The 141,396-nt window shown below is 34.9% G+C and overlaps 13 protein-coding genes across 22 annotated transcripts; 9 read left to right on the top strand and 4 right to left on the bottom strand.

Moving 5' to 3' along the window:
• The first annotated feature begins 8,593 nt into the window (after positions 1–8,593).
• On the top strand, positions 8,594–17,340 carry LOC104892027 (cytochrome P450 CYP72A219-like). The gene is made up of 5 exons (XM_048642443.2): positions 8,594–8,942; positions 11,218–11,432; positions 13,414–13,658; positions 15,029–15,416; positions 16,601–17,340. The coding sequence occupies exons 1-5, from the start codon at positions 8,663–8,665 to the stop codon at positions 17,027–17,029; spliced, it is 1,557 nt and encodes a 518-aa protein (XP_048498400.1). The 5' UTR covers positions 8,594–8,662; the 3' UTR covers positions 17,030–17,340.
• An 8,473-nt stretch (positions 17,341–25,813) lies between these two features.
• On the top strand, positions 25,814–29,741 carry LOC104891978 (uncharacterized). Of its 2 annotated transcripts, none has more exons than XM_010677768.4 (8): positions 25,814–25,972; positions 26,353–26,507; positions 27,642–27,748; positions 27,910–27,951; positions 28,068–28,155; positions 28,971–29,067; positions 29,233–29,342; positions 29,443–29,741. In XM_010677768.4, exons 2-8 carry the CDS (start codon positions 26,377–26,379, stop codon positions 29,564–29,566), a joined length of 699 nt encoding a protein of 232 aa, XP_010676070.2. In that variant the 5' UTR covers positions 25,814–25,972; positions 26,353–26,376; the 3' UTR covers positions 29,567–29,741. The 2 variants fall into 2 exon arrangements, with proteins under 2 accessions (XP_010676070.2, XP_048498399.1); XM_048642442.2 differs by having other exon boundaries at positions 25,827–25,972; positions 26,340–26,507.
• Positions 29,742–30,618: 877 nt separating this feature from the next.
• LOC109133538 (hypothetical protein) lies at positions 30,619–39,862 on the bottom strand. 2 transcript variants are annotated; one of them, XM_048642441.2, is made up of 3 exons: positions 39,531–39,862; positions 37,087–39,054; positions 30,619–31,153 (listed from the first exon to the last, which is right to left on the bottom strand). In XM_048642441.2, exons 1-3 carry the CDS (start codon positions 39,705–39,707, stop codon positions 31,055–31,057), a joined length of 2,244 nt encoding a protein of 747 aa, XP_048498398.1. In that variant the 5' UTR covers positions 39,708–39,862; the 3' UTR covers positions 30,619–31,054. The 2 variants fall into 2 exon arrangements, with proteins under 2 accessions (XP_048498398.1, XP_010676074.2); XM_010677772.4 differs by lacking the exons at positions 37,087–39,054; positions 39,531–39,862 and adding an exon at positions 31,931–35,461.
• Positions 39,863–49,315: 9,453 nt separating this feature from the next.
• Positions 49,316–54,855, bottom strand: LOC104891981 (ABC transporter G family member 26). 2 transcript variants are annotated; one of them, XM_048642437.1, is made up of 9 exons: positions 54,725–54,855; positions 52,784–53,073; positions 52,295–52,450; positions 52,019–52,202; positions 51,515–51,793; positions 51,091–51,375; positions 50,606–50,890; positions 50,389–50,496; positions 49,316–49,680 (listed from the first exon to the last, which is right to left on the bottom strand). In XM_048642437.1, exons 2-9 carry the CDS (start codon positions 52,996–52,998, stop codon positions 49,411–49,413), a joined length of 1,782 nt encoding a protein of 593 aa, XP_048498394.1. In that variant the 5' UTR covers positions 52,999–53,073; positions 54,725–54,855; the 3' UTR covers positions 49,316–49,410. The 2 variants fall into 2 exon arrangements, with proteins under 2 accessions (XP_048498394.1, XP_010676075.2); XM_010677773.4 differs by lacking the exon at positions 54,725–54,855 and adding an exon at positions 53,244–54,259.
• Positions 54,720–59,164, top strand: LOC104891982 (uncharacterized). 2 transcript variants are annotated; one of them, XM_010677774.4, is made up of 6 exons: positions 54,720–55,135; positions 56,579–57,007; positions 57,127–57,350; positions 57,670–57,816; positions 58,128–58,352; positions 58,661–59,164. In XM_010677774.4, the coding sequence occupies exons 1-6, from the start codon at positions 54,869–54,871 to the stop codon at positions 58,902–58,904; spliced, it is 1,536 nt and encodes a 511-aa protein (XP_010676076.2). In that variant the 5' UTR covers positions 54,720–54,868; the 3' UTR covers positions 58,905–59,164. The 2 variants fall into 2 exon arrangements, with proteins under 2 accessions (XP_010676076.2, XP_057249786.1); XM_057393803.1 differs by having other exon boundaries at positions 54,996–55,135; positions 56,556–57,007.
• A 682-nt stretch (positions 59,165–59,846) lies between these two features.
• On the bottom strand, positions 59,847–62,777 carry LOC104891983 (hypothetical protein). Its single transcript, XM_010677777.2, has 6 exons — positions 62,486–62,777; positions 61,852–62,060; positions 61,652–61,745; positions 61,014–61,180; positions 60,767–60,937; positions 59,847–60,621 (listed from the first exon to the last, which is right to left on the bottom strand). Exons 1-6 carry the CDS (start codon positions 62,534–62,536, stop codon positions 60,339–60,341), a joined length of 975 nt encoding a protein of 324 aa, XP_010676079.2. The 5' UTR covers positions 62,537–62,777; the 3' UTR covers positions 59,847–60,338.
• A 1,964-nt stretch (positions 62,778–64,741) lies between these two features.
• On the bottom strand, positions 64,742–76,622 carry LOC104891984 (hypothetical protein). 3 transcript variants are annotated; one of them, XM_010677778.4, is made up of 9 exons: positions 76,295–76,621; positions 74,962–75,005; positions 74,120–74,225; positions 72,928–73,060; positions 72,406–72,797; positions 70,540–70,768; positions 69,669–69,954; positions 67,310–67,771; positions 64,742–65,523 (listed from the first exon to the last, which is right to left on the bottom strand). In XM_010677778.4, the coding sequence occupies exons 1-9, from the start codon at positions 76,500–76,502 to the stop codon at positions 65,233–65,235; spliced, it is 2,151 nt and encodes a 716-aa protein (XP_010676080.2). In that variant the 5' UTR covers positions 76,503–76,621; the 3' UTR covers positions 64,742–65,232. The 3 variants fall into 3 exon arrangements, with proteins under 3 accessions (XP_010676080.2, XP_048498393.1, XP_048498392.1); XM_048642436.2 differs by lacking the exon at positions 67,310–67,771 and having other exon boundaries at positions 76,295–76,622; XM_048642435.2 differs by lacking the exons at positions 74,962–75,005; positions 76,295–76,621 and adding an exon at positions 74,312–74,385.
• A 3,755-nt stretch (positions 76,623–80,377) lies between these two features.
• On the top strand, positions 80,378–82,840 carry LOC104891985 (heterogeneous nuclear ribonucleoprotein 1). Its single transcript, XM_010677780.4, has 6 exons — positions 80,378–80,557; positions 80,650–80,690; positions 81,093–81,256; positions 81,382–81,481; positions 81,627–81,796; positions 82,063–82,840. The coding sequence occupies exons 1-6, from the start codon at positions 80,505–80,507 to the stop codon at positions 82,576–82,578; spliced, it is 1,044 nt and encodes a 347-aa protein (XP_010676082.1). The 5' UTR covers positions 80,378–80,504; the 3' UTR covers positions 82,579–82,840.
• A 3,542-nt stretch (positions 82,841–86,382) lies between these two features.
• Positions 86,383–93,427, top strand: LOC104891986 (26S rRNA (cytosine-C(5))-methyltransferase NOP2B). Its single transcript, XM_010677781.4, has 17 exons — positions 86,383–86,844; positions 87,170–87,375; positions 87,472–87,535; positions 87,875–88,032; positions 88,137–88,220; positions 88,326–88,400; positions 88,496–88,567; positions 88,663–88,736; positions 89,031–89,083; positions 90,321–90,430; positions 90,661–90,729; positions 91,083–91,157; positions 91,770–91,862; positions 91,939–92,018; positions 92,103–92,202; positions 92,582–92,910; positions 93,061–93,427. The coding sequence occupies exons 1-17, from the start codon at positions 86,463–86,465 to the stop codon at positions 93,122–93,124; spliced, it is 2,088 nt and encodes a 695-aa protein (XP_010676083.2). The 5' UTR covers positions 86,383–86,462; the 3' UTR covers positions 93,125–93,427.
• A 1,407-nt stretch (positions 93,428–94,834) lies between these two features.
• On the top strand, positions 94,835–100,340 carry LOC104891987 (uncharacterized). 2 transcript variants are annotated; one of them, XM_048642433.2, is made up of 9 exons: positions 94,835–95,040; positions 95,127–95,309; positions 96,573–96,702; positions 96,815–96,895; positions 97,035–97,234; positions 97,504–97,599; positions 97,701–97,794; positions 97,904–98,017; positions 100,193–100,340. In XM_048642433.2, the coding sequence occupies exons 1-9, from the start codon at positions 94,969–94,971 to the stop codon at positions 100,312–100,314; spliced, it is 1,092 nt and encodes a 363-aa protein (XP_048498390.1). In that variant the 5' UTR covers positions 94,835–94,968; the 3' UTR covers positions 100,315–100,340. The 2 variants fall into 2 exon arrangements, with proteins under 2 accessions (XP_048498390.1, XP_010676084.2); XM_010677782.4 differs by lacking the exon at positions 100,193–100,340 and adding an exon at positions 98,256–98,878 and having other exon boundaries at positions 94,837–95,040.
• An 8,770-nt stretch (positions 100,341–109,110) lies between these two features.
• On the top strand, positions 109,111–115,046 carry LOC104891988 (serine/threonine-protein kinase D6PKL1). Of its 2 annotated transcripts, none has more exons than XM_010677783.4 (3): positions 109,111–109,371; positions 110,234–111,322; positions 113,960–115,046. In XM_010677783.4, exons 2-3 carry the CDS (start codon positions 110,367–110,369, stop codon positions 114,840–114,842), a joined length of 1,839 nt encoding a protein of 612 aa, XP_010676085.1. In that variant the 5' UTR covers positions 109,111–109,371; positions 110,234–110,366; the 3' UTR covers positions 114,843–115,046. The 2 variants fall into 2 exon arrangements, with proteins under 2 accessions (XP_010676085.1, XP_010676086.1); XM_010677784.4 differs by lacking the exon at positions 109,111–109,371 and adding an exon at positions 109,482–109,797.
• Positions 115,047–125,911: 10,865 nt separating this feature from the next.
• LOC104891990 (phosphatidylinositol/phosphatidylcholine transfer protein SFH1) lies at positions 125,912–131,610 on the top strand. The gene is made up of 11 exons (XM_010677786.4): positions 125,912–126,318; positions 126,463–126,491; positions 127,199–127,282; positions 127,383–127,436; positions 127,879–127,956; positions 128,070–128,123; positions 128,786–128,845; positions 128,935–129,030; positions 129,750–129,851; positions 129,925–130,005; positions 130,907–131,610. The coding sequence occupies exons 1-11, from the start codon at positions 126,264–126,266 to the stop codon at positions 131,237–131,239; spliced, it is 1,026 nt and encodes a 341-aa protein (XP_010676088.1). The 5' UTR covers positions 125,912–126,263; the 3' UTR covers positions 131,240–131,610.
• Positions 131,611–133,644: 2,034 nt separating this feature from the next.
• On the top strand, positions 133,645–137,809 carry LOC104891991 (uncharacterized). Of its 2 annotated transcripts, XR_789875.4 has the most exons (3): positions 133,645–134,149; positions 135,652–135,977; positions 137,333–137,809. XR_789875.4 is itself a non-coding variant. In XM_010677787.4 (2 exons), the coding sequence occupies exons 1-2, from the start codon at positions 133,802–133,804 to the stop codon at positions 135,904–135,906; spliced, it is 603 nt and encodes a 200-aa protein (XP_010676089.1). In that variant the 5' UTR covers positions 133,645–133,801; the 3' UTR covers positions 135,907–136,234. The 2 variants fall into 2 exon arrangements, 1 of the variants encoding a protein (XP_010676089.1); XM_010677787.4 differs by lacking the exon at positions 137,333–137,809 and having other exon boundaries at positions 135,652–136,234.
• The last annotated feature ends 3,587 nt before the right edge of the window (positions 137,810–141,396 follow it).

Genomic DNA, 141,396 nt, shown 5'->3' with positions numbered 1-141,396 from the left:
ACTACGAATAGAAATAAATAAGCAGTGAAATTCAACTCATGAGTTTTAATAGTTTTTTAATTCTATATTTCTAGTGGGTTAACTACCCACCGAATAGATGTAGCATTATCCAGATCAATACATACATTTCTGTTTTTATAATTATGATACTTTTTTTTTTATATAAGTTATAATTATGATACCTATGTGGGAAATAAAATCAATATAATTATGAATTATGATACATGTGTGGCGAGTCGAGAAAAAGCTTCTTAAAGTCTTTGAGTTTCTCAAGTCATTTTATTCATCCAGTCAAAACAATAACCTAAGAAGGCTAGGATAACCCAAAGTCTAAATGATGGAGCGAGATGATACATTGTTTTTGGCTAGGTTCGTCAGTAACATTGTAAGTACTGCTTATGTTATTTTTTTTTTAAATAAATATTTCTCTATTTACTATCAAAGTGATCAAAGTTGTAAAAACATTGATCATATATGGTTATACGTGAAAAATATTAAGGGAGATATTGTTAGATTTATGATAATGTATATTTATTTATTTATTTTTATAATATTTAATATTATACAGTAAAAGATATTAATGATCAAAGTAATGTATGGAAAATGACGTAAAGTATAAGATGGGATATCTTTAAAAGAGGAAGAGAGTAGATAGGTTACTTATTACTACTGATTTAGTTATGAAATTGTGACTCTCCAATCTCCATGCACCCTTATGATCAATATAATAGCATGTTTGATACAAGGTTAGTAGGTTTCCATCGTAAAATCAATTGGTAATATGTGGAGTAACTCACCAATCTACATTTAGTCATTCTCCCTTCAATTCTTCAATGTAAGATAACTATTTCCTAACTCGCATGTGTCTTATACTCTTGAGTTTGTCTTGTAAGAGACCGCCTACTTTTAAATTAAAATTAGGCAATGGTAAGCCCAGTATTAGAAAGAGAATAATGAGCATGACTAGGTTAATTTCTTTCGGTGACTAAATTTAATCCATTTAGTGATTAGGTCTACTTTGATATTAAAATTAGACCGTCTCTTTTAATATATTTTATATGCTCTTAACGCTTCCCTCACATGTTAATCTTGCAATCTAGATAGGTCACAACTTCCGAGTCCTCTCTAGACTTCTAACATAAGGTCAACTGGGCCCCTTCTTGGGACCATCACAATTCTGTTGGGCAACCGATACCATCATAAACTTCATTGGCCTAATGCAACCCACGACGAAGGAAAGTTTGACCACATATAAGGTTAGCAGGATTCTATCCTGAAATCGGACAATTGGTGATAGATGGAGTAACCAATCAACAATCTATATGTCAGTCATTCTCTCTCTAATTTTTAAATGTGGGACAACTATTTCTTTCCCCACATGCATATATACATTAACAATATATATATATATTCTTACACTACTTTAGAATTAAAATGAATGTGTCATGGTCTTGACTTTTAATTACTTAACCAATTTGTATAGTCTTATGTACTTTTAAGATATCCCATCCAATTTAATCAACCCCTGAACAAGACATTGTCAATTAGTGGGTATGGACCAAATAGATCATGGTTGTCAAAATAATGGATATAAATATGCAACAGATAAAAAATGCATGCGCTGTGTTACGTTGGTCATAAAAGTCAAAGCACAAGACTTATAGATATTATACTAATTCTCCCTCATGTTTTATTCAAACAAATTAAACAATCCCCAATTTCGCTTTCTCTCCCAATCAAACACAAATAAAAATATTCAAAGCTAGAGACTAATGGAGATAATAGCCTTAAGTAACATTGCAATTTCCATTTTATGTATTCTCATAGTAGCATGTGTCTTAAAAACAGTGAAGTGGATATGGTTGAAACCTAAAAGACTAGAAAGGTGCCTTTATAGGTAATATAATTTATAACACAAGGATATATTAATATATTACTCATTTACTCGTATATAATGTAGATGTTGAATTTGTTTCTCAACTTAAGAAAAACATAATTACTTGCACTTATAATAAATAATTAATATAAGCTTGTAGATTAGTTGGTTAGTATATTTATATCTCCAAGGAGAGGTTGTGGGGTTCGAGTCTTACCATACACATTTTTATTGTTTAATTGTGTCAATTTCGTTGGGAGGGGATAACATGTGGCATCATGACGTTTGTTTGATTATACCATTTTCTTTAAAATTGATATATAATATTTTATATAAAACTATTTAAATAAATTAAAGTACTTGCTAGTTACCACTATTTGAGGTAACGTGAAGGGTAAGGTAATCTATTTTTGAACATGTTAGTATTTCAGTACTTAGTGTTCGTTTGGTCGTTGGTTAAAATGGCTTGGCAAGGCTCGATGGTCAGGAATGGGCTCAACATAGAAAGTCGATTAACCCTGCTTTTCATGTGGAACAATTAAAGGTTGCATTTGTTTTCTTCTACAAACTCTTTGTTTGGATTCATATACATGCATGGCTTATTAATCTAGTGAATAAAAGGTTACTTTATTGCTATTGATTAGAGTCGAAATTTACAGCTTAACCTTTGTTGTTTTCAATTTGGAAAAATGACCCTCTAAATGATTTATTTTATTCGACTCACTTTGACTTATTTAAATAAATTGAAAATAAGTCGAGATAGTATCTAATAAGTTAAAGGTTTTATAAAAATTTCAAAATGAGTTTCAATAATAATATATTTATACCAATATATTAAAATACTTTCACAAATAAGAAACTGTGCAACGTGACCTAGCACAATCCCTTAGAGTGTTTACTACACATACAATAAAAAAACTGGAAAATACATGATATAAAATTTGATCCCACGACTTCAAGCTTATATACTGAAATCTTAACCACTTAATCAAGTAATGTTTGATGTTATAATTTTATAGTAAAATATTAATAAATTATAATTATAATACTTCTGGCATTGATAATTTTATATATATATCGGGCCTAAAAATTAGTTTATAGTAAAAAAAAATCTATAAGATCTAGTTCAAATAAATGAGTTGAAGGGACTCGTCAGCCTCTACCTGCTATTGTTATTTGTTAGGGTATCATTGATAATTTGATATGTTTTGCATTTCTCTTAGAAGGGCCAAATACCCAAGCATGCATATGAGCATATCTCATGTTGAAAGTAATACTCATGCATGCATGCAAATTAAAGAAAAAAAGAAATTTTACATCCCTAGCTTTGATCTCAGGGAAATGAGTTTTCTAAATCCAAACTGTAAATGTTTTTGCATATTACTTGCTAGATATCACACTGACATAGAGTAAGTAATTAATCAGCAAATAAATAATTCGTAGTTCATACAATATATAATTGGAATAAAGTTCACGTGAAAACAACTCTTATATATATAAACAAATGAACAATAAGCAACAAGCAAGCATGCATGCATATATAATTGGTTTACATTTGGGTTATTATTATTGTTATAGCATATGGTGCCAGCATTTCATGCGAGTTGTAATGAGATGATCCAAGAATAATGGGAAAAGATGGCATCTGATGAAACAAGATCTGTAGAGTAGTGGTAATTTCTGCACAATTTTTCAGCAGATGCAATTTCTCGTGCAGCATTTGGAAGTAGTTTTCAAGAAGGAAGAAGGGTGTTTGAACTTCTAAGAGAACACATTTCAATTACTGTTGAAGCATTACAATCAGTGTATATTCCTGGCTCATTAGCTCAAGGTAAGTATAAATAGTTTATGTATAGTACACATGATAGGAAATTTAATGTTCCCTAATCCCTAGCACTCTATGTAGAATAATAGTCACCGACTCACCCCCCATATTTTCTTTTGATCTCCTCGCATTTTTCATCCAAATTAGGGAAGTTGGACTCTCCACTTTATCTTAGCTTCTACTCCTTAGGTCTCATTCTCATAGATAGAGTTCCTTCTTCTATTTTTTTTACGTTTCTCAATAAAATATATTTTGTATCATGAATATCTTTAATAATATATTTTAATAAAAAACTATAAAAATGTGATATTTTTCATTTACAACGAATCAAACAAGATGCTACTTAATTATGTAATTGAATCATATATATATATATATATATTATTATATATATATATATATATTATATATATATATATATATATATATATATATTATATTATTATATATATATATAATATATATATATATATAAAGAATTTAGCAGATTCTCTTTATATATAAATAGTGTGTCAAATCCCAATATAAGAATTAAATAGGAAGAACACAGTAGATAGGAGGGAGTACTTGATTTCCCTCACCGATCGAAACACATACATTGTTAGCTAGAAAGATGATATCTACTTATAATACACGCTTTCGGACTTTCTCACGATCCGAGCTTCGGACGCTACGAGATGCCTCCTAGAGACATAGGAGTTATTGCAAAGGATCCATGTGGCTTAGAACGAATATGTGGATGTGTTTACGTTCATTTCGAGACAATTTTGGGCTTCACGAGAAATGAACAAATGGGGTGTTAAAGGCTTTTCGAGGAACTGCAAATGATGTCAAGCACCCGGGCAATGTTACAAGTGATAACGACACTCCTAGGAATGTTTCGGGATAAAATTAAAATATGACCGAGCCCGGATAAGTCCAAAAATACCTCCAAAAACAGCCAAAATTGAAGGTTATAATACACGCTTTCGGACTTTCCCGGGGCCGAGCGAGCTTCGAACGCCACGGGATGCCTCCTAGGGCCATTGGAGGTCGTTGGAAAGGAATCAGTTGGATTAGAACGAATATATGGATGCCTTTACATTCATTTCGAGACAATTTCAGGTTTCACGAGAAATGAACAAATGGGGTGTTTAGAGACTTTTCGAGGCAACACAAATGGTGCCAAGCACCCGCGCAACGGTACAAGTCACGTCGACTTTCCTAGGAACGTTTCAAGAGAAAACATGACCAGGCCCAGGAAAGTCCAAAAATGTCCCAAAAACAGCCAAAATTGAAGGTTATAATACAGGCTTTCGGACTTCTCGGGGTCCGAGCTCCGAACGCCATGGGATGCCTCTTTGGGACATAGTAGGTCATTGGAAAGGATTCATGTGGCTTGGAACGAATATGTGGATGCCTTCATGTTAATTTTAAATCAATTTTCGGCTTCACTAGAAATGAACAAATGGGGTTTCTAGAGACTTTTCGACCCATCACAATGGTAGACCTGCGCAACGTTACAACTCACGTCGGCTTTCCTAGGAACGTTTCGGGAGAAAATATGACCATGCCCACAAAAGTCTAACAATGTCCCAAAAACAGTCGAAATTGAAGGTTATAATACACACTTTCGGACTTTCCCGAGGCTCGAGCTCTGAACACCACGGGATGCCTCCTAGAGCCATTGGTGGTCATTGGAAAGGATTCAATTGGCTTGGAACGAATATATGGATGTCTTTACGTTCATTTCGAGGCAATTTCACGTTTCACGAAAAATGAACAAATGGAGTATCTAGAGACTTTTCGAGGAAACACAAATGGTGCCAAGCACCAGTGCAACGTTACAAGTCACGTCGATTTTCCTAGGAACGTTTCGGGAGAAAATATGATCAGGCCCGAGAAAGTCCAAAAATGTCCCAAAAACATCCAAAATTGAAGGTTATAATACACGCTTTCGGACTTTTCAGTGCCCGAACTCAGAACACCACGGGATGCCTCCGAGGGACATCACAGGTCATTGGAAAGGATTCAGTTGGCTTGGAATGAATATATGGATGTCTTTACGTTCATTTCGAGGCAATTTCAAGTTTCACGAGAAATAAACAAATGGGGTGTTTTGAGGCTTTTCGAGGAAACACAAATGGTTCCAACTTCCAAGAACCCGCGCAACGTTACAACTCACGTCGGCTTTCCTTGAAACGTTTCGAGAGAAAATATGAACAGGCTCGGAAAAGTCCAAAAACGTTCCAAAAATAGCCAAAATTAAAGGTTACAATACACGCCTACACGCTTTCGGACTTTCTCAGGGCCCGAGCTTCGAATGTCACAGGATGCCTCCTAAGGCCATCGTAGGTCATTGGAAAGGATTCAGTTTGCTTGGAACAAATATATGGATGCCTTTACGTTCATTTGGAGGCAATTTTAGGTTTCACAAGAAATGAACAAATGGGGTGTTTAAAGGCTTTTCGAGGCAATACAAATGGCCAAGCACTCGCCCAACGGTACAAGTCACTTCAGCTTTCCTAGGAACGTTTCGGGAGAAAATATGACCAGGCCTGGAGAAGTCCAAAAATGTCCCAAAAACAGCCAAAATTGAAGGTTATAATACACGCTTTCGGAATTTCGCAGGGCTGAGCTCCGAATGCCACAGGATGCCTCCTAGGACCATCGGAGGTCATTGGAAAGGATTCAGTTGGCTTGGAACGAATATATGGATGCCTTTACGTTCATTTCGAGGCAATTTCACGTTTTACGAGAAATGAACAAATGGGTGTTTATTGGCTTTTCGAGGCAATACAAATGGTGCCAAGCACCCGTGCAATGTTACAAGTCACGTCGGCTTTGCCTGGAACGTTTAGGGAGAAAATATGAATAGGCCTGGAGAAGTCCAAAAATGTTCCAAAAACAGCCAAAATTGAAGGTTATAATACACGATTTCGGACTTTTCCAGGGCCCGAGCTCCGAACGTCATGGGATGCCTCCTAGGACCATCGAAAGTCATTGAAAATGATTCAGTTGGATTAAAACGAATATATGGATGCCTTTACGTTCATTTCGAGGTAAATTCAGGTTTTACGAGAAATGAACAAATGGGGTATCTAGAGGCTTTTCGAGGTAGTAGAAATGGTACCAAGCACCGGCGCAACGTTACGAATCACATCGACTTTCCTAGGAACGTTTCAGGGAAAAATATGACCAAGCCCAGAAAAGTCCAAAAATGTCGCAAAAACGGCCAAATTTCAAGGTTATAATACACTTTTTCGGACTTTCCCGTGGCTCGAGATTAGAACACCATAGGATGCCTCCTTGGGCCATTGGAGGGCATTCGAAAGGATTCAGTTGGCTAGGAACGAATATATGGATGCCATTACGTTCATTTCGAGCCAATTTCAGGTTTTTTGAGAAATGAACAAATGGGGTGTTTAGAGGCTTTTGAGGCAATACAAATGGTGCCAAGCACCCGCGTAACAATACAATAAGTTACGTCAGCTTTCCTAGGAACGTTTCGGGATAAAATATGACCAGGCCCGGAGAAGTCCAAAAATGTTCCAAAAACAGCCAAAATTGAAGGTTATAATACACGCTTTCGGACTTTCCCGGGGCCCGAGCTCCGAACGTCACGGGATGCCTCCTAGGGGCATCGGAGGTCATTGGAAAGGATTCAGTTGGCTTGGAACGAATATGGATGCCTTTACCTTCATTTCGAGGCAATTTCAGGTTTTACGAAAAATGAACAAATGGGATGTATGTTTAGAGACTTTTCGAGGCAACACAAATGGTTCCAAGCACCCGCGCAATGTTACAAGTCACGTCGGCATTCCTAGACACGTTTCGGGAGAAAATATGAACAGGCCCGAAAAAGTCGAAAAATGTCCAAAAAACAGCCAAAATTGAAGGTTATAATACATGCTTTCGGACTTTCCCGGGGTCCGAGTTCCGAACGCCACGGGATGCCTCCTAGGGCCATCGGATGTCATTGGAAAGGATTCAGTTAGCTTGGAACGAATATATGGATGCCTTTACGTTCATTTCGAGGCAATTTCAGGTTTTACGAGAAATGAACAAATGGGATGTTTACAGACTTTTCGAGGCTACACAAATGGTGTCAAGCACCCGCGCAATGTTACAAGTCGATTAAAAGAAGCAAAACAAGGTTTAGTTAAATAGTAGATAAATTTACTTCTTTCATACTTGAGGTAGTCGATTCGACTTGTAAAAGACTACAATTATTATTACACACCCCAAATCAACTATATACTTTTCTTTAGACCTTTATAGCTATATATTAATTGACCTTATTTTAGTATCCTATTAGAAATTCATAATGAGGACGAGCCTTATTCAAAACTTTAATTGAATCCAAGCTTGATATATATCCTTCATGATCCACAACTAGAAAAGGAAGTGGTTCTCCACAGATTTTCTATATAATATATCTCTATTATCTAAGTTTTTCATATCCGAAATAAGTCGTATATTATTTACACAACGTAACGTTGACATTTTTTGCGATATTTTCTATAGTTTTAATCTCTCTTTAAGCTCTCTCTTAACATTAACTACCATATGTGAATCCTTCTTTTTATCTATGTTTATATCTTTCACGATCTCCTAATAAATTCTTGTGCCACGCTTTCATAAAATGTTACAAGAAAAAATAATACGGAGGAATAATTTTCCTTAATATAATATGACTATAGTTAGATAATATACATGTCATGGTCATGACTCATGACTATAGTTACTTGATCAATTCGTAAAATTAGGATGGGGGGCCACTTCATTAAGAATTAAGATATCCAATCCTCAAGAAAAGACTTATAGTATTCAACGTCAATATTCATGCACCATATATTGGCCTCAAAAGTCAGAGCACTAGGCTTATAAATACTAATTCTTTCTGGTGTTTTGTTTAATCCAAACAACTCTTCTCTTCTCTCTCTAATAATCAAACACAAAAAAATTATAGTAGAATAATAATGGAGGTAACCTTGATTAACGTTGCAACTTCTTTAGTCTGTATTTTTACAATAACATGGATGTGGAAAGCACTAAATTGGATTTGGTTGAAGCCAAAAATACTAGAAAGATCCCTTACAAAACAAGGATTTCGAGGGCAACCTTATAAGGTATTGTTTGGTGACACCAAAAAAATAGCTCAAATGGTGAAAGAAACCACTTCTAAGCCTATGGAGCACTTTTCAAATCATTACACCCCTCGAATCTTCCCATTTCATCATCAAACAATGGAGAACTATGGTATGTTTTATTACTAACTTGTCTTTAAATATTATAACAACTTGTTTCTTCTTTAGGTTTATTGTGAGGTGCGACCTTATTTGAAAATATACACGAGACAAAATAATTTTAATAAACATATCACCCATATTATATATATATATATTGGTGAAATGGTATGGTTTGAGTTTGTGAATATTGAAAAGTAAATTAACATGAGACAAAAGAAGTAATGAGTTTTAATTTCTGTGTTTAACGTAAAAATTTATACATCTAGACCGGCCTACTCCGCTTTTACCTAGGATGGGAGCTAGTTGTTAAATGTTTTGGGGATAGTCTTGTATTTTTGTTGGTTCTAATGTGCTAGGGTCATAGGAGTTGTAGGGATTAGTACAACTAATTAATTTATAGATTAAAAGTTAACTAGGTAGTACTCTCTTTGTATTTTTTTTTGTTTTTCCTACTTGGAATCTTAACACCATTTACAAGTAAAAAGAATCTTACTTCTGAACTCTTTTCAATATTAAAGAAAAAAAAATATGATCATGTGGCCTGTCCAGATCTTGTTTAATTCGTCTCATAAAACTTTATTGATATCTAATCGTTATTATTTTTACTAATATGTAATAAAAGATGTTTAAGGTCAAAGAATTACATTGGCAAACACGAACATTTAAAGTATAGGAAGAACAAAAAAATACAGAGGGAGTAATATTTTATATGATCAAATCATATTAGAGCATAGTTGTAATGCAAAAATGAGCAGCAAAAAAATCTTGTTTATAATGTTTTGAAAAATGTATTTTTGTTGAATGTGGTTATCCAGTCAACTTTTGGTAAATAACTTTCCAGTAATTTGGTCAAAATCTAACTTTTGTGGTGAATGGAGCATCTTTTGGCAAAAAAATTGGACTAAAACTGAAAGATTGATCATTTCACATGTGTTAAACATCTAGTAATTCATTTTACCAAGAATATACTTATAACAGTATTATAATGCTAACTATTTAACACAAATTATTCAAACAAGTCAATCGAATTAACAAATTGTTAATTACTTCCTCCGTTTCTTTTTATTTGCAACGGTTTGACTTTTACACTATTCACCAACTCTACTTAGTTTATATTTGGTGATTTATAGTTAAGGAAAAACATATTCATGTGAGTTCTTGTTAGATTCATCTGAATGTATATTTTCCGAATATATACTTTTTAAAATTTTTATTTATCGGTAATAAAACTTATCGATAGTTGAAATTATGCATTGGCAAGCGTGAAAGTCAAACTGTTGCAAGTAAAAAGAAACAGAGGAAGTACTAAATAAGACCTAAAGTGACTTTTATCCTGAAATAAAAATGACCTACTTTAACCATATTACTACATATTGGCTTCATATATAACTTTGACCACATTAATTACTTTTACTAATATATAAATTTAATATTATAATTAAATAATACATTTTGGATTAGTTTTAATGTGTGTTTTCAAAATATTAACATTTGGTAATTTATTATAATTGTATATTTAAGATATTAAAACTCATAATTATTTATTTGCTAAAGTGAAAGTGTAAATATTCGCATCCTAATAAACTGGAAAAAAGTATCATCTATTGATCTCACTTTCCTAGGTTGCAAGTTTGCAACTAACAATAATACATCAATACCTAAAGTCTATTGAAGATTGAGACTGCCTATAAGGTTGGAAATATGTCTGCATCATAATATAAGTACTTCTTTGATTTCTACTACTCACATGATTTTTCAAACAAATAAATGTGAAAATATTATCTTGTGAATTTTATAATTAGCTTCTAAAACAACCAAAATTGTAAATAGTAACAATGAGATAACGGTAAAAATAGGTATTCTAAACTAACTTTTGTAAATTGAGAAATACTAATGAAAAACTTTCAAAAGATCGAGTAAAACATAAAAAATCAACCAACACGAAAGCATAACATAGAAAAAACCCAAAAAAAAAAAAAAAAAACACAAATGAGACAAACAAAGACACAAAGTTTCTAATACTAATTAGCTTAATTACTCAAAAAGGTGAGAGTATTGTGTTTTGGGGTGTATACCATATAGGGCGCCACAATTGCAATGATTATAGAGTACAATAAGATAAGGAAAATAATTAGTCTACTCACTGAGTAATATACCCATCACTAATAAAGAGTAATGGTAAGTGATAATAATTAGTCTATTAATAGTGGGTAGATTACCTACCATGTAGATGTAGCAATGTCCGTTACTAAATAATTAGTGAAAGTATTTTTGACATGATGCAGGAGAAAAATCGTACTTTTGGAATGGACCAACACCAACAGTGATCATAACAAAACCAGAAGAAATAAGAGAAATCATGTTGAAGATTTATGATTTTCAGAAGACAACAACTCCACTTTTGAAGAGGCTTACAAATGGCTTAGTAAGGCTGGAAGGCCAGAAATGGGCACAAGAAAGAAAGCTGCTTAACCCTGCCTTCCATGTGGAGAAACTAAAGGTTGATCAGTCTTTAACTTATGAATTAAGTACAATTTAGTTTGAGTTATAAGGGACACAACGTCTAATTCTTGTAAATTTAAATGAGATTTATATGCCATTAGATCATTAATTAGGGTTAATAATGAGTTGAGCTGAGCTAGAACTTGGGATTGTTTGGCCTTGCTTGTTTAACTTACCTTCAGTAAAATCTCAAGCTTTTCAAGCTCAAATATTCAAGACTAGTTGAGTTTAAAACGGACATTGCTACATCTACCCGGTGTGTAACCTACCCACGCACTACTAATAGAAGCATTAAAATATTATTAATCATGTGAGTTGGATTCCACTATCATCATTCACCATTACTCTCTATTTAATTTCTATTAGTGGTGGGTATATTACCCGGTGGTAGACTAATTATTTTCCGTTTAAAACACAACTTGAGTTCCGGGATTGTAACCAAATAAAAATCAGCCTTTTAAAATTTTAAGATTCTTATGATTAAGTTTTTATGATACATATATAATTAAAGATTTTCACAAGTATTATGTAGATTTTTATTATTTACACATCTAATCTTGTAATATATAAACCGAAATAGTTTATAGTATATGTCGAGTCTATTCACAAGTCTAGTCTTTCAAGTCGAATTTAGCTAGCTTCGCGTAACTCATAAATATTTTAAGTCAAGCTTTAGTAATTGTTTAGGAGACAACTCGGCTCATTATCGCATTTGATTACAATATCATTGCTAATAATTGTTAGATCTTTGTTAAGGGGAGTGTGTGGCAAATCATTCTTAGTGTATTTATCATGCATTAGGGTACATTATTTTTAGCTTACTTTTACATATTTTCAGATTAATTTAGAAAAAATAGAGTAAGTTTAGAAAGTTGAAAAAAACTTTAGAAATGTTACTTTTTTACAACTTAATAATGTAATTCAATTGATAATTAAAAGTCGGATTAAAGGATTAATATTTTTAACACTTGAAAAAAATTGATATTATTGTAGTTTTTTTTTATGATAATCAATATTGTATATGAAAATGAAAGTCACTTAAGTTGGTTCCCTTCCAAAGTTCTCTCCCAAATGAATTATTTCCCCTCCTAAATTTTCCTTAGGTGCATCAAACCTCTTTATGTTTAATTTATAGTTTTTGTAATTTAATGGGGTTTTTAAGAAAAAAAATTACTTTTTTCTTTATAAGTTAGGTTTATCCACCTTATTAATGTATATCTCTTTTTGACCTGGAAAATATATATGCATCGTTATCTTAATTTTACTCTTCGTCTCTCTATCCTTTTCACTTTTCTCTTATACGCTTCTACCTTTTTTACTTTTTATTTGCGTTTTACGCATCTTTTTTCACTTTTTCTTTACATTCTACGCTTCTATCTGGCAAACTATGTATATCTTTTTCTTTTTCACTTTTCTCTTCTACGCTTCTATCTGATAAAATAGAAAAAAGAGAAGTATAAAAACTATGCAAAAATAAACATGAATTATATTTTGGGACGAAAATAATAGTTTTGTTTCCATCAATAAATCTTAAAAATTAATATGACCTAATTTTCTCCAAAAATTACAGCCATCCCAATTTACTTACACCTCTTAAAGCTCTCCCCTTCTGGCCCCCCTACCCCTCAACCCACACGTAGTCACGTAGGTCCCTTATTTGAGGTGATTAGCCATCTCTTTCTTTCTATTCTTAACGCTATATAATAGGTCAATAGCTACTTGATAAATCATCCCATGTATTAGGTATTCCTCTTGCGAAAAGGACAACCTAATATTTTTTCCTTGTCAAAAAAAAAACTTGATAAATCATACGAATAGCTTTTTTGTATGGCGATACAAATAGCTAATTTAATATACTAATTTAAGAAATATACGATACAAATAGTGTAACTATTTTTAAGTGGAGGAAGTATATCATAAAACTGCAATTTTTGTTACAATTTTATTTTTGCATGTAATCGATCACTTTTTATGTATAGCATATGGTGCCAGCATTTCATGCGAGTTGTAATGAGATGATTCAAGAATGGGAGAAGATGACATCGAAAACAGGAAGTGAAGAACTAGAAATGTGGTCATATCTACACAATCTTTCAGCAGATGCAATATCTAGGGCAGCATTTGGAAGTAGTTTTGGAGAAGGAAAGAGGGTTTTTCAACTTTTAAGAGAACACATTTCAATTACTGTTCAATCCTTGCAGTCAGTTTATATTCCTGGGTCCAGGTAATTCATTTTATTAGGATTCAGTTTTTTCTTTTTAGTGTAGAGAGAATCATAAGGACGAATGATATAAACGAGATTTGATTTTAGGTCTTCAACAACACCTACTAGTACAAGACTTTAATAACCAATTAATATAAGCTAATTAATTGGGTGGTTTCATGTGGTAGGTTTAGAATAATGTAATTAGTGAACACTGTGCACTTATCTTAATTAAGACGAATTAAAGGAAAAAAAAAATTAAAAGAAAGCATAAAAACTAGCTACATGAAATAATGAGGATTGAATATCGAAAATGGAAATATGCATATGTGTAAAAGGTGTACGTAACAATGAATCAAGTATATAGCTTGGATATAAATTATAAATATATATATATGGTGATTATAAAGTACTATTATTAGTTGATTAATTTGGAGTTCTGCAGAGACATTATACTTCATATTGGAAAGAAAATAAAGGTTATTTAAGGTTTTAAGACGTGAGTTACTGATATATCATATATGGTTCTTTATAGATGAGGTTTCTCTTGAATATTAATTTCTTAAAATTTATGTGTTTTCAGAATATTTCATGAAAATTTTTGGTATCAGAAATAATGACGACTTGCACTTACAAAAACAGATACATAAATTAATAACAATCTTATAATCCAAATACAAACAAAACGAAATCACATGTCAAATGACATGGTGGCCTATAAAATCCTTGTGGAATTATGACATCCTCATTTATTACAATTGAATTAACTCTGTTGTTGATTTAATTAGGGTATGCACTTTTCAACTAACTTTTTTCCAAATTAAACTTACTTTCATGACTAAAACAACATTATACTATTCATCGTTGTTGTTAGTTAATGTTGCAATTACTTATTGTTATTATCTATCAATGATGTCTTGACCTAGTGATTAAGATTGAGATTCTATGAATGAGGGATTAAGATTGAGATTCTGTGAACGATAGATCATACATAAATTCGAATTCCGCCTCCCTTTCTTTATACTTTGTATTGCCTTTAATTTGTGGCTCATATGGATTGAAAAAAAAAACTTCTTGTTATTATCATCAACTCTAAGGTTATAAAGATTTTCAATTTAAATATATAATAACCCTCTTTAAATTAAATATAATACATTACTCTAATAATATTTCTACTACGAGATATAATTACGCAACTAATTTAATTCTAATAACGATTTCACACGCATATACATAAAACTCAAAACTTATATAAAAAAAGCTAGATGTAAGCATGCAATAATTTAACTTCATAAACTATTTCGCACGCATAGCGTGCAAAGTAGTATACTAAAAAGGCAAGAATCCTCCATAGTATGTGCTTGAGATTTATCTCTCATCTTTGTATCTAGGTTTCTTCCAACAAAAACAAACATTAGGGAGGCAAAAATCATCAAGGAAATGGAATCTTTATTAATAGATATGATCCAAAGGAGGCAAAAGGCAATGGAGAATGGAGAAGAAGCTAAAGATGACTTGTTAGGTTTACTATTGAAATCAAACTTAGAAGGAATACAAGATGAAAAAAATAGACATTATGTTAAATTGGGTATGAAAGAAGTGATTGAAGAGTGCAAAACGTTCTATATTGCTGGACAAGAAACTACTTCTTCATTGTTAGTATGGACTCTTATTATGCTAAGCAAACACCAAGATTGGCAAGAACAAGCACGAGAGGAAATTCTTGCTACATTTGGCCATGATAAACCTAATAATGTTGGCTTAAACCAACTGAAAAAGGTATGTTATCCTGTATTTAATTTTGATCAACTTGCATTGGTTATTTAGTTGAATTTATGTAAGAAGTTATTTTCGTTAGATTTGCTAAGACATAATTGTTTGATTGCTAAGCATAGGAATTAGGATGATGAAATTTCACTTACCTAGGGAAAACTTATAATTAAGTAGCTTTTTGTATCTAGTGGTAGGTAGAATCTTTCAAGGAAGTTATACTATCAGATCATTTTGTAAGTTGCGCAATATTTAGATGAATATATTTTAGTTTGCTTATTGGGCTTTTGCTATAATAACATGGATTATAGTTTTGGGAAAAAGTAGAGGTGATCATGAACAGGGTTGGGTTGGACTTTGGTAAAAAAGAGCGATCAGTTTTGGGCTAAGCTTCTATAATTTTTTGCACCAAAGTTGTCTAATTCAGGCCGTGCCAAGTGGGCTTCCTGGACCATTTCTGGTCAAGTCAAATAGCCTAATTTCGAATTTAAGTTGTCATGACTAGTTTTTTGCCCAAAAATTGGGCCGCGTCCGAAATACGGGCAGACAAATGTTTTCAAAACTCGTTAATTTTCGAGTCAGGCTCAAGTCGATCACCTCTATAAAAAAAACTTTTAAACAAGACCAACTTAAAAAACAATATCATTTCTTTGTAATACAAATGTGGCCGAATTTTGAAAACCATAATGATAGAAATTATCAAAATATGCACACAAAATTATCCTGTGGGATTCAAATTTGTTCTTGCTACTTTCCGTTCAAGGCATTACTATATTAATATACTTATTAGTTTTATATGCCCGCGATGTGCACAAAAGCAAATATAAAGTAAAATTGCATAATAATAGAGATTGAGTAAATTATTAACAAGGATGCAACAAGGAAGGTAAAAAAAAGGTTTTTTTGTCCCTTACATTGCATGAGATTGACTGTATCATGATAAGTCGTTTACTTTACTAAATGAGTTAATCTTGTAAGAGACCGCAAAACAGATTTAGTCCAATAGTGACTAGTTTGATTTCTTTCAAGTGACTAATATAATCCATTTGGTGAATTAGACTGTCTCTTTTAATAATTTGTGTTACTAAATAGCATTTCTGCATTCGTATGTATATCGATCATGTCAAATTAAATTTGACGATCAATATAAGATAAGTACATGATAATGGGTTGTTTTCGACGAAATTGTTTAGGTGAACATGATACTTCATGAGGTTCTACGATTATATCCACCAGTATTCATCCTTAACCGAAAGGTGTGCCGTGACATGAAAGTAGGAGATATGGTTCTACCAGCTGGTGTAGATGTTACATTGCAAACTATATTTATCCATCATAGTAAACAAATATGGGGTTCTGATGCAAACGAGTTTAATCCAGAACGATTTTCACATGGACTTTTGAAAGCTTCAGGAGGAGATATGTGTTTCTTTGCATTTGGATGGGGGCCTCGTATATGCATTGGATCAAATTTCGCAATGATGGAAGTTAAAATGGCTTTGGCAATGATATTGCAACGCTTCTCCTTAGAACTCTCACCATCTTACGCTCATGCTCCTATGATAGGGCGTGGAACTCTTCAACCTCAATTTGGTGCTAACTTGGTATTACACCGTATCTAAAGATAATACACAAATTGTTATATGCGTCCGGCCACACGGGGAGTTATAGATGTGGCCGCGATAATAAGTATTGTTTTCGTTCGTGTAATTGTAAGTATTAGAAATTGAGCTAGTCTTGCGTAGACCTGTTTTATTTCATAATATTGTATTAGTTTGTGATTAGAGCTCCCAATATGTATGTCAACAATAATCCAAGTTACATAGTGGAGTGATCATGATGGAGATGATCCAATAATAATAAATGTAACTATATATACTTTATACAAGATTTTTATTTTTTATATATAATATCATTGCATATTTGTGATTGATTATGAAGGATTGAGATGTTTAATTTTGACAACTGATTCGAGGAAAATAGTATAGGTTGATACTATAGCATGTACAATGGGTGGGTTTTACATGGTCTGAACCATTTGATCTCAAAAGGTTAAAATTAAGTTCTAAATGGTTTTAATCGGATAGCATGCCTCCACAAATCGCAATACTTTTACTTGTATTGTATGTATAGATGGGTTCTCTGAATTTTCTTTTGTTGTTTTATCATACAAAGAAATCATTAAGAAACCCAATTCTATTAAGGCCATTTCTGGCCTAATCTATCAAGAAGTAAATAAGAAGATTGAACGCAGAAAATGGGTCAACTTCCCGCACCGACATAATAATAGGATTCTCTTACAGTGTACTAATATTCTAATATATTTTTTTTTGAGAGGAAACGGCGAGAAATATTATTAATCAAGATCAAGTTCCGCCAAGACTAATACACCTTGTGGAAAGTCATCAACATACAATTGTACATAGCCATTTAGCAATCAAATGAGCCACCATATTTCCACACCTTTCCACATGAGAAAAGGTAGATCTATAATATGTGAGCTACTTACAATAACGTACATTTATGATATGTGAGCTACTTCCACACGTAGGAATCAACAATATATGTATGAGCTACTTCCTCTGTTCATCGCTCTATTGGTTCTAAAATACTTCTCCAAGAAGTTGATATATACAATAGTTTTTAATAAGAGTGAAAAAGCAGACAGGAAAAACTCGGTAAAAAAGTTTGCAACTGATCAACTTCAAAAAAAAAAAAATTGAGAATAAAGTTTATCAAAAAGAGATGAAAATATGAAATTAATAATCTGGGACACCATAAAAATGAAAATTGAGCAAGTACATGTTTTGATACAGATGGTTCATTTTTGCCTATAATAAGTTGGGTCAAAGCCATGGATGGTGAAAGCGTTTGGTAAAACATTAGTGTTTACCAAAAGAATGATACATAGACATATAACAAATTAGGCTGGACAATGATACTTGATAGATAATCTTACCATTAATCAATATAGCATAGACATATTATTCTTTACAGATTAAGAAACCAAAACATAATACTTCTTGAAAGAAAATTGACTTTGTTTCAACAAAAGAAAACTAGAAAAAGAGGTGATATAGAACCTATAAATCGATCAATAGCATGGATAAACGGCGACGACGCGACGGCGAGGTGGTTGCTGGAGGCAGACATAGAACAACATTAGAGCAACAAAGGCTACTATTAAGAGTCCACTGATATTTGACTCATCTTCATCTTCTGATGAACAACATAGTTTCCCCATATTACCAAAAAACTTTGCTTACTTTTATTTTGTCTTGTGCTTAATTTTTGGTGAGAAACAATGCTAACTTATAATTGTAATTCTTGCTCTTTTTTTGTCCACCTCTCATAATTCAAGTTGATGCGTCTATTGACTATTTTATTCCAATATGTCATTTTCGTGCGATTAAAATACTTTGGGAAGTTGATTTAATCAATTCGACTTAATAATACTGAACGAGACAAGCTTCACATGTATATACTAGACTTAGCAACTTGGTTGTTGCACCTAATTAAGTCGTCTATGAGTATGAAACTAGTCGTCTACCTTACAATAATGGTAGGAAAATACAGAGAAGTTTACTTCAACGAATGTATGCTAATATGCTATTCTATCCTTAAGCGCAAGGCTCATAATTCAGTGAACTCACAACCAATCAACCACCAAGCAACAACTATATATATTAACTAGCCGTCTTTGCGCGCGATGCGTGCGTGGATTATTTTGGCAATTATTATTAAATTTCATCTAAATGCAATTTTGAAGGATGTGATTTACAATCATCGTTACTTCTAATTAAATATCATGTAGTGCAAATACAAAATATAAAAATTACTTGATGAAAAAGTTGTTTTCTTGGTATTTTTGTTACTTGTAAATGGATGTTGGTATTGTTATTGTATTTCAAAGTTTAGGTCAAATTAAAATTTTATGTCTCTGGTTTTGTAATTGATTTGAAAACTGCTTTAGTTATGTTAATTTGTTCTTCAATTATAAACTTTTTCTTTCACTATATATATATTTATGAAAGTTTATTTTAACTATTTTGAACTTCATTTGTGATATAATTAGGTCAAGCTTAACTTTCTCATTAGTGCCATCAGAATATATATACATGAGTAATAAGGAAACCCTTATTATTAGGAAACAAATCATTAGCTCCTAATATTACGCTAACACCCCCCCTCAAGTTGGAGCATGCAAATCACAGATGCCCAACTTGGAAATAAGAAAATCAAACTGTTTCTTCCCAAGTGCTTTGGTGAAAACATCAGCTAGTTGATCAGTAGTAGGAACATAGGAGGGAGCAATGAGACCCTCATTAATGGCATCACGAACGAAATGGCAGTCAACCTCAATATGTTTAGTACGCTCATGAAAAACAGGATTTTGAGCAATATGGAGGGCGGACTGACTATCACAAAATAGAGAGATAGCCTTAGGATGATGAACGCCAAGACTAAGAAGAAGACCCTTGAGCCATTTGAGCTCACAAGTAATCGAGGCCATAGAGCGATATTCCGCTTCTGCAGAGGAGCGAGAAACTGTATGTTGTTTCTTAGTCTTCCAAGAGATAGGAGAGGAGCCAAGAAAGACTAACCATCCCGTAAGAGACCGACGAGTGACAGGACAAGCAGCCCAGTCAGAATCACACCAACCTTGAAGAGACAAATCACAGGCAGAACTAAGCAGAATACCCTGTCCCGGACATCCCTTCAAGTAACGAACAATGCGATGCGCGCCATCCAAATGACGCTGAGTAGGAGCATGAAGAAACTGAGAAAGCACATGAACAGCATACTGAAGATCAGGACGAGTCACAGCAAGATATATTAAGCGACCCATGAGCCGACGATATGGTTCCGGATCGTCGAGAAGAGGGCCATCATCACGGCCGAACTGGTGATTTTGTTCAATGGGTTGGCGGCAGGCTTCGAACCAAGGAGTCCAGACTCAGAGATAATGTCAAGCGCATATTTGCGTTGACACAAAAAAATCCCATCTTTGCTACGAGCAACTTCAAGACCCAAAAATATTTCAGAACACCCAGATCCTTCATATGAAAGCAAGTCCCAAGATAAACTTAAACTGTTGTATAGCAGCAGAATCATTACCAGATATAAGATCATCAACATACACCAAGACATTAATTTGAACTCCTTTCTTAGTGTATGTAAAAAGTGAGTAATCAGAGTACGATTGACAGAAACCATAGGCTTTAAGTGCAGAGACCAACTTAGCAAACCAACAACGAGGAGCCTGTTTCAAACCGTAGAGAGATTTGCGTAAACGACAAACCTGATTCAAAGAGTCAGACTGAAAACCCGGAGGAAGTTTCATATAAACTTCCTCACTCAAATCACCATGCAGAAAAGCATTGTGAACATCCATCTGATGCAGCTCCCAATTCTTAGAGGCAGCAATAGCCAGGAAGGCGCGAACTGTAACCATTTTAGCCACTGGAGCGAAGGTCTCATTGTAATCAAGACCTTCAGTTTGATGATTCCCAAAAACAACCAGACGCGCTTTGTAGCGCTCAATACTCCCATCAGAGTGATATTTTATTTTGTAGACCCATTTGCTCCCAAGAGCCTTTTTACCAGGAGGAAGAGAGGCCATGGTCCAGGTGCCATTTTTTTCGAGTGCTTGAATCTCAGTTTGCATAGCCTGCTGCCATTCGGGATGTCGCATGGCCTCTTTAAAGAATGTGGTTCAGTACCTGCAGTGATAGCTGCCAAGAAATGCCGATGTCGCAAAGAAAATTTGTCACAACTAACATAATGTGCTATAGGAAATGGCGTACCTGAGGGTGCTGGTGGAGTAGGAGTAGAGAGAGATGGACTTGTAGGAGCGGAAGAAGCCATAGTAGTACAAGTAATGAAGTCCTTCAGACGAGTGGAAGGAACCTTGGACCGCATCCCACGGCCCAGAGTCGAATCCGTAGCCACGGAAGAGTGTGGCTCAGTAGAAGGCAGCTCGGTAGAAGGCGGCCCAACACGGGACTGCTCAGTAGCACACGGCCCAGCCGCTGGCGGCTCAAGCACACGCGGGCCAGCAGCAGATGACGAAGTAGAAGGAGGCTCAAGGACGGGCGAAGCGTCCAGCGGCCCAGTCACCGAAACGGGCCCAAATTCAGTAAATTCATCCCAATCAATACAAGGAACCGGGTCTATAGGGGGGTTAGAGGAAGCAAGAGGAGCACTATCCACACTAGGCAAGTAAGGAAACACATCTTCAATAAATTTCACATCCCGGGACACAAAGTACTGATTATTCTCAAGATCATAAAGTAACCATCCTTTTTTTGCAAACGGATAACCCACAAAAATACATTTTCGACTACGACTGGCAAACTTATCTCCCTTAGACCGTTGGTTGTAGGCAAAACAAAGACAACCAAAAACCTTCAATTCATCAAAATGAGGTGGCACACCAAAAAGCAACTCATAAGGGGTTTTCTTGTGAAGCAACAAAGAGGGAGTGCGATTAATAATGTGAGCAGCAGCTAAAATGGACTCCCCCCAAAAGGAAAGTGGAAGATGAGATTGAAAGCGAAGAGCGCGAGCAACATTGAGAATATGTTGGTGCTTGCGTTCAACTCTTCCGTTTTGTTGGGGAGTGCCCACACATGATTTTTGAAAAATAATCCCAACAGCAGTAAAATAAGATTCAAGACAATTGAACTCCGTACCATTATCACTACGCACAATTTTAATATCTTGAGAAAACTGACGCTTAATCATAGCAATAAAAGACATGAATAAACGAAACACTTCAGTTTTGTCAACCATTAAATAGACCCATACAGCACGGGAATAATCATCCACCAATGTCAAGAAATAACGAGACCCACAAGAAGAGGGTGTCGAATAAGGACCCCATAAATCACAATGAACCATCTCAAATATCCGAGAAGCTTTATTTTCACTTAAAGTAAAACTACACCTAGGTTGCTTAGCTTTGTAACAAACAACACAACCTTTGTCTAAACTAGGTGCAGAAGAAACAAAAGGAAGTAACTTCACTACAGCTTCAGAAGCATGCCCCAATCTCATATGCCAGAAAGCCAAATCAGAAGTAGCAGAGGAACCAGTAGCCAGAGAAACCGCAAGAGCAGAATGAGGCTTCCGAAAATAGTAAAGTCCATCCCGTCTCTCACCCGTTCCAATCAGCTCCCTCGAATGATGGTCCTGAATAGCACAAATGTTAGTAGAAAAAGTGACAAAGCAAGACAAGTCATCACTCATTTGAGTGACCGAGATCAAATTACATCGCAGATGAGGAACATATAGCACATTATGAAGAACAAGACTATCACTCAAATGAACAGTACCAGATTGAGTAGCCATAACCGAAGCCCCATTAGGAAGGCCAACCGGACACTCATCAATAGTAATAACATCACACAAAAAAGAAAGATCACCCGTGACATGATGAGTACAACCAGTGTCGATAATCCAAGATGAAAGCTCGAACTTACCATTTAAACGGTTCGAAGGGGTAGTAGATGCATTACCAAAAGTGGCAAAGAGTGCTTGCCATTGTTCGGGATGTGCAGGAGTAGTGCCACTCGGCCCCGGTACAGTAGGAGCCTCGGCAGGAGTGGCATTGGCACGCACACCACCCCGACCGCGGCCAGCAGGAGGCGCGGATGATGTTGGACGACCACGGCCGCGAGCTGCACCCTCCTCGGTTTTATGCCCATATTTTTCGTACCACCAATCTGGGGTACCGTGAAGAGTAAAACAGGTGGACTCGTCATGGCCGGTTTTCTGACAATGAGAGCAAGTGAGAGTTGATTTGTGAGTGCGAGACACCGCACTGCCCCGTCCACGAGAATCAGTCCGAACCGCGAAGCCGAGAACTTCCGGTTTCTCTTCCTTCAAGCGAGTGAAACCACGAACTCGCTCCTCTTGAGACACTTGTTGAAATGCCTTGTTTAAAGTTGGAAGAGGATCTTGAGACAACAAAGAGGACCGAAGAGAGCCATAGTACTCAGAATATAGACCAAAAAGAAACTGATGAAGTTGATCACTGTCGCGCCGTTTCAACAAGGCAGGACCAAGTTCACCACAAGTACAGGTAAGAGGGGGCTCATGGAGAGCCAATTCATCCCACAAAGCTTTTAGTTTACCATAATAGGTAGCCACGGGCATGGTTTTCGGTTGCTCACACCGAATAATGTCAGCTTTTATTTGATGAATACGAGTGCCATTAACGACAGAGTAACGTTCATGTAAATCATCCCACAAGATCTTTGCATTATCATAGTAAGAAAGAGTCGAACTTACCTCCGGATCAATAGTATTGGTTATCCAAGAAACAAGCATGTAGTGAATAGTATTCCAATCATCCTCTGTACATGGCGGTTTAGGGACGGTGATAGAGCCGTCAAGAAAGCCGTACTTGCGGCGGGAACACAAGGCCACGCGAATGGCGCGAGCCCATGCATCGAAATTGGTAGACTTGAGACGAACGGGAGTGATGAAATCCCCTGGTCGATCTTGTGGACCGAGAAAGAAAGGGGAGTTGATGGCAATTTTGGTAGAGTCAGCGGCAGGCTGGGCGGCGTCGTCGCCGGCCATGATGCGGCGGTAGTAGGGTTAAAAAAAATATTGGGTTTGCAAAGTTGGGTGGCTCTTGATACCATGATATAATTAGGTCAAGCTTAACTTTCTCATTAGTGCCATCAGAATATATATACATGAGTAATAAGGAAACCCTTATTATTAGGAAACAAATCATTAGCTCCTAATATTACGCTAACAATTTGATATACATATTTTAGATTGGGAAGGGCTATGATTGAGGAAAATCTCAAATCTTAATAGGTAATATTTTTTATTGAATGAAGAGTTAAAAAGTTTTTTCAAAGGAGGACACCATAGCTCCCCTCTTGGCTTATATAATAGAGATAATCGATGTATTTGTGTATGTTAGTTTTTTTGTAAAAAGATAAAGATTCCTCGTAAATGGGGAGAATTTAGAGTTTTAACTTTAAAATAGATGATATCGGTTTGCGAAATTAAATGGAAGTACTAGAATTATCATGGTCGATTCTCGTTTTAGCTTAGCAATTACGAATGAAGTCATTGTTTTGAAAATTCTCTATCTAATGGTCGGGACTCGGGAGGCTTCATTCATTTATCTCATTAAAACTTCTCTATCATGGGGGGAATATCGAGGGAGAGGTGGTAGCTCAGTGGAGTAACACCGCCCAAAGTTTGAATCCTCATCCCAATATATTGTTGGGGGCATATACTTACTTTTGGACTGTTTAGCACGAGTTTGTCTTCGAACCAATTATCTTTCCTAATTAAAAAACAGAGCAAAGAATACGAGAGTACCCAGGTGTCATGTCATTAGAAAAAATGACTATATGCATGGTCATGAGCCAAAAGTCTTATATGTCTACTATTACCTTCTGTTTTTTTTAGGTGACCCGTTCTCTTGGGCACACATGCCGATGCACTATTTTAAACCTTTATATATCTCTAATCATCAATGAGCAAAAATTACAAAAAGTTGATGTTATGAAAATATATATTGAGATGAATCTAACAAGATCACACATGGCTATATATTTTCTTAAGTATAAATCACAAAAGATAGTCAAAATTACACATGTAAATAGTGTTAAAAGTTATTAAAACTATAAATTTAGGTCTTTAGGATTGTTAATTGTGCGACCATGATGTCTCATACATCCACATGTAAGTTTAAGTTTTTGACCACGAAAATCTTCTCTCTTTACAACTTTCATAAATTATCGAATCAATTAAAAGATTACTCGATTCATTTTTGTTCATGAATAATATAGACCCAACAAACTTATTAGTTATTATACAATATGTTTCAATCAACTAACCAATTAATTAACATTAATTTTTATTCTTCTAAAACACAATTAGACTTGATAAATGTTATACTACTTCTATTTAGGATGTGTTCACTTTAATTTGAAAAATAAGTTTCAATCTCAATAAGATCATATCATGTCTAATCAAATTTCATGAAATCTACACAATACTAAAAAAAAATAAGTTTCAATTTTCTTAAGATAAAGAGAACGCATACTTAACAACGGTGTAGATGATACACATCCTACCATTTTATATTTGTTTCATACTCCCCCTGTTTTTTTTATCATTCCTACTTTTATGTGCGCGTCTTCCAATGCACGTTTTAAAACTTAAATATCTTTCATTATATATTAGTAAAATTATAACGATTGAATATTAATAAGTACTAATTGAGACGAATCAAACAAGATCCCACATGACTATGTTTTTTCTTATAAATTGAGAACATTTGAGAAGATTCTCTCTATGCATGAATAGTGTCAAGATTCCGAGTGAGAAAGATAAAAAACAACAGAGGAAGTACTTTCATAAACCGACTACTATAATATTTTAGGAGTTCTAGTTAAGGATAAAGAAAAGAAAAAAAAAAGTGCCCAAACCCTAACCCTCGATTACAATTTACAATTCGCTCTTTCTCTCTCTAGATTCATCGAAACACTCAAATTTTCGGATTCTCAGCATCAAAATTAGAGGAACAGGTAACTTCGATCTTCCAAAATATTGAAGGCTTGTTTATGAGTAATTTTGATTTAAGTTTTCAAATTTAAAAATCTGTTATCTTACACAAATTTGAGTAAGAATTTACAATTTATTTCTCGTAGTTTTCTTTTCATTTGTAACTTCAAAAAGATTCAGATTTTGGAGGTTCAGTTGAATTGAAGAATATGTGAAAGAGAGAATTAGCGTTTGATAGCTCGAATTTGGGGCTTTATTTTGCAATTTACATATATGCAATTGGAATATTGTTATGATTATGTAGAGCTGTAAATTAGCTGAGAAAACTGGGAAATTATGTCTTTTGTTAAAATTCATGATCTTTAATTTGGTGAATTAATGTGTTTGTAGTTTTGGATTGTAGATATTCTTTAGGTGGTGAAATAGAATGACTACAGCAGCTCGACCTACATGGGCACCTGCAAAGGGTGGCAATGAGCAAGGTGGTACAAGGATTTTTGGTCCATCTCAAAAGTATTCTTCCAGGGATCTTGCTGCACATACAAACCTAAAGCCGAGGTGAGTTATCTTACTTGCGGGCTTATTAGGATTACATTACGATTGTAGTTAGTTTTATCCCGTGCATTGCATTCTTTTGAAGGCTAATGATTAATATATTATGTAGAGATGTATGCTAAATGTGATGGTTCTCTGTTGCTTGATGTTGAAGTACATATTTAGCCGATCACACTAGGATTTTGTCCTTATGATTGTATACTAGATGTATCTGAAAGTATATTTGTAGTGTGCTGGTAGGTTTAGGGAAAAACTGGTGTCTGCAAGTGCTGTTTGCTGTATTGAGTATAGTTCTGGATTCTTGGCCACCTTTGGTGGACAAAGTTAGGGACAAGGGTCTGTTCAGTTTAAGTTATTTTCAGTCCTTATAAGAAAAAATAAGTTTAAATAAGTTTAGATTAGGTCCAATAAGGACTAATAAGGTCAAATTAATTCAGCTAAGCAAAACTAAGGTTTGGTACACTAACTAATTAAGGTCTGAGAAGTTCATATAAGTTCAGATAAGTACAAATAAGGTCTAATAGGTTAAACAAATATAAATTGAAAAGAACGGACCCTTAAGTCTTCTTGATAGCAGGATCTCAGGATGCTTTCATGGCCCGTTTGGTTAGTGTTAATAAATAGTGGTAATGGTAATGAAATTTAGTGTAAATTTGTAAAGAAGTTCTCTTGTCAATGACCATGGGAATGAAACTTCATTACAAAACATGGGTTTCCCATTATAAATTTTCATTACCACCCAATACCACATTCCCAAGTGGTAATAGATAGTAATGAGATTTTAGGAAGAAAATGGATATCTTGGGATGAAGTAGCATTATCATAGATAATGACATTGAATTTCTAGTACAAATTTACTCTATAATGCATTACCATTCCCACCATTTATGGCCTCTTACCAAATGGGGCTGTGAATTGAGTATGCATCTATCTAAGTTAAAGACAATAGTTTTGGAAAGGATACAGCTACGGCTATGATTAATTTGTAGGCTTCCCTCGTGTAACGGCCTAACGGGCAATGGTAAAATAGGAATATCCTTTGTCATTTCCATGTCTCCTATGCTGTAATTACTCTTAGGTTCTAGGAAATACCTTGTCCTGTCCCCCTAATGTTCTCATGGCCTTGATTTTCTACAGGAGAGACGGTCAGGACACCCAGGATGAAGTTCAGAAGAGGAACCTTCGTGATGAGCTAGAAGATCGTGAGCGAAGGCACTTTTCATCGAAAGACAAACCTTATGGTGGTAAGGAGATTTCAAAACACCAGATCTTTTGAATCTATTTTGGTGCTTAGCCCGGTAGCCATTGTTTTTTTCTACTCTTTCTCAAGGATGGATTGTCTTGTTAATCAAATTGTTTTCTCAATTTTGATTTTAATTATGTTATACTTCTATGTGGTATGCAGAGGATAGAGACCGAAGAAAGGGAGGCCATCTTCTCCTGGAAGGTAGGTGCTGCCTAATTGTTTTGTTGTTTTGCTGCATTTTATTTTTTTAATGCTTTGCCATTTAGTTATTGCTTTGATATTATTGTTTAGGATATATGCTAAAGATTTTCCTGCAGGGTCAAAAAGGGATGCTGAAGACCGTATTGCTCCTAGAAATGTAGATGCTGATGATTCTGATGTGGACGATAAAAGCGATGATGAAAGGTTGTTAAACAAACATGCAATTCTACTGTTACTTTTATCTTCAACTTGCTCACATTTTCACTTATGTGGTTCGACCAACTTATCTGTCAATTTTGTTATTACATTTTCATCTTCAATTTACTCTTTTTTTTGCATATGTTGAATGAAGGGTGAAAAAATCTAGGCTTTAGCTCTAGTTTATAGGCTTCAAATTAATGCATAAGGGTTTCTACTGTGAGCATACAGACTTCCTCTGCTCTATATCCTTTGTGCCATTTGCGTCTCTTCCAGTGTATTGAAGCACAGAGGACTGAAAATGCATCATTAGTAACAAAATGTTAATTTTACTGCAGTGATTAAGCTGGTGAATCTTTGGATAAATCACATTAAGGAAGTCATGATAGTCACTTAAAATGGATTGTTATTCCACTGTGTCTTAATTCTAAACCTGGAGCTGTATTCATCACTTGGTGAAAATTGAGAGTCTCACTCAATAGCAATTGGAGGCTTCTGCCTACAGGTTGAGAGAATATCCTTTTTCTTTTCTTTTTTTCCCCTGGTCTCATAGTTTCTCACTGCCTCCGGTGCATGTCCTGTGGCATAGAATGCTAATTTTTTTTTTATCTAAGTGCTGAACATGACTTGAGAGATTGCTTCAGCTCTTGATCAGGACTCTAAGTAGTTTGAGGATAGTTTGGAGTTTGTCCTACAAATATTCGAGGGCTATCGGACAGATTTTTTTTCAAAAATCCTTTCTGCTTCTTGGGACGAATCTTTTGTTCTTGTATATGATTTTTTTAACATGTTTCTTATGGTTAACTTCCTTCTTTTGTCAGTGATGATGACGATGATGATGATGAGGGTGACACTGAAGCGCTTTTAGCAGCGCTTGAACAAATAAGGAAGGAAAGGACTGAGGACAAGTTGAGAATGGTAGGAGTCTTATCCTTCAGGGCTTTTCACAAGTTAATAATTAGATTCTCCTCCTGTGGTTTTTCAAATGTCTTGTACCATCTTTCTTGGTTTTTCTTGGTTTTCGGTATTGCAATTTTATGGTGATTTGAGAATTGAAATATGTTGCTGGTGTGTCTTTTGCAGGATCGACAACAGCAAGAGGAAGAATTGAAAACCAAAGAAGCAGAACTTATGAGGGGAAATCCTTTACTTAATAATGTTACTGGTCCAACCAGCTTCAATGTGAAAAGAAGGTTAGCCTTCAAACTCTAGCCTAACATGGGGACTATATTATGTGATTAAAGGTGTGTTACTGTTTCCTGATTTCTTAGTTATCTTGTGTTTGTGGTGCAGGTGGGACGATGATGTCGTGTTCAAGAATCAAGCTCGTGGGGAAACGAAGAAAGCTAAGCGCTTCATCAATGATACTATCAGGAGTGATTTCCACAGGAAATTTCTTCACAAGTACATGAAGTAATTTGTATTAATTAATCATGAGATGACAGCTACTGTTTTCCTATATCCTTAACAATGTCTTGCAAAAGAATGTCCTTGGTCTTATGCGTGATGGTGCATTTCTGTGATTTGATTATGCGCAATGTTTGTACCGAAATGACCGACTTATGATTAATGTATCAAGGATTAAACTTCAATTCCCTGCATTTATGTAACTTCTTTTAAAATCTTTGGAAGCTCAATATCAAACATTTACCTGCCTATGTCTCCAAAGATGAACCCCATATATACTCATACTTGTAATCAAGCACGCAGCATATAGGCATTTGTGACTTTACGCATATAGATATGATCCATGGAAGACAAAATTGTCAATATGTTTATTAAGGAACCCACATCTTGGTTCTTTGTCCGACAACAATAGTTGTGTTTTCCTCAATGTCCTCAGCTAGGGGTGCTAATCGAGCTAGTCGTTCGTGAATTGAGGATTGCTTAAGTTGAGGATTGCTCAATTCGTGCTCGCTCAGTTTCGAGTCAAGTTGGTCATGAACAACTTGTTTAAAGTTTCGGTTCATCTTGAATTTTAGCATTTGAATATTATATCTTCTTTCTTTACAATTTTTTTTTCCTTTTATTCTAGATGAATTTATTTTTGTTATTGAGTGTTAATGTATTTTTTCATTTCAAAGATAAACCAATTGAAAACAACTGAGTTACGTGCAAGATATCGAGTTTTGAGCTCAATTGAGCGAGCTCAAGCTAACTCGAGTCGAGCTTTGAGCTTTGACCGAGACGAGTTCGAGCTACTCGCGAGCTGCTCAATTCAATTAGGACCCTCTCTCCTTTTCGTTCTTTTTACTTGATTATTCATTTTTCATGGAATTGCTTTGGTTGTAGGACGATGTCTCAAGCCAAACAAAGGAAAATGTTTTCACAGGAAACAACTTTCTTGAAAAGAATATCTTTTGTGGAGGAGAAAATGGATTTTGGTGCAACCAGACAGAGCCTAGATATCTGGGCAACATGTAAATTACACAGATAGATCCTGAGAATCCCATCATGAACAATAGAATGTACAAAAGTTAAACAATGTTACATTTGTGTGGTTATCTAGTAACCATTATCTTTACAACATATCTTTGAAAGGGCCAGCAATTCAAATAGCTTCAAGTGCAACAAAATTGCGAGACATGAATTCTAATGAAGCTGGCAAAAACTGAAAACAAGACTATGAACAATATACTAATTTACAGATGCAAATAAATAACTTTCAGTTACAACAAAAAAACGATTGATATAGCTTTCAATCAATCTACCAAAACAATGAGACTCAAATCAAATCACCAAATAATTACCCTCCCAATGACTGGGTAATACTTCTTGAGCAAATGTTCACATTAAACATGTGCCGGAGAAATTTCTGCAAATAGGTTATCCATGGTTCACGATTGAGGGCGTTCTCCAAATGATCGGAAACAAGTCGATCATGTACTCTTGAGATATCTGATGTCTACTCATTATTTTCCTTTGGTTCGTTCAGCACGAATTCAGTATACAAGTCCTTGAGGGCAATTACAACTGTTGTGATTAGAGGTCCCATTATTGCTCCCTGCATTACAGTAGAAACTACCTCAGAAAGGCAACATTTGATACCATACAACACTAAATTACTTCATCATGAGAGAAAAATCAACCCAAAACAGATATTTTAGCGAGAAAAGCCAAATGTAGAACAAGTTCAACAATAGAGATGTCGGTGTGGGGTTCACATCAAGTGGATTTATCAAAACGACCCCCTCTCACGTCACCAGTAAATTGTCTACACTTAGTGTCCCTCCTTCCCGAACTAGAGATTAGCGCTAAAGAATAATATCAAGTTGATAAAGGACGATAAACCATCACAAAGACACATCCATGAAAATCCATTCAACGCATACAGCCAGCGATGGGGAACACAAAATGTCTATCTTACTCCCAAGAGCACCAAGAACTGCTTCTGCTCATTTGGACGATTGACAAATGAGCAAAAAATGATCAATGAAAAAATTGCTTGGAAGCACCTAAGGATTTGTGTGGATCACATGCTTCAACTTTAATTGCAATGCAAATAAAGGCATTGAAACCATTGATCACACTATTTAATCCACCCATTGCCTCATTAGCAAGTTGAACTTTAAAGCTAGTAATATCAATGACTTCCAGGGTTCTAAACATATGATAGAGAATCACTTAAAAGTACCAAGCATGATTATTGCCCTCTAAATGCCATGGTATGAGTTAATTAGGACAAAAGATATCAACATAGCTGATAAGCAAGCAAGTAAATCAGGATCAAAACATGAATATTAATTAGCAAAAAAGGATGCCACCGCGGTTATAGTTTTACCTCAACAGCAGACGGGAACAATGTCATTCCACCAATAATGCTAAGCCCTGTAAGATATGCACTATGACCAGGTATATCCTCTAGGATTTCCGAAGCCCCATAATCCAAGAGCACAATATGAATTACTGACAAAATAATTGCCAATATCCACTTCCCCTCTAAAAGAAGCTGTACAGCAGCAGGGATGGTTGCCACGATAGTTGGGACAAGGGGCAACAAAGGGCTCACAAATGCAAGCAATGTGGACATATACAAGAAATGGATGGAGAACAGCCTAAAAAGCAGCCAAGTTAAACAGCCATGAACAAAAGCAATCTCAGCTGTTGCAAGCATAACCCCAGAGATAGCCTTATCAAGAACTTCAACACACCGAGTTCTTGTTGCATTTGAGACAGGAAGCAATTGCATCACTTGCTCAGTAACACCTCCAGAATCCGAGGTTATAAGGTAATACAAAACATAAAAGAACACCATCGATTGAGAAATAAAGTTGAAAACACCAGCTGCTCCAGAAAGAATTGAAGCAACAATCGTAAACATAAACTTAGCACCTCCACCAAGAACAGACTTACTACTCGAAAACACACGTTGTGCAACATCAAGTCCTTGCACAGCAAAACCCTTAACCTTCTCAACCAAATCAACCCGACTAGCAATCAACTCCCTAGCAATGGCATCAATATCAGTATAAATATCCCACCACTCTCGATCCTTAAACTTCATCCTCAAACCAATAAGCTTCTCCGCATAAGGAGAAGGTGACATAAGCTCAGTAGAACGCTCAGACTCATTCGTAGGCTTAATCACAAAATGCTTAATCCCAGTAACAAACTCAGTCATATTATACTGCATTGCCAACCCATCAATCTGATCAGACACCGTCTCATAAAACTTAGTCGTATAAGTATCCACCATCCCCGGAACATCATTCTCATCCATCCATTTCTTAATCCCAATCTTCTCAGCATAATTACTCTCCTCAACATGAGACTTCAACCCAAAAACCGCATCCCTACCTTCAACCCCAATCTTATAAGAAAAGAATATAACACAAGCTAAAAACCCAATAATCATAACAACAATCAAACCAATTGCAACAATAGTTTCTAACCCTTTAACAATCCTACTAGTAAAAAAAGCACTAACTCTACTCCTCCTAAAACTCAAACTCTTAAAATTCGACACAGCATCCATAGTATACTCTACACTATTAGCACGAAACATAAGCCCAAATCCCAAAATTCCAAATGCACCCAAAACCCCAAAACGTTCATAAACAAGTACAAATATACTAAATGATAATAGCCACCTCAACCACCTAGAAAACCCACTCCTCCTACGTTTACTACTACGGCTTTGATTAGTAGTGTTGATCTTATTATTCTTGAAAACGATCCGGGTAATCATCTCCCGGATCTCAATTATAGTACCCACAAACACCCTGAAAATAGCAACCGGAACAGCTAAGATGGTTTCAGTAAGACCCTTCTGAAGTGGGTCCCGCCAGAATAACACAAGGGTTTGTTGGATGCCACGTAAGGGGATAGAGCAGAGGATGGCCCACTGAAGTGGGCGGAGGTAGCCTTCTAGAAGACGGAAAACACCGTAGAGGGTGAGGAGAGAGAAAAGAAGGAAGGCGTGGGCCATGGCTATGTATAGGGCGAGTTTGACTTGTGGGTCGCCGGAGAGAGAAGATTGAGGTGGCGCGTGGGGTGAACGCGCCGTCGTAGGTGGTGGTTGAGGGGTGTTTGGGGAAGTGGGTTTACGGATCGATGCGGAGCGAAACATGTCTTGCCAAGGTGGGGAGGTGGTGGAGGAGGTGGAGGGGTTGTTTGGGTCTGAGTATGGAACAAGTTCCATAGGGTGGAATTGAGATTGATTAAGGAAATATTGATTGATTAAGGAATGTGATTAGTGATTTTAGATGAAATTAGAATTTGAATTGGGGGAAAATGTAATTTGGGGTTGATTAATGATTGATTAAGAGAGAGGGAAAAGGTTGGAAATTTGATTTGGGGTTGAAAATTATGGGAGGTTTTTGGGGGTGGAGGAAGAAAAAGATTGGATTTTTATTTGGGAGGATGAGGAAATAGAGTGGAGATGAAGGATTGGATTTGAATTTTTTTGTTTATTTTTATTTTTTTTGGGTTTCAAAGGTTTAATTTTGATTTGGATGTAATGTAGGGAAAGAAAGGTGGTTTTTTTTTTTATATTATTTTTTAAAAAAATTGAGGTGGGGATTGATTTAGAAAAGTAAATATCTAAGAAAAAATCAACTTTTAAAAAAGTAAAATAAATAAATAAAAGTGTTTGTGGAGAGAATTTAAAAGTGTAGTTGCTCTATTATTTGACATAGAGATTTTATTACTTTGTTATCTCAATTAATTTGCCATATACTTGTGAACATTTATCCTAATTTATGTGTATTTTTTTTTATTAATTTAAACTTATTTTTAAATATTGAAGTTTTTAATTATATATATGTGAAAATTATCAAAAATTAATATATTTAAGCTCATTGAAATGAATCTACTCGATTGTTATTCAGCGCCCTATAATTTCTTAGTAACACGATAACGCCTTATATACGTATTTTTAACATAATCAAGCTTACGACATAAGGACTTTATTTTTTCCTATTTCCGATTCATAACAAAAGCCTTTGTCTTACATAAACAGGATTCTACTCGTTAAGACATCCAAAATAATTATCATTAAAAGAGACAATCTCTAGTCATCAATGTAATGGAAGGAATTTAGGAAGTATCATAGAAAATAGCTCTCATTATTCAAAACATCTACGCTCTCTTAAGCTCCTTAACAAATTCGAGTATAAAGCACATCTCCGGAGAAGCAAACTGATCAACTAATTAAATAGCTAATGTTACTCGGTTTATTCTCCTTTTTATATTGAGCCTTGTATTAATTCCTCTCTTTTCTCAATCTTTATAAATGATATATTAGAATTTACCCCCTCGTGAAAGATAATAAAACATCCTAATTTCTAGAGGTGATCATTTTGGCCCGGTCCATTTTTGGGCCGGGTTTTTTCGGCCCGCGGTCAGCCCCGGCCCGAATTTTTTTTGGCTTTGGCCAAGCCAAAATCGACTTTTTAGTCTATTTTTTGGCTCGGCCCATTTTTGGCCCGCAAAAGCCCGCTAATTTAGGCCCGAAATAGCGAGTTTTTGGCACAAAAATTCGGCCCAAATTTAGGCTGGACCCGGCTAATGGGCAAATTTTTTTTTGTTGCGGCCCAACCCAAATCCGGCCCGATCCATGAGCACCTCTACTAATTTCTTTTTTTTTCTTATTTTTTAAAAAATCAAGTCATTTGACAAGGAGGGGACACAAAATTGAGAAAGAGTGAATTACCTGAATTGATGAGAGAAAATTGTTTGTGTGGGTGTAAGTTGTGAGTAAGGCAATGAAGAAGCATAGGATTAGAAAGATATAAATAGTATAACTCCATTATTATAAGCGGACAAATCCAATAAGAAAATGATTGGAATGAGAAAAATGTTACTCCCTTTTTTGGTTGCTTTCCCAGATTTTTGTTCAAGAAAATGCACCCATCAATTCATATCCATATGGTTGGCTGTCGGTTGTAAGACGTGTGAATATCTGCCTGTTTATTTATTTTTTCTGCTCTTTTTCTTTTTCTTCTATAGTTGAAGTCATAGAAGAAAAAGTACTACTATAATGCTGGAATCAGTAGCCAAGAATAAGATGACCAAATTTGTCATTGATTGGCCTTTCTTTACCTACTATGTCTATTACAAGCAGTTATTTAAGAGAAAAACTTTATCTACTTAATGGGTCAACAACCCACTATAAATCGGATAAATACATAATAGAATCTAACTTATGAGTTTTAACGCGACAGAGTAAAAAGATAGTATAGTTGTTTTTGTTCCCTTTGTTCTAGAGCTTATCAACTCCAACCCGACCCGATTTTTGGGTGAGTATGGCAGAATTTTTCTGTCTGCGATCGAACTAGGTACTTTTTTTTTGCTTTAGATCGGGCTTTGAGCAAGTCAAAAATGACTTTTTACTCTATTATTGGGCCCGGCCCATGACCACCTCTACTTTGTTCTAATGAAGTAGTTATTTAATTTTTTATTTCTAATGGGTTAACTACCCACTCAATAGATATAACTAGAGGTGGGTATGAGCAGGGCTGGCACGCGGCTCGGCCAGGCCCGAGCTCGCTCAAGGCCCGGCCCGTTGTCCGCTACGTGGGCTGCGGGACTGTCACAATCAAGAAATTTTATTCAGGCCCGCATCGGCACGAGCCCGTGGGACGAACGCTCATTTCCTTTGTTTTTTAGACTAAAACTGTCAAAAATACAAAAAAAAACAACATAAAACATGAGTCAGGCCCGCGGGCTCGTGAACCTGGGCTATGGAAAATTTTTGAAAATTTCAAACCCGACCCGACCCGTCATTTACCCAAGCCCGTAGGCCGAGCTCGTGAACATGCTCGGCCCATACCCAGCTCTAGATATAACATTGTCTGTAATTTAGATATTGTAAGCACTAACTAAAGTAGTTGTTGTCTTGTTGAAGTAAATTTAGTTGTTAGAGGTAGATATAAATTAACTTGTTGACTCCCATTAAAAAATGAAAAGTAAAATTAACCTGTTAAAATAAGTTATCTACCCAAACTAGCTAGTAGCTACTTAAATACTAGGTAGAAAAACCGTTTATTACAACTAGAATTGAGTAGCTTTTGAAGTACTCATAGAAGCTTTATATTCCCTAAAAAAGATTTTTAGTTTACTAAACATTACTCTAGTTTAATATTGGAGTGAATAGGGCATTTAGTATGTAAATTTTTCAACTAGTACTTATACTTCATTCGTTTCATAATACTCGCTACATTTTTCATTGCGGGAAGTTTTACATTACTTGCTACACTTCCTTTTTGGGCAATAAACTCTCTCCTCTCGCATGAGTCCGTGAATTGAGAAGTGTAGCAATAATATGAAACGGAGGAAGCAGAAGAAATTCATCAAATAACATGGTCAACTAGACACAAAGCCACTACTATGTTTGTTAATATTAGAAAATCAAACAAGAGCAGGCTGTTAATTTTTGGAGTGAAACTACTAATCTTTGATTAGAAACAATAAACGTATATATGATCATGAAATTACCTCAAATGCAGAAGGGAACAAAGTCATCCCACCAATGATGCTAACTCCAGTAAGATAAGTACTATAACCAGGTACATATTCTGCAATTTCAGATGCTCCATAATCCATGACCATAATATGAGTTATACAAAAGCTGATTCCCAAAATATATCTTCCATCCAACACTAACTCCACTGCTCCTGGTAAAGTTGGAAGCCAAGCAGGGAATATAGGAAGCAAAGGGTTGATAAAAGCAAGCATAGTTGACATATAAGCAAAATGCACAGAGAATAGCCTACATAGAAGCCAAGTGAAACACCCCTGAAAAAATGCTATCTCTGCTGTTGCTAAAAGCACCCCTGAGATTGCATTGTTAAGAGCTTCGACACATCGATCTTTGACGGGTTTCTCTAGAGGAAGAACTTTCATTACTTGCTCGGTAACACCACCGGATTCTGATGTCAGAAGGTAGTACAGAACCCAGAAAAATACTGTCAATTGTAGCAAAAATTGCATTATTCCTGCTGCTCCTGATACCATTATATGTCCTATGTAGATCAGAAAATGTGCACTTCCATCTAAGATGAATCTGCTGTTTGTTAATACCCAAAACCATATGTCCATTCCTTGAGTTGCCAGGCATTTTGCTTTGTTGAGAACCGGTTTTTCCATCAGATTTCCGAACTTGATGGTGTACTTTGTAGTGCGTGGAGTGCCAAGGAAATTGGATGAATTTTCAGGGAAATCATCAGTATAATATGGAGTTATCGCGAATTGCTTAATTACTTCAATGAGTTCTGACAAGTTGTATTTGGAGGCTAAACTGTCTATTTGTAGCAGTAATGTTTCATAGCATTCAGAAGTGTACCAATCTATCAACTCCACAGCAGGATTATTGCCATGTATCCATTTCTTCATGCAGATCTTTTCTGCATAGTTGCTGTTTTCAATGTGGGATTTTATTGAAATAACTGCATCTTTTCCTTCAGATCCAATTTGGTAAGTGAAAAAGGTTAAACCAGATAAGCTTCCGATGATCATTCCAATAATTAAGCACACTGCTAAGATTGTTTTCAGCCTGCTTAATATCCATCTACTAATTACCCTGCTAATTTTATCAAGATTTGGATTATGTTCCTTCCCTTCTGGTCCAGTACGCGTAGTGCTTCTTTGGCGAAAACTGTCACTTTTTAATGAAGATACTGCAGAGATTGTCGAAGAAGAGAGATTTGAGCTAAACATAAAGCCTAATCCAATGAGAGTGAACGCGCCAAATCTTCCAATCTGCTCATAAGTAAACACAAATAGACTAAAAGAAACAAGTCTTCGGACTAACTTTAAGAACCCATTATTCTCCGGCCTTACATCTTGGAGCTTGTTGTTCTCTCCACAGAAAACCCAGGAAAGTACATCACGAGCATCAACTATTGTTCCAGCAAAAGCGCGTAAAATAGCTACTGGCACTGCAAAGGCTGCATCTGTTAACCCTGAACTTAATGGCTCAGACCAGAAGTTGACTAGTGTGTCTTGGATTCCTCTTAGAGGAATTGAGCAAAGAGATGCCCACATAATTGGGCGTATATATTCTTCGAGTAATTTAGAGGCTCCGTAGGATAAGTTTATAAGAACTGTGAGTACTGCTTGTCCTAAGGTAAGATAGACTGCAGCCCATATCAGAGCATCAGAAAGAAAACCACTTCTGTGCTGATTCATTGTTTCAGGAGACTCTGGAGTACTTGCAATGACATTGGTTTCTTCAGGTGGCAATACTATCAAGTCAGATTCTACTGGAGTATCGTGTGCTTCATTCATGGTAGATGCTGCATTGTTCTCAGTAACTGGATTTTGGTTTCGAGGCGATACATCAGGTCTTCTGAAAGAAGCAGTGCGGAACATGGCTTGCCAGGGGACAGTTGATGAGTTGTCAGAGTTAAGGTTGAGATTTCTGTGAGGATTGTGGTCCATTGACAAAGAACGCAGCGCACAAATCTGCAATTGCAAGAAATTATGTCATACAGTCATATAGTTAATGCTACATCTCAACTTAATATGATCTATACTCTATCCAATAATGACTCAATTCACTATACAGATCACCATATTTAATTAATGTTAGCTAGCTTAGGCTTGTTTTGTACCCATTTCAATGACAAATTTAGAGTTTTAAGCGTTTTTCTTGAAAGCTCTTAAACAAGTTTTTGAAAAGTAAAAAAAGTAGTTTTCTGCTGTCATATATCAAGTTAGCAAGACTGTTTACGCAACTCGAATCATAGTATAATTGTTACTATCGTAAAACCAAAAACTGAAAACTGACAGTATATCGAACAATCCATTAACTAGTAGACCAGGGATTTAAATCCGTCTGCATCTATGACAGTTATGTCTCCTCAGGACAAAATGGAATTGAAAGAAAGGAAAAGGAAGAAACAGAAAGTAGGGAACTAAAATTCAAAGAATATATATACCTCAGGTGTGTTAGAAGAAGATGAGCTTAATTCTTGAATTTCTGTTGTATTTGTGATGGAAAAAGGATCAGATTTCGGCATTCGAAAAGAAGCAGAGAGACACATCTCCTTCCATGGGACAGTTTTACTACAGAACTGCAATTTTCTGTCAGTTTTTGAACAAGAAACTGAGCTCATCTTAGGCCTTATTTTTCCTAATATGTGAGTGACAAAAAAATTCTTGTTGTTGTAATGACAGAATTAAGAGTATGATGAATATATATACATATATAAACACATATGATTAGGAATATGTTGCATCTATAACATGACAATTGACAAGATGATGTATTATAGTATTAAGGAATTTTTCTTTCTTGGATCATATTGAAGAAATGATTTTCTACGTTGAATAATTAGGTAGATCATTCTTATACAGTTATATTATATAGTTATATCTAGGATGGTCCAAGTGACCAATCATATTGCTTGATCTTGCTTGCTATATATGTCAGCTGGTGGGAAATTTTATTTGATGAACAAAAATCAAGTATTTGTTACTTGCTAGTGGCTTCACTAGATTCCCTTTCTTTTTTGTTTAGGTACACAAATCTGTTTTTAGTAATCATAATTATAATTTTGTGTTTTTTCGAGTTTGAGTAGCAAGTTAAAACTTCGACATTTATTTATTTTTGAATACAACAATGTCGAAAGTCTTACTCATGAATAATAAGGACGGATGTATGAGACAATTTTTTTTGTTGGTCGTTCATATAGATATTCTACTCTCTTTATTCTCTTCTGTCAAGTGTTATATGCTCCTACAAACCTAATTCTTTTGTATTATTCTTCACGACGACCTTTATCCTTTATCTTTGGCTCCCCCACTTTTTCTCAAATCTTTAGACTTCCAATTCTCCTTTACTCTTACAGCCTTACCATTGTTGTATCATGTAGTAAAGTCTCACAAGTCTAAACCAACACTCTTGCTTTTGTCTTATTAGGTTTGCAATGATTTAAGGTATTCATGTAAGAGCTTCACTATTTGGGTCCATGAACTTTGTATAATACTACATAAAAGTATATAAATGAATAAAAAGGGAGGTTTTTTTAACAAACTAGATCATGTACACCAAAAGACTAAATTCTGAAGAAGTAATCTTTGTTTGACAACATTTTTATGCAAGCTCACTCAGATTTTAGCTTTTGGCATCAATAGGCTCACTCAAACCCTTGTAATTCTAGGAACTTTCTGCGCAACTTCGATTACAAGTATTTGTTAATCATGCTATTGCATGAGCAGTTAATCATAATTGTTAATTTAGTGATACGTAATGAATCAATTATTGTTAGTGGCCAACTGCTTTCTTAAGTTTGTTATGATACATCTTGATTAATGACCTTTAATACATAGGCTTTTATTAGAGACGAGTCTGATTACATACAAACCCGGTAAGGTGGCATGTTCTAAAACCAATTTCAATAGCTATAGATGTAGTAGTTCGCCAGACTTATATGTTACTATGTTAGTTATATCTTTCTCCCTATTGTTATTCAAATTTAAGGGTTCTCCCTTCTTGGGACGACTGATAATGAACAAGGAGATTCTATTTTAATATTATGAATTTATGATGTATGGGCCTATACATACGTACGTCGAAAAGAGAACGTGAACATATATACATAAGTCAAGTGAAATTTCATCTTAAAATTATTTGGCAAATCGGTGTAGTAACTTACCAAATTGACATGTCATCATCCTCTCTAAAATTTTCTTCAATATGGAACAAATTCATAAGTGAATTTTTTCTTTCGCGCGTCGAGTATGGAAAGGAATACAATTGTATAATGACATCTCCGAAATAGAGTTAATGATAACATTTGGACCATAAGTGAAAACATCTAATCAAATTTTATTAATTTTTTCTTTCATACGTCGAGTATGGAAAGGAATATATAAAGGAATACAATTATAATATGACATCTCCGAAATAGAGTTAATGATAACATTTATACCATAGGTGAAAACATCTAATCAAATTTGTTAATTATTACTATACATAATTTTGAAATTTGCGGCAATAGTTTAATTTTCTAAAGGCTAAGGTCTTTTCAGCATCGATTTTTGTTTCATATTTTCAATTTCTTGAAAACTAAAAACATAAATATGAAAATTATAAAAAGCAATTGTCGATTTTCTGTTGGATTAGTAGGAATAGACTAATTTTAAGTTAAAATACCACCTACATTATATGACTTCTAAAATTAATCTTAAAACCAAAAACTGAAAATCGATAGTAATATTGAACGGATCGCAAACTTACAAAACTATGAATTTTGCCTACCAACTAATAATCAAAGCGATATCAATCAAATATACCAACTAATCCTTGATGAATCAAACTAGAGTTGCTTATGATCAAGAAAAAGAGACGTTTTGCCTTTTCAGTTGCCTAACTATTAGACAATTAACTCGACTACTTCACAAAAATATTCAACAAAGAGCTATCATCCGATAAAATAATAAACACGATAATTTAGACATGTCCAAGTCCATACCATTCTAAAAGCCAATATAACTACATGCTTTACTTACTAATTCAATTCCAAAATATGTACCCCAAAAGCTTTTGTCTAAGACATTATAGAATTAATTTGATGTATTCTTTATCTTTTAATTACTCGTATAGGAGGTACGTTGCATGCTTTACTTCACAGTTTATTAAAGTATACTTTTATAGAGCACGTCGGCTGGATGTAAAGCAAAGGCCAACTCACAAACATCCAACGCAGTAGTAGTGCTTCATGACTACTAACATGTAATACATGCATTATAAATCAACCTATTAGCATACGTTACTAATTTAATAAAACTGACAAATTGTGAGCTCAATATCTCAACTTACCCACTGGAACTTCAAATTCACAATTTCATTCTGTTAGATATCGGTAAAGGGTGAAAAAGATGAATACTATGAAATACGAATCTTCTAGGCGTGTGTAGACACTTTCCCAAAAGCAATATTCCTACCCTACACTGAGCACGGGTTGCAAGGAATTCACTTCCGAGATACAAAGAAGAACAACAAATATCACGCTCGTTATGAGATTTGTCAAATGAGTGAAAGAAAGAAAATTTTTTGTAATGATGATGAACTTTTTATTTAATCCTTATGCAAGAGAGAATCTGATTTTTCATCTATCCTTTCATCATATGAGAATACTCATATATATACTAATGCTTCATAGTTTCTGAAAACTGAAACCATACAATGACATACAATGACTAACCGTCATTCACGCAAAGCAAAACCGCAGACGAGAGGAAGACAGTCGCGAACCGCGAACATCGTCGCGAGTCGCGAAGTCGCGAACTGGGCAGCTCGCGAGGTGCGACCCAGGTCGCGAGTCGCGAGACACATTCTGCCTCCCCTTCTTCTGCTTGGCAGTCGCACAAAGTCGCGAGGTGCGATCTCGCTCGCGAGTCGCGAGCTCTGCCTCCTCGCCTAGCTTGTGCGAGAGAATGCCTGAGTGCTACGAGGCTATTGCTTGTGTAGCTTGTTATAACTACAACACATCAATAACCAAGCATAGTATTACATACAAATGATTCAAGCAACACCACCATAGCCAAGTAACTTGAAACAACGTATCATGAAATAAACTAACTTATACTCTAAATCTTCAACAATCCTCCCCCATTTAGAGTATATATAATAGTTAAGCATAAACATCATCATAACAAATCAATCTTATGCATAAATGAAAGTGTGTAAAACTTGAACTTCCATATAGTATAGTACACATTCCAAGTATCCGTATCCAATTGGTGTCGATAACGATTGAACCAATTTCAATACATAATGGAAACCCGAAGATACTATACACATAAGATAAAATTACTTACACTCATTATAAACCGACACATAAAGCCTTGTGTCCATATCTATTCATAAGTGTATCAAAGCTATGCCCCAATAGCTCCTTGAAGCGGCTAAACTTCACACTTACATAGGTAGATCTCTAAAATACATGCTACTGTGACAAGCACAAACAAGAGACCTATTAAGTTTACAACCTCCTTATACAACACAGTTATAGAACTATAAACTTAGGATGAATAAAGTTCTACAATCATCTAAATGAAGAAATTAATCTTATTGAACTTAAGACCAACGTCATATTGGGCGTTAAGTTAAGATTTCCTCATTCGTGATTCTCGAGGGGCTCCAATCCTAAACCGATTGCCATCCTCTTTACATTATCTCTAGCCAAGGCCTTTGTAAAACAATCCGCTAGATTATACGTTGTACGTACATAGTCAACAGTGATTACACTATCCTTGATAAGTCCTTGGATGTAGCTATGCCGACACCAATGTGTCTTGACTTACCATTATAGACTTGACTATATGCCCTTGCCAAAGCAGCATCGTTATCACAATGAATCGCTATGGGCGATATCGGTTTTGGCAACAAAGGAATCTCAATCATGAGATTCTTCAACCACTCCGCCTCTTTGCTTGCGGAAGATAAAGCAATGAATTCCGAAGTCATGGAGGAATCCCTATGCAAGTTTGTTTCTTGGAAGCCCAAGATATAGCACCTCCCCCAAGTAGAAATACCCATCCACTTGTAGAAGATGATCTTCTTTGTTAGAGATCCAACTTGCATCCGAATACCCTTCTAAAACCGAAGGATACCACTATAGGATAAACCATAGTCCTTGGTTTTTCCTAAATACCTTAAACACGACGAATAGCTTGCCAATGTTGTACACTAGGATTACTAGTATACCTACTGAGTTTGCCTACCGCAAATGCGATATCCGGCCTAGTACTCGTCATTGCATACATCAAACATCCAATCACCCTTGAATACTCAAGTTGAGATACAGCACTACCTACATTAGGTAGTAATTTCTCACTAGGGTCCATTGGAGTTGACACAAAAGAGCAACCACTAACATCGAATTTCTTAAGAACCTTTTCGATGTAGTGAGATTGAGACAAACTCAATTTACCTTTGCTTCTTTTAATTCTAATTCCTAGAATGACATCCGCCTCCCCCAAATCTTTCATTGAGAACTTAGACGATAGAAAAGATTTAGTCCACTAACTTGGGATAAATCAGTTCCAAAAATTAGCATGTCATCTACATATAAGCAAATCATCAACACCATGACCATTGTCATCAAATTTGCTATATACACACTTGTCTGAATTGTTCAATTTGAATCCGTTAGACAACACTACCTCATCAAATTTTTGATGCCATTGCTTAGGTGCTTGTTTTAGCCCATACAAAGATCTAATTAGTTTGCAAACTTTTTGTTCTTGACCTTTGACAACAAATCCAACCGGTTGTCTCATGTAAACCTCCTCATCTAATTCTCCATACAAGAACGCAGTCTTGACATCCATTTGATGGATCACAAGATTATGAATTGCTGCAAGGCAATCAATAATCTTATAGTGGAGATTCGAGCTACAGGTGCATATGTATCGAAATAATCGATACCCGGCTTTTGAGAAAAGCCTTGTGCCACTAACCGGGCTTTGAACTTGTCAATAGTTCCATCGATTTTCATTTTCTTCTTGAAAATCCATTTGCACCCTATTGGTTTACATTTAGGAGGTAGGTCCGCTAAAACCCATGTGTTATTCCCCATGATTGAGTCCATTTCATCATCAATAGCTTTTTCCAAAATGAAGCATCTTGAGATTGCATGGCCTCATCATATGTTAAAGGATCCCCTTCCACATTATAGACATATGGAAATTTAGTCAAAACACTATCTCTTGATCCTTCAACCAAATATACATGAAAATCCGGGCCAAAAGATTTCTCTTTCCTAACCCGTTTACTTCTCCTTGGTTGAGTTGATGTAGATGCAACATTTTCATCTAGAATTTGTTCATCTAACTCAGATCATTGTTTGATCAATCTCTTGAATTTCGGTACTTGGAGTTATATCCTTTGGTCTAGGAACCGATGAATATCTATTTTCATCAAAAATTGCATCCCTTGACTCCACAATAGTGTGAACCGACCAAAAGTCGTTTTGTTCTATAACATAGAACCTATAGGATTTGCTATGAGAAGCATATCCTATAAAGATGCATTCAACTCCTCTTTCACCTAACTTTTTACGTTTAGGTTCCGGCACTTTCACTATTGCCCTACATCCCCAAACTCTAATGTAACTTAGATTTGGTTTTCTTTTGTACCATAATTCATAAGGGGTTCTTTGTTCTTTTTCATAGGAACACGATTAAGATGTAACAAGCGGTTAAAACCGCTTCACCCCAAAAACCATCACTCAAACCCGAGTAGGATAACATAGAATTTACCATTTCTTGTAAAGTTCTATTTTTCTTTCCGCTACACCATTTTGTTGTGGTGTATAAGCCGCGGTTGTTTCATGTATATTCCTAAAGCTTGGAAATAACTAGGATTATGAAATTCACCACCTCTATCGGTTCTAAACCGTTTAACCTTGTCACTTAGTTGCAATTCTACTTCATTTTTATAGATCTCAAATTTTTCTAGGGCTTCATCTTTAGTAGACAATAGATATACATAACAAAATCGTGAATGATCATCAATAAATGTTACTATATATTTTTTGTTTCCTAAAGAAGGTGTACTATGAAAATCACAAAGATCACTATGTACCAAATCAAGCAATTTAGTATCTCTTTCCACATTATTAGGGAAAGAACACCTAGTTATTTTGGTAAGCATGCATGTTTTACACTTCTCAATACTTGGATCAAAAGCAGGAATTAAATCATCCTTAGCCATAGAATATAATTTTCTATAATTAACATGACCAAGTCTTAAATGCCAAAGAGAAGAATTATCATTAATAACACACACATTGTTCACTAAAGCATTTGAAATGCTAAGTTTAAACATACCATTACACAAATAACCAAGTCCAACAAACAAACCACCCTTAGATAATATAAATTTGTCCGACTCAAAAACCATTTTAAAACCTATTCGATTCAAGATAGCTCCTGACACTAGATTACGCCTAAGTTCCGGAGCAAATACAACATCTCTTAACACTAGAGATTTGCCGGAACTAAAGACCAACTCTACTTGTCCTACACCGAGAACTTGAGCTGTAGAGTCATTTCCCATGTATAGAACTTCTCCATTGTCCACCTCCTTGAAGGTTTTGAATGAAGACCGCTCCTTGCACACATGCCTTGAAGCTCCTGAATCGATGTACCATGAACAATCATCCTGTACACAAAAGATTTCAGAAATCATACACATATAATTCAAACTTGAATTACATGAAAGTTGTGTACAAGTACCTTGTTTGGCTTGGGATTGGCTAGACTCGCCTTTCCCTCCACCTTGCTCATTCTTTTTGTTCATTTTCCTCTTCCATAAGGAAGCAATCCTTTTTGAAGTGTCCGGGCTTGCCACACTCCCAACAACCACGTTGTTGAACACCTCCACCATTCTTAGGCTTCTTAAATTGTTGCCTTTGGTGAAATTATTAGCCCTCTTCTTAGGGTTTGAGTCTTTGAACTTTCCATCCTCCACCATGTTAATGGTAGAAGAATTAGGATTTACCTCCTTTTGTCCATCTTGAACCCGAATGCCCTCTTCAATCCGAAGATGAGCACCCAATTGTTCCACATTTATATCATCTTTCCTATGTTTAAGAGTATTTCTAACATCCTTCCAACTTGGTGGTAATTTGTCTATTATTGAAGATACAATAAAAGTTTCATCCATACTAAATTGTGTTGTTTAAAACTTCCTAAAATCCTTTGAATTTCATGGAATTGTTCCATCACAGGCCTTGTTTCATTCATCTTAAAGTTATTGAAATTACTAACTAAGAACTTCTTACTAGATGCATCTTCGGCCATGTATTTTGACTCAAGGTCATCCCAAAGCATTTTAGCGGATTCATAAAATTGATAAACATCAAATAAAGTGTCAGACATACCGTTTAGAATGTGACCACGGCATATATAATCGTCATTCTCCCACTTGTTCCTTCTCCTTGAGGCCTCCAAAGTTTCTCTTCCACAAACTCGGGTTTTGGAGTACTCAAAACATATGCCACCGAAAGAGAAGTGAGAAGAAAATGCATCTTCTTTTGCCATCTACGGAATCCCACACCCTCAAACTTTTCAAGTTTCTGAAAATTCGAAGTCATTTCACGTACCGTAGCCATCTTCAAGAGATATTGCTTTTGGATTGTTAGATATCGGTAAAGGGTGAAAAAGATGAATACTATGAAATACGAATCTTCTAGGCGTGTGTAGACACTTTCCCAAAAGCAATATTCCTACCCTACACTGAGCACGGGTTGCAAGGAATTCACTTCCGAGATACAAAGAAGAACAACAAATATCACGCTCGTTATGAGATTTGTCAAATGAGTGAAAGAAAGAAAATTTTTTGTAATGATGATGAACTTTTTATTTAATCCTTATGCAAGAGAGAATCTGATTTTTCATCTATCCTTTCATCATATGAGAATACTCATATATATACTAATGCTTCATAGTTTCTGAAAACTGAAACCATACAATGACATACAATGACTAACCGTCATTCACGCAAAGCAAAACCGCAGACGAGAGGAAGACAGTCGCGAACCGCGAACATCGTCGCGAGTCGCGAAGTCGCGAACTGGGCAGCTCGCGAGGTGCGACCCAGGTCGCGAGTCGCGAGACACATTCTGCCTCCTCCTTCTTCTGCTTGGCAGTCGCACAAAGTCGCGAGGTGCGATCTCGCTCGCGAGTCGCGAGCTCTGCCTCCTCGCCTAGCTTGTGCGAGAGAATGCCTGAGTGCTACGAGGCTATTGCTTGTGTAGCTTGTTATAACTACAACACATCAATAACCAAGCATAGTATTACATACAAATGATTCAAGCAACACCACCATAGCCAAGTAACTTGAAACAACGTATCATGAAATAAACTAACTTATACTCTAAATCTTCAACACATTCAGGGTAAAATGATACTTGGTACTAGATGATGGTTTGGTTTGCACACCAAAAACAACACACAATTTTATTTGAATTCCTTTTAGCACCATTTATATATACGGCGACTATATAGGGATGTATTGCTAAAATCGGGTGCCTAATACATCATAAATATATATAAAAGGATAACCATTGTTGGTTGAGAAGGTATGAATTGTTCTACATTTGTCTATAAAGGTCCATTTAAGACAGAATTGCAAACATAATTCAATTTTGGGCCATGAGTACCACCTTTAAAACTTTAACATATTAACTACTTTGTTAGTGGCAAGTAAAAGTCTGTGTGTGCGTTGCACTTGAGATGTACATGTGCCTAGCGTGTAACACACATAATGCTTATACCAAATTATTAATTGATACTTCCTCCGTTTTTTAATACTTGTTCCATTTGACTTGCACAATTGCTGATGCACAAATTTGACCATTAATTAATATCTCTAATTTATCCATTTAATAATTATAAAAATTGATATCTTCATATTATACGTCGAGACAAATTCAATAACATCCTATATGCTAACATTGGATTTTATATACAGACAAAAATATAGTCAAAGTTTACGAATAGTAGAAAAGTCCAAATATAGCATCTAATAGAAGCAGAGGGAGTATTTACTTTGGTTCCTCCTGAAATATCAAGCTCTCTTTGGAGAATTTCAAAACCAATTAACAGAAACACACAGCAAAGACTTCTCTGATTAAAAAAAAATTGGCATACCATGCACTGCTATTCCACATTTCCACTAATGTCAAAGACATGAAACACATTCATGATAAACAGCAATATACTGATCAAATAAATTGTTTGTAAGTAATACTCTTTTGTTCTTACAAAGAATTGTAATGAAAAATTCATAACAAATTGAGATGATCAAAGATGACAAGCATTGATTCTTCTACGAAGGCTAATGTATGCAAGTAATCGATATCCGACCGCCATTGCTAGAAGGATCCAAACTTCTTGTAAGCCTCCATTTAAGTTAACAGTATCAAATGAAGGTGAACTTTGTAGATGTCTACATCCTCCTCTGCTTTCACACTCATATAGTTGGTCTCCTGAGTATTGCACTTTCAGTAGTAGTCTAAATCCATAGTACATAAAAGATGTGTACTTTAACCATCTCATGAATTTCGGAATATGCTGCATCATAACAATACAAAATGACCAATAACTCAGTATTAGTCCTGTTGATATCTAGGATATGAGGAGGTCTAGACGTATGCAACCTTAGTTACTCGTAACCACTTAAACATGACCATAAAAGATGTGTACTTTAACCATCTCATGAATTTTGGAATATGCTGCATCCATAACAATACAACATGACCAATTACTCAGTATTAGTCCTGTTGATATATAGGATATGAAGAGGTCTAGACGTATGCAACCTTAGTTACTCGTAACCACTTAAACATGACCATAAAAGATGTGTACTTTAACCATCTCATGAATTTTGGAATATGCTGCATACATAACAATAAACATGACCAATAACTCAGTATTAGTCCTGTTGATATCTAGGATATGAGGAGGTCTAGACGTATGCAACCTTAGTTACTCGTAACCATTTAAAAGATCGTTAATTATAGTTTAAAAAACGTAATAGTAGTTGAATATATCACACGAAAACTGTTTGTTTGCTTTCGAATTACATAGTTTTATTTTAGTAATGACCAGTTTTTACATTGTCATGTGTTAGTGTAACAAGAAAATGCCTCTAAGAAAATAGTTTGTAAGTTTGGTTACTGCATTTTAGGAGAGTAACTTATTTCAAAAAGTTGGTTAGTTCTGAAAAAACTAGGTAGATAGTTGGTTAATTAGTTTAACTATGTAAAGACTGAAAATTACCTGAACATAATATCCTCCAGTGAGAAGAAACAACATTAGTATCAATGAAGCAATCATCCCAGATCTTTTAATGCTCAAAACTGCTGCTCCAAAAAGTTCTCCAGCACCCTAATTACATAGAAAACATACATTTAAGATGCATCTAAAATCATAAGCATTGAGATAGTTAATTAATTCTCAGCTGTTATAATTTAGCTCGAGATAGAGTTGAACTCACTTGGCTAGTAAACGCGATTAGTAGTATCGCGAAAAGGGTTAAGAAGAAGCACTCAATAGTTCTTTTGAATCCAGCCATGAAGTAAACAATGGCCATGAAACAAGTAGGGTAAAGTATATGAGCCAGCATATCACTTAGTGTGCTACAAACATAATAGACACTTAGCCTGTACATGTCTGCTTTTCTTTCCTTCACCAAGTAAATCTTTTCAAAGGGGAATACATAAACTGCACCAAAAATTGATGAGGATGTCCAAAAAATGCATATGTAGAACATCAAACCAACCTGAAATTTTGGAAAATAGGCATGAATATCCTAGACAAATAAATTCTATGTAAGGTCAAATTTTTTTTCTTTATGCTTTATGCATGAAATAAGTGATCCACAAATTGTTCTATAAGACCGCGTAAAAATACATAAAAAGTTAGTAGTCGAACTAAGTTAAACTGTCTGACAAGAAACCAACTGTAAGTAAGTACACATACTTGATCTCTGAGTTGAGCCTCAGTTTCACTCTTGGATTTCCACCAAAGAAGGCCTAATAATACTGCTACACCAAGTGCCTGAAGTAATCTCAATTTATCAAAATAATCCCTATATCTTTCTTTGAATGTTCTCTTAAACAAGATAAAGAACTGGTCACACCATGTCATAGACCAGTCCTTTTTAACTTGAATGGCTATTCGAAGGTGCTCAGGTATGTTTGTCAATCGATGATTTTCTTCCTTTTCTTTTGGCTCCAGTAGCATTTTGTACTTCACCTGTATATACTACATAACCATATAACCAAGAAAGACACCATCATTTTAGGAAGACGCGTACTTAATTGAGATTGTTATGAGAAAACCGCGTATATGAGTTCTTCAAAAAAGAAAAATATAGCAGAGAAGTTTTACAGGAATAGCATACTTTCAGAACAGCCTTGTCAGAGGTAGGGGAGCTGTCATCTCTTTTCACCTCATCAGGAACACTAATGTCATTTACTTGTCCAGTAGCAAGATCAAGCAAGAATTCTGCTGGATTCATTGGTATCTCAGGATTAAACCTTAAAGAAGAGAAGTAGTCCATTGTTTCCCAAGCTTTGCCATAATATACAGGATACCCTTCTGATAACAAAAGAATTTTGTCGAACATATGAAACATCCTGCTTGAAGGTTGGTGAATAGTAGTGATTATTGTTCTTCCTGCCTATTTAAAAAAAAATGCATCATCAGTAACATATAACGTTATGAAATATTAGTTACGCAGTAGAATTCCGCAAACAGTTAGTACTGAAAAACACTTTAAACCCGAAAAATTAGATTTAACAACGCAAACCTGACCCAGCTGACTCATTTGACAGGTCTAGGATGCCTTGAGAGAATATTGCATGTTAAAGTAGTTCTATATGCATAGTGAATATGAAGTATAAACCTTAGCAAGGCCTTGAAGAATTTGAATTAGTCTATTGGCAGAAGTTGAATCAAGTCCTGAAGTTGGTTCATCAAGCAACAGCAAAGAAGGTTCAACTAGAATCTCATAACCTATGCTTGTTCGTTTTCTTTCACCTCCTGATATTCCTCTAATTAGCCCTCCTCCAACTCTTGTGTGACGGCATCTATTTATGTCAAAACAGTATTTATGTATGAATCATAGAAAGTTCAGAATTTCGGTATATCAAATGTAGTACAGGTTAGTCTGAAAAAATACCTTTCAAGGCCAAGTTCTTTGATAATCATTTCAACCCTTTGGTACTTTTGTTTCCTACTCATGCTGCTAGGAAGCCTCAAATATGCCGCGAAAACCAATGTCTCTTCAACACTCAGCTGAGGAAACAGCACATCATCTTGGGTCACAAACCCAATTCTGTAAGAAATTTTGACAGTTACTCATGATTAAAAATGTAATTAACAGAAATGGTTATAACTATGTAGCATGACAAACACGCTGCCAAAACATGGAAACCTCATGTCCAAGCCATTTCCGGCCTTCATTAGCACAGAAACAGCTTGGTTTCAGAAACCAGGAAACCTCAGAGATTTTCATGCTTCATACCACTTCCTCCGTTCTGAATTACTTGCAACACTTCTGACCAAAAATGTGAGAGCTTTTTGTCAAAGCATTGCAATTAATATGAGACGGAGGAAGTATTGATTAATGCTCGTAAACACTTAGCTAGAAAGTTAGTATATTGCTAACCTCCTCTTGAGAGCTGCACTATAGGAAATGCTGTTGTAAGTCACTGTTCCTCTGACATTTTCCTGGAGTCTTCCACCTATGATCTTAAGTAAAGTTGTCTTACCACTACCTGAAGGACCCATAAGAGCCAAGATTTCACCTGGGCCAATACTTCCTGTTATGCCTTTTAATATGTACTTATGATTGTCATGTTCTGTATTGAGTTGTGAGGCCATTTTCGATACCACTGCTTTTACTGGATTTCCTGCTGATCCCTCATTGTATTTAACCTTGTATTGAACATCTTCAAACTAAAAAAGAAAATGGTTAACATAACATTGTAGTACAAATGTGGTAAGAGTCCATTCTAGATACAAGTAAGTCTCTCGTCAAACTGTCTGACCATAACTTTCCGACCATCTAATCTGTGATTCTTTTTCTAATAAGAACTATACCTTAACTAAATGATTATGTTAGTTACCTTTAAATATATTGGAAGAGGACGGTCCACAGAAGGCGAAGAATCATCTTCTATGATGATTTCAGAACTCCTTTCTCTAAGATAGGCTTGAGACATGAAATCTATGTTATGACCAAATCCATTACTTCCTGCAATCTGCATTGAACCCATTTTTACTGATGTAATGTCCTCGATTTCGTTCGAATTCCTAATCTCCATCTTGTTTGTGACTGAACTAGGGAACTTTTAGCCTAAACTAACAATTGTATCATATTAACAGGGAAATATTTTCAGTGTAGGAAAGTGTTAAGTCAACTATAATTAACCAAAAGATGAACTATATATCAAAGAAATGTTAAGTTGGTAGACATCATCTTTCTCATGCATGTCTAGTTTTCTTTTAAGAACTTGGGATTGTGTAGTATCTACTTTTGAATTGCCTTCTTCAAAGGTTCAATAAAGAATGCCAAGAACATGACTTGAAACTTTCAAGCCAAACGAAAATCCAACTAACAGAAGCTTGCAATAATTTTATTTAGTCTTTGGCCATAAATAAAACTGTTAATCATATAGTAAATATTGAAAAATGAATGAAACTACTTAAACATATCAGGAAAATACTTGGAACAGTTTTTTAAGGTCAGATATATAGCTAAGAAAGAGTTGAGGGATTTAGTCTAGCTATCAATAATTCATTGTCAATTGTCAATAATTACCCTTTTATTTGGCATTGCACATTGCACATTGCACATTGCACATTGCACATTGCACATTCTTGCTAAATTAAACCTCAACTAGACTTGGTCATTGGGTTGGAGGGCGGGTAAGGTCAAGAGCAAGGTGAACAGTATGTAACATGTCACATCATAACTAGGCCAAGCTTTGTAATATCGGGTTGGTGATAGAATAAGGAGATAAGAGAGAGAAGCGAGCACAAGTAAAAACTAAACCATACATAAATTTACTTTTACTTAATCTTTTCTCTTTTACGGCCTTGTTCTAACCAGGTCTTATCTAAAACTACTTTAACTTGACTATCTTTATGTCCAATGGAATACCATGTAGCCATGCTCATTAACTAGGCTAGCTTCTTCATAAACGTTCAGGCGTCTTTCGAGGACTCCCTCACTTGTTGGAAGGCGTTAGCAATAGGATCAAGAAATCCAAGAACCAAATCACCAAATAATGAGTTAATGCGAAAGCAAGCCGAGCTCCGTAAGACGGGCTTTGCCTAATCCCATCCAATTCAAACTTGTATCAACTCTTACTAATAAATAAAAACTTTTTAATGTGACTCTATCATTATATTATGAAGCATTATATGTAAGCTCTTGTTAATCTACCTTATATATATATATAAGAAACGTAAGCAACATGTGATAGCCTGATGGTATTGACATCACCGTCGATCCCAAATATCCTACAACATATATTTATTATCAATTTTCCTTTTCACGAACGATATTACAATAATTACCCCGTTATTCTCAAAATAGTCTCACCTTTCATTTACTGATAGTCCCACCTCCCACCTTTGAGTAATCTCGAAGTAATCAACCTTTGTAGGCTATTCCCTTTCCTTGCATTGTTACCGTCGGTCTCTCCGTTCACTTTTGAGTCCACCATTGTAGAGAGGAGAGAGAAAAATGGAAGAATCAGAAGAGATACTAATAAAATCACTGATAAATCTGGGAATTGAGATTCCACCTCACATCACTTCAATTAAAGAGCTTGATTCTTCATCTTTCTTCTCAATCTCTTCACAATCTCTCCACCTCCTCCTTCACAACACCAATACGTCGTCGTTTCCAACCTCATTGCCTGATTCCATGCCAGAAAAGGTCAACTCTTGCTCTCATTTAGCCTCGCTTTTACACCACTTGTCCTACCCTTTTCAAATCAGCTTTCACCAGGTAATTAACACCCTTTTTTTTTTACTGTTTTTTTTCCTGTGTATTTGTAACACAATTAGTTGGAATTGAGAGATAAATTTACAATCTTTTTCTGTTAATTTTGGTGTTGTACCCTTTTCTTTTCTTGGGATCATTGATTTTGGTGACCATCTTTTGGATATTTATGCTTTGTTTAATTGTTTACTGTTTGTAGTATGTTGTGGAATGTTCACTTGGGTATTTGTTGTTTTTTTGCCCAAATCAGTACACATGTCCGTACGATGAGAACCATACGCAAGATGAACATGATAGACTAGATTATGAACCCAAAGACCGTCAGACCAATACTAGTGAACATGTACTAAGAGAGATGTACATATGTTGGCTTGGTGTCCATGTATATTTGTTCATTTGGCTTGTTATACGTGTTCATTTGGTTTGTTATCCATATACATCGGCGCACCATGCTCTATGCACCATCTAAGCTTTGGTTTTTTTGTATTTTCTTGGATTAATGAAGTGGAGTTGTTCATATATGGAGTAAGTAAAAGCTGTAGATTTCAGTGAATGGGAGGATTTGTTATACCTTCTATTACTCCAATTGAGTTTCTTGATTTATATGGGGAGGGAGTGAGGATTTGAAAATCGAATGATTTTCGAATATATAATTCGTTGTGGTGGGAGAAATTTGGCGTTTTGGTTGATGTGATTCAGCCCAAGTTTAGATATGTATGTGATGTTTGTGCTCTTTTCTTTGGTAACCAAGATGTTTCATATGTGTGTAAATGTTTCCAATATTATTTACTATAGAAGATCGATTTATGAGTTTACAAATGGTACACGAAATGTGGGACAGAAGATTTGTATTCTCTTTTTCTGATGCATAAGCTCAAATCAATGTATTCCTGTTCCTATGAACATGCATTTGCTTGTGATGAACAGAAATCGAGTGTTCTATTGCCTCATAAAATTTCATAATGTCTATTTTATCTTCCTGTAGGGAAAGCATTGCATGGTGATAATCAAATAGATCATTCTTTGGTTTAGTGAATTCCTCATTTCCATGTGACAGATGATCCCCCGCCAAACCCCCTCCCTTTAAGTTCTAACCCATAAGTATTGCCAGTTGTTTGTAACCTTGACTGAGTAAGCTTCAGAAGATCGCATTCGGTCTTCACTCATGACTCTTGTCATGTCTAATGTTCTTTCTGGCTATGACAATGAATTCGTGCCTTTTGTTCTGAGTGAATCAAGGCACATTGTATAGTAGTAGTCAGTAATAGATGAAGGCTGCTCTTTCTGCTGATGAACTGTGCTATTGACTTTTATATATCTAGTTTGCAATTTTTAATCTTTAATGACTTCTATGACTCTAGATCATTTCCCGTCAAATATGTGGTGCCATTATGCTTATGCTCCTACAACTATTCATAATTTACAGAATATATATGTTGCTTGCGGCAGTTCCTGTACCCATCTGAAGAGGACTTGTATAAGTTGATCAGATTTCTAGTAGAAAGGCTTTCTGAATCGTCTGAAGCCAGAAAAACTGTGAAGTTTGTGGGTGATGTTAGGCCGAGTGATGCTCAACTTAATTCAACTGGACCTTTGGTGTCCCTGGACAATCAGAAAGTCAGTGCAAGATTGCACGATATGAGATCAGAAGGTGAGGCACCAGGATTGTCGAGCGACAGTGCCAAAGTTCCACCAGTTAATTTTGTTTATGAGAAGTTGGATGTGGAAGCTACAACTGGAAGAGTTGACGAGCAAGAAACAGTGGCGTATATTGGAGGCTTGAATAAGAAGGCTGCTCAAGTTGAGGAAACTGCTGCTATTACAGAAATTCGCAAGCCTGAGCAGGAATCAATCTCTTATGAAGAGTTCTCTCCCGAGGTATCTACAAAATAGATTATGGTGTATGCATGGCTGGATCTCTTATAATTGTTGCTACTCAAACACTTGGGTTTTTACACCCATCTTGTATTTTCTTTGCCTTTTTACATGTTATGCAGCCAAGATGTGAGGTAGAAAGCATATGTGGTCAAGAAACAGTATTCCCTAAGAAGGCTACAGGAAAAGATCTTGAAGTACACTATCTAGAGGAAGAACTTGAGTTACTTAAAGAAGCAGTGAAAATGGCGCTTGATGATGAGAGTTCTTTCAGTTCCATTGCTGAGCAGCTCAGCGAACAAATAGCCACAAGAAACGAAAACCTTCAAGAAGCAAAGAAACAGTGGTGACGCTTTAATGCTTTTAGCTTTATTAAATTTGAGTTTGAACTAAGCATCTAGTTGACTTTCTCTTAACCTGAAACAAGATTGCAACAAAAGGAAAAAAAAGAAAGTATGATATGAACAGTAATCTCGTAGCTTGGCTTGTAAGACTTGTTGAAAAACTTATTGTACATTTCTCATTTTGGAACAGATATAGCTTTCAGAAGCTGATTTTACATGCATTTTCTGGTCTCGGATAAAATTGATTTGTTAGATCAATTTGTTGTGCATGCAAACAAGTAATTCTGTAGCGTGCTGAGAATGTGAAGTCTATCTTTACAGGGACACAGATAGGAATTCTTTAGAAGAGAAGAAGTGGAATCTTTTGGAGTCCATTTGTGTGAGTAAGCCTGATTGTCAGCTTAAACTGCAGAAGCTGAAAGATATTGATACAGAAACGCATTCGGTTTTATCTGAAACAAAAAGGAGGTACAGTACCTACAGCTTGGACCGTTCTGAGCATTCATGCTTTGTTTTTCAGAGTGCTAGATAATAATAAGATATATTGCTGGTCACGTTTAGAAGAAGCTTTGGCGGTATTGCTGTTGTTGTATGTGTAAATATGTTGTGGTTGCTTCGTAAATTATGACATGGAGATGGATAAGACTTGAAAATCATGCGTTGATTGTTTGGCTTGATTTTGGGTTTACTCGTTCCCATCAAAATGGCTTGCTGTTGGTTGTTATGAACTATAGGTAAATGACTTTTCATTTTTATGTCTTTTTCTTTTCTTTTGGAAGGGAGGAGGAGTGTGCTAAACTTGCGGGTGATATGAAGAAGCAGCCGAAAGTTGCTCCCAGGAAATCGTATATTGAAAGGATCACTGAGATCACAAAGAACAGTCGGAAATTGGACACAGATATTGAACGCATCTTAAAGGAAACAAGGGAGCTTAGGTTAGAGAGTAATTCGATCGAGGAACGCCTTCATCGAACATATGCTGTGGTTGACGAAACAATATTCAGGTGAGAACTCAACTATATTTTTCTTACGGCTTGTTTTACCTGCCAGAAGACCCTCGTCAGAAAATATTATTGCGTCATTTGTTTTTCTATTGTCAAAAAAATTCACAACGTTGACCTTGTTCACTTCACTTGATATATAGCTTTGAAGTTCTTTTTTCTTATTAGATCTTGTTTTAAAGTAATTTTTACTGATTCACTAGTGTATTTGTCATATGCTGTTACTAATTGAAACTGATTTTTACTACATTTTGAATCATTCAATACAAAAGTGGCATTACCAACTTGATAGTAAGTGCATATATCTTCAGGGGAGCGAAGAAAGACCCTGTTGGTCGACAAGCTTACAGGCTATTAACAAACGTACATGAAAGCTTTGAAAAGATTAGGGAGCAAATACTTGCAGCTGATAAAGCTCAAAGAGAAGTTGCAGAACTTGAAGCTAAGCTTTCAGCAATTGCTTCCCGGAGTATGGACAAGGATAAACTACAAGCTGACTTTGATGCCATGAAGAGAGAAAATGAACATTTAGAAAAAACCCTCATGAATCGTTGATGTGAACACTAGTGGTACTAGTTCCTAGATAGTTTCATCCAGGGAAAAAAAACGCGGTCGCGGTCACGTTCGCGGGAACGGTCGCGTTGTCGCGGGAACGGCTTGTAACGGCGAAATAGAACGTTTCGCGGCCGTCGCAGCGTGAATTTTTTAAAAAAATTCACATTAATATGTTTTAACCTTATTTGCATTTTTTTAGTTTATGAAGCATTATTACAACATAATATAATCAAATCTAATAGAATATCATGTTTCCTCAACTATATAATTAAATCATAAAAAAAATTTGGCCAATGTTTGAAAAGAACGGATGTAATGGGGATAAAATCGTTCTAACGCAGCGAGTTCGCGTTACGGAACGGACAACGCGGGGAGAAGTACGTGAATTTAATTATGGCGTTCCGTAACGGGATTTCGCGGAACGGCAAATCCAAAATCCGTTACAGAACGGCCGTTCTGTAACGGAACGGGAGAGTTTTAATTCCCTGGTTTCATCTTATTGCCTCGGCTTTTATTTTGGGAGGGAGGATCTTATTTGTACTTCATTATACTAATGTACGAGATTTTCTTTTTTCTCGATACTCCTATGATTCTTATATAACAAAATGATTGAGAGAAAACGTAATTTCCTCTCTTTTCTGTGAACATTTTTACATCAAAACATACATTTTGTTTCCTAATTCTTTTTGGTAGATTCAGGTTCGTAGCAGGAATATCTTTTAGCACCTGTTTGTTAAAACTCTCTGTTTTTGTAAAATGTTGAATGGTGGACCGGTGGCTGAGGAATGACGGGAACTTTAAGTATGAACAGCACCTCTATGTTGTTTTCTGAATTCTGCATCTCCTGTAGTCTAAATTTTGTTGAAAACACTTGATTTTACTATTACATTGCATGTTTTTTTCGTATAATTGTGTAGAATAACATGGAGGCGTAGCAAAAAGAACATGTAATTGTAATAAATTAATCATTACGCTAAAGATTTCATGCAAGTACATCGAATACAGAAATATGGAAACCTGATGAGGATGTAGCCGGCAAGAATGAAATTAGACTCCAATGGCGAAGTGCAAGTTCAGTAGCAATGGAAAAGCTGACTGTATGAATTCAGCATCTAATTAATGGTCTATTCTTCTGTACAACATCATTATCAAAGCTACACACTAATTCAGTAGCTCTTTCTCTCTTTCCTCTCTTTGCACTCTAGATACTCTCAGGCGATGCATGAATGTGTATATTCATATTCCTCGAACTCTTCATGTTACCTCAAATATCTGTGTCGGATTCTCAACAATTCTGACATGGGTATGGATACTTCAATACTTTGTTTTGGGCCATAATTATAGAAAAATTCATAATATAATATACCCCAAGTTGGATATTTGGTGGATGTCTGACATAAGTACCCGAGTCCAAGTAACACAGATATGCATTGATCATTCAGTACTTGAGACACTCTTCACACTTGCTTTCTCCTCATCTTCTTCAACGTCTGTTTTAGGTTTTGCAAGTTGATTCAGGTTCGGGTTTTGCTTCACGACACCTTCGACAGATTCTTTTAGACTAAGTGATGTATAAACTGACATGCCACCCAATGCTGTGACTGCACCACAAAGACTCGTGGGTCCTGGATCTGAATTGAACAATATATAGCCTCCCAACAGGATGACACAGGTCTTGAATTGTCCCAAAACAACGTGAGTGGTGGCTGAAGTTGCCCTGCAATCCAATACAAGTAATCAAAATTTTGTGCATTTTCTTAAGACCTTTGTTATTCATACTCTGACCAGTGTACAATTGGTGTTAAGTGTCTCAATCAATGTCGGAATGTTAACAAACACAGTTATTTGATATGAAATTTTACCCGAGTGCTAAAGCACCAGACCACTGTAGGAGGAATCCAAGAACAGCAGACACCATAATTGCTGATGAGTTACTGATATTCCAACCGAAGGACAACACTCCTGGCGGATCGAGCCATGGCATCAAAGCTACTAAGAAGAAGATCGTTACAGGCGTTGTCTTCCACATCAATCTGCATTTATAAGCTCATTCTGAAATTACTAATCCTAGTTAATTAAATATTTATGAGACTGGTGGTGGTTTCTTACGCTAAAGCAGTCCAGTTGCCCTGCTGTTGCAAATTAGACCATAGAATCTTGTTTACAGCACTAGGAACTATCCATGCAACCGCGACACAAGCACCAAATACATTGAACTCGAGATCTGTCACTGTCGCTACTGCTACACCCACTGAAACTATGGCTAAAGCTATCACCTAGAAATGTCAACAAACAAAGAAGCATAACCACACTGCTCAAAACAACAAATTGACAATAGACTAACTTGTTGGACAATAAACAAAAACAGACTGAACTTCAGAATTTCACAAAAAAAAAGACGCAATTATGAAGAATCTACACAAAAATAGTTTCTAATGATGTTGAAATAGACAACCAGGCATCGAAAGTCTCGCAGATTATTTCTTGATAAGAAAAAATAGAGCTTTCCTATGTGATTTTCGTATTGGGCATCACTTTGAAGTTTGTTCTTCTGTTCACAGTGCTGTTTATGATGCCTAAAGTTCAAACTTTATCATCAATTCATGAACATTATTATAGTTTGATTATGTACTGTGCATTTCTTTAGTTCAGTCTCCTGTTGTTTGATGACATATAATCCAATCTGTTTACAGAAGATTACATAGTTCAAGATTTAAAGCATACACAGAAGATTACAGAAGCCAAACCTTATTGTAAGAAATGGTCTTCCTGAAAAAGATGAATTCTGTGAGAACAATGGTTGGGGTTACAGCAATCTTAGCCATCTGGTAAAAGCCAACACTGGGAAAAAGAAATATGTATATATATAAAAGATACGGCGTAACAAAAGTTGAAACCATTAGTCTCATAAGAAGAAATGGTGTAGCTTCTTGAGGAGGAAGAAAACCTGTTATGTTGGAGACTAGTGTTGGCAAGACCATTAGATAGAGCCATAACAATTCCCAGTGAAAAGAGAGAAGAGAAAGGTGTTGATTTCGAGGGCGGTGAGGCGGGGAGCCAAGCTAATGCTTTGAACAAGGCCATCAGAATCCATGACACTGTGTAGTGGATTAGTGTTAGGAATATGGGGTAATTAAATCCCACCTTCCCCATCACCTGTTGACAATAAACCCAAGAAAAGGAGGTTGATTAGCATTGAAGTTATGGGCATGATATGACTCAACTCGAATGGGATTGCATGAATAATGAACCAAATGACTAATCACTCGAACTAACTGAACGACTCATTTGTCACCTCTAATGACAGAAAAATCGTATTTGACTTGGATCAAAATTGACCCTATTCAACCCAAACAAAACCCAAAATTATTGTGACTTTTTCTTGAAAATGAAAGTGATCTAACTTGACTGTCCCAGCCAAAACTGAACTGAACGACTTGTTTGTCGCCTCACTCGTAGAGAAATTGTTTAAAAACCAAAACCAGATAGAACATTTTGTGAAACAAAATAGTGAAAGTAGATTGAACTAAAGTGCTTGATATTTTAAAGGTAGCAGTTACATAAGATAAAAAACAGTATACCAATTTGTTGGTGAGTATTATCCCAACGGCAACCATGAAATTGAAAGACATAGCCACAGCAGGGCCACAGAACCGCTGCTGTTGCCGCTTGGCGGATTCCGAAGTGCGTAGATCATTGTACAAAGAACCTCTTAGTTCCTCCAGGGCTCTACCTGGTAAAACACAAACACAAAAACAAAAACAAACAAACAAAGAATGCAACAAAGTAAGTAACAAAATCTTCTTGTTACTAGAAGTGGAATGAAATTCTATTGATTTAGATTCAAAAGACAATTAATAAGTTTCTGCTTAATCATTGCAAAATTTGAACGTGACACACGTAACTGAGTAGTTTATTACTTAGACACAAAGCCAACAAGAGGACATGATTAAGTCACACTCCATGTGCATAATACACTATCTCACTAAACAATACAAAGAAGTACTATTACAACTAATAATCATCATGGAAAATACATGCTAATCATTAACAAACTACAAGATATAATTTTTAACAAAAAAAACTTGTGGGTCAACAAATTATAACTCAAGAGTCAAGACCATAAATCTTGGTAAATTGCTTTACTCCATCTAATTGCATGTAAGTTACTTTAATCTCCAATAGAATTCATTTGCAAGTTCATCTAACATCATGACTTCTAATAACTTGTGTATATTATGCAATTCACTTACAAATAAATATTTTACCGTCTTATTAAATTTAGACTTTATCAACTAAAATAGCGAACATGCACGTATTTTTAATGATTCGGCAACATAAAATCTTCATTTAATTATAAGGAACAATTTGCTACCTGCCATTATAAACTTTATGTAGACAGTAGCCAAGAAAAAACACCCAAAAACAAAACAAAACAAAAAAAAGTGGGATTAATTATAAGAACAAGAAACCTGTTTCTCCTACATCACAGTCTTTTCTTTTGAGAAACTTTCCAACATGCCTCCACACTCCCATAGAGGACTACAATATTTGCATGATTTTTGAGACATGGGGAGTTTTTGTTACAAATATAAATATTATTATATGTCCACAATCTAACAAGATTTGTATGGTAAAAGAAAATTGCAAAAAATGAACAAACTAAAAAATATTATGAAGATGGAAAAGTTTAAGTTGTTAAGGATGCTTCCTTAGATTGGAAATGCCCACTATTTATAAAACTATAGTGTTAAATTTATAGAATTAAGGAAATTTTGGTGAGATTTTAAATGCAATAACTACTTTAAATGCAGTTATAAATTAGAAGAAAGAAAACTTGCAGAATTTTCTAATGAGAAATCTAAGAACTGGAAAGATAGTTTTAACAAATTCTTGATTTGGTGACAAATTGAAAATATGCATTGGAAAAGTCATGTACATCTACTAAACTAATTAATGCATTAACAAGCTAAATTAAGATGGGTTAGAAATATGGGGGAATATATGAAAGTTTGCACAAAAAAAGAAGAAAACTTGTAGCAAACTTATTAAAATTGATATTTCTTGGGTTAAGATTACTATAGATTAAAGTGAGAAGTAAATGTTAATTATTCTTTTACCCCACAAATTGTGGAAGAAAAGGCAAAGTTTACCAGGTTACTAGGTGAATCGCAGTGACTAAGTCAGAATTTAGTTGAGGGGATCATGGATCCTAATTAATGTACCTTGAGATGTATTCATGTGTGTATTTTTTGACATCCCACAAAAGTAGAAATGTGCTTGTTTTCTGATATTTGAATATTGAGTTGATAATTGCCACAAATCAAAGGATAAGTTGTTAATTAAAGAGATTGAAGAGAAAAAGATTAACATAATTTACTTATTTTTTGGATGAGGAGAGGAAAAGAGAAAAAGATAAATATAATCAAACCGTGAATTTATTCTTGTTAGGTAGATGTGAAATAGGTAAGTTGGTAGAGTTTACGAATGGCATTCAAGACCTAAGATCGCATCCCGCTCATTTGTGAAAAAACGAAAAAGGAAAAACTATGTATACGAGGCAATTTTATTAGATGTACCTCTGCTAGGAGGGTAAATGGAGAAGTTCGATCATTTACCGTTCCGAATAGGGGTGTGCATCGGACCATACCAGTTGGACCTGTGGACCGGAATCCGGATTTTTTTTGGATTGGACAGGAAGGTCCAGTTTTGGATCGGTTGGACTGGAATTTGTGCTTTTTTTAATTCAATTTCCTTGACAATAGTCCTAGTATATAGTTTGCCTATCACAAGTTTAAAGACAGTCTATAATAAAAGAGATAGGAATAGAGGGAGAATAGCAAAGGAGAGAAACAATTGAATTACTAAAAAAAACAAGTTAACACTGTTTTTCTTAGTTTTTTCTACCAATTACAAACTCTATAATCCATCTTGTTTCACCAAAAATCCAATTTACAGGAGAGATTGATTTTCTGATTAAAAAAAGAACAAAAAGATTTCACTTGTTCATACTTCTTCAAGTTTCTATCAGCCTCCAATCCAAAAAGAATTAGAATGTTAAAAATTGGAAGCCATTAACAACTCCTAGTACCCTTATTCCAAAAGGGTTGCATATCATCAATGGGGGATCAACAAAGAAACCTAAATCACCTATCTTTCTGATCTTTTCTTCTTTTCTTTCGAATTCATGGCCACAAGTAGTTCCATATTTACACTATATGAGCAGGCCGACGTATACTCTCCCCTCCACAAGGCTTCAAAAAGACCATTCTAGTCATGTCATGTACCGAGTATTGCTGTGTCATTTCTAGAACTCTTACATCCGAAGCTACATGTTCCAATTCATTTGCTGTTGGCGTTGCGGCTGTTGATAGGAATTAGAAGGCGGGCCCACCGACTCCACAGATCCTGCCACAGGTTGAGACTGCTGCAACAGTGGAAGACCCGGTGCTGGACCTCCCATGGGTTGCAGTGTATGATAGACAGCAAAGCCGCCATGCCCAGATTGAGGATTGAGTACATGGTGTCCCTGTTGAGGAAGATTTAAGAAAGAGTTCAATGGGAAGCTTGCTGTATCTCGGCCTCCGGCTGCAGGAAACCAGACAGCTGAACCTTCACTCTGTCCAACAAAGTACGGCAACAATTTAGTAACCAAGCAAGATTTTGCTTTAACATTGAGAATCTAGAATTTCACCACACGTTAAGGATAGTGATACATTGAAAATATTAATGAAGCGAAAGAGACTAAACTTTATAATAACAGAACTAATAACTATTTACCAATAAAAACAAACAAAATGAACATAATTGAAGGAAGCACGCAAAAATCAAGGGCTCCTGCAAGATGTACCCATAGAATCGAGTTTTTTGCTCAAAACCAACACTTGCTCCAACCATCTTCTGCACTGTAATTAGGAGGACATCAGAAAATGGCTTTCTATTTTGAGCATATAAAGTCAATTTCATCTAAATCTGCACTTCTCTTTGGTTTTGCATTATTTCTTCTTTTTCCATTGAGGATCTTTTAGTAATACTCCCTTCGGCCCTATTTGTTTTCCCCATTCTCATTCTTTTTCTTTTTAATTTTCAAGTGTGTAATTGGGTGGGTAAGGAAGCTTTGACTTATTGCATGTGGGATAGAAGAAAAATAGAGAGGGATTGTGGGGATCATGTTACTTTTAAGGACAAGGAACAATCTATTAGATCGAGACAAACCAAAATGGGAAGGGCAATCATTCAGGCTAACAGGAGTAGCTGCTTTGTTCATTCATGGAAACATGCTACAACCATGGTATTAAATCTCAGATTTTGCAACCCACTTCCGCTGGTTTATGGCTTCGCAGCCTAATATTTCAGTTGCAATAAGATCAAAAACCTTTACAATATGATCACGACACGATGTCTAGTCGAAAATTGAATCTATGGCTACAACATATGTCTCACCTTCTTGAGCCTCAAACTATGGGCAGAGATCGTCATATACATAGATTTACTCTATCTTGTTTACAACACTTAAAAACAAATTTTCTCTGCAAGTGGCTTGGCCTTCCCCTTACAAGTTACAACCATCTCAGAATTCGGACCAATCAGCCTTTAACTGAGACTTGAGGTTTACACTGCTATCCGCCTCAAAACCACCTAGTTATAACTGGCCCATAGAGTAGCAACAAAGAGAGCACTGCTAATACACAATATCCTAAGCCAGAAACACAACTTCCACCAGCAATACGAACAACTAACACTTACATTAACTATCTTAATTGAAAGAAAAGGCAGGCTGATTGAAGAGGTAAATAACAGCATTAACCAACTCCGTACTACTTCTACGAAAACCCCCACATAATTAACAGAAAAGGGACAGAATAAGCTGGACTGCTGGAGTGAAAATTCTGAAATGGTGAACAGGTTTAAAAATACCGAAAACAAATGATGAAAATCAAAATAGAACAGAAAGCAGTTGGCAGCAAGAAAGAGGACATAGCCTATGATACATTGCACGATTTGCACTGATACACAAGAAACTTTGAATGATCGCCTTTCATCAGAAACAGCTTTTTACGACATTTTACATGATAATACTTGTTTTTATATATTAATTAAAAAAAATAGTCAAAGTGGAATATGTGGATAATGCAAAAGTTCAAGTGTTACTACCATACCTACTATTTAATTACAGAGGGAGTATTTTTAGTCTAAATAGCAATATTTTAATGATCACTCACAAAAACATGTTCGTAACATTTTTCAAAAGCAAAAATCATGAGACAGGTCATTCACATTCCCCAGGGATGTGCACAAGAGAGAATATTACTAATTTGCCATCCTAACCACAAAGGACTCAACTATAAACTAAAAGTCTAAAACACAATATTAAGTAAAGAAGCAATGCCCAGTAAAGAACAAACCTGCTGTCCTAAGAATATCTCTTTCAGACCAGGTGGCCCAAGATCTTCACCACTACTGGAATTCCCGGAAGTCACTGCAGCATTCTGACTGTAGCCAACCTGAGAAGCACCATATGCCCCATACCCAGATGGCACCCCTACAGGCACCTGGTGTCCTGCATTGGTTCCTGGCTTAAAATGTGCAGGAGAAAGTTTCATTCCTGCTGGACCAGTAGGTGGGGGAAGATACATATTACCAGTCGGAAGCGGTGGGGGAAATGCAGTGTGACCAAAATACTGATGCATTGTAGGAGGTACATAAAATGGAGAGAAGTAATGACTATAAGGTATATAATTAGGAGGGTAAGGTTGACGGAATAGAGGAATTGGCTGAGGAGATATTGCTACAGTGCTCTGTCCCGCACCAGACTGTGTTGGAGGAGGGGTAGATGCAGAAGCAGATGTAGCCAAAGAACTCCCTCCCTGCAATCCAGAGCCAACAACCGTCACTAGTCAGAACCTTGTAGAGGCTTTTATGTTATAAATAAGATTTGGAAAACTGTAGTTCATGGGCACAGAACAGACGAGATACAAAAAGGAGCCCTTTGAAGCTAATCACATAACGACGGAAAACAAGATAAAAAGTCCTAGAGAATATTCTGTTGAGCTGGGGTAAACAATGTCAAAGATTTTGTAGTTCTCTGAGCCTGGGTTAGCAAGCACCTATAAGAAGCTTCCCAGCCAGGATCATTAGTCGGTAAAGGGAGGCCATAATGGAAGAAGCCACTAGGATACCTGTACATTTATATTAGGACTTCAAAGGCATTACTATACATACAAAACTGGCACATGGTTACCTACCCCCCCCCAACACACACACACACACTCTCGTACACAAATTACAATGACACACATCATACAATTCTCGTTCTTTGACAATCCTTGAACTCAAGACCTTATATTTCATGACATAGTTCAACCACCATTCTAATGAAAGAACAAATAGCATTTAGATACAAGAAAATATTAATTAGTGCAGTGTTTTAACTTGTTATGAGGAAAAATATTTATGAATATAACTCCAATCAATGCAATATTAATATCTCATAAGTCACAACCTATTTGACACTTTAACCTCTCCTCATATTTCCATCCCCTCTGTTCCTGCACAGCCAAAACCATCGGTATCAGGTCATCTAGCCTGCACAACCATGTGCTGACCACATTGTTCTATTACTAATATATCCTTTCTTGGAACAAGTCCATGAATCTATGACAAAATTGTTATGGGAAGCAACAAGTCATAATTAAACTCTTGTGTATCGATATTCGTAAAAAATTGAAAAAAGTAGTTTTCCTTAAAGCTTATTGGTTTGAACTTGCCCATTTCTTCTCAAAATTACATGACCTCCAAAGCCCTTTTCTTTTAAGAGAACTTCAACTATCTTGGAGTTTAAAAGAGCAACCCCGTCAAGAGTGGATCCTACCCATGAATATTGAACATTAATCTCCAATATTTACGTCGCCAAAAAAAAAAGAAAAAAACAAGATGACGGTGAAATCCCTGTCTACTATAGACACAAACTAGATTACAATGTTCAATGTAGGTCAAAAAGGCAAAACCATACACATGACAAGCAAAGAAGTTATTTCCAAAAAAAAACATAATGCAAACATTACAGAGAACATAGATTTAAATCAATCATCATATATAATAGATTGGTTACAAACTTATCTCTTTTACTCTTAAATTATCTTCTTGAAACTTTCCAATTTATCCTTTCACGTTTTCTGGTTTAAAATATTAAAATGTCCCCTTGTACCATAATGAAAACACAGTCACGAAAAAATGAAGGGGAAAGGTATAATAGAAAATGACACAATTTGCATAGTTGGTAGCAAGGTTTAAGCCATATTAAGCACCACAAAAGGCAGAGCTTGTTCATAAATTGATGGAGCTTACTATTTCATACTAATTAGCAGTTAACAATTCGCAAAATGTGATATTTCCAGTTATTGATAATTTGATATGCCTAGATAGTGTGCCACGTGGCCCACGACGATGCAACTCATAGAATTTTCATTACTTTCACAAGGCTAGAGAAGCAAAGAATATGCCAACTATTTAGTCAAATAGATATACAATAATATTAGCCCAAGGCTCGTAATAAACATTATCATCCTCCTCCCCCACCCCCCAAAATCCAGATGTCAAAAACTGTTGGACTCAAGTTTTCCTGTAACCAAAGAAACTGATAACAATACAACAACATATATCAAGCACTATCCACGATGATGAAAATTAATGGGACACCTAAAAAGGCACATAGGCAACAACTAGCAACTACTTAAGTAGAAAAGGCTAAAAACTTAAACATACCAGAGAGTTTAGAATATGAGCTTGGGACTCAAACCCTTCAGGTTGGACAAGAACATTCGCCAACATGGGAGGAACGTAACCAAAGCTGTAGCTTGGAGCACTCTGGACAGGAAATGGAGGACCTACAGATGGCAAAGTCTCTTGCTTCGGCTCATCGTCTTTTGGATTTGTAGCAGAAGAAATAACTTCTGTATCAATAGGTAAATTCCTGCCAGGTAAATGAGATGGAGATTGTGGATGATCTGCATGGTTTGCCTGTGGTGCAGTAGAAGCTACATCTTGATCACTGTTCATAGTCAAGATAACAACACATGTTTAGAGCCAGAGAGTGTAAAGCTCATTAACTTCAACGGTCTTCTAGTTGCAAGATGCAAAAACACACATCCATTAGTAGTAAGACCCAAGGATCCCCATAGTACACAGACTCACAGATGCGGAAATGAGACTCCAAAAGAGAAAAACAAAAGGCACGGTAATCATCCAAAGACCTCAAAATTCTCCAATTTAAAAAATTCAACTTTCCATGTTGAAATGGGTTTAATTAAAATCTCTCAAGTACTTCATATCACTTATAACTCAACTTTTATCACCTTGAACTGTTTACCTATAATGGTATTAATCCGCTTGAAAGTTGAAATGATAGTTTAACCTGCAATTCTTTTGAGCAAAGAAAAAAAAATTGGAAAAAGAGTAAAGACAAAAAAAGCTGGAGATATGAGGAAAGTTAGTCTCCACCATTACTTAAGCAATGCAATAGAAACAATCATCAGCAAGCTCATGGCTACAGAGTATTAATAAAGAGAAAACATCAAAGCCTTGACTTGCAGATTTATGTGGGATGGGGTAGGAGAAGCATACTAAAGTCACTGACCATGAAGAAAGTTTGCTGACAGTTTCCTCGAGAGCTGAATCTGTAACAGGGTTAAAGTCCGCATTGCTTTCCCTGTCACAGTTTTCCCTGACCCCAAAACTTGCATCAAGGCTTCCAAAATTCAACACATTCTTCACGGCATCAGGGACTTGGATATGCTGTGGTATTATGACATGTTGGCCATCAGAAAATCTCAATTTCTCTAGCTTTGTGGTTACATCCTTCACACCTGAGAAATTGTAATAGACTTATAAAGAAACTCCTTAAACCAAAACCATTACAGTGTCATCAAATGGACCATGTCTATGGTAAAATCTAGTCTATGGGCAAGGGGAGATCATCGAAACCTATGAACAGCAAAATGTTATTTTAGAAGCAGTCAAACCATGTAAAATGTACCAGATCAGAACATAACATACCACTGACTATTGACATTAGGAGATGAGCAACGAGAAAATTCTTAACGCAGCTTGAGCAAAATGAAACCCAAGACTCAAATATATTATCAAATATGAAGCAACCAACAAACACAATGGTTAAAAACTACGTCGTTTTATCATTTTTAGAGTCTATAATTTTAAAAGATTATTGTTATTTGTTTCCTTAAATTTTGTAAGTAAAGATTCCTTTTTCAAATTTAAATTTCAAAGGTATATGTTCTTTTACCTTAAGTGTAGATGTTCATTTACTATATGTTCTTTTCATTATAACATTTGTTCTTTTATAAATATAGATTTACACATTCTTTAATTTTAAGCTTTGTGTTCTTTTTTAAAGTAGAAAAGTTAGTTGAAAAAAGTTCGTGTTCTTTTATATTAATTGTATGTTCTTTTTGGGTGCACAATGAGCATTGTGCACCCTAGTCCATAATCCACGCTTTAACGGCAATAGATCGAGCAAACATCACAAGACACGCCGAATATAGCTTTGTAGAAACATTCAACTACTAAGAAAATTGATGTCATGAAAGCAAAAACAATATTGGTGCCAAACTCATGAATTTAATTACCGAAGAGATAAGGCATCATCTAATACTCCCTCCGTTTTTATTTATTTGTTACAGTTCACTTTGGGGGAGAACCATGGAATTTGTGCAAAAAACAAGGAAGAAGTAAAAAAAAAATTGTTTGGTTTTGGGAAATGTAAACGAAGCATTAAAAAAAATATAAGAGATAGAAAAATAGGGAAGGAAGGTTTTAGGTTGATTAATAAAATGGGTGGTGGAGTATATGAGGTAGAAAAAAGTTGATGTGATAGGTTACCATATAAGGAAAATGTGAAAGTGTAACAATTAAATAAAAACGTACAAAAAAGGAAAGTGCAACAATTTTAAAAAACAGAGGGAGTATCAAGTAGAAAGGAAAGTTCTCAAACCTAACAATTAGCTCAAAGGAGGACATTCATAATCTCAGAAGTTTAAAATCAAGTGGAGCACCATCAAGTGCAGCTAGGCAAAGGTGCTTAAACTCAAGTGGCGCTTTATGATGTGCCTAGAGAGTAGAGACCAGAGTCAAATCTTCTCATGGTCCACATACTAAAGCCTCTCCGACATGGATGGACCCTAAGCTGTGAGAAAGCATGATATATGTTACAGTTGCTTAGCATTATTCAGAAAACATAACTGCATTGGACTAATGGCTAGAATTTCCTATTGTTGACGCATTAAAATTGCCATCGAAATCATGCAGATAAAAGATGAAGTATATAGTAGATGGGAGAAGTGGTGCATTATTATAATTGGAGAGCAGGAGAGAGAGAGAGCAACAGATAATTTCATATTTTCATCCTCGTAAACATGTAAAGTCATAATTAGTGTAAGAGTAAGTTGAGTAGCAGGTATCCCCCCCCCCCCGGAAGGGTCTGTACCTGGTTGTGAGAAAGGCTTGACAACTATACCACTGTCAGAAACATGACTCTTTTCAGCTACAGGGAATTCACTCGATAGCATTGGATGCGCAACTTCTACAAGTTCAGCCGGTTGCCTTTCGCTTGTTGATGAAGATACCTGAGAATTGTCCACATTTTGAGGATCATGCTGATTCACATGATTGTCGCTTACAAACTCGGCAGTACCATGCCCTTTATCAGATGATTCAGAACTAGCCTTGAGCCCTATGCTCATTGCATTGTCTACACTAGCGTCAATAATTTTGTTGGAAGGATAGGCATCACCCACTTTAGATGACTGGACACCAGGGTCACCACTGAGGCTACCATTAGCCAGCCCTACTGGCCCATCCACATCAATGGATGACATCCTGCAAAGATGGCTACAAATTTAGAAAGGGGACCAGATTCTAGATGTAATTTTCACATGGTAGAAAAAAAAAACTATGTTGTATCCCAATTCCCCAAGGTAAAAAAGTGGTATCATCTAAAGTCATTTACTTCTGCGGATTATGCGGTTGAATGGAATATGTTTCCTTGGAACTCGGCGCATAAGAGTTCCTGAAACCTTTCCCTCTACTCTCTTCTACTCCATTCTCCTTACGAATGGCACCAGTCCTCTGACCCCCAGCATCTAAAATCAATAATGAAGAAGCAAGGAGACATTAGCATCCAAGAATAATAGAAAAGGTTAAGAATACATAAGATATTTCAAAAGAACAAACTTAAATTGGTAACGCATCAACAGTTTCAACATAGTAGATATTGCGTTTAGCCTCTCACTGTCTAAGTTTAGAGTCAATTCGACGAACAGTATTCATTATTGTTCAGTGTTTCCTGTTTTACATTTTATATTTATTTTGCAAACAAGAGCCAAGGTAATGCAAACTAGAAAAAAATTACACAACTAACATAATTATAATAAGTTTGACTTATTTTGAGTTTGATATACAACTTAGATCATACTAAATGAGCATGTGTTATTTCAACTAAGGATTCTAATAATATAATCCCCTCAACCCCGAATTTGAAGAATAGGTGGAAAAAAAGCAAACACAAAATAAAAGGTAGAAGACTAAGTCCAAGGGAAAAAGAAAAATCTTCCATATAGCTTCATTATTTCCCAAAACTTTACAGATTTTTAGTTGACTTCTCTATGGCACCATCCCTTTAAAAAGAATTTGCCAAAATAGGAGAGATCTTTGTGTGCAATTTAACTATACAAAAAGCTACTTGTGATAGCATTCACTTCTTAAATTCATTATTATTCCATGTGCAACTTCGTATGTAATGATAAGCAAATCTAAGAACCTTAATCAATATCAAGTATAATTATAGAATACTTGCTCTTATTTTTCCATGAGAGTAACAAGAAAATCAAATAAAAGCAGACACCATAATGATAAAAAAATGGAGAACCAAAAGGACATAGAAACTAGATTCAGAAAGGAAGTTAATCTGCTAAAAATCCTACAGATTTTTGCCAGTGACTAAAGCACCTGGACAAAAAAGTGCAAGCGACCATATTCACTAAGTTGGTTTGGAGGACAGCATTACAGTCTGAACAAAGACAGTGTATGTGAGAGTGTCCAAATTCACATTTACTAGTGCGTGAGTAAGCAGGTTCCACTTTACATTAAAGTAAATACAGAATATGGATTAACCCAATCATAACATCAAAAATCAGAAGTACCATTAGAGGAATACTGAGAAAAAGAGTTCCCTCGAGCATTTCTAGTCCCTCGCCCTTGATGAGCAGGCTTCCATCTCGACTCATCACCTGATCTGCTCCTCACTGTCTGCAACAAGAAATTTGATAAAATTCTCAAATTTGGCCAAAAAATTTGGTAAAAGCAACCATGAATCATTTGCAAGAAACCCATACATTATATCTCGTCATTTGCAACAATCTAATAGATATCTTAACTGCTCACTTGATATTTTCTCCTTTCAGTCTGAAAGAGAAATACCCTTTTTCTTAAGTAACCACATTGATAATCAGATTCACATAAACAAACTTCAGTCCACTTAATCAGTGTTAAATTCCCCATCTATATGGCATCTCAATGTCATCAACTATATGACAATTACTTTGTAAAGCACACACCCTACATACTGATTGGTATATTCTCATGATCTCATCAAGACGTCTTCAACTCAAAGTGTATGCAGAATCCTAAGCAGCTAAATCTTATCCAGAGTAAAGCATAGTAGATAGAAACCTGATTAGCTCATAAACGCTATAGATTAACCTCCTAATAGATCGCAGCCGCATCACAGCATAGCAACCGTGTAAGTTAAGGATTTTGAGCTTACCACAACCCTAAAATAAGGCCACAAAAGCCACAAACCATCAGCATTGCCTGCGAAAGTGGGCTTCATGTGACCACATCAAATTTAGAATCTTGTTATGAATTAAGCATATATTGGTCTCTCAACTTTATTAGCGTTTTTATCAGTAGCAATACAATGACTATACCCAATTGACTTTGAACACTCTATATTACTTGTCACAGATGGATGTGGAGTATGTACCTCCTTTCTCTTATCCCGCTTCCTTTTCACCTCATGAAATGTATCTGCAAGACCAATAGATTGTTACATTCACCTATTAATATATTAACACATCCCTTCAAAAAAAAGCCGTAAGAATTCATGACAATAGGATCAGATCACACAATAGGAATAAACACGAAGATCAGGCAAGTAGACATTAACCTAGTAAGATATATTGGCATTCAACGGATGAGTGTATGTATCATACTTTTAAGAAACCAAGTATCTTAAGGCAAAAGGACCATCTCAAAGTCAAATCCAACCAAGAAGTCTACACTCATGTTATCTCATTTTGGTTTCAAAATAATATCGCAAAAGCTACGTACACGTAGTCACGTACACCTGAAACTTGGGATTTGTAGGCGAGATTTCTTTCTGAAGAACTGAATTCTTGTGGTGAAAACAAAATATCATTGACCTAAAACTGAAAACATGTCCAACATCAATGAATCTAAAACTGCAACCCCATCACCCAAAAAAGAGAATCAACATGGGTTATAACAATAACACTTCCTATTCCACACCTAACTGAATCGCTCGTCAACAGCAATATTTACAGAACAAAATCTGTGCCAAAGTTATTGCCAGAAATGAGCAATTACTTGGCATAGAACTACCTCAAGCAACCAGAAATGAGTAACACACTAAAACCCATCGAGATAAAAAGCCCCAAAAAGGCAATTGTCTCACAATCATTATAGATTGCCAGCAAATCCACAATTGTAAAACAACAAAACCTCAATCCAAATCTGAAGAATCCTTAACAAGAATAATTTTCACATCCTGTGATAAACCCCCCCCCCCCCTCTACTTCTAGAGCCGCATCCAAAGCCGCCAGTGGCGTTAATTTCCTTAATCTTTGCTTCAAGGTTTTTGCCACAACAAGTTATTTGTCCTTCTAATCAAATTCAATACTAGAGCCAGCTTGCAGCTACTTGTCATACTTCAAATTTAAGGCAAGCAACATACCATTTCCTTTAATTAAGTCAGCCCATTTCCCTATAAATTAAACATGGAGCTAAACACCAACACAAACCCTACCCAACAGCCAAAAAAAGGGAAAAATAGTGAAACACAGCTTATTGTACAACAACAATGAATAAATCTAGTAAAGTACGTAACAAAACACATATAAAAACATTCAAATGCACAAATTCATAAACCCAGATATAAAAAAAGGGTGGGAAGAAACAATAATAAGATAAAAAATACAAAGGCATAATCTTGTTTGAGCTAGAAAACAAGACAAAAAAGAAGAAAAGAAACCCAATAAAGAGAAGAGAAAAAGATGAAGTGGGTAGAAGTTAGATACCAAGATGTAGGAGTCTTTGAGTAGTTTCATTAGGATCCATTGAACAGTCTTTAAGCATAGCATAGATGTCATCTTCGCTGTGATTACTGGTGATCTCTTTGATGTGTTGAATGGTTTTGCGGACATTGTTAGGGATCGAAACCCTAGAAGATGTACCTGAGGATGAAGATGAAGAGGCGCCGCTCTTGTTGTTGTTGTTGGTGCTCATTTCTCGTCTTTGGTCTTGGTTGCAGCTCACACAGACAACTAGACAAGAGTGAGAGGAAGAGAGGGGAAAAGTGACTTTTTTTGAGGAAGATTTTTGGTGCTACATCAAAATTAAAACTTTCATTTTAGGGACTATTTCACCAATTACTTGTTCTAAAATCTAAACGATTGGGTGGCCCCGGTTCGCTACAATTTTGGGTTGTTTGGCAATTGGTTTTTCGATGATTTATGGTGTGTTTTCTTCACCTGAAAAAAACTGAACTAAACTTATTAGATCCGATTGATCCTTATTGAAACTTATTTTGAGTGTTGTGTTAGACCTGATCAAACCTGGTTACACCTCAACCAAACTTATTGGACCTGAAACTTATTTTATAAGTTGAAGAGAACATACCCTTAGTTGGTTTGTTTGACTGACTGAAAGTATTGATTGTTTAATTTATTTAAATTTTGTCTTAAAAAGTTAGCTTTTCAACCAACTAAAAAATCCATAAACAAACACTTTTTTTTGGTTGTTTGACCCAAATTGAAAAGCCAAAAGCCATTTACGAAATATGGCCTTGATTGGATACTTAAATTAACTTTATCGCAAAAAAAACTGACGATATTAAAACAAATTGACTATATCATGTGAAAACAAACTATATCATTGTCCAATGCACGATGAGTTATTGTGAATTCGGTATATTTAAGTTTTTGGTTACTTTTTTTTTTACATTCGCCATAACATTGGCCCCGGTAAAAAGGGTAATGATAGTTTTTTAGAGTATATGAGAGTCTCGTAATGTTCTCATTCTTTGACACTCCTCTTTCATCTTTTATGACTCTTTACGCTTGAGCTTTCAACATTGTTGCATAAATGCAATATAGGTTTTAACTTAAATTCTATGGAATCAATGAATAATTCGAGTAATACTGAGCCTCCTCATTATTTTGTTTGACTAACTTGGACCCCTTCGGCTCCTGACATTGTTAATATTAATTTTAACAGATGGGTTTTAGGTAACTCGGGAACACTTGGTATAGTTAGCAAGGATCACTTTGATAATAACATTATTAGTCAAATTTATAACTTTGGAGTACTTTTGCTCTAGTATTTGAAGTTACTGCTATTCGAAATTGACTTTTGTTAGCCATGTTGAGTAGTTTTAAGCTTGTTTTATTGGAGGTGATAATTTGTTGGTTATAAATATTTTGCAAGATCAAGATCAATGCCCCTGGAAGATTCAACTACTTTTTTATTATAACAAATAATTGCTAATCCACTTTCACGCTATTGATTCCAAACTTGTCTATAAGAAGCCAAACGAGCTAAAGACTATATTGCATCCTTGAGTCACCTTGTTCCAACTCATCATGATATAAAACTTGTCATGGATAATAAATTATTCATATTTTATTTGTTTTGATAAGTTAGGTCATAGCAACTTCGATGGTAAGCTTAATATCATCTAGCTTACTATGCCACATCAACTTCGTAAATTCTATCTCTTTCAAGCTATAAAGGCTTCCAATTGTTATATACTCCCTCCGTCTTTTATTATTTGACCCCTTTTGACTTTTGACACTATTCACATACATGATTTTGACTATCTTTTATAATTTGTATTTAAGGAAAAATATAGTCATGTAAGATCTTGTTGGATTCGTCTAAATGTGTAATATCCAAATATCAACTTTTTGTAATTATTGCTTATCGAAAATTAGAGATATTAAGGTTCAAATTAGTATCTCGGCAAATGTGCCCCAAAGAAAGGGGTAAACTAATTGAGGACGGAGGAAGTACAACCCATTATCCAATCAATTAATGTATAAGGGTGTAAATGGACCAAAATGAAAGAAAAAGGAATCATTGCAAAATTTATATGCATAATGAAACCCCATTCAAAAACAACATGGAATTAGAAACCCTAAGCGCATATATACTTTATGTTATGTCCAACACTTCAAGTATTATGCTTCACACTGTAAGTTTTATGGACTATCAATCTAGCAAGTAATAGCAAACAATAATAGAACATAACAAAGCAATAAAAGACACATGATAACTTTTACGTGGAAACCCAAGAACTGGGAGAAAAACCACGCATCTGCACTAGAAATCGATGAATGATCAATAAATATTACAAAAGCAGTCCAAGAACTCTCTCTCTAACTTTCTCTCTCTTGAATATGAGAATAATAATGTAAAGTACAATTCTAAACGTATTAGGGCAAGTCTATTTATACCCACTCGCGTTTTCGCGTCGAAATAAGTCGAAAAAAGCCACCGCCAATTGAGCGACTAAATTATTAAGCCAGAACAGACGCGGTCCCGGTTGGGCGAGGAACACTCGCGTCGTAATTCGTTCCTTCGCCTGATGCCATTGGGGGGTTCACAAGCTAACCTTATGTGCTCCTTGTCTCGGGTCCGATCAGGCGAATCCTCATGCACAACAATTTATGTTTTTTCCTTCTACACAACCTCATCTCCATACCCATACACCACCTTCAGCCCCATATTGACAATATGCCCAACACACAGTTCAATGAATACCCACTTTGTATTCTTTGGCTGAATTCAGTAAGTTAATTTGCTTTGCCAGTCCAAATGCATGCTTCTCCTCTAATGGTTGAGCTAGTAGTTTAACATTTAATGAATTTGCAAGCTATATCTCCTTCTAACCTTTGGAGATCCTCTTATAGTCTAAAGATACGACTATCTTAACTTTTGCATTGTTCCTTTCAATAAAATATTAGTTTTTTGAGTAACAATGCCATGAGAGACAAACAAGAGAGAACGGAATAACTTGCACTTTATAGCGTACTTCGTGTACATATTAGTATTAATTTTGTGTTAAATAATACCATTTCACCGGTTGCCATAATTGATGATCCATGTGCTAAAAAATTTCTTACAAAGAAAATGTCTTTCCAAAATATATAATAAATGTTCATTTCTTTTTCTTGTAGAGATATGGTATGATCTAGACAACGAGCCATTTTTTTTTTTTGTAGAGATAGATGTGACAAAAATAGTGGTGGAATATTTTATTAGATCATACAAATAAAAAGTGTATTTTATTACAAATAGTGGATTGAAAAGAAAATAGTGGGTAGTAGGAATCATTAAGAGACAACGAAGTAACACGATTTATGTGGGTCATTTCCATATTAGGTTTCATTTCAATCAATTTTAGATACCAAAGTTTAGATTTGAAGTGTTGCAATTATTATGTGACAACCAAATATGGGTAGTATTGCGATCGTTTTAAACCAGATTGAATATTTATATGTGGAAATGAGATACTCTCCAAAAAAAAAAAATACCAAACTAACTCGTCATTTTGAATGTCGAGTTCAGACACATTATAACAGGAAGAAACTTTAATATAATCGTGTGTAACTATTGTGGTCAAGATTGACCACCATACTTTGTTGCGATAATAAATAATACAGGAACAATGGTTGGTTGAGATCGCATCAAACTTAAAGAACTCCTTCTCCATATCTACAATAATGTTGTTATAGTCCACAAGATCTTCATTTGAGTGTTAATTACACAAATACTCCGTTATTTTCGACAAAACTAAACTAAATTGATTTTGTCTGAATCGAACTTGATTTCTCTAAACTGAACGAAACTATAGACTCTGTGAGAAAACTACGAAACTGAATTTGTATGAATTGAACTGAACTGAATTATTTTGTGATATAGAAAATAATAATATTCCAAGCCATAAATAATTTTGTAGCCACCTATTTTCCTTATAAGTTTAAAAAATAAAAAAGAATTCATAAACAAAAAGAAAAGTAAAAAAGCATTATAGCAACAAAAGCCCATAAAATTTCTATGGAAAATAATACTCTCTCTCCTATATAAAGGTTTTATATTCCCCAATCCTGAAGGTTTAATACCTCTCTCATCTCTCCCCGCCTTTTCCCCTCTTTCTTTCATATCGAAACCCTAAAATTTTCGGAACCCTTCAATTTCAATCAATTCAGCTTCCACTTTCCGCCATTAATGGCTTCCAAATCTAAGGGCGATGGTCCTCATGGCGATGGCGCTAGTCCAGGGTTCGATTCTTCTCCCCAACTTTATTCCCCCTTATCTTTATCAGTTTTCTCACTTGCTAATAATCTTACTTTTTTATTGTTGTTGTTTGCAGGAAGATATTCATCGGTGGGCTTCCTAAAGATACCACCAGCAGTGAGTTCGTAGCTCTTTACTCTTAATTTCATGTTTATTCTTGCTCAATTTTTTGTTGTTTTTGTTGTATTGTTGATCTTTTATAGCATTCAACATTTGTTTGTCTTATTCAACTTTGTAATAGTTCATATTTATATGGGTAAGTATGATTTAAAAAGATTAATTTATATAGTACCATCATTCATAAGTATGATGTAAAGAATAATTTTTGAGTATGATGTAAATATTAAAATTGTTCTGGTAAATCTCCTGAATTGGATATGCACTGTGTATTGGAATAAGTAACACATTGCGGTGAATGTTTGTTTTCAAGTTCTAGATGTTTTGCGTTGCTCATGAAGTTCTCTTGTAGCTTTTTTTTTACAAGTTCTATGTTTTCTTATTGTTTTTGGTGAGAAATAGCTATATTTCTCAAGCATTTTGGGAAGTATGGTGAGATAACAGACTCGGTTATCATGAAGGATCGTTACAGTGGGCAGCCGAGGGGTTTTGGGTTCATCACTTATGCTGATCCCTCAGTTGTTGACAAAGTTATGGAGGATTCTCACGTCATAAATGGGAAACAGGTATTGTGGTGGAGTACTAATTCTAGTCTGCTCATCACGTGTTACTTGATCATTGTACACGTTTTAACAATACGACAGTTTGTTGTCGATTTGTGTGATATTATACCTGTGTTCTTTGTTTTTAGGTTGAGATTAAGCGTACTATACCCAAAGGTGCTGCTCAATCAAAGGATTTCAAGACGAAGAAGATATTTGTTGGTGGCATCCCTTCTAGTGTCTCGGAAGGTATGCTGTTTTATTGACTTTAATCTTGATTTATTCTTGAATACAATATAGTATGACATATGCTATCCATGTTTTTCATTGCACATTTTTGATGTTATTTAAGACTAACTTTCATTTTTGAACACACATTCTTCGTATGATTCAGAGGAATTCCGGGGTTTTTTCTCCCAGTTTGGGACAGTGGCAGAACACCAGATTATACGTGATCACGAGACCAATCGTTCTCGCGGGTTTGGATTTATTGTATTTGACAGTGAAGAAGTGGTCGATGAGATACTAACCAAGGGCAATATGATTGACATGGAGGGTACTCAGGTGAGCTCTCGATTCAATATTCTGATTGAAAGACCCATGTGGGTGTTCGATGTTCTATTTTCATCTGTGAATTTGATGGACCTGTTTTGAGCTGCAAATCATTTTCCGTTGATGATACTCTGCTCATATTTTTAATTAATTTATTTTAAGGTTGTTAGTTTGTAATCTTGGATGGCGTCTATACAGGTATAGATTATGCCGTAAGAGGACTCTCATCTTAGTTTAAATGGAGCAGTCTTTAGGTTAACTAAGTTGCTTTGTTGTAGGTGGAGATCAAGAAGGCTGAACCAAAGAAACCCTCAAACCATCCTGTAGCTCCTAGTTATGGTAGCAACACTAGGAACCGTTCTTATGGGGATGGTTATGCAGGTTACGGAGGCTCCTATGGGGGTTTTGATGGTGGGTATGGCGCAGGTAATAACTATAGGATGTCTGGAGGTGTTCCTGGTAGACTTGGGTATGGAGGCTATGGTAGTGGAGGGGAATACGGTAGAGGTTATGGTTCTTTTGGCAGTGGTAGTTTAGGGGCTTATGGAGGAGAGTCATCCCTTGGGTACTCTAGCAGATTTGGTCCTTATGGTGCAGGATTTAGTGGTGCTTACTCTGGTGGTGGCAGCTTAAGTGGATATGGCGGAAGTGAAGGTTATGGTAGCTATGGAGCTTCAGGTTATGGCAGCAGTTATGATTCCGGCGCTAATGCTGGTTATGGTGGAGCTAGTGGGTTCTATGGTAAGGGAGGCTATAGTGGTGGCAATAGTCGGTATCATCCTTATTCACGGTAGATTATCAGAGTTCTTAAGTTCGTGATAGGAGCTGTCTTGCCTATTATGTCTGTGGGCTGATATGTACTTCCCGACGAGAATTAGAGATTGCTTCCTCAAGTGCTAAAGGCATTAGAAGATCAAAAACTGCTTTCATTAATGTCTTTATTATTGTGGTTTAGACAACTATGTAGTATGGATTAAAGAATTTGGTGTCAATCTTGTTCGAGTATCAGTTTCTTATCTGGATTTTTTGATGCTAGACGGAGTTTATTTTACTTTAGATAGATATCTGTGCAACTGTTTTGAAAATATAGCATTTGATTCCGAGCCTTGATTAGAATGTTTTTTTAACCCTTTACATGTTTTAGCCTTTAGGAGGTGGCTAGCTTTGTCAATGGGTATATATAGTCAACTGACTACAGCATCTTCTGTTGACTGACCATTCTTTTAGTGATCATTTTCGTTGGAAATGTTTCTTGACTTCCAAATATAGGTTTTTCTTATGAACTGAAAATACATGTTTGAATTTTATTGTATGTTTCAATATTTGAGTTCTTATTTTTGCATGATTACAGTACATCATAAGTATGATGATTACAATCGATCCATTTGTAATTTTACTTCTTGTAGTGTCTGTAAGGTGGGTATCACTATTCTTTGGATGATTCTTAGGTGTGGTTATAATAAATATGACTGGATTTTGCGATTCAGAAAATCAGAACTCACATATTAATATCGAAACTATTCTTGATCGACCATAATATGATCACCTAATAATTTCATTATTGTTGTGGAATGAGTCTATGAAATTTGCTTGTTGAAGTTACAGAGTTTGCCTTGCCATGTTTCTCGGATTTACTCGAGACATGACTTAAACTCACGAGAAGTTATGATTGGTGCCAAACAATAGTGGAGCATTCATTGCAGGATCGAAGAATCTAGTTCCCTTAACTAGTGTTTTTCCCCACCCTCACCCCCTCCCCTTTTGTATTGGTTTGTTCTAAATTAACGCTTTGAATAATTGAATAGAATGTTATAAATGGAAGATAATTCTTGGATTTTGTTGATCTCCTTTTCTGTTCCTAGTTCTAATGTTTATGCATTTGATTTGCCGTCCTTTGTCTATTTTCGGCTCTCATATTAGTGAAAAGATAAATCTTTGTTACCAATTACCTTCGATATTTAATGATATTTTACATGACTACGTTTTTTCAAATCTAATAAGGCTACTTGATGAGCTTTTTACAACATTCCATATCCAGATATAGTACATCTCTCACTCTATATCCCTTAAAACAATATACTTTGCCTGGTAACAATGTTTGCGACGATGGTGCATGCAGCATGTTGCATATATACAGGTTTCGCAGATTTGTCTCTCATGTTATCAATGTTCTATAAGAGCACCAATATTGGGGTAGAGTTGGCTCTCCATTATCTTTCTTCTCGGAGAGCTCTTTGTAGAGCATCAATGTTGGTCTTCTAAGGATATTTATGTAACTTTTGCATTTTGGCAAAGATGCATACAACATACCTTACCATTTCATAAAGTTCATTAATATGTTCATAATTGGACCTGGACGTTTGATGATATTAAAGGCACCTGATTAACCATTAATATTTTTTCTTATATATTCAACATATTTGAGAATTTAAATTGGGGTGAATTTTTAACAAAATTGTACATGATATTATACTTTGTCGTATCAATAAATTATTTGGTAGGCAGAAATATAAGGTATGCTCTTGAATGACGCGAAACTGTTACCTTAAACATTGCAATATCAGAATTACAGAAGATGGCTACAATTACAAGAGAATGATGGACTGATCATGTATTTGTTTGTAGATTTCAATTGTTTACCAAGATTTTTCTCGTTCCTTTATCAATTTTTTCATATTTTAGAAAAAGGGTTGAAGTATGAGATAGCAATTGAATATAAAAACTAATTAACAATGGATTCCTTAATGCAATGACTTATATATAAGTCAATTTAACACAGAAGTGTCGATCTACTCTCTTTCTTTATTTCTAATTTTCCTCACAACTGACTTCTCATGGTTTCGCACTACTTTTACAAGTAATATATCTAATTATGTATTAGTAAAAGAAGTATTAAATATTGGTAATTTGAAAATTCAGAACTTAACGAGTTGACACTTGATAACATTTTGACATATATTTTAGCGAGAATTAGCGATGACTGTTTTCCAATCTGTAACAATTAAAATGAAACAAAGGTTGTACTTTTGGAAGAGTATAGTAGTCCATGATTGAAAAAAAAGGGAAGCTTTAAATCCTCTTTTTGTATTTCTCGCTAAAATTAAAATGACTGAATTTTTTAATGGAAATCTTACAAGAATTATCTGGTATTGGTATATAAACAAAAATAAATAACTTTTTGTACAAAATTTATATTTGTATGTTAAAAAATTGTAATCTAATTGCATAAGGTGTATAATAAACTCGGATGGAATCGGGCATGTGTCATGTTGTGTAGGTGAATGTAATGCATCTAGCCAAACTTATTGCTAACTAAAGAAAGTCGTTTTGTACTGGGCTAGTGCTAATCTTCATATAAAGAGGGCTCATGTACCACATGCTCCAAATGTTGTGTCAAGGATACACTAAGAATTTTACGTTTTTTTGGTTAAATATCGGCGGCCACATCTATTGTGTTGAATTTCAAAATATTGTGCATGCATGCCTCCTGATCAACCACTGTGCCTCTATTTAATTGTTCTAGGCTAATAGCGGGCTCATATTGGGGAATTTTGGTCCTTGGTCAAGCTCGACCTATACTTATTTCTATGACTTAAGTGCATGGATTATTAGGCCAATGGAAATGCTTATGCTTGAAATTACTAATAACAAGTTCAAAGTTCAACTGCAAAACTACAAGTATAGTAATAAGAAGTAAAATATAAATGGAAATTTTGGATATCAATGTCGTCTAATTAGCCCTAGTTAGTGGTGGCATTTGGGCTGAGCCAGCTTCTAGGCTAGGCCCACTAGAATTTCGGACCAAGCCCGTCTTTTTTTAAAAGAGTACCCATGATTGTTCAACCAAAAAGTTTGAGTCAATCCATACATCTTAAAGCGTACTATACAATTTGCAAGAGAATGGGTAAAGTACCTATTCGTAAGCTTCAATGGGCCAAAGTTGGTGGACACATATACTTTCTCTCGTCATTTGAAGGACAAACATAATATGACGACTAATAATGGACACCAACTTTAATCACATGAGTATTTAATCAGTAGCCAACCCTAGGGGGCACATTTTTTTTTTCATAATAGAAATTCATAGGTTCATGGTATTGCCTAATACATAATTCTCAATGAATTGCATTTCAATCACGGAGATTTTTCAAACTATGAGAAGCTTAATAGATTATACGGTATTTGTTTATAAGCATTATCCCGAGAAACACACTTAAAAACTGCATAAAAGTAAGTAACGACCTCATCATAAGTTTTGAGGCTAGTTTGAAAAATAACTAAATTTCACATTTTTTCCGCCCAATTTTTATACAAAATATCTAAATTTGACATATTTTTTTTACCTTAGGGTTGCCTTTAACACTAGACAGGTGCAAATTACTCGATCAAAACTCAATTCGATCAAAGTTCGGTCAACACTTCATTAAAACTCGACTCGAATGAGCTTGACTCGAAATGTTAACGAGTCGAGTTATTTCCGAACTCGACTCACATCATTACACCACTAGATGATTGAAATGTTTGGAACCCGGCTCGGCCCGCACCTTTTCCGCCCAGCCCGCCCAAATGCTAGCAGTATCCCTAGCCAACTCTGATAGAAGAAGAACAAAAACCCTAAACCCCTCTTTCACTCCCTCCTTTTCTCCCTCTCTCTCTCTTTTTAGAAAAACCAGCAAAAATGGTTTCAATAGCAGCAAAGAAGAAGCAAAATGTCGCAAACCCACAAAAATTCAACTCAAAGAAGAAGCAAAATGAGCAAAATTTCACTCCCAAAGCTAAAAAACTTCCCGCCCCAGTACTCAATTCCATAAGTTCCAATGAAAAACAAAAAGTTTCAATTGGAAAGAACAATAAAAAGAAGAAAATAGAGGATATGCCGTTGGATGATGATTCAGAGGAGTTTAATGAAGTTGAATCAGATGAAGATACTGGTAGTAGCGAAGAAGATGATGAACAAAACGTTGATTCTTTCACCGGAGGTTCGTCGAGTGATGAAGATGATGATGATGATAACCCACTTAAGGATGATTTCCTTGCAGGAAGTGATGATGATGAACAAGGTCAAGTTTTGTCTACTTTAATTGTTTTGTGTTTGTTTGCTGATTTTTTTTGTATATATTTTGTGCTTGTTTGGTTGTAAATTCGTGTTGTGGAGCTTTAATATACGATAATTCGACGCCGTTGTGAAGTAGGAGTATTTATTACTCAATGCTCAAGTAGTTGTGATTTTGTTGAGAGTTTTGTGTTTGCATTCATTTGTGTGTAAGCTTGCATTTGAGTTTTTTCGTCGTCGAAAGGTTTCTATTTGTACAGTTATTATATGGTTTCTGGTGTGTATGTGAGCTTGTGTTATTCAATGCTTAAACAAGGATGACCATTGTGCAGGAGTTGAAGAGGGCATTGAGTCTGGTTCCGAGTCAGCTTCTGGTTCAGAAATGGATTCAGAATCGGACGATTCTGATGGTTCAGACATAGAGAGGAAATCGAAGGCCATTGACGATAAACGAGCTAGGCAAGAAAAGGAAGCAGAGGAGGAGTTAAAGCTCAACATACAGGAAGAGTCGGATGAGTTTAGGCTGCCAACCAAGGAGGTATCTTGGCTATTTGATTTTCCTATTGCGTCTCACAGGACTGCAGAATTGATGAGAAGAAATTAACATTATGTTTGGGTTTGTTGGAATTTTTAGGAGCTTGAACAGGAGGCTCTTGGACCTCCTGATCTTTCTCGCCTCCAGAGACGGATAAAAGAAAGTAAGTTTTATTCTTAGATAATTAATGGATTATCTGGTAGTTGCATATGAAATAACAGTATATAAAGGGTTGTGCTTTGTCAAAGCAATGTCTACTATATTAGTATATTACTGCCTCACAATAACTTATATGTAACTTCTTATCCTCTACACAAGTAACATTTTGTGTCTCACAATAAGTTTGTGTGGTAGTTTCACCGAGTATGCGTTCTTGTTAAAAACACATATTGCCTCCTTATTTTGCCTTTTTTAATAGTTAGTGTGAGACTGTGACATAACTTTTCGTGGCTTTAGTCATCCATGTTTTTCAGCACCTAATGCCTCCTTTTATTCTTGTAAGTTATAAGGGTCCTTTCGTGGAAAGTTAAAGGGGAAACATGGATGACTTGTCCGTTGAGACAAGAAGGGGCAACGAGGAAAGATTACACTGATCAGCTTCAGATGGACTTGTGCTCATACTATGGCTACAATGAGTTCTTGATGGGAATGTTGATGGAGGTATAGTGCCATATCTAATTTTCTACAATGTTTTTTTTTTCTGTATCTCTCTTAGGCCCAATTCCTGTTATTTATATCTTAACCTAACGATATAACTTGTACAGATGTTCCCAGCTGTTGAGTTATTTGATCTTATTGAAGCTTTTGAAAAGCCCCGTCCAATGTGTATAAGAACGAACACTTTGAAGGTGCCATTTTGACTTGTGTTTCTATGTATATCCTGCCTTTTTTTCACATAGTTTCATCTTACTTTTCTTATATCGGGAGTTCATAGATCTCTTCTTTTGATGTAGACACGCAGACGGGACCTTGCCGATGTTCTTTTAAACAGAGGAGTGAACTTAGATCCTTTGGGCAAGTGGTCAAAGGTAATTATAAGTGTGCATGTGTAGTGGGACTGTGGGAGAGTCTGGTCTTCTAAGTTTGTATTTTTGTTAGAGTTAACTTTTAATGCTTTTTGTAGGTTGGATTAAAAGTGTATGACTCACAAGTGCCAATTGGTGCCACTCCCGAATATATGGCCGGTCACTACATGGTAGTTAATTTATCAATATAAAGCACAAATTTTCTTAAATACTGAATCCAATTCATTTCACTTGACATTTTAAGGGTTTCATTTGATATGTTCAGCTGCAAGGTGCAAGTTCTTTCTTGCCAGTGATGGCTCTGGCTCCTCAAGAAAAAGAGAACATTGTTGATATGGCGTAAGTATTTAATGCTGTTACTTCACTCTAAATTTCATTCAAAGAAAACTATTATCGGTCCTTGCCTCGAGGTCACCTGCTCCCTAGTCCCTAACTATTCTTCTGAAGAAGGACGTGCCTACATTGTCACTTGAGCTCTTTATCTATAACTTCAACAGTGTTTGTGTTTTGTGGTGGCGTGATTTCTGGGTCACGGATGTTATCCGTTCTAGTAAAGGACTTTGAAGATATTAAGATGGTGATATTGATCACTCCAAATGACTGTAATATGATGTGATTCTGTATTTCTTACAGGGCTGCACCTGGTGGGAAAACAACTTACATCAGTTCTATTATGAAGAACACTGGTATAACTACGCCCTTCTTCCCCTTTATCTTATTGTGTGGATTTTTGTATTTAGTAGAGAATGTATTTTTGCTATCTTCCCTAACTATAAGTTAGTTATCGAGTCTCGATGTTCTCAAGTGATTCTGCACCTTTGCTGTTGTCTCCATTTAATAGTGCGAGAGATGAGTTTTCTCATGACAAGTAAAGGGATTATATAATTTTGAGTTGTTTATTTCTCCAGATTGTCTTGCCTTGAAGTATTTGATTGTTATTGTTTATCTCTAGATGACTAGAATCAGAGGTAAATGGAAAATCAGTACAAAATTAATTGCAAATGGGCTCTTAAAGGTTAAAGCTGTTGGACCAGTTGCTATCAAAGCTCCAGATTTCTTACTCCAGTTTTATATCATAGAAAAAATTTCTTGCTGGATAACATTCTCTTATATCTTTACTAGATAGCATTTGTCTTACTTCAACCGGTTCTTTTATTTGCAACGTTTGGGTTTCACAAGGACCAAGGAGAGGAGAGAGATAGAAAGAGATAAAAAGAGAACCTCATGTGCTACGAGAGAGAAAGAGATAACATATTGCTAAAAATAGAACGTTGCAAGTAATAGAGAAATGCCAAAAGTGGGAAACATTACAAGTAAAAAAAAGGAAGTATTTCTTCGCATGTAAATGCAGATCTTTGGATTCCCTCAGAAAAAATGCAGATTCATAGATCCTATCTCCACTTAATGGACATATTTTGCTTGATTGTTTCTTTGGTATCTGAATCATGTGTTATTCTCTGTTGATAATGATCTATAAGAGAGTATACTTGTTGAATCCCAAACTGTTGGTGCATCCAGAAGCTAAAGCTTAAAATGTTGGCATGAATAAGTCTCTGTCCGCTATCAGTCCATATGGACAGCCAGCGTTCATGTATAGCACATACAACACAAGTTAATGGGGGTGTAGGTTACAGTCCAGCATTCATGATTTTTGGCTTGCCTTTTTATGCCAGTACACTCTGCAGCAAAAATGTGCTACTTGGTTGTCCAGAAATGGCGACTTGATTCTTTTGTTGTCACATACAATCACGTGTGGTATGACTTTTGTAGTTTGATATCTATAATTAGTTAGTTCAATCTTGCATGTTTATTACCACGTCGTGCAGTTTGGGGCTTGATATCATTGTAAGAGTGTAATTGCATGGTTAAACTGTCCTAACATTAATCTGGTAGAAGTTCTCATTTTAATTGATCTACTTGTAGGGTTAGTTTTTGCAAATGAAATGAAAGCGCAGAGGCTCCATTCTCTGTCAGCAAATATTAGCCGCATGGGGGTGACGAACACAATAGTTATCAACTATGATGGAAGAGAGGTTTGATGTTTTTGCTTTGGTGCTGGTTAAAAGTTTGTAATGCTGTTCTCGGCTTCTCGCACCTTTTTACTCTCCGGGTTTTGATTGCTTGTCAATGAGCCCTGGATGCATGTAATAGTGTATGCCTTGACTTATCGACCCTACTACTATGCTAGAGTTTATATCTGGTTATTTAGATGGACGTTCAAGAGTTCCACATGCATATCTTAGTGATTTTCTTCTACATGCAGCTTCCGAAGGTATTGGGTGCCAATTCACGTGACAGAGTGCTATTGGATGCTCCTTGTAGTGGAACAGGGGTAAGCAGTTCATTTTTAGTTTTGTTTTAGTAAATCTAAGCATTTGATATGCATTAAATCACTGGTTTACTGGCACAAGGACATAAATTATGGTTTAAAATTTGACTTTTTTGGGCTGTGTTTTCTTCATTAAGTAGGCCACTTAGCACTGATGTGTTTTGTTACATAAAATCATAGATTGAATTTTCGAGTTGCTCATGACTTTCTCGAGTTTAGTTAAGCTTTACTGACTCGGCTACATAAGAATAAAGTTTGAGCTTTGCCCAAGTCAAGTTGGAGTAGCTGGTGAATGGACTTGTCTGATTAGCACCCGTTACTGTAATTAGAATGACTATTTTGATATGATTATGCAGGTGATATCCAAGGATGAATCTGTAAAATCATCCAAAACCTTTGAAGAGATACAGAAGTGTGCACACTTGCAGCAGGTATGCAACTGTTCTGATTATTATTTGATTTTTACAAGTATATGTGAATTTTCCGGCGTGGTTACGTGTCGGAATACAAAGATATGGTCATAGTTGTCAAGGCACATTTATAGATTACTGTTGTCGCCTTGTCGGTGGCAGGGGGATGTTCTGCCTATGTTACCGTGACACTTTATCTTGTCTTATGTATCTGTGCTGGGTTTCAACACTCTGATAGGGGTATGAAAACCTTTCTGACACTTACAATTTTTTATCTAGAGTCTAGACTCTTATTCGTCTCGATCCACACATCCATAGTGGACTAATGTTGAAATGGAGGAAACGAGCAGAAAAACTATGTGATATATGCTCTCATATGGGCTTGAGATCATAATTTTGCGAAGAATTAGCAAACACGTCAACATTAAATTTGTGTTTGTATTAATATCAAGAATTTGTTTCATGAATCGCTTGTCACCGCAGCTGTTTTTAGTGTCTGGTGCCTTGATCTTTGATGTGTCTGAACCTTGGATATGGTCCATACTCGGACACGTATCCATGTTTGTGCAACATCTTAATGTCCTTGCATGACAATTTTTGAATCTTAGCTAACATTTTGACCCATGTTTGCAGCAACTTCTCTTGGCTGCTATTGATTTGGTGGATGCAAATTCAAAATCCGGTGGATATATTGTGTATTCGACCTGCTCTATCATGGTTATGGAGGTTTGTCAAATGGGATGCTTTTTCTCCTTTCTGTATTTTACTTTCCCCTGTTCGTCGCTGATTTTGGATCTTGCAGAATGAAGCTGTTATCGACTATGCTTTGAAGAAACGGAATGTAAAACTTGTCCCATGTGGACTGGACTTTGGAACTAAAGGGTAATCCTGATATCTGAGTTTATTTAGTTAAAATGGTTTTATTCTGTTGCTAACATATTTGATGATGGTTTTCTTTTCTCGCAGATTTGTGAACTTTAGGCAATTCCGGTTTCATCCATCATTGGAAAAAACGAGGAGGTTTTACCCCCATGACTTAAATATGGATGGTTTTTTTGTGGCCAAGGTAAACCTTTACTCTATGTCTCACTATCAAAAAGCAGCCTAGATTGAAAGACATATTGCCATCTTATGAGTAGTGCAGCGGACCCCGACACATTCCCTTTGATTGTACTTGTGTTTTCGATTCTCCTTGACATACCCTTTTTACTTTCAAGCGATGGTAGTATATCTGGCGAGTTGGGAGGGAATGGTTAGATGGTTTCTGCGAGTTACAAAAAGAGATGGTAGTGATGGTTATAACTTATAAAACAAATGGGAATACTTGTTTGAGGGAGAATGCTGTAAATTTTTCACAAGCTAAAAATCCTTGACTTGCAAATCGAATAACCATTGTCCACATTGCAATTTTTGATGTTGATATTTATTGTTATATCACTTTGCAGTTGAAAAAAGTAAGCAACACAAATCCAGTTCCAAAATCTGATGTGCCATCAGAAACAGTAGATCAAGATGTCAATCTCAACGACAGAGAGGACGCTGGTGAAGAGAAAACTAAGAAGCGAGGAAGGGAGGATGATGAGTCACAAAAGAAAGGGGGCTTGAAAGATGTTCGCTTGGATAATGGTAAGAAAAAACGTTCAACTATCGCCACAGAGAAGAAGAAGAACACTGTAAAGGCAACTCCGAAGGAAGATGGAAAAGAAGAATTACTTCCAAAGAAGAAGAGGGTCAAAAGGGTCTTTCCATCTCGTGAAGAAGTTTCAAAAGCGAGGTGAACACTGATCTCGTATTGTTACTTTAAAAATTCATGCGCTGCTATCATCCACGAAATATCAAAACATGGTTTTAAGCTTACAATCTTGTAAAGTTTTTTGAATAATGGCGAGTTATTCTGACTGTTGTTCCGTTGAAACGTGCTCAGGGAAGAGAAGAGAGAATCGTTGAGGAAAGGGAAGACTGAGGGCAGGAAGAAAGGTGGTAAATGACCTATTGGTGCATTATGAAGCTCCACTGATATCCGTTTCGATCTTCGAGCAGACCTCCCAAAGCATCTATGTCAAGAATGATGTTTACTAACCTTAATAGAACAAATTCTATTAAATTCCAAAGTTTTGTATCCAGTTATTTTTGTTTTTTATTTTTCTATATTTTTTGTAGTTTTTCGCGTAGAATCGGATCACAATGTTATAAAAGTTTTGATAAGTTTATGCACATGTAGAGTCATGTAGAATCAAGAATGCTTGTGGAGAGACTACTACATGATGAAGTATTGTTTTGTTCCGCAGAAAGTGCTTAGCTTTTGTGATGAATGCAGAAAGTGCTTAGCCTGTAGCTTAAGTTATAAATTTCTTCTTGTGGGTTTGTTTTATTTTGTTTTGTTAGATCTCACAAAATTGAAAATAGAAAAGAAAGATAACGAACAAGTCCTATGTCACTAATTAGGTTGAACTTTTTTTTTTTGAAGGGATTAGGTAGCATTCTTGTATATTAACAATGAATGAAAATTGAGATATTTCTAGTTTTTTCTCAGGAAGGAACAAGAAACATTTTATATGCAACATTGATGATGTTGAATGAAATTGTAGTGGCAAACGAGTTGGTTCATATCAAATTTGTATTAGGTTCATCTGTAAACGAGTTGAACTCTCTTAATTTATTAAACGGTCAATAATCTTTAAGTTGGCCCATCAAACAAGCACTTATACATAAACCAAATAAATCGACCTCATGTATCTCTTAACTGAACCTGCATATACTTCCTCCGTTTCAAAATAGATGGTACATTGTTGACTAAAACGCTTGTCGAGGCACTACTTTGACTACTAATATCTTTAATTATGTATTAGAGTAAAGTATAAAATTTTGATTTTCTGAAAATATACATTAAGACAAATCCAACAACATATTACATTATAACATTTGATTTTACCTAATAGTAAATAATGCATGGTCAAACCTCATTCATGAATAGTGGAAAAGTCAACAATGTAGCATCTATTTTGAAACGGAGGAAGTACTAATATCTTACCAAAGCGAATCATTAATTAAATAGGACAACCAATTATAAATCTTATATAGTTAAAGAAAAATATTCTTCATTTCAACCTTTATAGAGTCTAAAATAAGTCGTAAATCGTAATATTTGATCCTATAATCTTAATGTCGGGGGCCCGGGAGGCGAAAAACCTATACTTAGGGTTGGCAAAAGTTGATTCAACACGACAACCCGACCCAAACTCGAAATAAGCGGGTTTGGGTTTGGATATTTGACCCATTTAATTAAATGGGTTGACACGATTAACCCGTTTTTAGGTTCAGGTTGACATTTCCGACCTGAAAATGACATGATTTGACCTGATTAACTTAAACATATAGAAAATTTATCGAAAAAATATATTGATAAATCTAAAATTTGGTTAAAATATAGTAAAATATCTCTAAAATATGTCCTAATTATTCCAAGAAACTCTAAACATGCATACTTTTAGCAGTGAACTTGCTCATTTTGTTTTTTTAAGAAAATAATTGCTTTTAAATATAATGTATTAAACGGGTTATACAAGTTATCCGTTTATTAAATGGATTGAGTTTTTCAACCTATTTATTCAATGGGTTAGATTTGAATTGAGGGATTTTATTATCGAGCGAAACACAAACCCGACCTAGTAGCATGAAGAAGGCATAAACCGCATAATCAAGAGAAAGTTAAAACGAAAGAAAGGAAAGACAACTCTAAACACTACACTCTGAAGTTCCCCTTCCTAAAACCCTAAACCCTCAATAAAGCCTGAAATTCTCCTCCAAAGTTGAAACACACAGAAAATTGACGATGCCAAAACTACCAGACCACCTCGAGTTGAAGCGCACTCGCGTCTCCTGCAAATTGGATGCTCCTAATGATGTTCGTCCCCTAATTTTCTGTGTCAATTTCCTCATATTTATATGTATTAATGGTGTTTCTCTTTACTTTTTTTTTTTTTTTTACAGACGGAGTCAGTTCTATACTCTGGAGCTTACGCTTCTTTAGGCGTCGATAATTCCAGCTTAGAGAGTTTCTTTAAGGACTTTAAAGTCGTAATTAATCGTCTTACTGAGGATGAAATTGAGTTTGATATGATTGGTATTGATGCTGCTTTGGCGAATGCTTTTCGCCGAATTCTTATTTCTGAGGTATTCTTTTTTCTCAACTGTTTTTGGGTTTAATTTGATGGTAAAGTTTCTTTATTTTGTTATATGATGCATACTATATGCCGTCTGTTTTTTTTGTGAATTTTACTCCAATTTATAGTTTACTGGGTGGCTGACGATCTTATATTCTTATTGAAATTTGGGTTTATGTGGAAAATGCCTTCAGATTTATAGCAATGTATATTCTTTGTGTTTGTGAATAATAGCTGCATTTATTACTTTAGATCATATTGGAGGAGTTCTTTACCTTCCCTGCAATAGTGAAGGTTTATGTTTGGATTTGAAGATACCTGTTCTTAATTTGAGTACTGAGGAGAGGTTGAGAATGACTTGTAAAATGTCTTTTAGTTAAATTGTCTTGTAACCTTGATACATTGCTCAAGATGATGTGAGTATCACACCAAAAGGGAGGGAATGGAAGTGTAGAACGATTTAGTCGGATACTACATATGATAGTGCGTGATCATCCAAAAGTGAAAAGAGTTACCTTTTAATGACTCATATAACTCAGTTGAAGACGGAATTTGCAGTGGTTATGCAAACAATGTAATGCAATTGTTAGTAGTGCTACTAATCTCGGATAGATATTTGTTAAGTCATGCCTGAGAGTTGAAGTAGGGGTGGAAATTGTAAATGAAGAAATAAGGTGTTTCAGGGAAAAAAAGATAGAACTTTGTCTCCTCGTTCATGGTCCAAAATGCAATTCTATAGGCTTCTTGATATCCTTGGGCTGGCCCTCCCTAGCATAGAACATAAACTTGAATCCCTGAAGATATAGTACTACCATTGAAGTGGTGGTTTGCTGAACTATATTGTACAAATTAAGTAATGACATAACTTGTTTGCTTCATAAAAAGATCTATGGAATGAAAACACTTTGATTTTACCATACAAGAACATGTTATAACCTGTGATGCTGGCCGGCCAACATTCTGATACATGACTTGATCTTCAGAAATGAATTGGATCAAAGGCACTAGAAATCCACACATATCAAATTTATATTTTATGCGCCTGTTGTATGATTACACTAGCAGAATAGCATGATATCAGCCTTTTTTGTGTTTCAGGATTTACGTCAATTATGAGAATGAAATAGGACTATTCTGTTAATTTGTTATAGATGCAAGGTTCAATCTCTTGTTGTCTTCGAATGTGGCCTGTGAGTTACTATGCATGGTCCATGTAAGAAAGTAGATGGTTGGGTGTGTTAAAATGAGATTTAACTTTTAATGGTCATTATAGGTTCCTACAATGGCCATCGAGAAGGTTCTTATAGCAAAAAACACATCAGTGGTTCAGGATGAGGTTCTATCCCACAGATTGGGGCTTATTCCCTTGAGAGTTGACCCAAGGCTATTTTCTTACAAGTCAGGTATAATCTCTATGCGTGTAATTTTAAGGCATTTTTCGGAGAAACTAATAAGTTCATCATACTATCCACATCAGATTGTGCTTCATTGATCATTTTTTTTCTGTTTTGCTAGAAAAGGATGAGCCAAATGAGAAAAATACCATTGTCTTTGGACTTCATGCGCATTGTAAACGAGGTGGACCAAGATGTACAGGTACAGATTTACTACTTTTGCTTGGGAATCTAAGGGATTGGGGTATTGCCTGGTGATATTTGTACTAGTTAATCACCTTCAGTGTCTTTTTCTATTTGCTTGATGCTTTCAAATGATGATTGCTATCATTACCTTGCAGTCAAGTCTGAAGAACTGAAATGGCAGCCAAATGGGAGTATGTTTGCACTAGAGTTAGAAAACAAGGGTTCAAGTTCAACCACAGCACCCAAAACTTATACAAATTTTAAGTCTAACCAGGACATGCAGCCCGAATTATCTGAAAACCCAATTCACTCCAAATATCCCGATATCACGATTGCTAGGCTTGGCCCAGGACAGGTATATCACGTGTTTGCTTTTCTACATATTTGCTTTATGTCTATTTGGCCAATTTAGTACTGTCCATGAGTGTAGCAGCTTGTTACAAAATATAATAGGTTAGTTTGATTATAGATGGCAGTATGCTGATTGAGTGATATATTTTTGTTATTGTAACTCAGTCGGCTTTTGTGTTTTCTTCTTTGTCAAGGCTGATGTTCGTTACAAACTCCTTTCTGAAATTCTAAGTTGAAATCTTAATCTAATGCCAATTTTGTCATTCGTTTTAGGAAATTGAACTTGAAGCACATGCTGTTAAAGGTGTTGGTAAAGAACATGCAAAGTGGTCCCCAGTTGCTACTGCTTGGTATCGGATGCTTCCTGAGGTGACAATGCCTTCAGCGCTGCTTTAACCCCCCTTGGTTTTTCTGTGTGACAGCTCTTAATGGTGACACCCTGATAAATATCTTTAAATTTGATTGCATAGGTTGTTCTCTTGAAAGATGTATATGATGTGGATGCAGAAAAGCTGGTAAAAAAATGTCCAGCCAACGTTTTTGACATAGAAGACACTCCAACCGGTAATGTGCTCTTCGTTCTACTACTGCAAAATCAAGTATCATTATATGTGCTTTTTGCTTGGAAGTATGTATTCTGATTTTTTTTTTTATTGAACTTGTTCCTGAACAGGTAGAAGAGCAACAGCCCCACGACCACGGGCCTGCACCCTTTGCATGGAATGCATTCGAGAGGAAGGATGGGACGAGATTTTGGCATTGCGACGCAAGAAAGATCATTTCATATGTAAGTGTTGCTCATCTACGGAAAAATGTTTTTGCGCTTTAATAATGTTGCCTGCTGTTATTCTTTCTAGCTGGATTTACCCTCATATGGAAGGATTATTGTATAGATTGCTTGTGCAATGCTTGTTCATTCAGCAGCAGCAGCATCTTTTGTTACAGAAAAATATGTATATACAGCTGGATCCAAAAGTTTTAGCCTTATTAACTCTCTTTCTCTCTTTAATCCGTATCTGCTCCAGTCACTATTGAAGCGACCGGAGCACTGCCCCCCGAGGTGCTATTTACTGAAGCTGTGAAGGTCTTAGAAGACAAGTGTGAGCGTATTATTACCGAACTTTCATAATACAGCGTTTCTTGAATCCATGAATCGGAGCATTGGTTGTCAAAATATAATGCTTTATAAGAGAAATCATTATTCAACCCCATTGATGAGTCTTACGAGGACAATTGCTATTTCATCCCAGAATCAATTCAGTGTCCAGAAAACCAGGAAATTAGCTGTGCAAAAGGATCTTTTATGGTGGTTGTACATATATATATTTCTCAGCCAAATTTGTTCCGATCAGCACTCAGCAGAACAATTAGGAATTGTTAAGGGCCGACGTTTTGGGTCGATTTTGTGTGGCTTTCTTGTCAAAACAAGAGCTAGTTCCTTGCTTGTAATATGGTAACATTTTACTGATGTTGGGAACAATATATGCACTTGATTAGCATTTTTTTTTTGACTTGAAACTTAACCTTTATTTAGAGGTTCTTTGGGTTTCACATCCAAAAGATGGTTTTACTCCACGCATGTGCCTTTCCTTTGAAGCCATTATTATTATTCTTGGCTAGGTGCTTTGCTCCGTAGCCCTTGACTTGATCATCTGTATTGATATATTTACTTGCTCTGCACATGTAATCCTCTTACATTTTGTATCTTTTTGCCAATTATTATATCGAAAAATGGTTTCTGGAAATCTGTCTTTTTGCAGCTGTGTATTAGGGTTTGATACACATGAGATCTGAGTTATACTTGAAAATTGGAAGCTAGATTTTTGTCCTGTTGATTGGACAAAAGCTCAATAATCCAAACATTTAGCCTCACATCTAGAGATTCAGATCTGGTATACATGCTAAGGTCTAGGAAAGTGTGATAATGAAGCATTTTCATTTCAAATATATGATTATAATCTTATGACCTAGTGAAAAATGTATCTCAAGTTTTCATTGTTTGGTGACTTTGGTCTAATTCATATATGCTCTAGTGTTCATTTTTTTTATAAAGTTGGTAAGATGAAGGATCTTATTAGACTAACACCTTGTACTGGTATAACTAGTTAGGTTTGCAGGTCAGACTCCTTGGGGGGAGGGGATGGTAGGGGAAACCTCGCCTCAAAGAGCCCCCAGTGGAATTTGATCCCATGACCTTGAAGTCATAAAGTCAAATCTTTACCACTAGGTCAAGCTTTGCTTGATTATATGCTCTAGTGTTCATTTTCGGTGAAGAACCATGTAAAGTGAAGTTACATACATGTTCCAAGTCCTTCGTATATGTCGTATGAACTTACTTGATTGACATCTACCTTCATCATTATTTTTATTACTCCATGTTCGTCATAGGCCATATTGAGAAATACTTCCTCCGTTTGTAAGTACATGTAATATTTGCATATAGTAACCATTATTTATTTATCCATGAAAAAATATAGTGAATATGGTTATATTTGATTTGTCTTAATGTATATTTTCCTAATATGAACTCTTTGTAAATTAACTTTATGTAATTAAAGATATTAAGAAACAAAGTAGTGCATTGGACAACTTGTAGTCGTAGACAAAAGAACGGCTATTTAGATTTAGTAAGGAGTATATTGCTAGTATTATCTATCAATAATACTCTTAACAATTACTCGGTATATAAATTGAAGAATGATATATGTTACTTTGTTTTAATTTCTTCAACATACACCTTGACAAACTTTGGCTCAATATACATGATAAATTATCGTTTTCGTTTAAATTTTGATTTGCTGAAGTATAAATTTATAATGTCTCCTTCGTCCCTATGTTGATATGACTTAAATTAAGGATTATTTCTCGCTTCATTTTCGTTCTTCTCTTGATATAATCTACATTTTACGATTGTTTCTCCATGTTCGTCTTCTTGATATGATTCAATATCATTCATTCTCAGGCATATCATCGCTATTGCAAAGCCATAACTGGCAAAATGGTTGGCGATCCACCCTCCTAGGAAATAAAATGAATCATGGCAATATGTATTGTGACTTACCTTATGGGTTGGTGGCCATGTGAGAAGACATATTTGTATAAAACATAATAGTTGTAAAGGCTATCTTATGTTTTTCCTGCCTTTGTATAAGGCTTTATGTGTCATATAAAAATGTTTCAAAAGAGTGGTCCTAAAGAAAGAAAGAAAGAAAGAAAGAAAGATTATATGACCTAAAAAAATATCAAGAGTCCACCAACTCAATTCAACCAGCATATATGATATATTTAGGACAGGTTATATATGTTACAATTGTGTATTGTAACACCTTTCAAAGTACACCTCCTTTGGCCAGCTTTTCTGTTGATGGGCACTTAAAGGTTAAAGATATATGGGACCTTCTGTAGTTCTGTGGTTGTGGCAACATCAGAGGCAGTTCCTTCTCGATTTTGGTAACTATGAAGTAGACCTAGTCACTAAATGGATTAAACTAGTTAGTCACCGAAAGAAATTAACCTAGTTACTATTTGGTTAATTCTTTTTTTAATATTGGGGTTACCATTGTCTAATTTTAATTTAAAAGTAGGCGGTTTCTTACAAGACAAACTCAAAGTTTTGTTATAGTCTCTTTATTCAAAATAAAATTGTCACATAGAAAGTGAAAGCTAAACAATTTTTGTGTAAATCTTAGCTTGATGGAGTTATTATATACTTGTGTTTGTTATTAAGTGTGTTTCATTTTTTTAATCTTTATGTTAATCGTTACAAAATTTTAACTATCAGTATCTTTAACAATATATTACTAAAAAATTAGATAAAAATTGTATTTTTCAATATATATACTTCCTCCGTTCCATAATAAGTGAAATACTTCTCTAAAAAAGCTCTCACATAATAGAGAGAAGTGTTTCACTTATTATGGAACAAAGGAAGTATATTAAGACGGATTGGAAAATATCATATCATATGTTATTTATGATCAATATAGAATTTAACATGGATATATAAAATGAGTTTGAGTAGTGAAAAACAAAGTGGAATAACTAATTAGAGAAGAGATTGTTTTTTTTTTTTGTTGAATGATTGGAACAAGTGTTCACAGGTGTTGAGAATAGTATTGGTTTGTCATTTGTGTTTCAATTTTAAACTATGTCACTATCTTTTACATAGTTGGCCAGTAGATAATAGACATTACACAACAAAAGGAAATATCGTAAAATCATGTTAGTCTATATATTTATACATCTTTATATATCTATGAAAGATCAATACATATAACTATATAAGGACTAAGGAGTATAAAATACACTTTCGGCTCTTTGTACTGAAATAATTATTATATTTGAATTTTATGATATGTAATTAATACACTACTTTAATTTGACTATTTTTAATCTCTAATTAAATATATATTAGTATACTTAACAAATTTTGATGTATATATTGAAAGTTGAAACTAAATATTGATAAGTATATAACAAGAGTTAAATCATAAGATTTTTCTTTTACATTAAGATATTGATATTTGTAATGGTGAAGTTAAAAGTTTATAAATTCGATGATAAAGGTTAAACATGACAATTATTTGAGATCAGGGACAAAATATATCACTTAGATGTCAAATCATGTACTCTACTACGTTATGTTGAAGTAAAATAATACAGCGAGTCAAAACTCCATTTTCCTATACAGAAAAAAATGAAAACTCAATTGTAAGTTAATTTATTAGCTTAGTTAATAATTATAATAACCCTAAGCTATATACTTAACCATATTATTTTTGAGAAAACAAATTCTATATTTAATTACCTGGATTAAATATTGTGTCAAAATAAATAAATAAATAAAAACCGTATTATTTGTTGCAATATAATTTCTTATAAATGCAGGCACATGCATGGCATGTGGTGGTGCCTCGTATGATTAAAATCGAAGTGCATAGGATTCTTATTGTATGAGCATAATAAGAATAAACTATTTACAGGTCAAAAAAAAGAAATAATTGTTTACAGAAAACAAAACAATAGATACTGATGACAACAATTTTACCATAATTTGGTAGAATCAACAAAGATATAGACGTATGTAGGAGTGTAGGAGGGCACATGCAAAGAGGAAGGGTGAAGTAAGACTGGAGAGTGAGTGTGGCCAGTGGCCTGTGTTAATTGTTATATTAGTTTCTCTCATCTTTCTCTAATGGATACCATGAAACCTACATTCTCCTATGTGTATGGATGCACGTGCTATGTGAATATCAAAAAAATTGGACCATCAACCAATAAGGAGACAAATAATATTAAAGATAAGGCAAATAATGGAGTACATGGAAGAGTATATATATATATATATATATATATATATATATATATATATATATATGTATATATACTATATACTTAGATTTATACATAATTATTGAAAATATAATCATATATTTGAAGTAGTGTGAGTATAAGCTTATATATTCAAAACTCGATCGGGATCGCTGTGAGTGCTGCTATCAGACTAGCGAATGAAGTTATACACATGCGTTGGTGTCTCGTGCCTTGTATGTATATGATGATGAAGACGTGATGACCGAAGCATCATTTTTAGTTCTAGTGAAGAACTTGAACTATGAATCTTCACGCTGATTGTAATTACACTTTCATTGTTCTTGATCACACTTATGAGATTTAGGGCATATAGTTAGTTACTTTTGCTATGTAAAAGTTTCTATTTTTTTTTTTGAAGGAAAGTCCAAAGAGGGATTACTTTAATAAATCACAAGCCGCAAGGCGAATAACATTTTTCGTAATAGTATCTACCCAAAACTGATAGTTGATCTTCACAGGTTGGAAATGAGCTAACATATGAACCACCATATTACTCGAACGTTTTGAAAAGACCGAATCACTACACCAAAATAAAAAGTTAATGCTAAAATATCATCAATGATCAAATGAAATTCACTAGAGCCACAATACTTTGATTTAAGAGCATTAATGACTTGAAGAGCACAACTATTCTCATGTAAAGTCTAAATGAAATGGTGTATTAGAAAATAATTAATAAAATATGATGTGTTTTTAATGTTATTATTCTTGCTCTTGTCCTGTCTTTCTATCAGTTCTTACCAATGACATCTATAACAAGAGAATTATAATTTTAGCTTACCGGTTTACCCCCCTAAATTCAATTGATATGCTCATATGCCTTAAATCGAGCACATAACATTAAAATAGGATATCAAAATTCTCATTTTTTTTAGTTATTCAGTTGGTGTTATTCTTTTAAAGGGTCTGATATTATGGATGCCACTAATTAGATTTAGTTGATAGAGAGTAGAGACTTATAGGTAAACGTTCTTCCCAACTACATAAACACATAAAATTTCATTTTATTAAGAGAGTTTCATAACTGATACAGGGCTAAAAGAGAAATAGGACTGATTACTAGAATAATAATTGCATAATGCATGTATCATTATCCATTCATCAACCTTCACATCACAAAAACTAATATATATATATATATTCAATAATAATATCTTAATATTAATTTTCAACCTAATGCTTAAAAATGAATTTGTCACTTTGAAAACGAGATTTCTTTCTCGAAACACCAATATATGTAATCTATGTTACTCAGATACGGATTGAGTGTCTACTCAGATACGGATTGAGTGTCTACTCGGATACGGCGTCTAAGTGTTCGACTCGGCTATTTTGTAGATTAAGTCGAGTTTTTAGTTTAAAATGAAGTATCCAAGTAAAGTTTCGTATCGGACACGATACAATACCTCATTTTTGAGGTAAATGATTGAAGATTTTGGTATATTAAAAGGATATGCTCTATATTATAAATAAAGTAAGTTACGTCCGTGCATAATGGCAGATCATTGGTCCACCAAGCTAAGCTTTATATTTTTGGCAGCTCAGCAGCCTATCTAATTAAGCTTTATGTTGGCCAAATTAAATACAGGTCAAAATAAATCTGATTTATAAGGCAAATTATCGCATGAGTGATGAGAGGAAAAGCTAGCTTTCAGCAATAAATGGAATCAAGCTGTGTTTGGTTTGTCAATACAATTCTATCTATGACAAGATATACATATAGTGATATAGGGGTGTAAATTGATGTTAGTTAAGATTTATTGTTCACCATTCATTACCTATAATTTTATGAAACCCATGTGGATTTGGATGGAGTTAATGAGAGGTTGAGATGTGCTTTTGTATTGTGATTTCTGACCTCTTATGTTATGTCATACCATTGTTTTCTTATTTGGTCCCTAACAACATTTCATCATCAAATATCAAATTATAAATGGAAGCGTAGGTATTTTCACCCGCCTCTTCATTATATCACGTTAAATATTACAGTATTGTAGAAAAGTGTTTGATTAGTTGATCTTATAAGTCATCGATCTTATAAGTTGATAAGCGATTGTCATTACGAGAGATAGATATATGTAGAGTATGACAAATGTAAATATTTATGTGGTACTTGTTTTTAAGAGAATCACAAATGTAAAACTTAAGCTTTTAAGACATTATATCTCTCTTGATTTTATTGTATTTATAACGTTTTTCTCTTTATCTAAACATATTTAGAGAGTCTATTTAAAAATTGAAATGAGGTGTCCACAACTTTTGAGTTAAGGGCCTGTTCTCTTCGGCATAAAACAGCTGAACTGAACTGAACTGAACTGAACTTATCAAAACTGAACTGAACTGAACTGAACTTATCAGAGCTGAACTGAACTGAACTTATCAGAGCTGAACTGAACTGAACTGAACTGAACTGAACTGAACTGAACTGAACTGAACTGAATTGAATTGAATTGAATTGAATTATATTACATTGAAATAAATTGAATGTAATAAATATATAAATAATATTTTAAACAATAATAATATGAATATTAAATAATAATTATAATGATAAGTAATAATGAATAATAATAATAGTTGTATTTTGAATATTTTAAATGATAGTTATAAATAAATAATATTAATAATCATAAATTAATAATAATAATAATTAATGATAGTAATGATAATTAATAATAATTATTTTATATTATTTGTATTAATATATTAATACTTGACGATGATATATAATAACAATAATATCTAAGAAGTAAATTAATATTACTATTTTAATAATTATATTTAATAACTTAAAAATATTTAGTAATAAAAATAATGATTGCGTTGGACCGCGAAAATTATACAATAAACCGTCTTGACGCGATTTGATTGGTTTATGGGCTAAAAAAAGTGGGTTTATTTGTGCTTTGACCTAAACCATGTTCCTCCTAATAATAATAGTAATAATAATTAGTAAAGCTACAATAAAAAAAATATATAGAAACAATAATAATAATAATACTTAATAGTAATGATATATATTTAAATAATAATAATAATAATAGTAATTAGTAAAATAAATTATATCAACATAATAATAATAATATTTAACAAAATGGTTATAAAAGAATAGAGCTGAACTGAACTGAACTGAACTGATCTGAACTGAACTGAACTGAACTTATTGGAGCTGAACTGAACTGAACTGAACTTATTGGAGCTGAACTGAACTGAACTTATTAGAGCTGAACTGAACTGAACTGAACTGAACTGAAAATAAGCTGGGGAGAACAGGCCCTAAGTAGGTTCACAATTCATCCATGCTCCACTTGTTATGAAACCTTTCTTCTTTGAAGGGGTCATGAAACTATATATGTAGACCTGGGAATTTTGGGGACAAGCAAGGGATTGTAGTTTGAGCTTCCAACAAATGATTAAAATCCGCTTTATTCAGTGGCAATTGAAAATATTTCTCGTTATTTTTAATCATATTATATGTTACGAGTATAATATTACATACTCAATTTAATTTATCTGAAAGTTGAAAAAGTTTATCATTTGATCTAGCTTCAACCTGTATCATATATGTTTTTTGGAGTATTACATCAATTAAATGATCGTCAGGTAATTTACATGATAACATATTATAGTATTGTTTTTTACATGATAACATATTATAGTATTGTTTCTTAAAAAAAATGTTGTCTAAGCTTCCCAAAAATAATTGACAATATCTTGCAACATATTGTAGACATCATGCATATTTACAAGTCAATTATATTTGAAAATCGTATAAACTTAGGGCCTGTTCTCTTCGGCATAAAACAGCTGAACTGAACTGAACTGAACTAAACTGAACTTATCAAAGCTGAACTGAACTGAACTGAACTTATCGGAGCTGAACTGAACTGAACTGAACTTATCAGAGCTGAACTGAACTGAACTGAACTGAACTGAACTGAACTGAACTGAACTGAACTGAACTGAACTGAATTGAATTGAATTGAATTGTAATTATATTACATTGAAATAAATTGAATGTAATAAATATATAAATAATATTTTAAACAATAATAATATGAATATTAAATAATAATTATAATGATAAGTAATAATAATGAATAATAATAATAGTTGTATTTTGAATATTTTTAAATGATAGTTATAAATAAATAATATTAATAATCATAAATTAATAATAATAATAATTAATGATAGTAATGATAATTAATAATAATTATTTTATATTATTTGTATTAATATATTAATACTTGACGATGATATATAATAACAATAATATCTAAGAAGTAAATTAATATTACTATTTTAATAATTATATTTAATAATTTAAAAATATTTAGTAATAAAAATAATGATTGCGTTGGACCGCGAAAATTATACAATAAACCGTCTTGACGCGATTTGATTGGTTTATGGGCTAAAAAAAGTGGGTTTATTTGTGCTTTGACCTAAACCATGTTCCTCCTAATAATAATAGTAATAATAATTAGTAAAGCTACAATAAAAAAATATATAGAAACAATAATAAATAATAATACTTAATAGTAATGATATATATTTAATAATAATAATAATAGTAATTAGTAATAAATTTATATCAACATAATAATAATAATATTTAACAAAATGGTTATAAAGAATAGAGCTGAACTGAACTGAACTGATCTGAACTGAACTGAACTGAACTGAATGACTGAACTTATTGGAGCTGAACTGAACTGAACTGAACTTATTGGAGCTGAACTGAACTGAACTGAACTTATTAGAGCTGAACTGAACTGAACTGAACTGAACTGAACTGAAAATAAGCTGGGGAGAACAGGCCCTTAGGTAGGGGTGTAAGTTATTTGGTTAAAAACCGAAAACCAAACCAAACCAAACCGAATTAGTAATTTGGTTTGGTTTTTTTTGAAATTTGGTTTGGTTTGGATTCAAAAAAATTATTTTTTCGGTTTTTCGGTTTGGATTGGTTTTGGTTTTGGAAAACCGAAAAAACCAAAAAAACCGAATTATTGTCACTTAAGATACGAATTTTGTCTATTATTTTTTTGTGTTTCTTTTTTTTGAATATTAATTACGAAAATACAAAATATTGTCACTTGAAATACAATTTATCAAAAAATTTGGTTTAAATTAGGTTTGATTTTTATCTTGGTTTGATTTAATTTCATTTTGGTTTGGTTTGGATTTTGGAATATGAAAAAAAATTGGTTTGTTTTGGTTTAGATTTTGAAAGATAAAAAAAATCCGGTTTGGTTTGGTTTGGTTTGGTTTTTGATTTCATATTTTGGTTTGGTTTGGTTTGGATTGAGTCGAATTTCGGTTTGGATTTGGTTTGGAAATTTCAAAACCGAATTTATTTTGGTTTGGTTTGGTTTTGACCTTAAACCAAACCAAAAACCGAACTTACACCCCTACCCTTAGGGCCTGTTCTCCCCAACTTATCTTCATTTCAGTTCAGTTCAGTTCAATTCAGTTCAGTTCAATTCAGTTCAGTTCAGTTCAGTTCAGTTCAGACCAGTTCAGTTCAGTTCAGTTCAGCTCTTGACAATACTTTTACTCTCACATATCACTATTCATTTCAGTTCAATTCAGTTCAGTTCAGATCAGATCAGTTCAGTTCAATTCAATTCAGTTCAATTCAGTTCAGTTCAATTCAGTTCAGTTCAGTTCAGTTCAACTGTTTTATGTCGAAGAGAACAGGCCCTTAAATATAAAATTAACTAGGAATGACATTTGAGTATACATTATCTATAGTTTTGTTGTGCATACATTGTTAAGAACATCCATATCCATAGTAGTGGGAATAACTCATTTACTAACAAGATTATAATTACCAAATTCAATAAGGGGTTAGTATATTAAAAAAAATCAATTGTTAATGTATTAAAAAAACAAAAGATCACATTATATCAATATATAATTTATAAATAAAACAATATTAAAATCTTTAGTCACTAACATAACTATAAAACATATCATAGTACAATCAATATCATGGACATGTTCAATCCATAAACTGGTTCAAGTAAAAAAAAAAACGATGTGTTCAAAACACTATCCATAACTAAAAGCAATTATAACAAAACTATCCTTAACTCCTTAATTGCGTGCATAAAATCACAAATTCTTCGTAAAACTCAACCAAATATTCAGATTATCAAATATGTGCACGGAAAAAATAGATAAGAAATACTATTATATAACTACTAAATATTTTTTAAGAAAATGATTGGTAAACAATTTGTCGACAAACAACCTAAATAAAAGACTTTTAGTCATTTTATTTCACGAGTCTAATCTTATTTCCGCTCCTATATTTGTTAACGAATTGTTTGCCGTTTAGCCATAACTCATTTAGTAATAAGGTAAATAGGTAATGCAACCTAAAAAGCATGACAGACAGGTTGGAGGCCTTAGAGGCCCACATGTTGATTCAGACCCTTGAGTTTGGGACAAAATACAATGAAAATTATTGAACCAAAAAAAGCTTTTACTTTAACTTTGACTCCATCTTTTCTTCTCATTTCTCTCTCCTCCCACTCTCTCTCTTGATGGTAGCCCACAAACACCAAACTCTCTCTAACACCAACAATCAACAATACTTTCCTCTTCTTCTTCTCTGCCTTCCCACTTCTTTTTTTTTTCTCTCTCCACACATCTTTGATTTTTGTTTGAGTAGCTCTTCTCTTTTATCTTTTCTATACAGTTAGTAAACTCCTTTTTTTGCTGCTCAAAAACCCTAAAGTTTTGATCTTTGTAACTCAGGTATGGTTTTTTTTCTTTGTAATTGGTCTTTTATGATTCTGGGTTTTGTTGGGTTTTTCCCCCTTTTTCATTTTCATGGATTTTTAGCATCTGGGTGTTTTTTATTTTTTATTTTTGTTAAGAGGGGTGTTGGATCCATTCTTACAGTAAAGTTTTTGATCAATTTAAGTGGGTCTATTGTGATTGATGGGATCTATACATGCTTTTTGATTGACCCTTTTGTTTTCTTATGTTTTTGATTACTCTTTAACTTTTTATTTTTATCAACTTGCTCTTATCTACTAGTAATTTGTCCTTTTATGATCACTTAGAGCCATTACTTGGGCGGCATTTCTACTGATTCATCAAATTGTCTTGCTCTTGGACAAATACTAATGTACCATTTATTTTGTGGGGAGTGATTTGAACTCTTTTCTGTTTGTTGAGGTAAATGTGTGCAATTTTTGTTTGAAATTTTCTGCTTGGATTCTGATGCTTTTGATTTTTTTTCTGGAGTTGAGATTTTTTTGATCTTGCTTTAATCTGCATGCAGTACTTTTTTTGATTGTTATTGCTTCAATCTCTCGTGTATTGGATATTAATGTTTGTGCACTTTCTGATTGTTGTTATGTTCAATTGAAGGATGATTGTTTCAGATTATCAAGTTATTAGTTTTTACAAGATTGGAGAAACAAGATTTCTAAAGGATGATCTTTGAATTTCATAGTTTCTTGTCAGATTACTTGTATGTTGAATTTATGCTTGTTAAAGGGGTTTAGAGGGAATACGTGTGTCAATTTAGTAACTTGTTGATCCACTTTCTGTATATATTCTCAAATTAACCATATGGTATTCCTGAGATACTCTGGTTGACTTGTTTCAGACATAGAGTTGATTGATGGATTTAGAAGTGGAAGATTATGGAAATGCAACTGGTGGGATTGATGGATTGAGATTATTGGTTTAGTAATGGGTATGCAGAATTTTGTCCTTCTATTTCGTCTGTCTTTAACTCAATGGCATCAAAATCAAGTGTGAGAACTTCTCCGGATAGGCTGAGGAAAACCACTGGTTCTCAAGTTCATGAAGGTAGTAGTCGTAGACCTTCACCTACGCCAACTAATAAGTCAAGCAGATCAGACCCGATTACCCCAAATAGGTTACCTCCATCTATGCAAAATGCTCCACCAAAGCAAGTTGTCAGTGATGTTATGGATGAGAAGAAGTCATTACATGCTTATCAGAAGGGGTATAGCAATGGTTTAGCAGATAAGTTTGGTTCTAGTTTGTTGTTGGCTGATGATGACCAAGTTCCACCCGGGCTTTCTGTTCAAACAAACGGGACTAGAGGATCATTAGAATGTGGTTCTGAGGATGAGAAGAAAATATCAGAGCAAGGAGTTGGATCATCTTCCGCCAAAATTAGTGATAGCACAGGAAGTATTGCGAAGACTAGTAGTAGTGCGAAGACTAGTGGCCGAGCTGAATTTGTTGAGAGTGGAAAGAGTAATATATGCCGAGCTAGCACAAGCAGTGATGTGAGTGATGAAAGCACTTGTAGCAGTTTTAGCAGTGTCAACAAACCACACAAAGCGCAAGACATGAGGTGGGAAGCGATCCAAGCTGTCCGTGCACGAGATGGAGTCTTGGGATTAAACCACTTCAGGCTTTTGAAGAGGTTGGGATGTGGGGATATCGGAAGTGTCTATCTGTCTGAGCTAACTGGTACTAAATGTTACTTTGCAATGAAGGTTATGGACAAGGCATCTCTTGCAAGCCGCAAAAAGTTGCTCAGAGCACAGACAGAGAGAGAGATCTTGCAGTCACTGGACCATCCCTTCCTGCCAACTCTTTATACTCACTTCGAGACAGAGAAATTTTCATGCTTGGTTATGGAGTTCTGCCCAGGAGGCGACTTGCATACACTGCGGCAGAGACAACCTGGGAAGTATTTTACCGAGCAAGCTGTAAAGTAAGATCTTCATTCCTACTACAATTTTGACATTTCCTGCATGATGGATTATCTTTTTGGTGATCTCCTTAGCTAAAGTACGTTGAATATTAATTTCATTTACCTGTCATGTGCATCTTTTCTGTGACTGGGGAAGATTTTGGGTATCAGTAATGTGAATATGTGATTGCTCTATATTTTCTGTTGACTTCCTGTAAAAAGTTCCTTTGTTTCCCCGCTTTGTTATAAGGGTTTTTTATTTATCTTGAAAAGATCTGGATATGTGCAACAGTGCAAGTGTATGTGATTTCTGGTGCCAATTATATCTTTAGTAATGTTTTAGTTGCATATACTAAATTTAAGTTTTTTCAGCTTGAGTAAATTGTATAACTACCATAATCATACCCATATCCTGTTCTGAATCTTTATAGCATGATATATCGATTTGGATTAAGTTGTGCTGCTAATGGTTGATGCTTGGTGACTCCTTAAGTCCTTATAGCCGGCAACTACAAAAATGTTATGCTAATTGAACTTGTTATAATGTTTACTTGAATTTTTAACGAGGCTCAGATATCCTTTGAATGGAAGGTGCATTAGAGAATTCATAATCACAATGATGGCAATTGAAAAAGAAAACAATTTCCAAGTACCTTATACTGTTGTACTTGATATCAATATGGCGGGAGTTTGGCCATTATATCTCTGCAAGATCACTCCTTGTACTTCACATTTCGATGGTGTCAATTAGAGTATATGTTAGACAATAAAATCAGGATATATGTGATCTTGTTCATGAATTTGGTGTCTTTATGTATTTAATGGAGTTTAGAAGATTTAGGGACCTTCAGATAGTGTTGCATTACTGTGCAGAAGATATACTGTGCACGGTGTATGTTTGTTACTGTGTTAGTCAACTAAATGACCACTTGGTTTTTAGGAGTGTATATCATCCTCTCTAGTTTGTATGAGTGTTAATGTGTTAGTCAAGCAGTTAAAGATGTATTATATGCTCGTGAATTGATATAACTTCAGGGAACATTTTTGTATATCAAATATGGATTGACGATTCTCTGGCTATTAGAGCATTTCTTTGGTCAAATTGGGCAAGGTAAAGACTAGAATTTTGGACTAATGGTGGGGAAGAGGTGAATACTTATGTTGTAGTGGGACTTTAGTAGTTGTCTTTTTGTACACTGGATGATCGTATGGCTTGCTGTTGTATGCGGTGTTGATCACTTGCAATGAGGAAAGGTTACCCGCCAGATGCATGATTGATAAAGTTTTGCCGAATGGTTTGTATGCAAGTCAACCTCCTCTAGTCCTCTACCTTGCAGAAATTTATGAGGGGCAAAAAAACCTCTTTATCTGTAGCAATGTTGATTGAGACTTGCAAAATCGCTAGGGAATCGGTATATGGTAATTGTTGAATATTTTGCTCTTGAGGGTGCTATTGATAGGCAGGTTGGAAGATCCTTGGTTTTTTTTTCTTCTTAAACCTTCCTTTTCCCTTAGGCTTTACATGTCAAATATAATGTCACCTACCTTGCTCAGTGCTTGCTTTATGTAAGCTGGATTCCTTAGTTCAATATAGATGCTCACGAGCTATCTTATTGCTTAAAGAGGGTCCATTTATCAGACAGTACATCTTATTCTTGTGCAGCCACTTGTTTCCTGATCTTAGCTATGTTATTAATCATCTGCTATCTAATCATGCCAAACACTACCAAGTTTATTGTAGCTTTAATAAGCCTAACCTGGAGTATGGGTCTTGGTTGCCGATGTGCATCTATGGCTGCACAGCTTATCACATACCAATATAGGTATGTTATCTTATGCTGGAAACCACGGCAGTAGTATGGTTTAGTTTGCTCTATTAGGCTGATCCTGCATTTACGTCAGATGTAAATTTTGCCAAGTTATCATGACAAAGGTTGAATTGGTTTCATATGCTATCCAAGTTTTGAAGAATTGTCAGATATTGGAATTTGGTCATTGTATAGTACTAACCTCTGTTTTTTTAGATGCAACATTTGCCTTTTTGGTAAGTGGATTAAAATAATCAAATGTTGCATCTGATAAAAAGCAGTGGTAGTATTATCATTTCCTGAATAGTGAAGTACGACAACAGTAAATATAAGTTGTGGCCTAGGGAACAAATACTTTCGGGTACTTCTCATATTCTATTAGTGCACATGTTTCTTGACTTGTGGAATAGCTAGGGGACCAGGGGTCCATGATATGCCAAGATACAATGTTAGTGGCATGCCACGGTGCCACCTCTTAGATATGGTTGGTCAGCATCATACAATGTTTGTTGATGTACTTGAAAGATATTTTCTTGGTTGCAGTTGTCACATTTCAGGCACTGGCTTTGTGGGAGAATCTTCATTTCTTGTTACATCTTTTACTTCGTGTTTATCATCATGCATAGAAAAAAAGTGGGTGAAGTTGTGATTTTATGGAAAAACTATGAAGTATGAACCTACCATCTTGTTGCTAAGGCTCTTTCATGACGTTTGTCTTGCTTAGAATTGGTTATTTTAGAATTGGTTATTTTATTTGAAATGCAAAAACTCAAAAAGTTTTTTTTATAAACTCCAGACCATTGGTTTATATAAGCTTATTCTTTACATTCCTTTTTCCATAACCGTGCAGGTTTTACGTAGCAGAAATCCTCCTATCTCTGGAATACCTTCATATGCTTGGTATCATATATCGTGACCTCAAACCAGAAAACGTCCTGGTGAGGGATGACGGTCATATTATGCTTTCCGACTTTGACCTATCACTTCGGTGTGCAGTCAGCCCCACACTAGTCAAGTCAGCATCAGTTGAGAATGAAGGCTTAAAGAAGAGCTCCGGTTACTGTGTCCAACCTGCCTGCATTGAACCCTCTTGTATTCAACCTTCTTGTGTAGCCCCCACAAGTTGTTTTACTCCCCGCCTCTTTTCAAGCAAATCCAAGAAAGAGAAAAAATCCAAACCAAAAAATGAGGTAGGCAACCAAGTTAGTCCACTACCTGAGCTCATTGCGGAACCCACAAGTGCCCGATCCATGTCATTTGTTGGAACCCACGAATACTTGGCACCCGAAATCATCAAAGGCGAAGGACATGGTAGCGCAGTTGATTGGTGGACCTTTGGGATATTTTTGTATGAACTCTTGTTTGGAAAGACGCCATTCAAGGGATCGGGCAATCGGGCTACCCTCTTTAACGTTGTCGGTCAGCCTTTGAGGTTCCCGGAGACGCCGGCTGTCAGTTTTCAGGCACGGGATCTTATCAGAGGCTTATTAGTGAAGGAACCACAGCATAGGTTGGCCTACAAGCGAGGTGCAACAGAGATTAAACAACATCCTTTCTTTGAAGGTGTAAATTGGGCTTTGATCCGGTGTGCCAGCCCCCCGGAGATCCCAAGGCCGGTGGAGTTTGATCGAATTCGTGTTCCACCTGCGTCGTCAAGTGAGAAGGCTGCTATGCCTGTTGGTATGCCGGACCAGAAAGGGTCCGATAATTATTTGGAATTTGATTTCTTTTAAATTATTTAGCTCATTGCTGTTTGTTGTTAAACACTACAGGTATAATGTCAACGATTATGAACTTTAGGTTTTTTTTTTTTTTTTCATGTGGTTTATATATTGATCATATGTTTGTTGAAGTTGGCATTGAAGGGTTGCATAATTAGAGTGGCAGAAGTTGAATGTTCTTTCAGTGAATATGAAATGTTCATACGTCTTTTTACACACTTTTCTACAGTAGGACTGTAATCTTTGTTGTCAAAGCATTTTACTCCGTACACACTTTTCAGGCTGCAGTTGTAGACTCGTGGTAGCTATTATAGATTTGTAGCGTCAGCTGTTGTACTAGTTGTTAGCGATTTCAAACAATTTCTAGTTGTTAGCGATTTCGAAGAATTGCTTTGTACATCAAAAGGTTGTAGCATCACTATACCTTTTCGAAGCACTAATTCTACCTTTCAAAGCCATCTAATGAAAAACACTTGTGTGAAAACTTACCCTATTTCTTTCAATTTTAGTAGAGTTTTGAACGATCTACGAATAATTAGTGAAGTTGTTGTCAAATCAAAGAGACTTGTGCGGATGTGGTCTTATTAGTGTTGATTAGAAGCTTTGTTCAATCCTCAAACCTAGTGATTGTTTTTCCATATAGTAATTATTTTCGACCTATTGTATATTAACTCTTCTTACTCTAATTTACCATATAAAATTTATCGTTTTTAACATAGTGACCCATTTGTTCATACAGTCACCATTTTCCCCCTATAGTTACATGTGCTAGTATCAAGTCCAGCTACATGTTTATCTAAGTTTTGTATTTGCCAAATTGGGCTTAAAGCAAAAATTTATTCATAGGGCTGCTCTATCTCGTGCACACAATCGAAAATATGGTTGACATTTTGCTTAAACACACACACGTTCATCTTTGATAAGATTTGGTAACCGTAGCTTTATTAAGAATACAAAGTAATAATGTAGTATGATATCTATATATATATATCTAAAATTCAAGACAAACAAATGTCATGCTGCTACATGTACTCTCTCCTCCCTCACACAATCAAACGAGACATTAAACAATAAAAACGTGTGTTTCAAGATTCAAACCTATGACGTATCTTTTGATATGCTAATGCTCTAACCAGCTACACTACAATATATAATCATGTTGGTCTTTGCGAAAGAAGAAATCATTTAAAGACGAGACATTATTTCTATCTCTGAAAACTTCAAATACACGTTGATAAATAATCCGGTGCGTATTGTCCGAAACAAGAACTAGTTATAGAAATCAAACTCAAAAGGTTGCAAGTTGCAACAAATATGACCTTAAACCATATGGTCTAAAGTGTCAAGGTCTTCTTGGGGAAGGGAACTACATGTTTTCCGAGAGTGACTTGCTGCTTGACGACGCTCCAAATATAATCTTTGTGAGTAAATGCACACTCTTAAACAACAAGTAACTAACATGGAGTTTGACATGTAGAAGGAACTCACCTATCTATGACACTTAGCAACATTGCCCAAATCTTCCTCCAATTTCGCCACCAACCACTGGTCTTGCAAGATTTCCTACTAAGCTTCCTTCAGGCACCACAGGGATGTATTACTTGAAGCCCAAGTTTTTGTATTAGAAGTTATTAGTCCGGGAACTTAAACAAAAAATTACACCTTTCGTTACTATTTGTTCTTCCTATAATTTTTTTCACTCTAAAAAAATTCTAAATAGAAAAAACAAATAGAAACAGAGGAAGTATATATAACAGTCCCAAAAACAAGTTCGTTTAATTAAGCAAAATAAGTAAAAAGTAAATTAGTTTGACAAAAAATGAATGACCTTTGTTGTATAGAGTCACTACGTGTTAAATTATGAGAGTTTAATGATTTTCGTTATTTGTATTACTGTAATTAATAGAGTTTATATACATTCTAATAGTATAACAAGGCCTTAGGCCCAAACTATAAAACACAAATATGCAAATCATATATACAAGGTCCAATACTACGAGATATAACATCAAAGAGGGAAATTATTCTGGTACTAGTAGCTAGTTAGCAGTATAAAAACTCAACTCTCGAGTATATCACGCATAATTGCATACAAAACAATAATGCTATTTTTTTATTCCCTTGTTTATTCAAATGAGCTCTAAATGAGTAGATTAGCTGAAAATGAGTAATTAAACATATGGTTATTTTGATAAATAATACACATGGATATATGATAAATGTGCAGTGTGCTAATCTAAGGGCATAGTTAGAAAATACTACCTCCGGTCTTTATTAGTTTACTCGTATTTTTTTTCGGGATGTCCCGTATTAGTTTACTTATTTTTTTATTTCTATTTTTGAAATCGAACCATTAACAATTCATCACCTATACATTCAAGTTTAACATTAAATAATAGTTTTTTTTTTTATTTTTATGTCCCACAATATTATTTCTTTTAAAATTTTGTGGAAAAAAAGAGTAAACTAATAAAGATGGGAGTGAGTATTTACCTAAAAAGTTATGACAGCAAAGAAATCTTAAAAGATTGCTATCAAAGAAGTCTTAAAAGACTGATTGACAAATGACAATAAAGATGATGTAGTACTACTTTAATGCACAGTTGAACTTTCAATTAGGATTGATAGCCTAGTATAAACCTGTAGCCTCACTATAAAAACCGAAAAAAATTGACAACATCAATTGTCAAAATTAAGCCTTTAATTAAGGTCAATAATGTCCAATAATTTATGATGACTAATACCGTAATACGTCGCGCATTTCATCACATTCTTTCTGGCCAACAAATCCCTATATATAATTGTAGTACTTCTATGATGGCTTTGGACTAGTTATTAAGTAGTAGTATTAGCTAACGTGCCGATTCACAATTATGGAGTGTATGTGTAACCGAAAAAGTATATACTAAATTACTAATGCCTTATCCTTTTGTTTTTACATGAAGTATTAAATTAAATGTGGTGTTTTCATCTCTATGGAGTATAAGCCAAGGGAGGAGGTGTGGTGTCCTCTTTTGAAGTGACTAAAATACCCTTAATGATCTAATTAATGGAATGAAAAAAATTACAAAAGCAAATCATTTAAAAATTCTCATTCCAACTTGCCATTTAAAACAAGTTTAAATGAACAAAATACTTCAAAAATTAAACCAACTCATTATTTTTGTATATGCATCAAATACTTCAATCAAAAATTAAATGAACAAAATATTTATACCTTATAAAAAAAGATGGCATACATAACGTGCACATGAAAAGTCTGAACATTCACTACCTTTGATACTCTTTAATTCAGTTAAACCAACTCATTATTTTTGTTCTTTCTGTTCAATATTCATTCACAAAAAATTAATGTTAACAATCAACCTTTTTATTTTTTTACATTAGCGAATTAATATATCTAAATTCATCTAACTGTTGAATTTTTCACATTTAAGTTTAATCATAAATAAAGTACGAATGGAGTATCTAATAGAATAACAAATTTACAAATTAACGCACGCATCGCGTGCATATTAAGGCTAGTAGTACATTATTGCATCAGTATATGCATCTTATTAATTTATCTATTTGTTTACGAATATTTTTCATCAGTTTATGCACTTTATTTATTAGTTTAGAAATATTTTTAATCCATTTATGCATATTCTTTTATCATATAATTGATACTTAGTTTTCGAATATTATTATATTAGAGGTGATCATGGGGTGAGTTAGGACAGGCTTTGGCAAAGAAAAGGCCCATTTCGGACCAAAATTTTTGCGCCAAAACCCGCTATTATGAGCTGGGCTAAGCGTAATTTTCGGGCCACCTAAAATTTCGGATTTAGGTTGCCTATGGCCCCAACTGTTTTTGCCCAAAAATAGGGTTGGGTTGGGCATAAACCACGGGCGGAAAAAATGTTGTACAAAAGCCTCTAATTTTTGGGTCGAGCCGACTTCAAGATGATCACCTCTATGTTATATTTACTATACCTTTTTTCTAATAGATCTACTATAGAGGTGATCAACATTGACCGAAAAATTTAGCGGGTTTTGGGCATCACATTTCGGCCCGCACTTTGAACACGTCTCAATTTTCAGTTTGTCTCGTAAAAGACCGCCTACTTTTAACTTAAAATTAGGCACGGCCCAAGCCCAATATTAAGAAAATACATGACACTTTTTTTAATATAGTGACTATTTTAATCTATTTAGGGATCAACATAGGGTCTGTTCTCTTCGACATAAAACAGCTGAACTGAACTGAATTGAACTGAAATGAATAGTGATATGTGAGAGTAAAAGTATTGTCCAAAGCTGAACTGATCTGAACTGAATTGAACTGAACTAAACTGAATTGAACTGAACTGAATTGAACTGAACTGAAAATAAACTGGGGAGAACATGCCCTTAATCTATTTACGGATTAGTTTAATCTATTTTATGAACAATTTAATTTACTCAGTAATGACATTCTTTGACCAATCCAGTGACTGGTTTAAATTATTTAGTTACTACCTTAATCCTTTAAGTAAGACTAACAAGTTATTTTTTTGAAATTATTTGTTGTAGTTCGAGAATCAAGAAAACAAAGGAAGGAGAAGAGAAGGGATGACTAGGATAACGTGGGGTTAAAGTGGAATTAAATGTGCTTGTCAGAAACAATCGGTATCGAATTCGTCCAATTTTATATTAAAATTAGACCGCCTATTCTAATAATTTTTGGGCAAAAAATAAAGGTTATGTCTGAAAATTTAGGTGGCCTAACTCAAAAACTCCAATTGAGCTAGTCCAAAATAACGGATTTTGACACGAAAAAGTGACCTAAGACTTTGGCTCGTCCCATAGACCATAACCACCTTTAATTTCTTCAGATGGACTTAAAACTTTTAGTTTAGGGGAGATTCACTTAACCTTGCATATATGCATTCGGAAATTTAAGTTGGATGTGCTGTAAAATAGTCCTGATGATAGTCTAATACTACTACAACATAGACGAGTAAAAGAAAGTTTCTTTTTATCTTCATTGACGGTGTGCCTTTGTTGACTAAACTCATCAAAGATCAAAGATCAAAGATTCAAAATAAACGACTTCAAAAGACTCAGAAAATTCAATCGCATAACTTGAGACCGACACTTATTACCTACGTAGTTTTTCACTATGAAACGTTAAAAAATAACCCACTTTATTTTATGATGGTTTAATAACTTATCCTTTTTAATATATGTAATTTGACTTTCGTCTTTATCAATAGGGAATTTTGACAATTTATATACTTCATCTATTTCGTTTCAAATGAAACGTTTGCTTTTTCACGTAATTTAATGTGTTTTTTATTCATTAAAGATATTAAACTAGACGGTTTTATGCTAATTCTCTTTTTATTAGACTTGCTTATCTAATTTTAATTTAAAAATAGACGACCTCTTATAAGACAAATCCCTCGTTATAAATCTTACATCATAATCTTACGTCTTAATCTTATAATAGTGGAGAGTTGGGGACCCAACAAGGACATGTGCCACTCAGGGATGGTGAACACCTTAAAATTAAACTAGGCAATTTATTTTGCTAAAACCATATTACTATGTCTAGAACCGTAAGCTTTCCATAACTATTAACTAGGGAAAGAATACATGATGCTTCGAATTATTTGGATATCTTTTTAAGGGAAGGATGACATAGGTTTTTCTTGGCATTATGTGGTTCTAATACTTTAAAACGTGGTTCATAATTAAAGAAAAATTAGAGGAGATAAAGAGGGTTTAATTTTTTAATAAATTAAATCAAATAAACTTTTGGAGATGGCTAATGACTAATTTAGCATTCTTCAAGCAAAAAGTCTGCGAGAGGGTGTGAAGGCGGTTAGGTTTCTCAATAAGTCCTCTCTTATAATTGAAGAGGATAATCTTGTGGTTATCAATTCTATTAGGAGATGTTGGAAGGTCCCATGGAAATTTTATGGTTTGATTGGTGATTCGGTTGAAACACTGAACAATGTTTCAGAGGTCTCGTTCAACCACTTTTTTAGGAAAGCGAATCAAACGGCGAATTTCATGGCTCATAGGGGTCACGAGGCTTCGTCTTTATTATATTGGTTTTATTCTTCTAATCTGGTTTTTTCTTCGATCATCAGAAAGGATGTTGTAGGTTGGTCCTGTATGAAGAACCAGACCTAGCTTTTCTTTCCTGTAACAAAAAAAATTGATTAATCTGGCAGTTAGGTTTACACCTTTAATTTGTCTCCTCTATATGCCTAACTAATTAAAAGTGTCTACTTGAAGAAATAATACTAAGTAATATTCTTGCTAAATTTCAATGAGGTGCTTTTTCTTTGATTTTGAGAGATTTGACATAAGTTTTGTCATGTCTAATAATGGAAAGTAATTAGGGTGTGCTTAATCATTGTTGCAATTGAATTTGATTTATATGAATTTATTTAAATTTAATCGTCATTGTTTATGAAGTAAAACTTATTGAATTGAACTTAGAGTATGTCTTGTATGCCTATATTATGCTACACCATCACTTATTGTGTAAGAAAATCTCATACGTACATAAAGACATAATTTCAAAAAAAAAATACATAAATTTGATGTCATTATTTTGTCAATTATTTTATGCCATTTGATTTTTTTAAAAAGCATAGTTTTTGAATCGTTTCACCCAATAATACCTAATTGATGAGTATCTTTACAATCTCTTTTAAATCACATCATCACATGATAAATTAGGTGCTAGTGTCTCTCTATAAATATGTAAAGGGGGTTAATTTATTCTCCTTTAATTTGTTCTACAAATTAGATTCTCATATCACACCCTTCTAAGACTATAGACAATTCAGAGTATAATATTACATCATTCACAATATAAGAATATATCTCATTTTATTTTATCATGAGAATATATAATTGAAAATAAAGAATATATATTAAAACACAATATATAATATGAGAAAAAACATGTATATAAGCATAAGAAATTTTAAAAAGTAACATTAATGAAAAATATACTACGCATTATGCTCTTGAATACTTCCTCCATTTTCTTTTACTATTCCCATGATTTTGAATCTTTTTGTGAATTTTTTTTGATCAAATTAGAAAGAACTTTAATTTCCGCATTCTCTTACCCGTTATAAATGGAATTAAAAAATGTAGCCGTGTACTGTGTTGTCTGTGTAGGTACTCAATAATGGCCATTGCTTAAAAAAAGAGCTACCTATAGTTAAAGACATGAATATTCTTCCTAACATTGTCAACTCAAATAAACGCAAAGAAGATGGCATCTGTACCCTAAGCCATGCATTAAAGGACAACATTATTTATGTCATGCAATTGTCATCCCATATAGTTCGTTATATATTCTCTTCTTATCACAATCATCCTAAACTACTCTTATTTGCGTTAACAAATGAAAGTGGTTCATAAATAAACTAAAGTGAAATTTTTGATACCCATCACTTTGATTGAGATGTTAAATTAGAAAAAGAATATTAGATACGGATCACTTCCATATAGTGCTTAATTCACTGAAATGGTTAATTATTAATCAATTCATATGATTTTTAATGATTAGTGAGTTTATATAAGATAAATTATGGCCATTTTATATGCATGATATGGAAAGTTGCGGTAATAATACATGACTGATGACTTAGGCAACATTCATTGAATTCAAGATTTGAGCATAATCTGCCAAAAACTTTATTTAAAGTATAATACATATATAATATATAACTAAGAAAAAACAATGTAAGGAATTATTATCGTGATAGGAAAAAAAAAAAGAAAAACTTGAATACATCACTCCCTCCGTCCATTCTCATCATTCATTTAAACTTGTATATATGTTTTTAGACGACAAATGATGATGATTGGTATGGATTGCTATTCTTAAATAGATACATTATTGAAGCATAATTGAATATGTAAAATACACGTGCACTAACCGGCTAATCTACAATCTCATATATATAATTTTTAATTAGGTAACGGTAACTTAATTTCAACATTAGCATTAACTCACACGAAGTTGATGTACAAGCTAAGCTCTAGTTTTCAGCAAGTTGATGCTAATTAGTTTCAACTTTTAAATAGTTCAGCACCAAATATAAGACTTTGTTGATTAAAGGAGGAGGTTAAAGGTAGGTAAAAGATTAAGTTCTTGTACCAACATGCATGTACGTGCACTATTTGCATGTTACAAGTATTTGCTACCAAATTTTTACAAGCAGTCAAGTCATACAATTCTTTTAATCTATTGGTCATATTGAGACCCCGAAGTAAATGAAACTAATGAAAGGTAAGGGTTGATCTTTTCAACTTACTCCTTAAACTAAGTTTTAATAAAATTAAGTTAAGAATTAAGATCAACAAAATATAAGCTAAGTTCAGCAAAAATAAGTTCAATAAATATACGTTAAATTCATCAAGAATAAGTAGCAAATAAAAGATAAGTTAGCAAAAAATAAGTCACATATCAACAAAAAAAAAAAAGTAATTTCAGCAAAAATAAGTAAAAAATTACCAAAGATATATTCAGTAAAAATATATTGAGGTGAGCAAAAAGTTAAGTTAATTAAAGATAATTTATGTAAAAATAAGTAGAAGAGAGCAGAGCGTGTTAGAAAAAAACATATTTGAAGTAAATAATTAAAGTCTAAAATAAAATTGTGGAACTTATCATCTTACATTAAAGATTAACATCCATAATATTGAAAGCATGGACCCTAACTAATGAGCGTTTGGTTTGTTGAGAGGAAAGGGAATGGGTATGAGAAAGGGTTACAAGAGGAATGGAAAGGGTTTCCCTTTGATTAAAAATGTTGTTTGGTTAGGAACATCAAAGAAAATGGAAAATTATTATTATTATTTAAATAATAATAATAACAAATAATAATAATAGAAAATAATAATAATTAATATTAATAAAAATAATGATATTTATAATAATAGTTTTTAAATATTAATAAATAAATATATATAATAATAAATAATAATAATAATAAATAATTATTTAAAATAAAAATTATTATAATAATAATTAAAATAATAATAAATAAATAAATAATCATATATAGAAATAATAAATAATAATACACTAATAATAAATAATTATAACAATAAATTATAATAATAATATATGATAATAATAAATAATAATAATAATAATAAATAATAATAATAATTATTATTAAATATTAATCATAAATATATAAATAAATAAATAATAATAATAAATAATAAATAAATAATAAATAGTAATATTAATAATAAATAATAACTATTATTATTAAATAATAATAAATAAAAATAAAAATAAAAATAAAAATAAAAATAAAAATAAAAATAAAAATAAAAATAAAAATAAAAATAAAAATGAAAATAATAATAATAATAAAAATAATAATAATTATAATAATAATTATAATAATAATTTTATGGTAGAGGGATATGGTGTAATCCCAAACCTTGGGGGTGGTGGGGAATCAATCTAAGGGTAAGGAGGGTAATCCTAATAAGAAAAAGGGGTAAAGGGTTTGAAAAAACACACTAACCAAACACTCACAAAGGGAAACAAGGAACTCAATTCCCTTTCCCTTTCTTGAAACCCTCAAACCAAACTCCGTTGGAAAAGAGCACATTATTATTTAATGTGATTTGAGCTTTTAAAGATTTTGACATTTATTTCTATCTGTAGACAATTATAAAAGTGGATCCAGCTTGAAAAGAATTAACGGGTCGGGGATAATTGCCCCAACTGAATTTTACAATTTTTACTTATAAGATTTTGGATATTTTCCTTATAGCACCGGCTCTTTAATCCCAATATATTTTTTTGTTCATGTTTATTTTTAAAAAAATAGTTTTCTAATAATCTGATTTTCCGATTTGACATTTTTTCAACTGAGAAGAATAATGTCACAATGTGTTCTCAAAGTAAATCTCATGTTTTTAGCATGCAATTTTTCATATAATCCGACACTTCTACGATGGCGAGTAAAGTACTAAATATTGATATATTTGAGTTGAGAAGATAAGAACTACGACAATGCTAAATGAAACATTTATTGAAAAATAAAACCCCATATAGTGAGGCTTCCATTAGAGCGAGGGAGAGGTGGTAGCTTGGTGGAGGACCACCTCGAATTTTAGGACATTATCTAGGGTTCGAATCCTCATCGATCCCAACATATTGCTGGGACATTTACTTTTGAACCATTTAGTCTTGTACCCAAACCTATGAGCAGGTGTGTCATATAAGCTAGTAGCCTAGCAGGAGTTGGTTTTCAGATCAATTATCTTTCTTAATAAAAAAAAGAAAAATAGTGAAGTTCCCATCTTCCTAATACCTATATATCTTTTTATTGTTGTTATAATTTATAGTTATAGTTAAGATTTTAAGAAGATCCTCATGAACATGATAAAAAAGAAGTACATGACAATTCAATATAGTCCAAAACCGCATGGAAAGGATTAATATATGTAGCTCTTGGAGTTGCAAATAAGTATTAAAACACACTTCTCTAACTAGTATCATTTGAAAAATTTATGACACAGATAAAAGTTCAATTTGAGAGGAGCTTATGCAATATTCACCTACTTGAACTCGCTTATCAACAACTGATAGATTAAAACTACCTTGCATGAAAAAAATTATATTTGCATTGTTGACAATCTTAGATACTATATCATTGTTTTATAAAACTTTAATCTTTTGCGGATTTTACTAACAAAAATAACTAAATTCATATTCGAGAAATAGAAACAAAATCAAATTTTATATATTTCTCTTGTAAAAATAAAAGGTCGAATCAAATATAGAATTTTAAAAATGCGATTCAACCCATTATTAGTCCCCAACTTTTTTGAAAAAAATTGAAAAAAGGACAAAAAAGTAAGAAGATTCTAATATAGAAATAATTGATGCTAATTAAGAAAAAATCACCTCAATCTTACACTATTCATACGTGAGGTAATAATCTTCCACTTTTTTTCGTATATTTTTTTTTTTTTTTTCTTTTCATAAAGAACACATCTTTTTCTATGGTAGATTAGTAGTACTTAACTCTCATTAATTTAAAATGTTTTCTAAACTCAACTACTTAATAGTGCTCTGATTTCACTCTTCCATCATAAAAGGCGTGGAGCAAAATCCATATTGCAGAGGAGGTGGGTGTTTCAAAGTTAAAGCTCCATTTTTCTAGAGAAATTGTCAAAAAAAAAAGAAGCAAAAAAAGGGGCAAACTTTCACCTCTATCTCTCTCTTCCACTACTATTGTTCTTGTTTCTACACCTCTCCTTGGTTTTTGCTTCAAATCTCTTCAAGGATTGAAAAGGGTTCTTAAAGATCCCAAATTTAAGGGACCCACCTCAGATTTTCAGTGGGTTTTTTTTATTTTTGTGTTCTTGCTTAATTTGTAGTGGGTTTTTGGCTGCAAATTCGAAATGGGTATCGCCAATGATGATGCTGTTAAACAGTTTGAGTGTTTAATGGAAGGAGGTTTGTACTATCTTTATCTCTTTATAATTTTTTTTTGTTATTATTACCAATTAAATTTCCCCAAAATTTTTGTAGTAAAGTTATAAAGTTCTGATCTTTGATCTACCCTGATTGATTTCTTTAAATGGGGTTTTTTTGATGCAGTTGATGAGTCACTGAAGCAGACTTTTCAGGTCAGTTGAGCTAATTCTACTATATTTTCAGATTTTTTTTAGTAATTTTGGGTATTTTTAATTATTCTGATCTGATTTAGTGTAAATCTCTTGTAATTCTGTGATTTAATGCTATTTTTGAAATAATTATTGCTTGTTTGGTTGAATTGGTCTGATGAAATTGGTCAAAAAGTCACCAATTTTGACTTTTCCTCATCTTTACATAGATAATTGAGTGTTATAGTAGCTAGATGGGTGGAAAGCTTTAGTAACAATCTCATCATTGTAATTGGAATTTCTGGAACACCGACACTGTTTAATGGTTCTTTGGTCTGAAAGCTTTGATCTGGTAAACTATCATCAATATGTGGGTGGTTGAAGAATTATCTACATCAACTAGATCTGCCACCAAACTTCTGCATGATCTTCATAGTTTGCGGCACGAGTTGCGAATTCCTTACTTTGTTGATGGATATGGTGATTGGTGATGGTTGTATTCTGATTGCTGTTGAAAATTTGGAGGATTCTTGACCCGATAATGTCAAGTTGACTGAATTTTGATGCAGCTCCAGTTTATAATTGTTATTACATGGATTTAGAGTTGATGGTGATCACGGTTCTGTTTCTTGTGCTGGTTATGTGAAAGATTGTAGTGTTTATATTTTTCGGAGTTCTAAGACTAGGATTGCTTTTACTTAGCTGCCCTTTCTTTCTATCGTGTATTTCAGAATATGCATCAGGGGTACCCAACTGAAACTCTTACTCGGTTTCTTAGAGCTAGGGAATGGAATGTTGACAAGGCACACAAAATGGTAAATGATATTGATCTCAGTTGATACTCTGTTACATACGGTGTAAAGTTTCTTTGTGGATTACACTTTGAAGTTATTCTGACATGTTGAATTTCTGCAGTTGGTTGACGCTTTGAATTGGAGGGTACAAAATGAGATTGACAATATATTAACAGTAAGTGGAAGCTTATGATCTTCGCTCTAGCTACTGCACATGAGACATGTCATACAACTCATGGGTAATGATGAATATCATCACTCTTTGCATTTTTGATGGATAGCATTTACTTATGACAAAAGGCTGAAAATAGACATACACGGGGTAATAATCTATCTGAAGTTTGAAGATATCTTCTTTCAAGTTCAAGCATCACTATGCTTACATCATTCTCATTCACGGTGGTTAAAATCTGATTGTATACACTGTCTGTTCAATGTATCTCATTCAGCATTTTGATGTGTGTAAAACTAAGTTAAATACATGCACATCATGTTTAGAATGCGTTAAGAAAAGACCAATTTATTTTAGGAATTACCATATTTTCCTTCGGTGGATTATGCATCGAGGGGCCTACAATTATGGTCTATCATTCTAATCCAGCCCTTAATTTACCCAGAAACCAATTCTTCCTGCTGAGCTTTACAGAAAAGTGCGTGAATCGGCGCTTATAGGACTTTCGGGTTACTCAAAGGAGGTAAAACCAGCTTCTTCCGTTCACCTTTGCTAGCATTTACATCCAGCCTGCTTTGCAAAGAACTATATTTATTTTCTCTGCTGATAATAGTTTGTTGTGATTGTGTTAATCAGGGTATGCCTGTCATCGCTGTTGGTGTGGGGCATAGCACATATGACAAAGCATCTGTAAGTTATTCACTTGTGGGCCTTATCTCTAACTGGAAAGTGTGATGAGTGAAAAGCAGGATTGAGTTGCTTATATTGTATCTTTGCTGATTACATGCTCAGAGTACCGCTAGTCTTTCTTAAGAAATTCGGAGGAAAAATTAAATAGAAACGGACTCTCGCCAGTCATCTGGATAGTTGAATTGTTGAGCCCTTCTCTGAGATCAATATGTCCGGCGGGCATATTCTGTGAACCTTTATTAGATTAATCTAAGTTCACAGATGATTTCCATGATTTTGGACTTGGGTATTCCATGGTTTTGGATAAACCCTCATTTTTCTCGCCCTTGTTAGTCATTTATATATCAAGATATCCCGTGGGTAATTGCCTTCTCTGCAGCTTTGTAAGATTATTGTAAGTTCACTGATGATCAATACTATGATTAGGTATTCAGTATTCCATTTGCTTTAGTAAGTTCTCTGTTTCTTAGCCTGGCATGTCGCTTGGGTATGGTAGGGAAAATCTAGTCTCTTTGGCCATCAGTATGCTGTTGTCGATTGTTGCTCAAAGATATTTTATTTGGCGTAAATAGAAAAAAGTAGAGCTCTCTGCTCTCAATTCCTATGTTATCTTGTATATAATTACTACTATTATTACTTATTTGCATCATGTCTTTCTCTAGGTACACTACTATGTGCAGTCGCACATCCAATTGAATGAATACAGAGACCGTATCATATTGGTGAGTATGATGCTAGCATGGATGCAGTTGTGTAGAGCTTGTCCTTGTTTTTCTCTAACTAAAGGACTCTTGTGATTTGTGTTTTGCAGCCAATGGCATCAGAGAAGTATGGGCGACCAATTAGTACCTGTATTAAAGTACTTGACATGACTGGCTTGAAATTTTCGGCCCTTAACCAAGTAAAGGTACCTTTTCAAACCTTGATCTGTTCTTTTCCTCGTGAATATCCTTTGAGTGATGTAGATTCGTAGAAAGAGGAGATTGGAGCTGGAAGACTAAGTTAGTTGTAGGGGAGTCGAGACATTTTCTGAACATTCCTGCTTATATTGCCTCTTATCACAATCTAGATTTAATTACCTCCCCAGTTTGAATTAGCTTTTGGGAACTGGGACCAAAGTTGGTGACTGTTTGCCTTGTAGTAACATATATTATTGTGACAGAAACATTAAATGATTTCCCACTTGATTGGTTCCTTTGATATGATATCGAACAGCATATGTGATGTAAAAAAATATGTCTAGACTTCTGCTTCCTCCTTTTGGGTGGAAGCCATTTCAATGTACTTGGAATCTCATCTTTTCAACAAGCTCTACCACCTTTCCCAAGATTCATCTCAATTGCTGGGTACAGCTACATAGATCCTACACCATTACGCGGCGACAGGAACATATCCTAGGGAATCTTACCTTTCAATATGAAAAAATTATGCCCCTGCTCCTGCCCTTTCCTGTTTCATTCCTTCTTTTTCTTTATTGACTATTTTTTCTTTCTTTAAACTGATGCTTTATGGTCCTCTAATAATTTTATTCCTTGTAATGTTTGTGAAAATTTGCGGAACTGGTTTATTTTACCCTAAATTAGGTTATTAACACTCATACAATTCATCACTGCTGTTCATTTGCAGTTGCTAACTGTCATAACTACTATTGATGACTTGAACTATCCAGAGAAGACGGATACCTATTACATCGTCAATGCACCATACATATTTTCAGCATGTTGGAAGGTTTGCCTCCTTATATTTTTTCCACAGAGAGTATGCTGCCAAAGATGGCCCACTTCTAATGGTATAATGGCAGGTTGTTAGGCCTCTTTTGCAAGAGAGAACTCGGAAGAAAATTCAGGTTCTCCAAGGATGTGGCAAGGATGATTTGTTGAAGGTAAACATATTTAACTGACTATGAAATAAGTGTATCTTAGATCATGCTTCCTGATTCAGTATTCAGGTGCATGTTCTTGATTTTAATTTAGTTATTTTGACACAATTACTAAAACTACTGAGCCATTCACATCCTAAAGACCGCAACTTATTTCATAGGACACAACTATTCCTTTGATCAGATGAACTATGCTCTGGATTATTACATGCTATCGAGAAACATTACTATATCTTCACATGATCCCAAATTTGTCAAGCCCTGAAAAAATTGTTTTTGCATTTTATATTTCTGTTTGAGAATTTTTCAAGGGAAGGGAAGGGGTGGATTGATTGGTAAAAATACACACTGATGGGTACTTAGCAGATGGATATATGATCATTGTCAGAAAACCGTTGTTTTAATGGCTTTTGTTGAAAGGTGTAATAATTGACGGCAATGGTAATTAATTTATAGATAATTTAAGGAAGATAATCTCTATCCAATATTCATAGTAATGCTTGTCCATCCTCATACATCTGTTTCTTAGAAATTTCCCTTGCTATTCATCATCACTTCCAACCACTTCTAAGTAGTGGTGAAACTTTATGAATAGAAACACATGTTTGGGGATGAAGTTGCATTACCATGGGACTTTCCATACAAAAGTTACATAGAAATTCATTACGATCCCTGTCACTTATAATTGGGTTACCAAAATCCACGAGTGATTTGGGATTTTGTATTCTGTTTTCTTTTGATACTATAATTCATTTTGCTCAAGTTGGACTTAGACATGAGGGTGTAATATTTGATGGAACAGTGTTATTATCATAGACCAGGTGTGTTAATAATTCACAGTTCCGTTCTTACATTTGTACCCTTTAAGAGCCTCACTGTTATTTGAAATGCAACCTGGATGCAGATCATGGATTATGCATCTCTGCCACATTTTTGCAAGAGAGAAGGATCCGGGTCCTCTCGACATTCTAGAAATGGGATGATCGATAATTGTTTCTCTGTAGATCATCCCTTCCATCAAGAGCTATACAATTATGTGAAGCAGCAATCTAATCCAACACCACCCTTGAAACAAGGATCCTTTCACGTGGCGTTCCCCGAGCCTGACGCCAATGATGCCAGAATTGCTAAAACTATAGAATCGGAGTTTCATCGATTGGAAGATCAAAAGGATCAAAACGGGCTTGTAAGATCACTCTCGAAACAGCTAAGTGATCTAGACATCAAAATTAACTGATATAGAGAACATCCAGAAGGGGTTTCTTTATCCTTTTGGTCCTCAGTCTTTTAGACACTGTACCAACGTTGAAACCGTGAATTACTTCACTACGGCATTAGTCCTTGAAGAGAAGACTTTCATCTTCGATTATGTATTATGTATCAATGCTTAGCATTACCTCGATGCTGGCATGTCGGAAATGGTCGAGGCATGAAAAAGCCACCTTAGCGTGGATGTTGTATGAGTATCTCTACTTATATATGTTTAGGCAGGACTGAACAAAAGCAGGTCATATTCAGAATATCTTGTATAATTTCTTTTAACCACCTGATAAATGATTATATGTGTTCCCCTCGTTCTTGTTATCTATCAACATATATGATTACATATGTTCCCCTAGTTTTTATATCGTCTCCTCTCCCTTCGCACTTTGATATATCTACAAATAGATAGTCCTGTAGAAGACGCACAAGGTTAGTAGAATTCGTATAGACAATGATATCGAAAAAGGACATCACAAACTATTAGAATAGACGGTTTAATTATAAGGCTTTCTAGACAAGTAAGGACATTAAATTCAGAAATTGTACTAAACATTAATGAGTATTAGAGTAACTACCGAAACTGACTTGATTGAAAGTTCATATGCACCTGTAACTAACGTATAAGTCTTACTACTAATCTGAAACTTTAAACTACTTAAATAAGCGTTTGAAGAAAAGCATTTATATCATTAACAAACCACATTGTTATCACAATAAAATAGGATTTGTAAACACAAACAAAGTTGTAGCATAACATCACTCCAAGTCTGTTCTTACACCATGGAACCCGTAACCATTGCAGCAGTTACAGGAGGCTTGATCGTGCAGATCGCGTTTCTTGCCCTGAAAGGTCGGCCCCTTTTCAACTGTGTAAGGCACATTCTTGAGCGCGCAAGGCAGCTGCCTCAACGACATCCAAGAGAGAGAGTTTACCAGGGCGTGGAAGAGCACAGTTGCTGAATGTTCAGCTCGTCCATTTCAGCACATCGATGAAAATGTGAGCCAACTATGCCTGTGGCTGTATCTTCCACTTGAAACTGTAATTGCATTCTTAGACTTCAGAGTTTAACAAGCTCACCTTTTTGGTTTTCTGATGTTCTATTACTACAAAAAAAAAGTTATAAGTACTTCCTCATTTTCTAATAGCTGTTGGATCTATTCATGATATTCAGATATCACACCATGTTTGTTTTTCTCTTTACCAATATTTAGGAACCAACATCATTTTCGAACATGGTACAATAATAGATATGTTTCAATCCTCTAGGTGAGTGGTCCTGTGCGAGGGCAGTCCAGCCCAACCCAGAGGAAATTCATCGTACCACGAGTTCTCGAAAGGGGGTCCAAAAAAAATGTTTCAATGTATGTTTTCGCTGTTTTCGCACCAGCGTAATGATCATATTGGTATTAGGATTAATTAGAAAAAAGGTGCGGTCTTTGCCAAATTGGTATAGAAAATAGGGGCCCTTCGACAATATAGGATTATTGGACTGAAATCCATATTTCATTTATACATCAATAAGAAATCACATACTTACAAATAATCCATTGACATTACAAAACTCCATATCTGATTGAAAAAGATAAACAAATGTTGACTGCACATTTCACATTTCATTCTCCTCTTCATAATGTTTATCTACAACACATTTAGCTGCATAAAGGACCCATTAGGTCAATACTAATATCACAACATGTGATGAAGACATAAATTAAACTCTAGTAGTTTATGACACTGCTTGGGGGGCAAGTATGAAGACATAAATTAAACTCTAGTAGTATATTTTCTCACTTAGAATCTGGCATCTTCCATGATAATTCTCAACAAAACATTGTTTCATTTATCAATAAATCTCATATAAGACCGTCTTACCACAATCTAATGTCCATAACCACTTATGGTACTAGTAGTCCCTTTAAGACACCGAGTGATCCATTATCTTAAAGTGATCCTTGTAACTCGTAGAGTAATCATATTAACTTACAAAGTGATCCTTTTTAGGAACAACGTAAGGTGGACTTATACTAAGGGTCTGTTCTCTTTGGCATAAAACAGTTGAACTGAATTAAATTGAATTGAACTGAATAGTGATATGTGAGAGTAAAAATATTGTCTAGAACTGAAGTGAATTAAATTGAACAGAAGTGACTGAATATAAACTGGGAAGAACATACCCTAATTTAATGTCAATTGACGAAAGTTAAGTTGTGTTATTTTCTTTTTCACTTTTCCCTTTGCTCCCCCCTCTTTCAAGCCCACAACATTAGTGATGGGTTGATGGGCCATCCAAACTCGGACATTAAAACAACCCATAACAATGAATATTTAGCCCATGGACCATCAATTGTGATTTTATTTAGAGAAAAAATCGAAGAGGGTAAAATCGTCAACTCAAGACCTAACGCTATTAGCCATTAGGTCGCCGTCATAGTAAGCTCCTTCACTCCCCTGCTTTACCTTTTTTTCTTCCCCAAATTAATTTACAAAAAAAATAAAAATTAAGAAAAATTATTCCAAAAATTCTGCGAAGATAAGATGAAGATGATGATGGAAGAGGAGAGAGAAATTGATGCAACGAAGAAGGAAGTTATCGCCATGAATGGAAAGAAAAAAGAGGAGTTTGAACAAGTTGTTGAGGAAGATGAAGTTGATGGTGAGGAAGAAGATGGTGAAAACGATGACGATGATGATGATAATGATGATGAAGATGATGATGATGAAGATGGTGATGATGATGGTGATGAGGATGGAGCACAAGAAGGTATACAATCTTCTGATGGTCCTGCTGTTCAATCTGTTGATGATGAAGATGATGATGCGGACGATGACGATGATGACGACGACGATGACGATGATGACGACGATGATGAAGGTGATGATGAGGTAACAAATTTCTTACTAATTTATTATATTGTTTTACTTATTCTATATTACTCTTGATTTTGTTGTTTAATGTTTCAGATCTCTGCGTTTTTTTTTAGATCTAGCGAAAATTATGCTTGGAAAATTTTAAGATCTGTGAATTTTCTCACTAATTTGTTGTTCTTCGTGTATTTTCTCATTATATTGTTCTTCTTCGTGCAATTTCTGTTATATTTTCATGTTTTATGTTGTTTGAGTTTTTTTTGGTTTACTTGCACTTTTTTGTTCTTTTTGGAATTTGATCTGTGGAATTTTAGACTAGATCTATACATATTTTATACATGGATTAGTAGATCTATACATATATAACTGTTTAGAGGGTGTTTTGGTCATTTTCGAGGTCATAGTTGTCAAATTGCGACTATTGCTGCTATTGGGGAAATTCTCTGAACTTTAGGTTTTTTTTTTAATTTTTTTTTTGTTTTTAAAAATCTGTCTTTGTTTATCTGAACTCTGAAGAGTGATGCTAACTTTTTGTTGATTAATTTTTTTTTGGTTAAATATGAAATTTAGCGTCGTTTGTATGTACGTTAGTGTATATTTTATCATTCATTTGTAGATCTGAAGATTAGGGGTAATTTTGACTTTTCTTAGAACGGTAGCTCTAAAGTTTTTTAGTTTTTGATTTGATTTTTGGGGTGGAGAAAATGTTTCTTGTGATATGAAGTTTTTATTTCCTGAATCTCTTTTAATTGAGCAGAATTGTTATGGTTGGATTTTGGATCTGTTGATTTTAAATCTTTGTTACTCATACATGGATTGTGTGTCTACTCGGATACGGGTGTCTAAGTGTTCGACTCGGCAAAGAATCAAGTTTTTAGTTTAAAATGAAGTATCCAAGTAAAGTGTTGTGTCGGACACGACACGACATCCTGTTTTTGAGGTAAATGAAGGTGTCGGAGTAAACACTGTCTGAAATGACTGGGTTTTCCGACTCCCGAAATGGAAAAAAACCTCGACTTTTTGCCATTTTATCACATTTTTAGCACGGAAATGGTTAGGGTTTTGAGCGGGGTGGGAATGTGTCAAGCCGAGCTCCTAGAGTTTCTGTGCTTGATAGGGGTTGATTCTCTAGGGAATTTGGCTTGATATGTTTTGTTAGAATTTAGTAAAATTTATTAATTTTTGATATGCTTTTGTTGCCTTTTGCTATTCAATTATTGATACAATAATACTGTTCCATTATTCTTGGGTTTTTATGTGCTGGATTTACCATTGCCAAGTATTTTTATGTCTGGGTTAGTTCATAGTAATATTGTGAATTGTGATTGAACGAGCAGAAATTAATTAGGATGTCCTTTGAAGAATACACAATTTGAGTTGATTGAACTAATGTTAGTTTGTCGTTGAACCAACTTAGGAGCAACTAGGATTTAGACGTTTTGTTTTTGTTGAAAATGAATGATGCCAAATGTTGTGGCTCATCTTTGGTGTTTGATGGACTGTTGAATCTTATGTTATAGGAGCCTGATACCGGGTACCTTGTCCGCCCTGTTGCTCCCGCTGAAGACGAGTTGGAGGCCTCTGATTTTGAGCCCGAGGAGAATGGTGAGGAAGAAGATAGTGATGAAGATGAAGAGGATGACGATGAAGATGATGATGATGAGGAGGATGGTGGAAAGGTAGAGGCCCCACCTAAACGCAAAAGGTCAGGCAAAGACGAGGATGATTCTGGTGATGATGATGGAGATGATGATGTGAGACCATCAAAGCGGTAGGGGTGGTTTATCTAACCTCCGCTGCTCCTCCCTCTGGAAGAATGCCGATGGAGAGCTTGACCCATCGGCATGTAAGTCAATCCCTTTCTCTTTATCCTCTCTGTCATCCTTGTATTATGATCATCATGGTGCCAGTCTTGTGTTTAGTATCATAATGTTGCAAACTTCAAAAAATAGAAAAAAGGTGCACGCTCACACTCGTATGGCTCCTTGAAATGTTATGAACTCTGTTAAGTTTCTGTAGTGTAGGTGTTTCTTTTTACTCCATTTATAGAGTTAGAAGTGTAAGTTAGGCTTTTTTATGATACCGTTTTAAGTCCTTGATCCATTTTCTAGCTTTCATATGTAGTTTTTGGGTTGTGAATTGCGATATTCCATAGTTTTGCACCGTCATTGGTGGTTGCTAAAATTATCTGCAATGCCGCCCCTCTTTCTGGTGTGCTGTGGTGGTGGGTGTCACCGGATGTGGTTATTTTTTTGACCGTACCCTCCCTTATTATATTAGTCGGGGTCTCGGCGAGAATGGCCCAATGCATTACACCATAGATCAAAAGTTGATGAACTCATACCTTATTATCTTGTGTATCCCATGACTTCCATTAATGGGCCGGTGACAAAACAATTTTTGGGCCGATTAAAGTTCCAATCTAATTGACTGCTAATTGTATTGGGCTTGGGTCAAGACACCCTTAATTTGCCAACATTCATCAATTTTGGGATTACCAATTGAGCCTTATGATTCAAAAGAATAATCAATTTTACTTGAAGAGTATCATTAAAAGATAAAAATATTGTGATGTAAGAAATAACTAGAAATTGCCCTTCGACAAGTGTCACAACTAGTAATAGCCTAATAGGACACAAGTGCAAAAAAAAAAAAATACTTCTTTTGTTTATTCAGATATAATACTTACATTTTTGATGCGTGGATTAAAATAATCGAACATTTCTATTCTGTTGAACTTATTTCGTCTTATCTTATAAAAATTTACAAAATTTTATCTGATCTTATCTTTTCTTCTTTTTTTTTTTTCTAAAATGATTGAAAATAAGTTAACAAAACATTTTATTTTATTTTATTTGATCTTATATAAGTTAAAATAAGTTGAACGGAACGAATAGGTGTTATATAGCTTATTTAAGATAAATGCCATTTGGACAATGGAATCTAAAGAACACGTGACTGTAGTTATCTTTTATATTATGCATGTTCTCCTCTCCCTCCCTCCCTTGTGCTGCGTAATAAACATTCCCTATATTAGTTATGTAAATTTCAAAAGTTGTAAACAAAGTGTAATTAACTACGATTCCTGTACTTTTTGTGCATGTGTTAATTTTGGCAAGATTTTATGTATGTTATGTTATGTTATTTATTTATACTGTATTAATAATATTTATTTCTCTTTAATTTTTATATTTTTGACAGAGACGATCCAACTGGCAAAAGGTGATTGCTGAGTATGTTGGGCCAAGTTTTCTTACGCGACAACGTTGGCGTCAATTCACTAGAAAGTCGGATTTCTTCGTACCAAGTATCTAAAATACAACTGGACCTCATTTATCATCCATCAGATATTTATATTTCTAGACGACAATTTATGACGACTAATGTGCCGGATCCTAGATGAACAAGTGAACAACGATTGTTGATATCAATATATCATCATCATGCCAGAATACTTGAGAATCATGTGCTCCCACCTTCCAACTTGCCGGTCGGGCGTTCAACTTTAATTAGCCTTAATTTAGGGAGTTTGTTTAAATATTTGCTTTTGGATATAAATCTCTAGTTTCCAATCTCTAGTTTCGTTATAGGTTGGGATTTCCCTTCTTACCCTCAACTCATGAGGACTGACTCTGTTTTGACTAGTTAATTATCAAATAAAAAAAAAACATGCTAGAATATTTAGTTCTTTTAGAATGAAGGGAAAAGAGGCACTTAGATTATTCTTGAAAATAGATATTTTCATACATAGTGAGAGAAATGGAAAATAAGCTAAATTTGCTTTGGCAAAAAATATTTGTCAAGGAAAAACGCAATAGTAAACAATTTTTTCTTTTTTCTTAGTCCCTTGTTAAAAAAAAAGTTGGAGAGCAGAAAACAAAAATTGAATTGGAGAAAAGAATAATTGGAGATAATAAAAGATAAAGTATAAAATTAATAAGGTTTCCAAATGGTTTCTACATTTTTACAAATCAATCAAAGGAAAATTAATAAGACATTTTTAGGGGAATACATTCTCCTCCCAACGACTGTCATAACATAATACCTCAGTCTGGCTATGTTTGTTAGGAGTGAAACATATCATATACTTCCTCCGTTTTTTTTTTTATGTTACACTTTCCTTAAATAACATGTTACAAATTAGATGTTACACTTTTTTTCCCTAAATAAATTGGTAAGTTATGTCTTGTAAAATGACTAACTTATCCTTACTTTTAACAATTAATCAAAATTAAACCTAGTTAATTTAACTAAATTTAACCTAAATTAACAATTAACAATTAAGCACCCTCCCTCTTCCACCCACCCTAACAGTCCAACCCCCTCCCCACCACTGCAGCAACCCCTCTCCCCACCACTACACCCCACGCAACCCCACTACACACGCCGGAAACCCCAATAAACTCGCCGAAAACCCACCCCACCCACCGGAAAACCCACCTGATCCACCGAAAACCCACCCCACCCACCGAAAACCCCATCCACCCACCAAAAAACCAACCCACCCACCAAAAAACCCACCCCCACCTAAACCTCACCCACGGCCGAAAACCTCAACCACGCGCCGAGAACCCCACCCAGCTCGAAAACACAACCCCTACCGCCGAAAATCCCAACCACCCCTCGAGAACCCCATCCCACCCGCTGAAAACCCCACCCTTCGAGAACCCGTCGCGCGACTGCAAGGGTGGAGAAGAAGAGGGGGGTTGCGTGTTCAGCAGGGGAAGGGGGGGGGGGAGGAGAGGGTGTCGGTGGTCCATTTGATGGTGTCGGTGGTCGAATCGGTGGCGTCGGGGTTGCGGCGGTGGCGCACTGTTGTAGCCCACTGGTGGTGGTGGCTCAATGGTGTTCCCCACTCCCTTTAATACCCATCATTACTTTCTCCTAATCCCTCCTTCAATTTTTGCCTAGGGAACCCAAATTTTCAAAAGTGTAACATCTAATAAAAAATGGAGTAAGTATGTATACTCAATTATTCAATCATCTGCTCAGATTAATTGTCAGCAGACATATTGTGAAGACTAGCTCCACTAAACATTAGAAATTTCTTCAAGAAAAAATACTACTTCTTCCGTTTTTTTTTTTACTTGAAACACTTTCTTAAAAGAGAAATAATTAATTACTTGCAACACTTTCTACTTTTGCTTTTCCTTTCTCTCTATCTTTCTCCAATCACATGAGGCGCTCTCTTTTTTCCTCTCTACCTCTCTTCTACCCAAATTTTGCATTGGAGTTGATGGAAAAAAAAAGTGCTGCAAGTAAAAAAAACCGGAGACAGTACACAAAAAAGTGTAGTAACCATGCAAAATTGAGCTAGTTTTCAATGGGAAGGCCACGTTGTGAACAAAAATATGTGGACAATATGATAGGCAATTCTACTTATTTCAAGGGAATACACATTCGAAATGTAAGTAATAATCAACAACATTGTGACGCATGAATATCATTATATTATACATGCTTTCGGATTTTTTTGGGGGCGAGCTCCGGACGGCATGGCTTGGAACAAATATATGGATGCTTTTACGTTCATTTCCGGGCAATTTTGGGTTGCATAAAAAGTGAATAAATAGGGTGTTTAGAGGCTTTCTGGGGCAACGCAAATGGTGCAAAGCACCTGAACTACGTTACAACTTACAAGTCATGTCACACCGCTAGGAACGTTTCGGGAGAAGAATATGACCGAGCCCGAAGAAGTCAGAAAATTCTCCAAAAACGCTAAAATTGAAGGTTATAATACACGCTTTCGGACTTTTCCGGGGGCGAGCTCTGAACGCCATGGGATGCCTCCTAGGGACAGGGGAGGTCATTGGAAAGGAGTCACATGGCTTTTGAACGAATATATGGATGCTTTTACATTCATTTCGGGATACTTTTTGGTTACACGAGAAATGAATAAATTAAAAAGTTTACAGGATTTTTTTGAGGCAACATAGATGGTGTCAAGCACTCGGGCTACATTATAAGTTTTGGCACTCCTAGGCACGTTTTAGGAGAAAAATATGACCGGGCCCGGAGAAGTTCAAAAATACCTCAAAAACAACCAAAATTGAAGGTTATAATACACGCTTTCGGACTTTCCCGGGGCCCGAGCACCGAACGCCACGGGATGCCTCCTAGGGACATGGGAGGTCATTGGAAAGGAGGCACATGGCTTGGAACGAATATACAAATGTCTTTATGTTCATTTCGAGGCAATTTCAGGTTTCACGTACGAGAAATGAACAAATGGCAGGATTAGAGCCTTTTCGAGGCAACGAAAATGGTGTCAAGCACTCGAGCAACGTTATAAGTCATATCGGCAGTCCTATGAACTTTTTGGGAGAAAAATATGAACGAGCCTGGAGAATTCCAAAAATGACAAAAAACAACCAAAATTGAAGGTTATAATACACGTTTTCAGACTTTCCCGGGGCCCAAGGTCCAGACGTCACGAGATGCCTCATAGGGACATGGGACGTCATTGGAAAAGGAGTCAGATGGCTTGGAATGAATATATAGATACCTGTGCGTTCCTTTCGAGGCAATTTCTGGTTTTCACGAGAAATGAACAAACGGGGTGTTTATGGCATAGTTGAGGCAACATAACTGGTCTCAAGCACTTGGGAAACGTAACAAGTCATGTTGACACCCCTAGGACCGTTTCCGGGGAAAAATATGACCCAGCCCGGAGAATTCCCAAATGTCCCCAAAACAGCCAAAATTGGAGGTTATAATACACGTTTTCATAGTTTCCCGGGGCCCGAGCTCCGGACGCCATGGGGATGCTCCTAGAGACATGGAAGGTCATTGGAAAAGAGTCACATGGCTTGAAACGGAAATATGGATGCCTTTACGTTCATTTCGAGGCAATTTCGGTTTTCAGGATAAATGAACAAATGGCGTGATTAGAGGCTTTTCGAGGCAACGCAAATGATACCAAGCACTTAAGTAACGTTATAAGTCATGTCGACACTCCTAGGAACGTTTCGAGAGAAATATATGACCGACCCTCTAGAATTCTAAAAATGGCCCAAAACAGCCAAAATTAAAGGTTATCATACACGTTTTAGATTTTTCCGGGGCCCGAGCTCCAGACTCCACTGGATGTCTCCTAGGGACATGGGAGGTCATTGGAAAGGAGACGCATGGCCTAGAACGAATATATGGGTGCCTTAACGTTCATTTCGAGGCAATTTTGGGTTTCACGAGAAATGAACAAATGGCGTGATTAGAGGCTTTTCGAGGCAACGCAAATGGTGTCAAATGCTCGAACAATGTTATAA

The sequence above is a fragment of the Beta vulgaris genome, chromosome 4, assembly GCF_026745355.1.
Source record: "Beta vulgaris subsp. vulgaris cultivar EL10 chromosome 4, EL10.2, whole genome shotgun sequence".
Taxonomy (NCBI): domain Eukaryota; kingdom Viridiplantae; phylum Streptophyta; class Magnoliopsida; order Caryophyllales; family Amaranthaceae; genus Beta; species Beta vulgaris.
Note: the sequence above shows the minus strand (reverse complement) of the source record. Positions and strands in the feature narration are given on the sequence as shown.

What these genes read in the sequence shown, in the direction of transcription:
- LOC109133538 (XM_048642441.2), bottom strand. Translation starts at nt 39,707, where the DNA reads ATGAGCTCAGTTTCTTGTTCAAAAACTGACAGAAAATTGCAGTTCTGT. An exon ending in CTTCTTCTAACACACCTGAG is followed by an intron (nt 39,055 to 39,530) that starts GTATATATATTC and finishes TTGCAATTGCAG; the next exon opens with ATTTGTGCGCTGCGTTCTTT. An exon ending in TGTTCCCTTCTGCATTTGAG is followed by an intron (nt 31,154 to 37,086) that starts GTAATTTCATGA and finishes ACTGTAATGCAG; the next exon opens with GGAGCAATAATGGGACCTCT.
- LOC104891991 (XM_010677787.4), top strand. Translation starts at nt 133,802, where the DNA reads ATGAAGATGATGATGGAAGAGGAGAGAGAAATTGATGCAACGAAGAAG. An exon ending in ATGATGAAGGTGATGATGAG is followed by an intron (nt 134,150 to 135,651) that starts GTAACAAATTTC and finishes CTTATGTTATAG; the next exon opens with GAGCCTGATACCGGGTACCT.
- LOC104891986 (XM_010677781.4), top strand. Translation starts at nt 86,463, where the DNA reads ATGGTTTCAATAGCAGCAAAGAAGAAGCAAAATGTCGCAAACCCACAA. An exon ending in CCAGAGACGGATAAAAGAAA is followed by an intron (nt 87,536 to 87,874) that starts GTAAGTTTTATT and finishes TATTCTTGTAAG; the next exon opens with TTATAAGGGTCCTTTCGTGG. An exon ending in AGTGTGCACACTTGCAGCAG is followed by an intron (nt 91,158 to 91,769) that starts GTATGCAACTGT and finishes CCATGTTTGCAG; the next exon opens with CAACTTCTCTTGGCTGCTAT.
- LOC104891981 (XM_010677773.4), bottom strand. Translation starts at nt 53,441, where the DNA reads ATGGAGATTAGGAATTCGAACGAAATCGAGGACATTACATCAGTAAAA. An exon ending in AAAGAACTTGGCCTTGAAAG is followed by an intron (nt 52,203 to 52,294) that starts GTATTTTTTCAG and finishes TGACATAAATAG; the next exon opens with ATGCCGTCACACAAGAGTTG. An exon ending in TAATCGCGTTTACTAGCCAA is followed by an intron (nt 50,497 to 50,605) that starts GTGAGTTCAACT and finishes CTATGTAATTAG; the next exon opens with GGTGCTGGAGAACTTTTTGG.
- LOC104891985 (XM_010677780.4), top strand. Translation starts at nt 80,505, where the DNA reads ATGGCTTCCAAATCTAAGGGCGATGGTCCTCATGGCGATGGCGCTAGT. An exon ending in TCCTAAAGATACCACCAGCA is followed by an intron (nt 80,691 to 81,092) that starts GTGAGTTCGTAG and finishes GGTGAGAAATAG; the next exon opens with CTATATTTCTCAAGCATTTT. An exon ending in CCCTTCTAGTGTCTCGGAAG is followed by an intron (nt 81,482 to 81,626) that starts GTATGCTGTTTT and finishes CGTATGATTCAG; the next exon opens with AGGAATTCCGGGGTTTTTTC.
- LOC104891988 (XM_010677783.4), top strand. Translation starts at nt 110,367, where the DNA reads ATGGCATCAAAATCAAGTGTGAGAACTTCTCCGGATAGGCTGAGGAAA. An exon ending in TTTACCGAGCAAGCTGTAAA is followed by an intron (nt 111,323 to 113,959) that starts GTAAGATCTTCA and finishes ATAACCGTGCAG; the next exon opens with GTTTTACGTAGCAGAAATCC.
- LOC104891987 (XM_048642433.2), top strand. Translation starts at nt 94,969, where the DNA reads ATGCCAAAACTACCAGACCACCTCGAGTTGAAGCGCACTCGCGTCTCC. An exon ending in CTAGGCTTGGCCCAGGACAG is followed by an intron (nt 97,235 to 97,503) that starts GTATATCACGTG and finishes CATTCGTTTTAG; the next exon opens with GAAATTGAACTTGAAGCACA. An exon ending in CAAGAAAGATCATTTCATAT is followed by an intron (nt 98,018 to 100,192) that starts GTAAGTGTTGCT and finishes ATTCATTCTCAG; the next exon opens with GCATATCATCGCTATTGCAA.
- LOC104891978 (XM_010677768.4), top strand. Translation starts at nt 26,377, where the DNA reads ATGACTACAGCAGCTCGACCTACATGGGCACCTGCAAAGGGTGGCAAT. An exon ending in GAAAGACAAACCTTATGGTG is followed by an intron (nt 27,749 to 27,909) that starts GTAAGGAGATTT and finishes TGTGGTATGCAG; the next exon opens with AGGATAGAGACCGAAGAAAG. An exon ending in AGCTTCAATGTGAAAAGAAG is followed by an intron (nt 29,343 to 29,442) that starts GTTAGCCTTCAA and finishes TTTGTGGTGCAG; the next exon opens with GTGGGACGATGATGTCGTGT.
- LOC104891990 (XM_010677786.4), top strand. Translation starts at nt 126,264, where the DNA reads ATGGGTATCGCCAATGATGATGCTGTTAAACAGTTTGAGTGTTTAATG. An exon ending in TGAGTGTTTAATGGAAGGAG is followed by an intron (nt 126,319 to 126,462) that starts GTTTGTACTATC and finishes TTTTTGATGCAG; the next exon opens with TTGATGAGTCACTGAAGCAG. An exon ending in CACTGAAGCAGACTTTTCAG is followed by an intron (nt 126,492 to 127,198) that starts GTCAGTTGAGCT and finishes CGTGTATTTCAG; the next exon opens with AATATGCATCAGGGGTACCC.
- LOC104891984 (XM_010677778.4), bottom strand. Translation starts at nt 76,502, where the DNA reads ATGAGCACCAACAACAACAACAAGAGCGGCGCCTCTTCATCTTCATCC. An exon ending in CAACCGCATAATCCGCAGAA is followed by an intron (nt 72,798 to 72,927) that starts GTAAATGACTTT and finishes CCATCTTTGCAG; the next exon opens with GATGTCATCCATTGATGTGG. An exon ending in GTCAGCAAACTTTCTTCATG is followed by an intron (nt 69,955 to 70,539) that starts GTCAGTGACTTT and finishes GACTATGAACAG; the next exon opens with TGATCAAGATGTAGCTTCTA.
- LOC104892027 (XM_048642443.2), top strand. Translation starts at nt 8,663, where the DNA reads ATGGAGGTAACCTTGATTAACGTTGCAACTTCTTTAGTCTGTATTTTT. An exon ending in TCAAACAATGGAGAACTATG is followed by an intron (nt 8,943 to 11,217) that starts GTATGTTTTATT and finishes GACATGATGCAG; the next exon opens with GAGAAAAATCGTACTTTTGG. An exon ending in GCTTAAACCAACTGAAAAAG is followed by an intron (nt 15,417 to 16,600) that starts GTATGTTATCCT and finishes GAAATTGTTTAG; the next exon opens with GTGAACATGATACTTCATGA.
- LOC104891983 (XM_010677777.2), bottom strand. Translation starts at nt 62,536, where the DNA reads ATGTCTTTCAATTTCATGGTTGCCGTTGGGATAATACTCACCAACAAA. An exon ending in AGACCATTTCTTACAATAAG is followed by an intron (nt 61,181 to 61,651) that starts GTTTGGCTTCTG and finishes TGACATTTCTAG; the next exon opens with GTGATAGCTTTAGCCATAGT. An exon ending in GGCAACTGGACTGCTTTAGC is followed by an intron (nt 60,938 to 61,013) that starts GTAAGAAACCAC and finishes TTATAAATGCAG; the next exon opens with ATTGATGTGGAAGACAACGC.
- LOC104891982 (XM_010677774.4), top strand. Translation starts at nt 54,869, where the DNA reads ATGGAAGAATCAGAAGAGATACTAATAAAATCACTGATAAATCTGGGA. An exon ending in TTATCTGAAACAAAAAGGAG is followed by an intron (nt 57,817 to 58,127) that starts GTACAGTACCTA and finishes TTCTTTTGGAAG; the next exon opens with GGAGGAGGAGTGTGCTAAAC. An exon ending in GTTGACGAAACAATATTCAG is followed by an intron (nt 58,353 to 58,660) that starts GTGAGAACTCAA and finishes ATATATCTTCAG; the next exon opens with GGGAGCGAAGAAAGACCCTG.